This window comes from Mirounga leonina, unplaced genomic scaffold (assembly GCF_011800145.1).
Source record: "Mirounga leonina isolate KUSES-001 unplaced genomic scaffold, KU_Mleo_1.0 Mir_115, whole genome shotgun sequence".
Classification (NCBI taxonomy): Eukaryota; Metazoa; Chordata; class Mammalia; order Carnivora; family Phocidae; genus Mirounga; species Mirounga leonina.
Genome location: NW_023270268.1, coordinates 11,782,364 through 11,926,542, shown reverse-complemented (window position 1 = coordinate 11,926,542; position 144,179 = coordinate 11,782,364). Strand labels below are relative to the sequence as shown.

The following is a 144,179-nucleotide window of genomic DNA, read 5'->3' as shown; positions in this document are numbered from 1 at the left end:
GGACCCAGAGATCATGACCTGAGCCAAATTCAAGAGCTGGACACTTAACCGACTCAGCCACCCAGGTGCCCCTATGATACACTTATTTACAAGGGGCCCCCAGGATTGACAGTAGAAGTCAGCAGGACTGGAAATGAATGTTAGGAACACATAGTGTGTTCCTAACCGGGGTGCAGATTCCTACGTCCTACCACCAGAGATTCTGATTCAGAGGGTCTAAGTGGAACCCAGGTATCCATGTTGTCAACAACCTTCCCTAGGTAGTTCAGAGTCCACACTTCAAGAAACACCTCATTCTGTAGCCCTTTTCTTAGAAGATTGAGAAATCCTTCCCAGGGGCTGGGCCAATCCATGGAGCTGTGAAACTAGTTCCACACGAAGGGCAAGAACTACGTACCAGGCATCCTGCATGCATTACCTCGTATCACCCTCACGAGGAAAATGAGGTGCCATCGCTCCTGTTTTATGGATGAAAACATGAAGTTCAAAGAATTTGAATGTAAAAGAAAAGGAACCTACATTCCTGACCCACAGGAGGGGCCCTAACAGCCCTGTACTGCATGCACAGAAACTTCTATCTTATTCAAGCCACTGTCACTTGGGGGTCTTCCTATGAGAGTAGCTGAAATGTATAAACTAACTAATATAACCAGATTCTATACCCCAAATTACTAGGATATATATATATGTACATATATATATAGCATTTAAATACCATAATTTAGAAGATTTCATATCATTTTTCTGAGTGTTTTTCCTTGATGGCCCTTTTGCACATGAATTAAAGAGGTGAATGTTCACTGCTGTGATCTTTGGTCCTTCTCCAAGCTCACCCCTACTCCTTCATTACTGGCTAACCCCAATAATGGTATCTATCAAGTTCTTCGATAAGTACAGTATACAAAGCAATGTCCTGATAGATTTGGCAGGATCAGGCTAAATCTACCCAGGAAGAAAATGTCATTTTCTATTTTCATAATAGACTTTTGAAGAAACCTATCATATTACTATCCTTCTTTATGAAAAGCTATATTGCAAAGGATGAACTACTAAGCCAGAGCAGATCAATAAATATGCCAGTGTGGTTCATCTCAATTCCAGTTTTCTCCAGTTCTAACTTCAAAATAGATATCCATCTCATTGCACACTACTTTTATAAGAAAAAATGATCAACATTTTACATTTTAGGCTGTGATCCAGCCCCCTAATCTTGTAAGACATATATATACAGTGACCATATAGCCCAGATCTTCCAGAGTCAACCGATTTCAAATGTTTTTCAATTGTCAGCCTTGGGTCCTGGTCTGTGGTTCACCTCTGTGCCTGAAAATGCATTCTTATTTTTCCCATTTAAAATAATGAAATACAGATGCCCCCAATCTAAAAATGTGTTATCTCACACTTTTTCTGGAATAAATTTGATTCAGATGACCTGAACCCTTCCTGAATCTCCCCGCACTTCCACTTCTGTTTTTCCCTCTAATTCCGAAGGGTTTTCACCAACTTCTACCATGTCACATTTCTTTTTCTTATGTAATCATTATTATGATAGTTGCTAGCTTTTGCTTTTGTCCACGTGTACATTGTTATGTGCCTCTCTCCTTGCTTAGACTATGAACTCTTTGAAAACAGAGCCCCATGGCATTTGCTTTTGTATCCATATGTCTAACATATAGGCTGGCACATAATATTTGTTCAATAATCATGTATTTTAAGTTAACAAAGATAAATAAATATGGTTTGGCTCGTTGGTAAGTACAGAAGTAGGGTTTCTGGACACTACAGAGAAAGTTGAGCCTGTTTAAGATGGATCACCAGGGCAACATGGGTGGCTTGGGGGAGATGGGGGAGGAAAGGAAATATTGTGCTAATGGGGAAGATGAGAAAGAGCCAACGACAAATGTTACCTTCATCCAATTTTGTCTAGGGCTCATCTTGTCCACGGCAATCACAAAGAGCTAAATTTAACAGCTGGAAGCAAGGTCAGGGGCCAAGGGCAGACTAAGTGGAATGAGAAATTAAATTCTGAGGCTGAAGAATGAAGAATAAATGCTCTACTACTACACTCTAAGAACATCCTCAAGAAAAATAAGTCCCATTAATTTAAGGAACAAGAAATATGGTTCAAAAGAAAGATTATCTCCCTACTCTGTAAAAAGCTAATTGCTAGACACTCTTATTGACAAATAACATGAGGTGAGATCATGGTATAAGGTTCTTTTCAGAGCAAGTGTTTTCTTGGGGCTTCTACCAGGAAACTGGGGACTTTAAATGGGATGCTTAACAAATTAAATCAGGCAAAATTTCAAGGGTACTCAAAAGACTCATTTTTTAAATTTTTATCCTCTAGCAGAGAGGATGCAGGGGAAGGGGAAATTCTCTTCAAGTGATGTAAGAGAGCTTGGATCTGGGCCCTCAGACCTTACTTCCTATAGCGCCCTCATCCATCAATCTGAATTCATGTACTGAGCAGACAAAACTCACGAAAAAAGTTAGATTATTCCAGAGTTTAAAAGAGGTCTGCAGTTTGCATATTTCTTGACTTATTTGAGAAATCCGGATGCTTCTCCCAAGTTCCGATTTTTGATCTGTGATTTTTATTTTTGCCTCGGTTGACAAAAGATGGTACATCCTTTCTTGGCATTCTGCACCCCCAACTTAGTCACCAGAAGCAGATGGCTGTGAACATGTGATCAAACTTATATTTTTAATGATTTCTTTTTTTACAGAGTCAATATATCAATACATGAAAGCAGGCAGTCTGGTAGCCTAAAATAATAAGCACTACAAAAACCTCCGACGTTTGAAGCGGAAGCTTTGCTCTTGTGCTTTCCCTCCACCTCTAAACGCTCAGCTGCTTCATGCAGCCTGTAAAAGTTTCCCTTCCTTTGTTCACGCTGTTCATTAACTGAGGGCATCACTGTTACCAATTCTGCTCTCGTATAACAAAACCAACGCTTTGCCCTGGCTGTTTGATGCACACAGATTATAGATGGGGGCTTTGCCACTCAATGGGTAGCCTCCGCTATGTTCCCTTCTCCTTTAAAGTAATGACCATCATCTCCTCGTGGTTATCCAAGTTTTTTTTGACGCTGTTATCCACTCAGCTTAATTAAGTCCTTTGTTGATATAAATAAGGTTTGGGTTTCCCTGAGCTCAGCAAAAGGAAAAGTGTGTTTGTGAAAGTTCTTTAGTTGCAAACAAGAGAAATCCAATTAGATGAGCTCAAGCTCACCAAGGAGGGGGCTTTATTGTAAGCTTTTGCCATCTCAGAATCCTGGAGGACGTCAGAGTAGCAAGATACATGGCCTCAGGAGAGAAGAATCTGGGAATTACAAAGCCAAGAGGACAGGTTGAGCAAAGGTGTCTTCCACATTCTCTCTCCACAAAGCAGCTTTGTCTGCAGGTGCAGCCAAGAGACAGACTCTCTCTTCAGTCTCAATCCCAAGTGCCCTGGGGGACTGGCCGGTTGGGATCAGATATCCAGCCCGGTCTAGGTGGCCATCGCCAGAGATGGGCCCACACAGAAGTACTGTGGTGGCTGGAGGATCAGGTTTTAAGATGGGAGTCAGTAATGGGGGAATGGTGAGTCACAGTGTCGTTGGCTGCTCAGACATCCCCAAAAGAGTCCACCGAGGAATATCATCTTGTTTAAAAATAAAAACCAAAAACACACCAAATTATCTCAACACTTTGTGATCCCATAGAAGGTGTGCAGTAGGAAGTTTGGCAACTGCAGTGAAAAATGAGGAATGCTTTAGGCCAGTGTTTCCCATCATACTGAAAGGGACCCTTTCCAGCTTCTCCTAGGAAAATAATGAGGATTTGGGGCAGCTGTCTAGTTCGTCTTGAACTTTATTTTCCTAATGTAAATGGATTTGCTATTTAGTTTGAAATATTCTGATTTTCCACGGTGTCAAACAAAACATATTTTAATGAAAGTATCCAAAATCCATGTAAAGGCTAACAAATATGACTTATGAAAGTGTGTTGTTGGATTTTTATTTCCTTCAAATTTCAAAGAACTGAAGCATTATCAGTGTGTCTCAGTCCATAAATGTAATAAAGATAGCATTTTTGAGATTTCCCCGCCCCCAGTAGTTCATTGTTTTGCTATGTCCTTTTCTTTCCAAGCAGTTAGGTCCATTTAAGCTCATTGCCTCAAGGAAGGGATGAGCTCTGATGGGAAACTGAAACAATGAAGCTTTCTTGGTTTGGGTTTCCAAAATCCCAGGCCCTGTTTTGAGGGGTAAGAGGATAGATGGAGACCATCTTCAGCATAGACAGAAATTCCACAGTTGGGAAAAGGCAAGAGGTAGGGGGAGGTTGTTGGGTTGACCCTCAGGAAGACTTGGAAAATTCTTCCTGGTAAGTCCAAGGGAGAAATCCAGGGGACAAGCAAAATATTTGGAAACCAGCAAGTCCTTGTGATTGTGGCCTTGTACCCTTTTTCCTGGTCAGAGCCCCTGTAGGCAGCAAAACTTAAGATACATTTGTAGGACCAGGGGATGGATACCTGCTCTCTGCTGCCCATGGGAATGAAATTGCCTAGGGATGTGGCAAGGCCTAAACAATAATCTGTGGCGACCCTGTCTCAGGCAGAGACTTAGGGAGGGTTATACGGCATCAAGGCAGGGAGAGCTTTGATCATACCTCACCTTAGAGAGCCCACCCTTGCACAGAAGCAGGTGCATGATTCTCATGCTCCAAAACATAGTGCCGAAGGAGTAAAGCAGCCATAGAAAGAAGTGACATCTCAGTGGTCATTTGCATGGATTGACTCCTGAGACAGAATGGTGAACATTTCAGTGGATGTCTGTGCAGATAGATGACTCAAAGACCAGATGCTCTCCAGCTGTGTTTTGATAATACATAAGCCCCCAGGATTTAGAGGCAATCTTGGGAAAGATGGAGAGAGATAATTCTGAATTAAATGAGGTGAAGTTTCAGCCGCTCAGCTGAATGGGGCTCAAAATAGAATTAAGTTGCATGATAGGAAACAAAGTTCTATATCATGCACCCTAGAATTTCTGAACTGAGATATACATCCACTAAATAATACATAGGAAAACAAGAAAACGTAAGAAGCAATTTCAGCAGACCTTTTTAGAAGGTCCTTTAATGCCGCTGAGGATCATAGTGGATTTTCTTATTTTCTGGCAGGTATTCACTTTCTCTTCCTCACCTCTGTGGAATTCCTCTGGCCTATTGATGGTGGATATGGATAATGGGATGTTAGTAGACATGATGCAAGTAGAGGCACAGACACTTAAAAATATCCTTTCACAGTTCGGCTTGATCCTTGTGCTTTTGACTTTATCATGACGAGTGTGTCTCAGAGAACACTTGTCCCAGAATGAGGAGATGCGTGGAGAGGACCAGAATCCAACCCATATCCCAAAGAGTATCCCAGCTGATTCTTGCCCCATGAATGAGAAATAAATAATTGTTGTTGTAAGCCACTGAGATCTTTGGACTCTTTGTTACGTGGCTCATTACAGTGATAGCTGGCTAATACACATGAAAAACTATAGTGCTAGGAGATCAGCAGCTGTTCTGATGATGCAACCAAATCATAAGTGTGTACGTGCAAAGAAGTAAGTGTCTACTGTCTCTCACATTCTGATTTTATGGCAACTAGAGTAAACATCAGTGGTTTACTCTACCCAGAGTTTCTCCCCCTTCTTCAGGGAAATTTATCCTCTTTGTCTTAGAGGTTTGTTCTTTCTCTCCTGTGCAAATTGTGAAGCCCTACTGAAGACTGACAGTCAGAGGATCCAGCCCTCCTGGCCACACTGATTAGTCCACTGATGGTTATATGACCTAAGCAGGAACAATCAGAGCCTTTCCCTGGGGGGGGTTTTAGTGTCAGAGCTGTAGGTGGCCTTGGCCCTTCTCCCTGCACTGACAATAAGAGAGAATGAAGCAAACACTGTGAGGGAAACAAAAGTACAAGATAAAGATAGTAATTTCTTAAAAAAAAAAAAAATTTATTTATTTGAGAGAGAGAGGGAATGAGCTCACATGAGCACGTGGGGAGAAGGGCAGAGGGGCAGAGGGGGAGGGAGAGAGGGGTAGGAAAGGGGGACGGAGAGGGACCAGCAGAGTCCACACTGAGCACAGAGCCCGACGTGGTGCTCGATCCCATGACTCTGGGATCATGACCTGAGCTGAAATCAAGAGTCAGATGCTCAACTGACTGAGCCACCCAGGTGCCCCAAAGATAGTTATTTCTGAATGGATTCAAATCTTGCTTCTCATCCTACCTCATTACATACCCAATCATCCTGACAGTATTAACCAATAAATTCCCCCTTTTGCCTAAGCCAGTTCAAGTTGGGGTTTTGTCCCTTGAAACCAAGAATCCTGACATTTTTTTGCTTTTGCTTCCACTGCTGTGGCCATGGTCAACTGACTCTCTTCATCTTCCTATCACAGCTTCCACACTAGCCCCATCTCTTTGTTGCCTTTCTGTTTCCATGCTGCCCACCTCTTGCTGTATGTCTGCATATGTCTCATACACCAACATCCTCAGAGAAGGCAGCCATGAACCAGGATAGATCCAGTCTACCTCTAAGACTGCTGATCTTTGACCGTCTTTGAACCTGGACCCCATCACTACCCCAGTCAGGTATGATCTGGATGGTGGAGGGGGTGGGGGTGCATGGTACAAAGCGTGGTGCCTCATGTGTAAGGGCCTCTGCAGAGACGGATTGTGGGTGTGGCAGGCACTCTGAGGCTTCTTAGAAAAGAATAATATAACCAGCCAGGAACTTTCTTGACCTGTCCCCTTGCTGCTGCTCTGGTTGATCCACACCGTTGCTCCCTCTCATACAGACAAGGGAGGGTTAACTGGAAATGAAAACAGAAACAGGTATCTATTTAGAGGATAATATGGTATGGGGAACTTTTGTGGAAAATAACTGATTGTGAGCTCCAACAATGCCACTGGGAAACTTCTCTTTAGCCTTCAACTCTCCCACTTCCTGGTACCATTTACCTCCCTCTGATTTAACTGAATTCTCAGTCTGATAGTTCTCATTTCTAATATCTTCTTCCAAACAAAAGGTTGGAGATGAGATCATTTGTTCATTCATTTATTCAGCAAACATTAAGTATTGAAGCACAATTACTTTGGTTTTTAAACTATTTCCAATTTTATTAATAGTTAACCAATCACATCTTTTTTTTTTTTTTCCCTCCAACTTTTCATATTGAAAAATGCCAAGCTCACAGAGAGGTTGCAAGAATGACCAAATAAGCCCCTACATGCCTTTCACTTAGGCTCACCAATTAACTTTTGTTGATTGGAATATTACTCACACTGGATTGGACTGGGTCATAAAAATGAAAAAGACAAAGCAGACGCCCAGAGAAGCTGAGCAAGTTCTGGCCCAGTGTTTCCAAGTAACAAAAGCAGGTCTGGTACCAGACTGTATCCAGGACCTCTGATTCAGGTTGTCTGTGGTAGGGCCCAGGAAATGGAACTGATAATAAACTCAGCAGGTGACTACAATAAAGCCAGGTTCAAGGCCACTGTGCTGGCAGAAGAAAGAGAAAACAAGGAAAGTGGAACGATACGTCGCGCCAAATTCAAGATACGAAAATGTTCTGTGAAGACCAGGCTGGGAAACCTCAGGTGGGGCTAATGAAATTTCTCAAGTGGAACTGGATATGAGAGTAAAACAGATGTCCTCAGATCTGGTTCTAGAAACCTCCATATCCTCTCTGGTATCCTCCTCTGACAAGTGTAATAATGGTGTGTATTATACACTCGAATTCCCATAGCTCTTGGGAATTTCTAGATTACCGATCAAGAGACTTTCTCATTTGTAGAAAGGGGTTAATGCATGTCCCTATTCATTTTACAGGCTGGTGGTATGAATCAAAGACAAGAAAGCTTTACAAACATCCTTTGTTGTCTGGCAAGTGATTCATACACATAGATTAATTATTATCACCCTCAGACTGTGGATCCATTTTCGCATTCACACCATCCACATATGTCTGAGTGCTACTTCTACCCGGTGGCTTTGTCACAGAATGTGTGAAAAAGCACAGAGTACATGCAAAGGTTTTATTAACCTCACTTTGGACATAGCTGGCAACTAATAGTCATGCTATAAACTTGTATTGAACTAATTAATTGATAGGCTTTTCCCAATCACATTAATCTCCCCTGGAGATGAGTTGTTTCGAGTGGTTTGACATATTTCTGGTCTTAGACCATTTCCCCTACTAAATATATGATCTCACAGTAACAAGGAGATATTGATTCCGTCTCAAAGAAGATATAAGACCGCCCTGGGTGAACTGCTTGAAATTTCCTTATTTCATACACAGAGGGCTGGAACTCCTTGTAAACCATTGATTTGCGGATCAGATTATCTCCATTGTCTTGTTTCCTAGTTCTTCAGATCCCTTGGTGTGGACAGAATAATCAGGTTCGGTCCGATTATTTTCTTGAGCTGGGCAAGCTCTTGCTGGGGTCAGTTGCTGCTGCGGTATCTTGCTTGGGACCATTTCGGAGCAAACCCGCCATCAAGGAGCCTGCGTGGGATCTCTCGCTGGTTTGCTTGACTTTCTTTGTTTCTTGTTAAGTATCCTCAGAAGGGGGACACACACTGGAAGCCTGCTGTGTGTAATTAAGAGATAATTGTAGTTGTCTCGGTATTTTGTGCGGCCATACCATTAGCTTATTTGCAAGTGATGCCTAAATGTGTTTAGGATGAGGATTTCGAAAATGAATAAAGAATACATTTTGAAGGATGAAATGTGTGATAATTTGAAAGAGCACTTTACCTTGTCTTGCTAAGATATGCTACATTTTAGCTGGATGTTTTTAAATTAAGCTTGAAGTTTTTAAATTAAAGCTGACTTGCTCTGGTTTCCAGGAGGGATCATCACATCTTTTGTCCTACTGTGTACAGCCTTGAAGATTCTTTTTATACCATACCTTTCCTTCCTCAGAGATGTGTAATGCCACCCTTGGACAACTGAATATGATTAAATGCATTCTAGGATAGTGAATAATGACTCCCAGTAAATTTTGGAGCAAGCCTATTCAATTTCATCAACATTAGCTAGATGAAGAAATTGTCTGGCATTATCCTGGGTGTGACTTCTCACCATTCTATTACATGATAAATGCTAGTGAGTTATTTGGGGGGGAAATTCCTAAAACAATATGCTGAAAACATTATTCTTCTCAGTGAATAGTGGATAGATGATAAGTCAAAGGAAACAGGCCAAAATTTGGAGTTAAATAATGCATATAATTTCTATTTCATTATTGTTTCCGCCACTGAGTTGTCTGCCACTTATTTTTGGATTGAGCTCTTTTCAGTGAGGTTTATAAAGGTCCCCAGTCAGTTCTAAATGGTAAGATGGGCTGCCCATGCAAATACACACCCCCGATGTGCATTTGGTGAAACTGTGTTGTGGTCTAATGGAACCCTGCAGACATGTTACATTCTCTTTGCTGAGGCCCTTCCCATGAGTCAGGAATATGAAAAATTGACAAGATACCTGAGAAGAAATTCAGTTTGTATTGAACACAATTGTATAAACTTATCTTTCCCTAATAATGTTCATCTAAGTAAGACCTTATATTCTTTTTGAGCCTTTAGAGATGACTAAAATGGCACTTACCTTAAAAAAAAAAAAAAAGGCAGAACTTTATTGGTATTTGCTGTTTTGCAATAATTATACCCCTTCACTATGGTAATGGTTACCATAAATAGCATAATCTTAGAATTGTCATTATCAAATGTTTATTGAGCCTTCCTTCATTGCATGCAGAGATTGCAGAGATTTATAGAGTTGATTAGAAACAGCCAGTGTTCTCAATAATTTACAATCTAAAGACGGAGATGATTCAGAAGAACATAAAAGACACTATTCTCTTGAAGTTTAGACTGGCATGATCTATCATTCGGTATTTCTCCTCTCCCATTGTCCTTCTAGAGTCTCCTATCCTGAATGGGTTTTCCCAAAAGCTCTTGAGACAGGAATTTGGGTGGAAGCAGTTTATTTGGGAGGTGATCACAGGAAGCACACTGAGTGTGGAAGTGAGACAGGAAGGGAGGAAACCAATAAAGGGTGTGTTAATGAGCATGTGATTTCTGTGGGCAACTGGGGCTCAGTCCTGCTGGTGACCCGCCAAACACCTGCATTGCAAATATCTTAGAATTATCCCTTCTCCCAAAGGGGGTGAGGCAATGTGGATATTTGTCCCTACAGGGATGAGGGTTGCTTTTGGGGCATTAAATCCCAGGCACTGCGGGTACCTCCTCACATGGGCAGAGAGATGCAGGAGGGAAGAAGCTGTTTGCAAGTATAGGAATTCTCCACTGAAACTGCAGGTGACCTCTGCGGGCAGCCAAGGGGAGGTAAGTGGGGCATGTGTAGCACCTGCTACATCTCCTTGTTTTGTTTGGGTAAAACGAAATTTGGGCCCAAAGCCCAAATCATCATACCTAGGGTTCAAAACATTACCACTATTTTAAAGTACCATATACTTCAGTTGTACTAAAAATTATGTAGTATCCAATTCAGTCTTGAAAAACCTATCCTGATATTGAATAGCCCAGAAATTAACACCCATATCTGGATCACTTTTTTAAAGCTTTTATTTATTTATTTATTTTGAGAGAGAGAGAGAACATACAAGGAGGGCGGGGAGGGCAGAGGCAGAGAGAGCATCTCAAGCAGACTCCACGCTAAGTGCAGAACCCGATGCAGGGCTCCATCTTGCGACCTTGAGACCATGACCTGAGCTGAAATCAAGAGTCAGTCAGTTAACCAAGGCGCCCTCTGGATCATTTTTTATCACAAATGTAGTACACTGGTATTCTGTTGTTGTTGTCATTTTTTTTTTTCTTATAGGGCAGTGGGTACCTAAGAGAAGAAATTATCCATCTTATATAAGAAGACAATTATCTCAGGGTGCCTGAGTGATTCAGTCAGTTCAGCATCTGACTCTTGGTTTCGGCTGGGGTCATGATCTCGGTGTTGTGCCATTGAGCCCGGCGTTGGGCTCCGAGCTCAGTATGTGGAGTCTGCTTGGATTCTTTCCCCACTCTGTCTCCCTCCCCATCTCCCTTCCCCTGCTTGCAGTCTCTCTCAAATAAATAAATAAATAAATAAATAAATAAATAAATAAATAAATAAAATCTTTAAAGGAAGCACTAAAAAGAAAAAGAAGACAATTATCTCAAAAGAATCAAAGTTTAATCTGTGCTAACCAAAACAGTAGATACTTCAATGTCACCAAACACATGCATATTACATTTCTGAGGTTATATCCATGCCAAACAGGTTCAATCAAGTTCAGTTTAAAAAGACTAATTCAATAAAATCTATTTTTAGAGGTTGTCTTCATGACAGAAAATAGCCAGTTTGAAGGTTTTCCCCCAATTTCTTGTGTGGGGGAAGATACAGTACATTTTAAAAGGGCAGAGGCAAGTCCAGACTAGGGCAAAACCCATAAATACGCAGCAACTTCACACCCTTCTGGAAATGAGGCAGGGCAACAGTGTATAAAGTCAGTAAATACAAGCAAAAAAATATGATGGTCTTTTATAGGCACTTAAAAGGAAAGACTATTAGAGTCCTGTCATGTGAAAGAGGCAGAAGGGAAAATGGGCAAATCAGGACAAAGCTGTTCCATCACTTAGGGTTCCAGCAGGAAATACAAGGCACACTGAAAATGAGTCATTTGAGGAGAGTTTAATCCCTTTAAAGAAGGGATTATTGGGCGCCTGGGTGGCTCAGTTGGTTAAGCGACTGCCTTCGGCTCAGGTCATGATCCTGGAGTCCCGGGATCGAGTCCCGCATCGGGCTCCCTGCTCGGCAGGGAGCCTGCTTCTCCCTCTGACCCTCCCCCCTCTCATGTGCTCTCTCTCTCAAATAAATAAATAAAATCTTTTTAAAAAATAAATAAATAAATAAATAAATAAATAAGGGATTATTTATAAAAGTGTGGGCAGGACGAGGGAAACCACAGTGGCTAGTGTAATATTTAGGGCTAATAACAACAGGGAGGAGGTTCAGAGCCTGAAGGGGAAGGGAGAGAGAAATTACCAGAAGTCAGAGAGAGACAACTATGATGTGTGAGCCACCTGGCAGGAGCTGGGTCAATGTTTCAGTACTGGTGGCCCCACAGAGAGGATCTCAGGGGAATAAATAGCCCAACCTCACCCGCCAGGACTCGCCATGGGACAACCCCAACTAGAAGCCAGGGGCCAGGGACCATGTGGGTGTCACCCATCCAGGTCAGCCACCAGGAACAGAGGGCATGGTGGGGAGTGGATCTGGCGGGCAAAAGGAGATAGCCAGTACCACCGTTACCTGAGAAGAATTTGCTTATTTCATATGCAAGCTAGGTGAGAGAGATCACCACCCCTAAATAACCTGTTCTTTCTGAATTGTCCTGACACCAACTTAAGAGGCAGCAAGTAGACGCTCACCATCTCATGAGGCAGTAAGATATCCCCTGATGTCATGTGAGAGAATGGGTACTCCGTCACTGCAATGGCAGAGAGTCTAAAATGTCAGGATCCCATTCATAATCCTAAAGAGGATGTGTGGCTCCCCGAGTTCCATTAATTTGTGACAGACTCAAAGAGAAGAGTTCCCATAATCATGAATTAGCAGCCGCCCCCCTGCATACCTGGACATTTGTAGAATTTGACCTTGTGCTTTAGAAGCTTTAGGAGTCTCCATGGTGCTCCCAAGCATAATTGCATTAAGCTGGTAGCAACTGCATATAATGCCCTGGGGGAAATGAATGATATTCTGTAATATGGCTCTGCGTCGAGCTAAATAAATTTTTTTAAAAATACATGTAAGGGAAAGATGCCCAGAGTTCTCCCATTTCCAGAACTTTGTACTCATGGCTACCTCAGCATCCAGTTGTGGGAAGATGGGCAGTAGCTGACTCAGATAGGTTCTCCTCATCTCTGCTGGGTTGTAGCAACTTTTCTCACAGTGGCTTAAGAAAATCCTGTATGTATGTATATACTTTGGGAGGCAGCAGGTAATGCTAAGCCTCAGAGAGCCCGTGAAGCTTGGACTGTGACGGCAATTTCCCTTGCTTGAGAGGCACTCTCTGTTAGATAAGAAATTGAGCACTCCTTTCTCCTCTGCCATATGGTGCTGCCATATAATTTAAATTCAAAAAGCCGAATTTCATAGCCTGGGAATTGCAGTTGGTAGACACTTCTAATCACTTTACTGATATAAGTAGGTATAGAAAAGCATGATAATTTAAGTGAAAACCATGCTTTCAGAATCTGATAGGAAAACCTCCAAAGCTAACGTTTTGCATCTTCTGCTTCAAAGAGAAGACCCAGAAAAAACAAGATGCCAAGGGAACAGGCTAGACAAATTGATACTATTAGTAAAGTTACTTAAAAAAATTTTTTTTAATTAAAAAAAAAAGCTGTTTTGCTGACCAACTGTTTAGAACCCTTTAAAATGAGACCTATTATGGCAGGATTCTCAGAAAAATAGAAAAAAAAATCCATTAAGCTCTAATTCCTGCAGATATTGTTAATGTTAATAAAAATCATAATTGAGAAAGAGCAGGTGGTTATGCAGCCAAGCTATTTGAAAGAGGAGTTTTTACTGAATAGCAAAAGAATTCCAAGAAGCATTTGCTAAAGATGAGTAAATAACCTAGAATAGGTAGTGCTGAGAATTCTAGCTTATAAATCTTAGTAGAAGTTTACAAGTCAACATATTTTAAAAATTGTAATCAAATCCAAGAAGACAAGTTCTAAGAAACACAAGCAGTTCCCTTTCCTTTAGGCTGAAAGGAAATGAAGCAGGGAGATGCATAATTTGGCCCTGTAGGAGATCTAAGGGTAAACTCAGTTGCCATCCTGAGCAACTGTGATGGCAATGAAGAACTTGAGAGGACAAAGGAATAAAGGTGCCCTTATAGCTCTTTGGGAGAATCCTCCTTTCTGTACCAATCAAGATTGTTTTCAGTTGCAAAAAAAAAGAGAGAGAGAGAGAGAGAAAGAAAGAAAGAAAGGAAGGAAGGAAGGAAGGAAGGAAGGAAGGAAGGAAGGAAGGAAGGAAGAAAGAAAGAAAGAAAGAAAGAAAGAAAGAAAGAAAGAAAGAAAGAAAGAAAGAAAGAAAGAAAGAAAGAAAAAGAGGAAGGGAGGGAGGAAGCAAGGGAGGGAGGGGGGATGGAAGGAGGAAGGAAAGATTATTAGCTTAAGTGGCAGGGTTAATGGCTTCAGGTACAGCTTGATCAAGAAGTTGAAAGATATCATTAGGGTAAGACTGATTTATTTTCATCTTTCAACTCTGCTCCCTCAGGACAGGCTCTATTCTCAGTCAGGCTCTCCTTTTGTGGAGATAGGGCAGAGAAAGCTCATTGTCCTCCCATTGCCGTTTCCCTCTTACTCTTTTGTAATAAGACCTCTAATTTGTGGCTGAGCACACAGCCTCCTAGATAAAGACTACATTTCCATGCCTCGAATGCAGTTAAACATAGCAGTGTGACTAAGTTCTGACCAATGGGATATAAGTGGAAGTGTCATGAGCAATTTTTAGAAAGTGTCCTTGAAGGATCCCTCTTTAGCCCTTCCTCCTCCTCACAGCCTGGAAGCTCAAGCAGCCATCTGGGACCATCAGGTAGAGCCATGCTATCAAGGATTAGAGCAAGAGAGAAACAACTCTCTGATGACCTTGGAGCCACCATGTAGCCCTGAATTGCTTACCTCCAGATTTCATTTTATGTGAGAGAAAATACATTTCTATCTTGTTTAAATTATTGTAAATTTGGGTTTTCTGTCTCACAGCAAAACCTAATATTAATTAATACACATAGCAGAATGCTTACCACAGTTCCAGGGGTATATCCTATGACGTGAAGCCCTGTAGTATACTCTGCCTGCCTTTTTTTTTCAATAGCCCTAGAAAGAGCTGCATTTGAACATTTCTGCAGCTCTGATTGGGTCATGGGCCAATCCTTGAACCAATCACAGTGGCCTGGGGCTCTGACAGGTGTAACAGATGTGCCCACTGCTGGAGCTGAGTGGAGTTCTCTCCATCTGAACTGCACAGACTGAGAGTTGGGAAGGTTTCCCAGAGGGGAAACAACAAATGTTCACTCTGCTTCCCAAGCCAGATTTTTTCCCCTAATTTTCTTATTTCTATCAAAGATATGATCATTCTTCTAGGCTCACAACATTTTATACATAATCCATTACTTCTTGGTATAATTTATTCCCCAGCATCTCTCAGGAAACAAAAACAAAGAGACACTGTGGTGTAATTTACTGTTTCATGGTGTAATCTTTGGGGGGGGGGGTAAATGATAAACACGTGCTCATGATGTTCTAAGAAAAAAATTTTTTTATTTTTTATTTTTTTTAGTAAGCTCTACACCCAATGTGGGACTCAAACTCACAACCCCGAGATCAAGAGTTGCATGCTCTACTGACTGAGCCAGCCAGGCACCCCCCCCCCGAGAAAAATATTTTAATAACTATTATAAATGCAATGGTTAAAAGTACACAAAACCAATAAAGTAACAAATCAGTATTCTTCAAAAATGTCAAGGTTATGAGGGACAAGAAGACTAACTGTCACAGATTAGAGGAGATTAAGGAGATGTGAGGACTGTGGAGGATAGAGTCTATGGTGGCTAGTCATGATCCCCAATCCTTGGTGGTCATGTCCTTGTATAATCCCATCCCTTTGACTTGTTTCTAACCAGTAGAATATGGCAAAGGTGATGGGATGTCATTTCTGTGACTGTGTTACTTTATATAAGACTCCACATTGCTCACTCAAGAGATCTCTCTTCCTAGCTGTCCTTGAAGAAATAAATGGCCCTTTCAGGAGGCCCACATGCAAGAGCCGAGGGCAACATCCAGCCAACATCCAGCAAGAAGCCAGGGTCTTAAGGCCTACAGTCTCAAGGGAAAGAATTCTGCCAACACTTGAGTGAGCTTGAACTCGGATTCATCCCAGTCTAGCCTCCAAATGAGACTGCAGCCCAGCTGACACCTAGTTGCAGTCTCGTGAGACCCTAAGCAGAGGATCTAATGAAGGTGTACCTAAACTCCTAACCTACAGAAACTAGAAAATAATTAATGTCTTATTTTAAGTCACTAAGTTTGCAGCAATTTATTGTGTAGCAATAGCTAACTGTCTTAACACCAGCTGCTGTGACAAAATACCATAAACTGGGCAGCTTACAACGGAAATGTATTTTTCACAGTTTGGGGAGTCCCAGATCATGGTGCCAGCAAGGTCAGATTCTGATGAGAGCCCTCCTCCAGGTTGTAGATGGCTAACTTTTCACTGTGTCCTTGCAGTGGGGAAAAGAGCAAGCTAGCTCCCTGGCCTCACTTTATAATCCCATTCATGAGGGCTCCACCCTCATGATCTAATTTCTTCTCCCAAGGCCCCACTTCCAAATACTATCACACTGGGGATTAGATTTTAGCATATGAATCTGTCAGGGGACACAAACATTTTTGGTCCATAACAATAATGGATACAACAACTAAATGCAATATGGGATCCTGGAACAGAAAAAGGATGTTCATTGAAAAACTAGTGAAATAAAAGTTTGTAGTTTTTAGTCAAGTACCACGTCAATTCCTTAGTTTTACTCTTTGTAGTATTATTATGTAAGATGCTAGAATCAGGGGAAGCTGAGTAATGAGTACATGGGAACCCTTTACTACACATTTAGAATCTCCAGATAAAAAGTTAAAAAGTAAATACAAATAAATGTAAAAGCACACAAATCAGCTATAAAACTTGTGAAAAATAAGCCTGGATTCTGTTGGCTAGCAATCCTGTAAAAATAACAAAATGTTCATCAAGGTGGAAAAGAAAATGACAATTTGACACTATATATCCCTGTCCGATGCCCAGATTTCCCGCCTGCCCAAGCTCATCTGCTAAGTCAACGCCTGGGCAGCATTTCTCCACTTGGCACACAAATCACTTATTTTCAATTATTTGATATCTCACAATTGTAGTTTTTATTCTTAATTGCTATGATTATTTGGAGTTTTATTCTTAGTTGTAGTTTTATTCTTAGTTGCTATGATTATTTGGAAACAATGTTTATATAAAGTTCTTTCCCCCAACTCTTCCTACTCCCTAGAATTCTCTCCCTTTTGTCTTTCTGATAGCTTCTTCCATAATTATATCACTTTTTTTCTTCCTCTTCCATATCTCTTTCCCTTCCCTTCACAGTCTCTTCCTTGAGTGGCTTAGAATTTCTAAGGAAGGTTAATGGGAACCACCAATATAAGAGAGATGAGAGGGCCTGGTATATTACTGATTTTTTTTTATACTTGGGACAGCAATACACAGAACTCACTCCCATACCTTCAAAATTTTAATTGTGCAGTGCTTAGACTCCATCTAGAATTCATCACTTTTGTCTCCTTAAATCTTTACAACAGCATCTCAGCCCTGGGGTGAAATGTGCCGGAGCTATACCTTCTTGACCTCAAGTGGGTTTTATAACTTCAAAGGAAGTTTGTAATCCACTTTTTAAAATGTAGATCAGGTATACAACTTGGCAAAGGAAATGAATGTGGAGAGCCAGAAAAAGTTATTAAAAAACAGAGTTCATTTTTACAGGCTATTGTTTGGAAAATAAATAGCTGGATCCCAAACAAAACTAGATCCCAAACAAAACTAGAATAACAAATATGCCATTGACTTGGTGAAAATGTCCTGTATCTGGTTGAGATGGGCATGATTATTAATTGAATGAATTCCTTACTTTTATTCTGGTCTGTAGAGTTAATTAAAAACCTCTTAAACTTATTGGGAGCTCTCAGGCCTATTTCTTCCTACTTGCTCTGAGCATTATGAATTCCTGTATAGATCTTAATGTCAACAATGTTTGGTTAGTGTCTATTGTATAATCTGTACTTACATGCTCTGTCTTCAAGATGTTTAACTATTCTTCCGAAATTATAGATCCTTCTTTTGAAGTGGAGATGGAAGAAGGCATTTCCTAGTACTAAAGCCGAGGCACAAAACCATACTTACGTGTAGAGTATAAAATAAATCTCTTTTATTTAAAGGGCACAAAGATGAATAGGGAAAAATAGAGAACTAAATGAAGGTTCTTATTATACTCATAGAAGTTACTATTAGCTGTTCATTATTTTTGTTAAATAATGTACATAGAAAGAGATTTGAATTTCTGGTTTCCAAAGTACTTACTTTTTTAAAGTAAATTTTAAAGTGCACTCAGAGTCTTAAGGATTTTCTTATCTATACAACCTAGTAAGCTTAGGGACACATGGACTTCATTGAGTGCTCTGGATTTAGAGAAACAAAAACTGAATTCAAGCAGAAATAAATTTAATTTAAAGTTAATGCTTCAGATTTGTTAGCATACCTGGAAGAGATTTTATTCTCACAAATGTTTGGTTGTGTTCTCAACGTTGAAATGAAAAGGAGTCCCGTGTGTCCAGTGAATGTTGACAGGTGGGCGAAGCCTGCTCTGACGGGCTGGGCACACCGCGGGTGGTTGGTTTTCAGTCCCACACTCCTGAGGGGGAGAGTGAAGAGTTCGTGGTGCTCATGAATCCTGTGCAGAGGCACTGAGAAATCACGTTCCCCAGAGAGATGGTCTAGGAAAGAAGGAATGAGTTCAAGAAGTATCAAGCTTCTCCGGACTGTTTTCAGGGCTCAGCAGCCAAGGAGAGATTGAATATATTTCTTGTGCGTGTGTGTGAAATGAGAGTAGGTTAAATAAAATCTGTATTTCTAATCTTGGCTTTATTTCTTGATTCACGAACATACAAAACCATGTCCAAATATATTACATTATCTACAGGATACATGAGGAGGGATTATCAAGACAGAATTTCATATGTGGCTTGTCAAACTTGCGGCTTTACATTTTGTACTTTGCACACAAATGTGCACACATGTACTTGCTTTCGCCAATCAAGACCACACTGCTTACCCTCTCTCAACTGAACTTGACCTTTGAGTTGTTTCTTCAATAGCAGTTTGAGGTTTGCTCTGTTACTCCCTCTCTTGTGGTTGCCTTTGTGACCCAGGACCCATGTTTCCAAATTTTCTGGCTGAAGTTACATCTCAGAGCTGAGGAAGTTTTACTCAGTGAAGCTCAATTTATTGAGCACTCATGCTATTAAGTGCTATCCTCATGCTATATTCCGGTGAACTCATCTAATCTTTATAACCTTGTTACGTAGACCCTATTGTTAATATCATTATTATTCCTTTTAACAGATGGACAAAACTGAGACACAGAGAGGTTGAGTAACTCACCCAAAGGCACACAACAAGTAAAGAGAGCCAGGATACAATCTCAGGAAGTCTGGTTCTGAGGCCCATTCTCCTAATTCCTATACCACGGTCACCACTGTGTTGTTTTCTACATTTTCTATAAGGAAAATCTTTAACGATTGGTACTTTAAAACAGTAAAATAAAAGGTAACTAGGCAAAAAGTCTATAGCTATACCCAAAAGAAATTATGGTCTAATGGACAGAATACCCATTTTATAGTAAAAAAACCTGGGATTGTCTCTGTAGTAGAGATACTTGCTGCTCATTGAATATCCACGTGCTCACATACATTTTCTAGCCCCTGGTAATCATGAAGGCCATGTGACTAGTTCTGACCATTGGTTGTGAGAGTGATGCAGGCCCCTCCTGGATTGAAAAATTTAATTCTTCAATCCAGTGTGTTACTCTCCAGGTCCCTCTTTGTTCACCTGCCATGGTCATGGATAAAGTCAGTTGGTTCAGATGCTGTAGCTGTATGAGAGTAAAGCCTCAGTCAGCCTAAGTCTGTGAGTAATCACATGGAGCAGAGTCCCTCATAAGCCCACTCAGATGTGAATCATGAGTGAGAAATAAACCTTCATTATAGTAAGCCACTGAGAGTTCAGACTAATTTGTTTCTGATATTATCTAACTAATACAGTCTACAAGTTTTACCAAGTTTTCTATGTATTCATGGGAAAGGTGGCTGACCTTTCTGAGCCTCGTTTCTTTATTTCTAAAATATAAACACTAATGCTTTTTTGGAAGAGTTGACATGAGGATTAAATGAAGGCTCTTGGTGTGCTTGGTAAATAAGACTTGCTCAATAAATGGTTGCTACTGTCATTATTCAGTATTATGTTACATAAAAGTAACAGAAAAGCTCGAGTGACATAGTGTATAAAGAATATGAAGAACATTTTCTTAGCAGAGCTTATCATTGGATTCCTATAAATTGCTTACAGCTATAAAACAACTAAAGAATATTCCCAGTACAACACATAACAGGGTTGTAATGTGCACCCATTCTGTAAATACCTCTTGTTTTTGCACCCAGCATCCATACTCCTGTTTATCAACTATAACCCAATTCCCAGGAGAAACCTTCTCTTCCCATTTTCAACCAAGCATGCTTCAGGTGGGGCTCCAGAATCAAGTTCCAGAATCAAGAATGGAGAATGTGACTTGAGGCTAAGGCCATTATCACAGTGTCCTGGCCACAGTGATTGGTTCAAGGATAGGAACGCTGTCTGCTCAGAGCCACTGAGATGCAGTGAGAATGCTGGGAATCCTGAAAAAAAGATTATAACATTCTTTTCTCCTCTGAATGTGAGGTGTGGAAATGTTTGGAGAAGTGACAGCTATTTTGAACTACAAGGGAAGAGCCTGCCTGGGAATGGAACCAACATGAAGGGTACCAAGTGGTTGGGTAGTGATGGAGATATGGGAGTCTAGTGACATTGTTCAACACCCCTGATCAAGCTGCACCTGAAACCAAAACAAATTCTGGGATTTTCATGCTAGTGAGTTCATAAGTTATCTTTATTCTTAATCCAATTTAAAAATAGATTTTCTTCAGAAGTGATATTTGGGTAGCCCAAAAGGAAAATGGCTAATTCTGGCTAGATGGTGTTAAGATTTGGATCACGTGACTTTATATGGTGTTCCTTCCCATTCTTGGCGTTCTACAGAGCTTATTCTCTGTCATTCTTCCTGGATTCTGTATTGGCCTGTTTATTTTATTGCCTCTAAATTCCATACTCTTGGATTCAGAACTCCTCTTTACCTAATGGTTGTGTCTATGATTATATTAAATTTAAATTAAGTTTGAATAAAGTTTAGGCTTACACACCCTAAACATTAAAACTTCTCATATAATTAAAATTTTTCCAAAATGACAAGTTTACAACCAGAATATATTTCCTTTTTTTCTCATTTAAACAAAGCCTTGCATATAAGTAAAGCAGGCACTGTTTAGAGGAAGCATACATTTTGTTCAAGAAATATAGAACTTTAAATTAATACTACATTTCCTTATCTTAAAGACGAGAAGGTGTACAGCATATTGAAATTTATTTTCACTTTTGGCTCATAAATTTGTTGCATAGAATTATATAAAGTACATTTTATGAACTATATTCTAACACCAGAAACCACAAGTGTTATTTTTCATAGATTAGATTATTATTTTCAATTCATCTTTCTCCTATAATATAATTATACACCCATGCTCTTTGCTACTGAGGCTTTGCAATGATCTCAGGAGAGCTGATCATACATACAAGCCCAGCTCATTGATGTTGGGACTTGGCGGTAGGACTTATTGTGGCTCATGAAATATCAGCAGACATTACACAGTAGATTAAATGTGTTTGCATGATTTGGTTTGGTTCTTGAGCTTCTGACATCTGCCCTGAAAACAGATCTGAAGAGCAACTGAGTCAAAGGAAATTGAAGAGACACTTGGAGGAGACCTCATCTTTCCTCATACCCAATGCTAAGCTCAACTGACATCAGCTAAGCCCAACCGAATCACAGACTAGTCACAGACCCATGAGTGAAAATAAATACTTGTCATAAGCCACTAAATATTGGAGTTGTTTGTTATGCAGCAGCATTATTATATCAGTAGCAGACTAATTACTTTTACCCCAAATTATTATTAAAAGTAATGTTCGGGCGCCTGGGTGGCTCAGTTGGTTAAGCGACTGCCTTCGGCTCAGGTCATGATCTTGGAGTCCCTGGATCGAGTCCCACATCAGGCTCCCTGCTCAGCAGGGAGTCTGCTTCTCCCTCTCCCGCTCCCCCCTCTTGTGCTCTCTCTCTCTCTCACTCTTTCTCTCAAAAAAAAAAAAAAATCTTTAAAAAAAAAGTAATGTTCACATTAACACTTCCTTTTCAAATGTTAAGGTGCTAAGTATTCTGTCTCTGATAATCTGTATTTACTTACAAATCTGAAACATATTTTATAATCAAAACTTATTAACTTATTACCTTTGTCATATAGCACTTAGTGTATTGAATTGGAAGGCATTCACGATAATCACTTAAGTCACTAAAACTGGGTGGTAATCCTGGCTTGGCCATTAATAAGTTCTGTGTCTTTCACAAGTCACTTGGCCTTTCTGGACCTCCCAGTTATCTATAAAATGACGGTTGAACTAAATCCTTTATAGGCAAAAATGTTATGGTTGTGGTCTTCAAATTCATATATTTACATAAAAATTATATATAATGTTCCTTTTACATGCTAATAGATTTTAGAATATAAGTAAAATGAGAATTCAAGTCGTAAGAATTCTGGATGCTTTTAATGTTCCTGAGTTTCCTAAATAAATGAGATACAATAGTCCTCCCTTATCTGCAGTTTTGGTCGTCATTTCAGTTGTTCACAGTCACCTGGGGTAAGAAAGTAGATGATACTCTTTCTGACATATGGTCAGAAAGTTAACAGTAGCCTAATGCTACATTACATGCCTACATCATTCACCTCACTGCATCTCAACACAGACAATTTGTCATCTCACATCATCCTCCTAAGAAGGAGGGTGAGTTCTGTTCAATAAGATATTTTGAGAGAGAGTAAGACCACATTCACATAACTTTTATTACAGTATATTGTTATAATTGTTCTATTTTATTACTAGTTGTTATTAATCTCTAACTGTGCCTAATTTATAAATTGATCTTTATTATAGCATATATAGGGTTTGGTACTACCCTCAGTTTCAGACACCCACTGGGGGTCTTGAAACATATCCCTTGCAGATAACGAGAAATTACTGTGTATGTGTTGGTAAGTTTCTTGGATACAACCTGGCTGAATCTTATCAGTTTAAGATTCTGTAATTTCAAAAATGTTTTGACTATTCTAGAGTAGAGAAAGTCACTTAAAAAAATTATATTGATCACCTAAGTTGTGCTCAGTACACATCTTAGCTTGCAGAATACCAAAAACTGGGTTGCTAAAACAATAGCAATTCATTTTCAATATAGTTCTGGAGACTGGAAGTCTAAGATCATGGGGCTGGAAGGGTTGGTTTCTGGTGAAATCTCTCTTCTTGGATTGCGGAAGGCTGCTTTCTCGCTGTGTTGTCTGCACATGAGAGAGAGATCGCTAACATCTCCTCCTCTTAGTGTAAGGACACCAGATCTACCCTTATAACCTCATTTAACCTTAATCACTTCCTGAAAAGCACTATCTCCAAATATAATGGAGATATATTGGGAGTTAGGGCTTCAATATATGAATGCGGGGCTGACACTGTTAGTCCATAACAACACATATAGTGAAAGAAGAATTTTTAGTAGAAAGAGCACAGATTCTGGCTTCAAATATGCAAGTTTTAGGATCGGCCCCTGCTACCTTACTATCTCTAAGTTGGTTTCCATAAAGGAATGTCTTATGGGCAATAAAAAACAAGGAAATCAGATTTTTACTATCTTCCATCTTTCTACAAGCAAGCCAAGCCTTGGATTTGAAGGTGAAGAGTTGCTATTACTCTGCCAAATGTTACAAACCACGCTATGCGGAAAAATGTGCCAATTTCTATACATAGCTAAGGCCTGACACGCAAGGTCTACAACTATGTTTTGGATAGGAGAGAACTTCAGGCCCACTCAATTCCTGCATTCTTACCTGGGTTAAAAGCAACATTTCAGGGCGCCTGGGTGGCTCAGATGGTTAAGCGTCTGCTTTCGGCTCAGGTCATGATCCCAGAGTCCTGGGATCGAGTCCCACATCGGGCTCCCAGCTCAGCGGGGAGCCTGCTTCTCCCTCTGACCCTCGCCCCTCTCATGCTGTTTCTCTCTCGCTCGCTCTCTAAAAAATAAATAAAATCTTTAAAAAAAATAAAAAATAGAAAATAAATAAATAAATAAATAAGCAACATTTCAAAATTCCATGTGCACGCTCAGGTTATCCTACATAAAGGACAGCGTTCCTGGCTCAAGTATGAGGTGCTGAACCCTCCCAGCATCTCACCAAACATACACTATCACTGTGTCTGGAGCAAAATTGCTGAACCCCACTTTGATCTCTTGATGATGTTCTCTTACCAACTCCTTCACTTTTAGCTTCATAGATTTGCTTGACTGCTGCCTTTGCACTCAGGTGTTTGTTCAGTATTCAAATTATAATTTTGTAGTTGACACAGTTGGGAGACCGCAGTTATCTTAAATGAGATCATATACACAGAGACCCTATCTAGTCATAGACACCTTGAAATTTGCTTTAATTTGATAATAAACATTTTTGCAAACAAGTAAACTTTCACATTGTAAACATAGCCATCGGTGAAAACTTTTTATGGAAAAGAATTTTTGAGACACTTTGTGTTAGTTGTATATAACCTCAGGTGAATTTCTTAGCCTTTTAAAACCTCAATTTCCTTAAAAGTAAAATGACGCTGATAATATTTATACTGTAAAGCAGTGGTTCTCAGACTTCAAAGTGAGTCAAATTACCTAGGATGCTTATTGAAAATGCAGATTCATAGGTCATGCCCCAGACATACTGGGTATGGGGTGCAAAAATCTGCATTTATAATAAACACCAGAGGTGGTTATAATATATGTATTGTGGGGTCTTGTTTTGAGAAATATTATCATCAGAAGTAAATTAAATGAGAAAATACCAAGCACCCGTTCCCTTTCCTGCACATGAGTAGTAATTACTATTTAGAACTCCTACTCATCCAAAAAATCAAATCTGGAATTAAGAGATGGTGGCTTGCTTTTAAGGTCCACTTGATAAAAACAAAAACAAAAACCCAAAACACAAAAATCATAGTAACAAGAATGCATCTAGATGCAAATAAACTCAAACAAGATGAACTAGTCTGTATTGGAACAAACCATGCAAGGTACAAGATGCAGGCCAGTCACTCTGCTCTCTTTTAAGAGCCTTGGCATAACTGTCAAGGTCATAGCCACCTATTGGAGGTGACCATGTACAGAGGTGACCATGCACGTAGCCATGTGACCCTACTACCTGAGCTGCAACTGACATGACCAGAGAAATGTGACTGGTCTAGATGTAACCAACAGCCAATGGAGTGAGTGAGCCAGTACAACAGCCCAATAGGAGCACCCTACATAGGAGGATAACTTCTTTTTTTTTTATTATTAACATATAATGTGTTATTGGTTTCAGAGGTACAGGTCTGTGATTTACCAGTCTTATATAATAACCAGTGCTCGTTATATCACATGCCCTCCTTAATGTCCTTTACCCAGTTACCCCATCTCTCCACCCCCTTCCCCCTCCAGCAATCCTCAGTTTGTTTCCTATGATTAAGAGTCTCTTACGGTTTGCCTCCCTCTCTGGTTTCATCTTGTTTCATTTGTTCCTCTCTTCCCTTATAATCCTCTGTTTTGTTTCTTAAATTCCACATATCAGTGAGATCATGCGATAATTGTCTTTCTCTGATTGACTTATTTCACTTAATACCCTCTAGTTCCATCCACATCGTTGCAAATGTAAGATTTCAGTTTTTTGATGGTTGCGTAATATTCCATTATATATATATACACACACACACACATCACATCTTCTTTTTCTATTCATCTGTCGATGGACATCTGGGCTCTTTCCATTGGACATTGCTGCTATAAACATTGGGGTGTAGATGCTCCTTTAGGAGGATAACTTCTTGACCCAGCAGATCATCTCTCTCAGGGAACTCCAATCTGAGCCATATTTGAACGTGAGAGGGATGCTGAAGCAATGTTCCATGTACATCCAGGACCTTCAGGTCCCTCTCTACCATGTGCCTGTGCTTCTGCCCTAGGCTTTCCCTTCAAATAACCAGAGAGCCAGAAGTGCCTAGAAGCTCATGCATTTCCTTGACCCTTAACCAGTGACCGACAGGTGTAGGGGCAACAATGCCTCAGGTCTTTGCCTCTTGTTTAGTTGTCAGAGGCATAACTTACACTCCCAAGCTCCCCCACTGGGGTTATGCTGGGGGACCCTCCTTGAACTTTGCTGAGACTGCATCCTTGATGGGCTTCTTTCCTTTCCTTGACCTTCTCACTCCCTTACCAATTTCTCCCTCCTGAGAACACTACCATAATAAATCACACAAAAGTTCATCTCAGGGTCTGCTTGTAGGGAAACAGATCCAAGGCCAATGTGCAAAGATTTCGTGAGAAGCACAGAGTTGTTCAACAGAGGGTTGTAAGGAGAAGCCCCAAACCTGTAGGAGTTACACGGAAGCAGAGTAAAGAGCTTTTGAGAACAAGAATAGTGAGTGAGTTAAAGAGTAAAGACAGGTGAGGTAGTCACAATGGGAAGCAACACAGAACAGTGGACTCGGCCTACGAACAGGGCATGGTATAGGAGCTGCTGAGTGCAAGGTAAATGACAGATCATTCTATTGGCCTAGCAGAGTTTTGTTGAGCCACCACAATCACTGTGTGTCCCAAAATAACTTCTTGTTTTCTGTGAGGTCTGGCTGTGCAGCTACAGAGATGTCTTCCTGTCTCTCGTACCCCTCTGTGCATCCTTTCAATAAGTTCCATTACCCAGGACCTCCAATATATCTCTGTTTGTTGAAAACTGAAAGAGCCTAAGAAGCCCACTTTCAGAAATAAAATTAACACCGCAATCATAAATGCATTTACAATGCTTTAGATGTTTAGAATATTTTTAATTAATATGTCCCTTCAGTTCCTTTTAATTTTGTTTTTATTATCAAAATTATAACGTAGTTTTCAATTTTATAACTTCCAGCTAATATACCCTCTGTTTTCCATTGTGTCACTAATTTAATAACCAACAAAATCTCTTCTAATTCCTTAGTAAATGAGTTTGTTTTGTGTAATTATTAAGTGGAATACATTGCTTCAGCATAATACTTATTGTACTTAAGTTTAAGTTAAACATTTGGGATATCAACAATTTACAATAGAAAGAAGATTTAAAAAAATGTATACACAAATTCTGAAGCTCAATATATATCAAATTCTCTTGTTAAGCAAGAGGGAGTTCAAGTTTCCTGTTTTCCTGACACCTCTAGGGTGAAATAATAGTATTTTTAGTACTAGAAATACTAGTACTTACTAGTATTTACTAGCATTATACTAGAAATAATAGTATTTCTTCATATTTTATAAACTTCTTCTTTGAGCATTACTCTGACTTATTTCATAAGAACATAATTTAATAAATACTCTTATAAATATAATGCAGTTATTGTTACTACTTGGATTAACATAAAAAATATCCCAAATGTATGGGGATAGGTGATAATACTGCATCCGAATCACTATAATTGTAATTGAAATACATTGAAAGAAAATATTATTTGCTTAAGTAACCTATTTACTCATCTATTCCTATAAGGCTCTCGGGGAGAGATGGGCAGTTTAGCTACACATCAGGAAGGCACAGAATTTCATGACATTAAAACGAAACAAAAAACCACCTTTCTATCAGGGGAGACATTTGCTAACAGTGATTCTATCTTTAGAAAATTTCTACCTGAATTTCTTAATGCAGCATAAAAAAATCCCTTCATTACTTCAAAAGTACTTTCATGAAGTACATGATCTAGAATAGATCATCTAGGGGATGTGCTAAATTGAACAGCAGAAGAGTTTTTTGTTTCTTTTTAAGAACAGATTTGCATGAATTCAATATAGATGACCTCGTTTTTTGAGCAGCTGGCCAATAAAACTCTACATGCTAATGGTTTCCATGACATTGGAGCATACTACTCCAATAATTACACTTAAAGATACACAATCAGTGATGCCAATTCTGCCTCATGGAGGATGTGAAAAGATTGCCTTAAATATACAATCAAATACCCTCGGCCTTACTCGTAAGGGAAATGCAGATTAAAACTACCAATTTACACCTCACTTGTTGGCAAAATGCCAACAGTTTCTTAACACACTCTGCTGGTGAGTCCCTAGGAAATGGGCTTCTCACACATCCTGGGAATGCAACTGATACAAGCCTATATGGAGAACAATTTATCTATTGAAATTCCAAATATGTTTATCCCAAATTTCACTTACAGTAATTTCTCCAACCAACACTCTTACACTTGGGAACAATTACTTCTTTATAAGTCTATTCATTGTATCCATGTTTGCAGTTGCACAAGATTGGAAACAGCCCAAACATCCACCAATCGATTATTGATTAAATGAGTATGATACATCCATCCTTTGGAATATCATGAAGCCATAAAAAGGAATGAAAAATTTCAGGCAACAGTCAAGAGAATGAAAACCAACACACTAAGAGAATTGAATGTGTCTTATTAGGTTCAACTGGTAAAACAGAGCTACTCCAGGTATTTCAGGAATAAAGGGTTTAATATAGGAATGATTACTTGTACAAATGTTGGAAAATCAAGGGGAACTAAGATCAGTGAAGTTGCTGCCAAAAAGTCAGGGTCAGGGAAGCCAACTCTGAAAACTTCAACCTGAAGGACTGAAGCAGGTAGTTCTCAAAAGCTTTCCAATCATCTCCAAAAAAGCTCCCTTACTCTGTCTTACTGTCTTACTTGATGACAATGTTGTTAAGTGGTTCTCACAGCAGCTGAAAGGGTGTTGTGAATCTTAGGTTTGCTCATTCTTCTCCTTTTGTCCAAAACCGCCTCGCTCTCTTTTCTGTCTTCTAAATCTTGACTGTGTTCCTCTCAAACTCTAATGTGGAACCACACAGGGAAGAGGATCTGGGAAATGTAGTTCTCAGCTTCTCCCAAGCAATGCAGAGACTACGGAAGGGGGTGAAAATGAGTTGACACCAGACAATCCAGCATAGAGTGGAAAGACAGAAAACCCTGAAGACATTTTTGAGCAGTGGAATCAATACCAGCAACTACCTTTCTCTGGACTTGATGGTAGAGAAGTCCTTCAGTCACCAAATATTTATGAATGCCAATTATATGCCAGACTCTGGCAGCTCCCTACTATGCCCAGTGCCCAGTGCAAGAGTATGTGTTATGTTGTTTCTGTTGCTCTAAGAAGAATGAAACCTTCTCTTAGACCTGTGCCATTTCTGAGGCACATTTTCTGCACTCAAATCTTTTCTTGACCATATTGGGAGAAGCCAGGAGCTGAAGATCATTTTGTCTTTTCCTTTGTCTGACTTGGTTCTCTATGCACTTTCAAAGCCAGACTTCTAAAAAGGGTGGTTTACATTCCCTGCCTCCACATCCTTTGCTTCCAAACCCTCCTCACCCGCTGCCATCTGGCTTCTGCTCCCTATAACTTCACTAAATTGACCTTGCTAAAGTAACTGGCGAACTCACTTCTCTGCACTCTGTGTCACTGCTGGCCTTACTTTATGTCCCTCTGGATTCCACTCTTTTGCTATCTTCCCTACCTATCCTTCCCTCTCTGGGCCCTACTGTCCCAGTTTCAGCATCCAAAACACTTAGCAGGATGATCAAGAAGCTCAAGTGCAGAGAGGCAGAACAATATACTCAAGTTCATGCACAAACTAAGTCACTTTTCTATGTTGATGGCTGGAAATTGAGAATTCACCATATTGCAATTTATTTTTATGGATTCCTTAGTGGATCCTCTGTAATGCATTCCTCACAAAAGTAACCTCTACAATTTCAGATGTTGGCACAGGTGGACTGAGGTCCCGTCCGCAACACGCTTTTCACATTGCACTCTCGGTAATCTTTTCAAAACACACAGCTGATGACACTGCATCTCATACACACCAAATTCTGCTTAAATCCCTTTATGGTTCCCTATTAGTCTCCCACTGAAACAAAACAAAAACACCTCTTAACATGACCTATACTCTCTGGCCATTTATTCAACTCCTATTTCACGTTGTTCCACTGTGTTGCAGCCATTCTGGCCATTTTCTGGGTTCCTTGTACCTGCCTCCCCAGACCCAAAGCAGGGCCTTTGTATGTGCTTCTCCGGATAATTCTTCCCTTTCTTCTTCCCCTGGTCATTTTATCCTTATCCCTAGTGCTGCTTCCCTGGGTAACATTCTCATCTTGTGCAGATCAAATCCCCCATGTGTCTCTCTTTGATAGCGTTTGTCACTTTGCATTTTGGTACTTAGCAGTGTGATGGTTTACTCAATGCCCATCTCCCTAGGACTGGCTGGTGAGCTCTGTGAGGGAAGAACCACGCTTCTCATGTTCCCTACTGCATCCCGGGCCCACATAGTGCTTGGCATAAAGGAGCTCAATAAATACTTGTTGAATGCATTAGTGAATAAGTGAATAAACACCAAGAATAACAGGGTTTTTTTCCTACTGCTTTTACACTCCCTGCTAAGCTGCATTTGCTTATGATCCTTAACAATTTTTCAAAGTATTTTCAGATAAGCTATCTCACACGATATTAAGAACTGACTTTATGAGTAGAAGGGGTAACCCATGCAGGTGACTTGGCCAATGCTACGTGGCTAGTAAGCAACAATGGGCAACTGGAACTGAGTCTTGTCACTTTTCAGACCAGAACTTCGGCGATTAAAAAACCAAAAAGGAAGCAAGATAATGTGTAACTTAATAGAGAGCATCTATACAAAAGATAGTAAAACGGAAATATTCAAATAAATTAAAAATACAAAATAAATTTTATTTTAGGTTGATAGAACTTTGGTTCATGGAATATGGGCACCAATACTCTAAATGCTGGCATTTTAGCATGTACAGTTTGGCTCTGAGAAAGAACATGTCACCTTTCTCCTACAACAGGTCTCAGTTAATATTCTATGATAATTCTCACTAAAATTTAGATGTCCAATAAATGTCAGCTATTAAATTGTTGGTGGGAAAGTCTACTTCTGGAAACCTTTCATCCTTTCCTTAATGAGACTATTTACTTACTTTTGTAAGGAAACCAGAGAAAAGTCGATCGCTTAGGTTAAAAGAGTAGCTGGATCCATTAGTTTCAAAGACCAATCTCAAACTTAGTCGTTCATTTATCTAACAAGGCCTACTGTTTAAACACAATTTCTAAATGTTTAAATTTGCTGTGTTGAAATTTAATGGCTTAATAATTGAGTTCTTTCATAATATTATGCGAACACAGGCTTTTAAGTTCACGTTATTCACCTAAATAAAATGGACAATTACTTTACATGAAAGTGAATCGAATATTTATGGAATCAAAGCTCCATGCCCTTCGCGGGGCGTATATTAGAGTAACTCTAGTCTCCTCACTACTCCATTTACGTTTTAACTCATTCTGACTTGAATTTAGTCTCCCCGGTGGCACTTTCCTGGGGGGGGGGGGGGGGGGGGCGGGCAAGAAGAAGGGGGAGGAAGGTATAAAAATACAACCTAGACGTGCAAAACTTTGTGGACAGGGATCTTCGGTCCGTTATTATTCACTAAAGAAAATTCAGTAACAGCTGACAAAAGTTTCACTCGTTCGGTGGACTGTATGCAGCCCGTTAACAATGAAGCCCTGCATCTGCTCGTACCTCCAGGGAACAAACACGACCTTTCCAATCAGAAAGATACAAGAAACGAAAAAAGCGAGAGAAAGTCGCACTTTGCCTGCCCCCTAGGTCTCTTCGGAGCTAGGAGCTTGTTTTCTGGCTCCGAAGAGTTTTCAGCGCCGGCAAAGTCGTCTTCGCTCACAACCTCTTTAGCAGGACGCCCGGCGCAGCCGGCAGGGTGGACCCGTGCGCCGCCGCCGACGCTCATAGACTGCGCAGGCTGTGTCGGGCGCCCCGGGCGGCAGAACCCCGCCAGCCAGTCCCACGCGCGCAAGACTAGTGTAACGCGCCTGCGCGCTTAGTCACGTGACGGGGCGCTCCGCGCAAAGCGGGTTAAAAGTCACGACCGCCGCAATCTGGCGAGTGCCCGGTCGTTCGGCACAGTGCTGTTCGCCTTCCTTAAGCTAATTCTGACGGAGGTTGCTCCGCTGTTCTCGATCACCTCCCGACCCCTCGTCCTGGCCCAGCTTCATGCAACGAGCGGAGCAGCCTAGCACCCTTCCATGCCGACAACACAGGCGCGCGAAACCGCGTCTTTCAACTGACAATGAAGCCGTAGCCGCGCAGCACGGCCGCCCCGGGCTAACGGGCGCGAGGCGGGAGGGGGAGGGAGTGGGGGAGAGCTGTTGGGCTAAGCCCCGCCCCAGCTCGCGCCCCCATTGGTGGGCACCGCGGTTCTGGGCCCGCCCCCTAACGGACCTGTCGCATTGTGACAGGTGGAAGGGCCAGTTCCTGTTGGGTCAGGGGCGGAGTCAGAGGTAGCCTGAGCTCCGCCCGGACTCCAGGGGGCTCCTCCTCCTGCTCTTCACAGCGGGGCGGGCGGCGAGTGTGAGAAGGAATGTCATTGCTGCTCCGAGCTGTGGTGCCGCCTCCGTCTGCTGCTTCTTCTGTGGCGCCCTCGTCCCGTCGGCTTTCGCCGCTGCCGCAGCTGCACGGGGGATACGGATGGCTAGTGGGGCGCAAGGGCCATCCGAGTTGAGAGCGCGGCAGTCGCGGCCGCTGCTGAGGCGGAGACTCCCTGCCGCCGCCTCCACCCCCTGTCCCCCGGCCTCGCGGCGCTGAGGGCGGGAGCGCGCAGCGCTCTTCCCTCCTCCTCCTTTTTCTTCCTCCTTCTCCTCCTCCTCCTCCTCCGGGTCCCCGCCCAGCACCCCTCGCACCAGGCGGCGGCGGCGGCGAGGAGGGAGACCCGCCGCCGGGGCACAACATGGCGGAGCCCTCGGCCCCGGAGAGCAAGCACAAGTCGTCCCTCAACTCGTCCCCGTGGAGCGGCCTCATGGCCTTGGGGAACAGCCGGCACGGCCACCACGGGCCCGGGGCCCAGTGCGCGCACAAGGCGGCGGGCGGCGTGGCGCCGCCGAAGCCGGCCCCCGCGGGGCTGTCCGGGGGGCTGTCGCAGCCGGCCGGCTGGCAGTCGCTGCTCTCCTTCACCATCCTCTTCCTGGCCTGGCTTGCCGGCTTCAGCTCGCGCCTCTTCGCGGTCATTCGCTTCGAAAGCATCATTCACGAGTTCGACCCGTGGTAAGTGCCCCGCCGCCCCTCCCCCGCCCGCGGCCCGCGGAGACCCGGGACCGGCGCCTCTGCCCGCCGCGGCTCGCCCCGGACTTGGCCCGGCGCCGCCGCCGAGCCCCACTCGCACCCCGGCAGAGGCGAGCGCGGGTCCCGGAGCTCCGGGCGCGCCCCCTGCCCGTGGGCGAAGTTTCCCCCGCGCAGCCCGAGGCGGGGCGTCGGGGGTCCCCGAGTGGGACTTTGCCCCCCGGCCGAGTAAGTGTGACGCCTCCTGGGAGGGCGAGCGAAGCCCCCTTGCAGCCCTCTTGGGTTGCCCAGTCCAGAGTGGCCACGCCGGGAGCCGGCAGGTCTCTCCTCGGCCGACTCGTGGCGGACTCCCCGCCTCCCCGCCCGTGGCTTTCGCGTTCTCGTTTTTTGCTGGTTGGGATGGGATCGCCCAGGGGTTGCCCTGTTGCCGTTGGCGGTGAGGCCAGATGTGCAGGAGCCCTGTCTGCTCAGCCTCGCAGTTTTACGCTTTTAGTGTTTCTCCTCTTTTATACAAGAAGGGGAAAAGGGAGTGAGTAGTGAGGTGTCGTAGGAAAGGAAATAATACCCCTGAAAGTAATCTGAAAGCTAGGGACTCTTATTTATTTAACACTAGATATTTTCAGGAGTGGCTTTTTTCAGGGCCCCTAAGTGCACTCAGCACCTCACTGTTCCACAATTATCTTGGTTTGCTTTTTAGAGCAAGAACATTACTCTGTTAGCCCAACTGTCACCCTCAGTATGTTATGCACAATATCCGAAAGCATGGCATTAGTTCCTTTATTGGTCTCTGCAGGAAGGTTTGTGGATAAGAGAACAAACTGCCACAGGGATGGGGAGCCTTAGGTTATAATACAGAAGTTGCACGTGGTATCCGGGACTGACCTGAATGTTTTAGGAAATTACCCTATAAGAGCGCTAGCTAATTTAGGCACTACCCTGGTTTGTGAATTCTATAGATAGGAAGATTGCTTTAATTTTTTACCCAGCTTTCCCAGCCTATTTGGTTTTTGTTTTTGCTTTATATCTGAGCCTGTGCCTTTTAAACTAAATTCATGTTGACCCGACTTGTCAGCCTTGAGTTAATCTTATATTCTTATAATTAGATCTAACTAAATTTTAGGATATTTATCATTTTAATACAAAGAATCTTCTTGAGAGCTACTGATATATGGATTACAAATATTTGGGGTCGTGAATTACCCATATATTAAAATACTGGATTGAAGTTCTGTTATGGATAGAAAAATTGGTAGTGCTGCATCTGTTGAACACGACAGGGGCCCACTCATGGAGAATTCAGTTTAGGTAAACAATTACTGGGACATTCTTCGTGAAACGAAGAGGTTTTGATTTTTTTCTAACATTTAAAAAAAAAAAACTTTATGTTACTTGGAATCACAGAAGAAAATACTGTGAAGCCTTGGGAACTAGGTACAGTGTTCTTAGTCTTAGGTTTGAAACACTTAAGCAAATTAGATAAAAATGAAATTGGAACCAGAAAATGAAAACTGCTAATATTTTACTGAACAGTGTAAAAAGAGAAAGTTGTCTTTTTAGATTACAACAGCAGAAGTGCATGGCGACCAAACATCAACGGGTAACAAAAATAGTGAATAGTATTTCTACAGAGAGTATCATTTTTACAAAGGCTGAATATTGTTTAGTAGTAACTTTGAGGCTGCAATTAAGGATTGCAGAAAAATTCACAACTGAATGATGAGACGATTTTGTTATTTTTCCTTATTTTGAAGGAAGATTAGAAATCTGCATCAAGTCAGCCCAAAATTACTATTGAAATTGAGTATTGTAATCATGAGGTCTTATCAGGTTGCTTCACCGATAATATTACTTTTTTCTTTTTTTTAAGTATGGCAAAGAATTAGAAGTTGATCTTTTTTCAAGTTTCAAGAATATGCTTGGAGAGCATAACCCTTTTTTATCCACATGAAATTTGTTTCACTTCTATTTTTTTATGTATAGAAACATATTTCAGAAACACTGTCTTTTAGCTAAATGTATGAAATTTGAACTTTAATTCATATAAGCTAATCTAAAGGTATATGTATCTCTTCATTCTTAAAGATCTACTTTAGGTGTTCTGCTTACTAATAGTTTTGATATTTACATTTTATCATATTCCTAATTAAATGCTTCTGTTCATACTATTAGATGTCATTAGTATTAGTCTTTTTACAATAAAGGAATTGTCCCTATCCCTTACTGTGAACAGAGATTTGCCAATATAAATTTGATGTCTAAGTATAATTTGGGATGACTTAATGAGAAAATTAGGTTTTAGACCAAAAAAATCCCTTCTTCGCTCACTTTTGTTTTTCTTTTTATATCTTTTGAAGATCTCAAGCAGTTAGGTATCTCATTCTTATAATCCATTCTTGTTGAAAAATTTTGAAAAAGGGTTAGAGTGTCTATCATTATTACTCTGGATTTTTTTTTTTTTAAGATTTTATTTATTTATTCATGAGAGACAGAGAGAGAGAGAGGCAGAGGGAGAAGCAGGCGCCCAAGGAGCAGGGAGCCCGATGTGGGACTCCATCCCAGGACCCTGGGATCATGACCTGAGCCGAAGGCAGACGCTTAACCATCTGAGCCACCCAAACGCCCAATTACTCTGGATTTTTAAAGCAGTTTTTCCTTCCAAGGTACTAAGAATACCAATATTTTGATCTTTAATCTAATACTCTAGTGTTATACTAGCTTGGGAGTCTCCCAGATTACTATTTTATAATACAGCAATGCCATGAACCTTTAATAATATTTAAACGTTTCTTTCAGATTTTGTATCAACAAATCAATTTGTTCTGGCCTTCTCTGTTTCCTTTTTTCATGTCTTTGTTACTGACTTCATTTCTGAAGTCTTTTTAGTGAAAAGTTTACTTTTTCTGTTTGATTATGAGTTATTTCTATACTTTTACAGTAGTTCTTAAATTGCGTAAGACTCTAGTTAGTTGCCAGAGGTGACTCATTGTCACAAAGTTATACTTGTTTTTTAAATTTGTCACTCAATTTTTATAAATCTTGCAGTTGTTGTAAGTGGTGGTATATAATGTTGGCTATTATCGATTTATTGAATTTTAAAGTACACTACACTTTTTTAGAACTTAGCAACATTTGTGGTATGATCTCCTCACCACTTTAGTAATTTCCTCCCTTATCAGTTGAGTTGATCAGACATGAGGAAGCAGTTTGAGAGTATGTTGTCTGTACTTGCCAGACATTTGGTTGAGCAACTAGTTTAACAGCACCTAATTTTATCTTCTTTTTATCTGGAGCAAAATGTAGTTTCTACTTATTTTTGTATGTTAATACTCTTATATTAACCAAGTACCTTTTTCACAGCCGTTATCTTGTTAAATTGTAGTAGCTTTTCCCACAGAGGTGATGTAAAAGCTACCTATATAAGGAGAGCTGCCCTTTTCCCTGCCTGCACAGGTTGCAGTGGCTTCTCCCTAGAGCCCTAGAGAGAATTCTCTGAGCCTCTCTGATTTTGGCTGCAGTTAGCTGTAAAAGGGCAGCAGATGTCTTTTTGCAGGGCAGAAAGCTCCAGTTTAGAATTGAAACTTGGAATACAGTTTTTCAAAGAAACTATGGTATAAATAGATTAATTAGTGCAACCATGTTTTCAAAGGATTGATAAACCTTTGGAATATAAGCTGTTTGTAAGCTGGGAACTAGTTCCTGTACTTTGAGGTCTCCATGTTTTTCTTCACTTTGCAGATGACAAAAAGGGGCTATTGACCTCAGTTCTGAAGAAGACAAAATGGGTAACAAAACCAGTTTTAGAAAAAAACATCCCAAATCTTAAAAAGTTACTTTGTGGAATCATAAGCAACAGCAGTCCAGCTGCTCTTCAGAACAGGTATCCTGTCACTGGAGTCGTTGTAATTTACAATTTTTCTAGCCTTGAGCTTAAAGTCGTTGTAAGTTACAAGAACACTTAGGGAGGAGGTGCAGGGAGTGTCTTGACCTGCTGCATTGGATAATGGAATCGGACTTGCTCCCATTTGATTTAAGTGTGGTGGTTCTTAGAGGTTCTTATGCCTCATAGGTTTCATGAGGCATATAGAATAGGTCCTGGGGTAGTTAGGATCTGTCAGCAAAGACTTTGGAACTTTTTCTTTTTGTTCTGGATTTTTGTATTTTGAGTGCTAACCTGAGTAAGACTGCAGATCTCTTATTGCCATGAGTAGTTTGCATAAATTCAACATTGGTTGTAGACCAAGCATTAGAAGCTCATTATGGCTCTGACCCAGTTGTTAACGAATATGGGGAAACTTACTGGCCTGTCTGTACTTAATCTCCTTCTGATTTTATACTCCCTATAAGTTATGAGTAGTTTGGGATATGAGAAAATGTTAAAAGTTCTCTTCATTGTACCTTCTTAGTATTCATTTGTGCATACATGCTCTCAGAAAAAATGGAAAGATTAATATTCTGGAGTGACTGAATCATATTTTTTACTTGTTTACTTTGAAAACTTAATGCTCTTAGAGACCATACTGCTGTTAACCTAAATTATAAAGCATCCCACAATTCAACAGATTTGTACATTGCTAGATTGTTACATTATAAAAATTTTCATACAAAAAAGTTAAAAGAATTTTATAGCAAACACTGCTACACCTAGATTCTGCAGTTAGTGTTTTACTTAATTTGCCTTATCATATCTTTCTAATACTGCTTTTAAATCCTGCTTGTAGACACTGATAGTACATCATTCATGGTAATATGAAGAGTGTTATCTTTGTTCTCCAACTCCATAATTAAGAGGATCTCTTATTTCTGGACAACATTTGTTTTCTATAATACTTGAACATAATGAGTATAAATACTGTTTCTGTATCACCCTCAATTGGACTGCAGGTTAGAATCAAGATTTAATCTTTCTAGGTTTTGGTTAGTAAATTACCTGAGTACATCATAAGTCAATGGATGTCTGTTAAATGACCTGACTGCCAAATCTGATGTCACAGAAGAAACGCCTGAAGTTGTTAGAAGGGTATTGACGTTGGTTTTACTAGACTTAATTTTTGTGGAATACCTAAATTCCTTTTGGGTTATTAGAAGCCTTTTATTGGTCCGCCTGTTGCTTACTCTGAGTCATATTTATGCTCTTTTATTGCCATGTTTTGTCCAGATAATAATGCTTAATTTATGTATAATTGCAAAAGTGACTTCTTTCAGTCCCTACAATAAATAGGAAAAAATGAAAACATTTTCAAATAATACAGGGCCCATGAATACAATCTATGGGCCAAATTAATACTGTTGAAAGGGGAAAAAATGTAAATGGTTAACATGGTACCCCATCTTAACTCCTTTACTTCCTTTACCTGATTCTGGTGGATATTTTTTGTTTTTAAATCACTTACTCTTTTCTGAGAAAGTTTCTGTGTCCTCACTTGACCTAATTCAGACACATAATTTCCAGGGATTTAGAAATTGATAGAAAGTGTCAATACCATAGGATTTTTTTTAAAAAAGTGTTAAGTGGAGGTAAGAGTTGGAAGAGATAGGAACAACTGCCAGAGGTTCTCCTATTTTAGGTAAATGTAAGTAAACTGGCATTTGTAGACTTGGAATTTTATTTCTTTGTAAAAACACCTTCGGAGTTTCAAATGAAAGGCATCTAAACATACTTTGGAATATAACCTATACATAGGTTGGTGAATGCCTTTATGTTGGTCAAGTTTATACTATTTTTAGAAATACACATTTCTGAAGAATTGTGACTGCTACGCTAATTAAATTGACCATATCATTAGTGACCATTTTTTCTTTCTGTGGAACTTAGTGCTGCAGGATAACTTTAATATACGTTCTAAATAATAGTAGATGCTTAGTTTTTACAGTGTCTTACAACTTGATTTTAGATCTTAGAATTAAGGAGATAAGGTAACATCTCTTATTTCTGTAGATAAAAGGTACTTCAGTTCAGTATTCCACTAAGAATTGAATAATACAGGTTTGCTTGTCTCCAAAATCTATGTCCTTTTTACTGCATCTTCTGCCTTCAAGACAGGCTTAAATGAAAGTGTTCTCCATTTAATTTATGTTTTTGAATCAGCTGCCCTGATTTAAGTCTTAACATATTGGCCTATCCGAGTGCCTGGGCACAATCCATGCCTAGCTAACTAAGCTCACTAGTTGGATGATGGCTGATTACTTGTTTTGATGTAGGGAAGAGAGAAGAGTTGATGATGACTTCAAGTTTTTATTTATTTTTATTTTTTGTTAAAGATTTTATTTGTTTGAGATAGAGTGAGGAGCAGGGTCGGGGGCGGTGGGGTGGGGCAAAGGGAGAAGCAGGCTTTCCACTGAGCAGGGAGCCCGACGTGGGGCTTGATCCCAGGACCTTGGGATCGTGACCTGAGCCACCCAAGTGCGCCTGACTTCAAGTTTTTAAACCGAATGACTAGGGAGTTTTCAGAGATGGGGCTTTTAAGGGGAATAGCTGAGTGAGAAGAAAAGATGAATGAATCCAAGTGAATGTTGTTTTATTTAGATTTATTTTGTCTGTAAAAAGTTCATTGCAATAAGGTTGGAAATATTAAGCCATTCCAGTTAAGGGACTTTTTACAGGGTGGGAGCTCAGAGTAGACCCAGAATTCTATGGTCTGCAGGGCTTCCAGAGTGTTTGCTGGCTTGGCTTGTTTTCAGGGCAAAGAAGCTGAACACCAGAGGGTGAAGTACCTTTTCTAAGGTTGTACTTCGGCTAGATTCTTTTCTATTTTCTTTGCACCTTTGTTTGCATTAGAGGGCGTTTTGTGAGAAGTTGTTTGAAAATTGTTACTTGAGAAGATGAAGGGAAGTTTGTTTCTACCACTCATTTTAAATTGACAATATTGGAAATGTTGGCAATTGAAGTTCAGCTATGAAACGATTTTTATGTGAAGTTTGACTTCTTTAGAATTGGTGATATAAAACTTGTGTGCTTCACTCATCTGTAGTTTCATTGAGTTAATAGTTTTCATGCTTTAGGTTTTCAGTTTTTTTTAACTTTTTTATTCATTCCTATCTGAGGAGAAAGACTATTCATAAAATCATAAAGAAAATTTATGTTTATATTAATAAAATATAAATGATTAGTTGATAACTAAATTGATAATGTTTCTTTTGAGGTTTTCTTTTAATTTCCTTTTTATGCCTTACAGGTTTATCAGTTTTTCTCCAGTAAAGATTTTTCTTCACAGTGCAGTGTTCTTTTCTTTAGTGATATCTAGCAATCTTTCCAACCTACACATGACTTCAGATGAATTTGGTTTTTAAACTTAAGTTATTGGGTCTTTCTCTCCATAGATAGATGGATAGATAATATTGTAGCATATGCTGTTTTCTATACTATTTTTAAATTAAAAGTAGTAATTCATAATTTATAAAGTTCCTGTATATGCACAGCTTAAATTATTGTTTGTTGCTGGCCAAAAGGGTAGATTAGGATTGGTGAAAGGAATCACCACGGGGAAACTCACTTGTTACCACCATGTTTATTTCATGCCTATTCTTTTTTTTTTAAATTGAAGTATAATTGACGTGACATTTTATTAATTTCAGGTGTACAGCATAATGATTCGGTATTTGTATACATTTTGAAATGATAATAAGATGCTAACATTTGTCACCTTATATAAAGTTACAAAAAATTTTTTTATTGTGTTGAAAACTTTTAAGGTCTACTCTCTCAGTGTTCATGCCTATTCTTAAAATGCCAGTAACTCCTTAAAGTAGAATAAATTCTATTTAAGTAGGTTTTATTATTCAGGTTAATTATTAAACCATCTTACTTGTATAATCCACAGGAACAATAATGGAGCACAGAATTATTGGAAGGCAGCACTCTTGAAGTTTCTGAGATGTTCTTTGAAAATGTCTTAAATGTTTATATAAGCATGAGAAAAACGTTTTGCAAAGGCTTTTGATGAGAAAATGTTTGGTTTCAGTCTTTAAAAAAGTTTTTCTTTTATGGTGAAATATAACACATTCTGAGAAGTATATAAACCAAATGTACAATGTAATGACTAATTATAAGATAAACACCCATGTGATCATCACCCAGATTAAGAAATAGAACATTGGCCCCACCTCAGAAGTCTTGATGTGTGCTTGCCTCCCTTGCTTCCCACTTGTATAGTAATTACATACTTGCTTTTCCTCATAGGTGGTACAATTCTGTGTGCATTCCTAAATAATATAATTTAGTTTTGCCTGTTTTAAAACTTGAGATAAATGCACTTAGAGCTTTTGTGTCTTTTTTTTTTTTTGCTCGGCATTGTATTTAAGGTCCATCTTCATTGATCAAAGGGTTGTGGAGAATGTGTGGTAATAAGGTTTAGCAATAATTTGATTAACCAGGCTTCTTACCCCCCTGAGGAGGTTGCCTGCTCTTTTGCAGCAGGAAGTACTTGTAGGAAAGGGAAAGCATCCTTCTCTTCACTTGAGATCAAAAATTATCGTAAGATTGATATTTTGAGCTGGAGTCAATCTTGTCAAGAGATAACCTTGACAGCTTTTCAAAAAGTACTAACTGGCCAGAGAGATTCAGTCTTTCAGCAGACACTGAGAGTATAAGGAAGAGAGGGTGAGGGAGGAGACATCACTGTCATTGAGGAGACAAATGATAAATAATCAGATAAATGCAAAGGACTGGTTTTTAAACTATAACTTTTGCCAACTATTGTCACTTTAAAACATACTAAAATTTATATAAGGTAGGGAGTGGTTGTTAGTTCTTGAAAGAAAGAAGGAAAGAGAATGTTGGAAAGAGATCTGAACTGAAGGAATTTAGGAGACCCCTAAGCATGGGCTGTTTAATAATGTATTGGTATATTTGTAAAGGATTGCTCTTTCTTCTTCTTCCAGTCTTCCATGGCTACTATTGTTTTTCTTTCCCATATCTTTATTTCCTTTATTGATTTAGTAATTGTCTTGGTCTTCAGGAATAGGAGAGGTTTGATAGTAGTAGGTTCCTTTCAGAACCTGTCTTCAGGGGATAAAAAGTTTTATTCAAAGAATAGTAAAAGTCAGGCATTGAGTAATGTATACAATTGCCTAAGCACTATGTTGTACACCTGAAACAAAGGCAACATTGTATGTCAACTATACTTCAATTAAAAAAGAGAATAGGGCGCCTGGGTGGCTCAGTTGGTTAAGCGACTGCCTTCGGCTCAGGTCATGATCCTGGAGTCCCGGGATCGAGTCCCACATCGGGCTCCCTGCTCGGCGGGGAGTCTGCTTCTCCCTCTGACCCTCTTCCCTCTCATGTTCTCTGTCTCTCATTCTCTCTGTCTCAAATAAATAAATAAAATCTTTAAAAAATAATAAATAAAAAATTAAAAAAAGAGAATAATAAAGCAAATGATTTTTTTTATGTAGGATTTTACATGATTATTTATGTAGGAGCTTGAAATCTGTTGGGGCGTGGAAATTTGGCATTATGTGTTAGCAAATGATTAAGGATATTGGAAATGAGATTCTAGGCCATGACTGGCTAGCTGGATATCCTAGGAGAACTTTAACGGAGGAAGATTTTAGTTCAGTGAGTATTTCTTCCAAGTAAGCTTTTCTTTTAATTAGAAAGCAGTTCTTAAGTGAAATAGTAAACAAGAATGCTCTCTAACGCATGTCTATTTATTGGTCAGAATGATTTTGATCAAATTTGGCGGTATTTTTCTGCTGCCCGTTAGTATGTAACCCATACTCCATGAATGGATAACAGTTGATTTCTTTTGTGAACAAAGCTTGTTTCATAGTTAATGCATTGTTGAAGAATTTAAATCCAGGACTGTCTTTCTTCAAACTCCCAATTTAGTCAGCTAGTATTTCTACAGAATTCAAACTTAAAATTTTTTTTTTTTTTAAAGATTTTATTTATTTATTTGAGACAGAGAGAATGAGAGACAGAGAGCATGAGAGGGAGGAGGGTCAGAGGGAGAAGCAGACTCCCTGCTGAGCAGGGAGCCCGATGCGGGACTCGATCCAGGGACTCCAGGATCATGACCTGAGCCGAAGGCAGTCGCTTAACCAACTGAGCCACCCAGGCGCCCCAAACTTAAAATTTAAACCAAGTATCATAAGGAAGGTATATACATACTTACTATCCCTTGTCCCCTATATCCCTTGTAATATATGCCAAAGAGAAATATAAATGACTTTGAATTAGGCTGTATTTGGATATTGGTCCAACCTAATGATTTAAGCTTCTTTAATACCTCTAGTATTTCTCTTGTTTGAATTCCCCAGGGAAGTAGGGATAATTTTTTTTTGAAATGCATTAACTGTTAGGAAACATGCCAGGAATACTTCTTTAAGAAATAACAATCTAATATAGTTTATCTGCCTTGTGTGAGAGGTATAGATACAGGTTTTATTGATCCCACTATAGAACAAACTTACTTCGGTTAAATTTTGTTCAGGACTGTTCATTTAACTAAATAGGCTAGATCCGTTTTGGAGATTTTTAACACCTGTAATGTAAAAACATTCAAGGGGATTTAAGTTATTTGTTTTTTGCCTAAAGTGGTAAAATACTGTTATGGTGATATGGTTCTTATTTCCCTCTCTAATGAATAATAATAACTTACTGTTATTATAGAGAGATGAGATCCTTTCGGGTAAGAACATCATTTCTAATCATGCTAGAATATCGTACACTGTATTAGGAACGTAGTGGGTACAATTTATGTTTAGGTGATGATAGTAATAGCACAGGAAGTCTCTGTTGTGTAATACCTTGATAAACCTTGGATTTGACTGTGATATCAGTAGAATCATGTGTGGTGATACTGTGATTCATAATAAGAAGATATGTTTGGTCTTCATCCTCGTTTCTGGCACAGAGCTCCTAAAACCTTTGTAATTTTCTAAGTGATGGGTGGGGGGGGAGGTTTGGCATCTTTTGTTATGTTAATAAAGTGATTTTGGAAAGCCTAAGGGGATAGGGGTTGGTTGCCAGTGAAACCTACCCCGTGATTAGAGGGTTGGAAGTGTAAGTTCTTCCTCCTGACCTCTGGGAAGGGGAGAAGGTCTGGAAGGTTGAATCACCAGTGGTCCCAATAATTTAATCAATCATGCCAATGTAATGGGAGTCTTCATTAAAACCCCAAAGGACAGAGTTTGGAGAACTTCCATATTTGTGACTATGAGGAGATTTGGGGAGGGTGGTATACTCAGGGCATGGAAGCCTCGTGCCCCTTCCCACATAATCTTGCCCTGTGAATCTTTTATCAGTCTTTTCCTGAGTTCTGTCCTTTTATAATAAATCTGTGATCTAGTAAGCTAAATATTTTCTCTCAGTTCTGTGAGCAGCTCTACCAAATTAATTGAATCCAAAGAGGGGGTCACTAGAACTTCTGGTCTATAGCTAGTTGGCTAGAAGCACTGGTGGCAACTTGGACTTGTGATTGGTTTGTGAAGTGGGAGATTGGGGGCTGGGGAGGTCCGTCTTGTAGGACTGAACTTTTGTGGGATTTAACACTATCTTAGTGTCAGAATTAAGGTGATTTGTAGGACAGAGATGTTAGAAAAATGATTTTTGGTGTGGAAATTCACCACCCCCTCATTGGAATTGTTGGTGGACCTCTTAGTGAACATCATAATCTCACCATCAATAAAGGTGTCATTTTAATCTTACAGAAGAAGGAAAGAGTTGATGATGCAGAAAGGAGGTGATAATGCTTATGGAAAAATAATTTATATGAGTAATTGCCATCAGCAATTGGGAAATGACTAGCTAGCTGAATATCCTAGAAGAACTTTAAGGGAGGGAGATTTTCAGTATTTCTTCTAAGTACAGATAACTGTCTCAAGTTTTAACTCACTGTTAAGGAATATTGAATAAGAAAAGACAGACCAGTTAATACTGCTAACTTTTGAGCTGATAAATGAAAAAAGACATGTCAGCAATAAAAGTAAAGTTTACAAGGTGGCATTTTGTTTGAACTTGAGAAATATATCTTGATGTGGAGGAATAGTAAGAATAGAAATGATCATTGGGTATGTAGGCATTAAATTCATGCAAGTGATGAGTTTGGGTGGGGTTGGATTAATGATCCATTTGCTTTCTTGGCTCTTGATTTAACTCTGTGATTACAGCATCCCCCATCCAAAAGTAGAGCATTCCAACGAAAACTTTTGTAAGCCAAAAATGCATAAAGCAAAGAACCATTAATTTATGTGGAAAAAATTGTTTTTGGTGTTCCTAAACCCAAAAAATAACCCTGCATTTTTCTGATGCACAAGAGGCTTAGGCCTAAAGGACGCACAAAGTAAAGAGAGATAAGGAATAGACAGACGCAATTCAAAACTATGGTTTGATGTTGAGTGTTGTTCCCAAGGGACGGAGCTTAATGGTGCCATTCTCACTGCTCAGGGTGCAGGCTGCCTCCTTAATGGCATGCTGCAAAACAAATAGTGAACCCTGTTTTTCCTTTTTTCCATTTTCCTTAAAAGTGAAAATCCTCTTTGATTCTTTCGGTTATTGACAGTAGGTACTAATGTAGGTTGGTGGTGAAGTTGAAGGCGAAGTGGCAGAAGGGGAAATTTCAAAAAGCCCTCTATTGGTAATTAATTTGGAAATTAAGCAACACTTTAGGAAGCCATCACAGCTCTGACTGATTTCATTTAAACCTTCCCACAAGAGGTTAAAGGATACTAAATAAAAATACTCATTGGGGTTAAATAAATCGTGTCTCCAATAAAGTGTCTCTGCAATAGAAATAGCTTTGTCTATGTCTAATTACTGGGAGGATCATTGAATTTGTAGATCCCGAGAGTTAAGTAAGCCAAAATATAAAGTCATTACCTTTTTTTTAAAATAGTTTTTATTTATTTAAGTAATCTCTTCATCCCATGTGGGGCTCGAACTCACAACCCTGAGATCAGGAGTCCTGTGTTCCTCCTACTGAGCCAGCCAGGAGCCCCAAGCCTTTACCCTTTTTTTTTTTTTTTTTTTAAACTATGGATTGGACTCTAACAAAATGACTGGTCAGCTCTTTATACTATTCCATGTAATAATAGCAACATTCCTGTGAGTCCTAAAACTGATAGGTTGTAATGGTCTCACCATATGTTTTTGTGTACTTTTTTTTTTTTAAACCTTTATCCATCAGTGTGCCTTTAAATCTGTTACAATGAATAGGGTTTGTTGAATGTACTGACAATTAAAATATTGCATGTGTTCTTTTAAATTTAAAATTTAAATTTTAAATTTAAATGTGTTCTTTTTAAATTTTTAAAAATTTAATAAGCTTCATGGAAATTTAATTTTAATACTAAAATCATTTTTACTCTACACTATATATAGCTAAAGAAAACTGTATTTTAATAGGCCAAGCAGCTTTCTGGTATTAGAAGAAACAGGATAATGAAACAATGTGTGGTAGATGAAATAAACCTAATCTTAAATCTATAAAGGCCAGTTATTCACTGAAAGTAGAAAAATGAGCTTGAGAAGCAACGAAAATCTTTTTTTTTTTTTTTTTAAGATATATTTATTCATCTGAGAGGGGGAGAGCACATGCAGGGGGAGGGGGAGAGAGAGAGGATCCCCAAGCAGACTCCCCACCCAGCGTGGAGTGGTGAAAGAGCTGCAAACCACACAGGGCTCCAACCCCACAATCCATGAGATCACCACCCTACCTGAAGCCAAGAGTCCAACACTTAACAGACTGAGTCACCCAGGTGCCCTGCAACTAAAATCCTTTTAAGTATTTTTTTGAAGGTTGTTAAAATGAATGGCTCACTTCTTTAGAAAGGGAGATCTTTTTTCTTGTTTAGTATACTTTATTTTGATTGTTGAAATAATTTACCACATTTAAATAAAGTGTAAATATAAATGGCATTTAAAACAAAACGTTTTCCTTTTGAAGTAAAAATAATTCTAGACTTTTAAAAAGTTTATAAGTACTTGTTATAATTGTTGGATATGAATTGCAACATAATAGAAAGCTATAAAAATTTTTATAAATCAAACTATATTGAAAATGGAAATTACATATTAAATAATGTATATGCCATATATGTAATTATAAACATAATGATAAACACCCATGTGAAACCCCTACCCAGCTAGGGTGTTACCAATTTCACATCCATCCATATTTCTTCTCTAGCCTGTCCTCCTGGTTTTCCTCTTAGCACTAAGAAACCATTATCTGAGTGTTTAACATCTCCTTTGTCATTATTAAAAATATATATATATATACATATGTTTGTGTCTCTAGACAATATGTTGCTAAGTTTTGCTTTGTTTGGAGCTTTAAAAATAGTAGTATTCTGTATATAATTTTCTTTGATTTGTATTTATACATTCCTAGGTGGTGCCTATTTGGGTTTCCAACTTTTTGCTTTTATGAATAATGCTACTATGAACACTGAAGACTGTTTTCTGATGCATATGTGTGGATGTTTGTTTGAGTATATACCTGGGAATTTCGTGATTATTTTTGTTTCAATTCATAAAAATATAATACACCACCCCAAAACTTGGTGACAAAAAGCATTTCATTGTTTCACAATTCTGTGGGTGGAGTGGGAGTTTTTTCTGCTTCGCGATGTCAGCTGTGGTTCTGGGATGATGAGAGTCATCTGGAGGCTCAACAGGCTGCAGTCAGCTGGGGCTAGAAGTGCTGGGATGCTGTACTGCTTACGAGTCATCCGGAGTCTTGATTGGGAGCTCAGCTGCAGCTTTTAGTTCCTTCATGTGGCTGCTTAGGCTGCCTCACAGCATGGCAGCTGAATTTTAAGAAAGCATTCCAAGAGCAAGAAAGCTGCTTGTCCAATTAAGGGCTAGGCATAGAATGATCAGTGTCACTTCCACTATATTTTATTGTTCAAAATAGACACAGGCCTATCAGAGAGTCATATATACTGTTAGGGACAGAATTATTTCGGACCATCTTTGGAGACTGGTTACCATAGTGTATCATTTTTATTTCTTCTGTCATTCACAGAAGACTTTGTGCTTTTATGTTTGTGTCTCTGGTCAGTTTTCCTTTTTTTTTTTTTTTTTAACTCAGTTATTTTGTATTTTGCGGGGAGGGATACTAAGTCTGGGCTAAATTTGTTGCAAATTTTAATGTATTTTGTGGCTTATTGGTCCTTAAGCACTTTAAGATAGTTATTTTATTACCCCCGTTTTACAGATGAGAAAAGGAAGTACTGCTTAGTATATTGAGATAATACTTTGTGAAGTCAGAAGCCTCGGGTGGTATTTTTGGTTTTAAAAATAGCATGTGCAAATGTGTGCAATTATGAAATGACATGATGCTTCCATCCATCTACTTATTACACCCCTCCACTTCCAAAAGAATGAGGCTTGGAAAAATTTACAAGTATTTTTTATTCACTTATGATCTATTATAATATTCTCGGTAAAGTGCTAAATGACTTGGCCAGAGTGACAGAGTTAGAACCAGTACATTCATGTCTTACCTGTCTTGCCTATACCCATATTTCATTTTTTTTCCCACTAAATTATTCAGTTGGATCAGTCAGTCACTATCTGCCAACACATTTCAAAACTTGTGTTTTTGATAGCCAGACTAGTTCCACTATTGGTTCTCCCACTTTGAGGGTATGCTGGAGATCTCAGAAGACAGTGGTAAGGAATTGGCAGATATTTGAGATTTTCTTGGCTGATCCCACTTCCAAACTTTATCATGGAAATTAAGTTTCTTAAGTGTTGTGGTCAGAATATTTTTTCAAAATAATAGAAGCCAGAGATTCACAACCAATATTCAAATATTTCCTTTATGTATTTTAAAAAGCACACTTTTAGGCATTGAGTGCAGTGAGTTGCTTTAAAACTGAAAATACTACAGAATAATTCTGAATTCCATAATGCAAGGCTTTAAATAAAATGAGTCAATTTTCTATCATGCCTGAACAAATACAAAATACACAGAAATAAACTTGTAGATACTTCCCAGCTCTCAGGTTAGGAAGATTGTTCTGTGTTAAGTTTCCCATCATTACAATTCTGTATGTTGAAGACAGACTTCAGTACAGCTCTCCAGTGTAAAAACAGTGCTTCAGGGAGCATGACTTATTTTCATGTCCCTTCAGATTTCTTGGATCTGAGATTCAAAGGCAGAAATGAAAGTCATAATAATCTGCTTACTGGAGGAATTCTTTGACATGTAATGGAACACAGAGCATCTTTAGACTTCGACTCAGAAACATTTTCCACCAGAGATAACAGCCATTGAATGACCAAGCCTTTTACTCATTTTTACTCTTTCCTGCCCCAGATTCTTCCACTTTCAGTGTCACACGGTGGAATTAGTTACCTTCCTCAAGAAGTAAACTAAAGTATAATGTATTTGCTATAATATTGATACAATGTTACCGTGACAAAGTGTAGGTGTCAAGTGCAGTAATTTGGCAAAAAGCGAATGCCAGATTCCACCAGGTTGAACATAATGTAACATCATTTGTAAAAAAGAAAAGGGGGAGAAGGGGTAAGTCCATTAAAATTCAGTAAATGCATTTGCAACATTTGTAATTCTCAGAATAAACACATTTTAAAATAGAGTATACCCCAAACATGCTTATCTCTGAGGAGTTTAATGTATGTTATTTTATAGAAATTGCTGAAATTACTTTATTTTTTTATTTTTATTTTTTTGAAATTACTTTAGATATGTGAAGGATACCAAAGTTTTCATATAGTTCAGTATTTTCTGTCTCTCTCCTTCAACCCCTTTCAAATAGGAAGAGAAGACTGACTTTATTCTTTCTTAGCCCCTTCTTGAGTTACGGTTGCTGATACTTTGAAAGTTTCTGATTAAAAACTAGGTAAATGGGAACACTTTTGGTTTCTCTGGACTATAGAATGAACCTCATACCTAGAAGAGAACATAGAAATCATAGAAATTATTTGTTAGAGTGGTTGCCAAAGCGTGTTCTGCAGAATACATATCCCAGGAATTGTAGTTCAAAACAAAATAATCTCTGATAATTTAAATTTGGAAAAACTGCATATCCCATCCACTTACTTATAATACATATTAGCATGTCAAAGGCTGAGATGTTCTTCAATACAGTGTTAATTTTCTTTAATCTGGTGTTTACCATATTTAATTTAGGAATTACTGTAGGATTTTTTTTTTAAATAAGTGTTCCATACAATGCATACTTAATGTTTGTTAGTTGGAAATCTTATTTCCATAGAATATGAATATATGTCCTGACTTAAGTATATGTAACATAATACATATTTGTATTTTTAATGCTTATTTGGAAATCTTATTTATATAGTATGATATGTAGCAATTATATAATATCAATAAGTAGATATATAATAACAATTAAGTGTAAATATGACACATATATATATGATGTTTGTTGGAGATCTTATTTCTATAGGATATGAATGTGTGCTGCCCTAAATATGTATTACATACACATGTATGTGTGCTCTGTGGAGAGAGAGTACATCCCAAGTGTGTGCAGCTCTTGCCTTTTGTCCAGGTGTTTTAGATTTCAGTATATATTGGATTTAACTAAGCAAAAAATATCATTGAATAGTTTTAATTTATCAAATCCACTATTTTATTATTTGATTTTATTTCTTTTAAAGATTTATTTATTTGTGAGAGAGAGAGCGAATGCACCAGTGGAGGGGAGGTGTGGGGGGCGGGGGGGAGAGAGAAAATCCCAAGCAGACTCCTCACTGAGTGCAGAGCTGAACATGGGGCTTGATTCTTGGGTGGCTCATCAGTTAAGCGTCTGAGAGCCGCTCAGGTGCCCCCAAATCCACTATTTTATATGTGATCCTAGAATTTTTTCAGATTTTTTTGAATGGCATTAAAATACTTTTATCAGTCTTATTTTGATGTAATTTTTTGGTACCAACTTTTCATTGTCCTTTCCTTTTTTCCAGTTAGTTTATTAAGTGCCCTTTTTAAAGCAGAACAGATTCTCCTTTTTCAAATGAATACTTAGGAAAATTGATAGCTGTCATGGTCAGTTACAGCAGAAGTTAAGAGCTAGGACTGTAACATAGATCTTGTTTTCAATTAATAATGTTTGGGAGTTTTGCTCTGTTTGTTCTTATGAGTTCTAATATCTTTTTGATTTGTAATGCATCTCATCTTAAGTGAGAAGGTATAGAGAGAAGCTCAAAAAAGTCTGCAGGACAGTATCAGCTTTTGAACAACCCCCCCCCCTTTTTTTTAAAGATTTTATTTTTTTGTCAGAGAGAGAGAACACAAGCAGGGGGAGCAGCAGGCAGAGGGAGAAGCAGGCTCCCCCATGAGCAAGGAGCCCGATGCGGGACTCGATCCCAGGACCCTGGATCATGACCTGAGTCAAAGGCAGATGCCTAACGGACTGAGCCACCCAGCTGTCCCAACCCTTGTTTTTTGTTTTTGTTTTTTTACCATATGTTGCTCAAATAGAAAAACAGGTAGTTTGTCCATCTGATAAATACAGCATGGACTCTGCTTAGGGAAGATCTTGAATCATTATGACTGATTCATCGGTTTTAAGAGCAGAGAGGTTAGTGAGAGTAGTCTTAAGACCCAGTTGGAACTGCTTATATATAAATGAGTAGTGGTGATTTGGTGACATGGTAGTGGTCATTCTGTGTGTTCCTGGGTCTTTACAAACTTCAGAATTGACCTAGTAAAAGTAAAACAGTAAGAAAAAAAATGACTACTTTATTCTGTATCATTAGTAATTCTTTGAAATTTTCTTGTTTTGCTCTTGTTAATTAAACAGTGATGAATCTGTTACCCTACTAGGCTTGAATGTGTCCTTGCAGGAGTTTTCATTGTTTAAGTAATAAAATTGGCTATGTGTTTAATATGTTACCTAGATGGTGTTTATATGTAGAGGTGGTAGGACTGGGTTTAGATTATTAGTTTTAGTAGTCCTAGTAAACTGGTGTTTTTTTCTCCCAGGTGTACCTACCTGTTTTAGCCTGTCAGTCTGGTATGCTTTTGTTTTTGATCCTGCCACTAGATGGCAGGAATAATAAATGGTAGATTGAAATGCCATCTTCAGCTGGTGGCTTTAGCTGCTTTGTACTTTTCCTTTACCTTCATTCTCTATTCCCATTAGTGCTGAATTTGGGATATATGAAGTCTCTCAACTAGTGGGATTTAGGTAGATCTGGTACCTTGTAGCCTGAGAGTGTGCCTAGTGACAGGGTAAAGGAGAAGGAACAGAAAACTTTTAATCCTAGATATAATCATTGGTATTCTAATACTTTGCTTTTTACTTCTATTTTTATTTTTTCTTTGTGGAATTCTGTCCTTTCCTTTATTTCTTGATTCTCTTACACTTACATTGGCATCCATAATCGGTCGTTTCTGTTGGTGGAACTAGTTGTCTTCTCATTTACTAGGTGAATACATGTTAACTTGGCCAATTTTGTAAAATCTTAACACTACACTTTGCAAACAAACTCAGAGTTATAATTGACTATATGAATCTTTTCACAGAATATTATTTTCAAAGTAGCCTGTTGATAGCCTTTGAAAAGTAGTGTGATGGACAAAGTCTAGGGTGGTGGGAATGTAGCTTCCATGATTATGTTATGTAAGACTGTGTTACTAGTGGACTTGTACCAGAGACTCCTTGCTGGCTTATGAAGTAAGCAACCTTGTTGAAGTCCATGCACAAGGAACTGCAGGAAGCCTCTTAAGAGGCTCCAACCAACAGCCAGCAAGAAACCAGGGCCCTTGGTCCTATAGCCTCAAGAAAATGAATTCTGCCAGCAACCTGAGTAAGCTTGGAAGTCAGTTCATTCCCTGAATGAGTCTCCAGATGAGAACCCAACGCTGTTAACTCCTTGATTTCACCTTCAGACCCTAAGCAGGGGATCCAGTTAAGCGGTGCCTAGATATGTGACCCATGAAACCATGAGATAATGTGTGTTGTTGTTCTAAGCCATTGATTTTGTTGTAATTTGTTATACAGTGATAGAAAATTCATACCAAAAAAATTTTTTTTAAGAAAATTAATACAAATACCCTTGATAAACCTTTCACATCTCTGAATATTACCTATTTGCCAGGGTCTTGTGGATACAGTGGTGTGAGCCCAAATAGAAATGGTTCTAGTCTGAGGGAGAGAGAGACTTGTAACTATTAAGAACGACAAATACTCTGAAGACCTATGATGCCATGAGAGCATCGGATAAACATAAATACCTCTTTGGGACTTAATTGATCTTTTAAAACTTACTCTTCCTAGGTTGTTTTCTCATTTTTTTAGCATAATCTTGACATCACAAAACTTGATCTAGCTTTATTTCCTGTTAGTATTATGAAAATAACTTACGTGTATTTTTTAGCCCTTGCACATGCTCTTTCTTCTTTTTAGAACACTTATATTCTTTCCTGCCGTTTTGCTCAATAATCCATCCAGGTTTAAGTTAGATGTCAGTTGAGTTGCATGAGGAGCTTTGTGAGGACAGGTCTGTTCTGTTTCTCCAGTACCTAGCACAGTTCAGGTAGGCCCATTTAAAAAAACAACAACAACAAAAAAAAACATTGATAGAGAGTATACCTTACTGGTGGAAGTATTAATGGTACACCTATTTTGGAGAACTGTTTGATGTTTTTAAATATATGTGTACTCTATAAGAGTGGTTATTGAATGAAATGCTAAATATTTATCCACAAAAAGAGTGGAATTGCTAAATATTTATCCAAAGAAATAAACACATGTTCTTAAACAAGGCAGAATTTACTGTAGTATTCATAAAATGGAATACGATTAAGCAATAAAAAGAGAACTGCTGCTACATGATAAATCTCAAAAACATGTTGAATGAAAAAAAACCAGACACTTATATAGAAAGTAGAAATATATAGAAAGTAGAATCTATGATCTATATTTATTTACTTTAATTTACTTTAAATTTAATTTATTTACTTTAAATTTAAGATTTATTTGAGAGAGCACCTGAGTGTGAGGTGGGGGTGGGGTGAGGGAGAGGGAGAGAATCTCAAGCAATCTCCCCACTGAGCACACAGCTTGATGCGGGGCTAGATCTCATGACCCTGAGACCATGACCTGAGCAGAAACCAAGAGCCACTCAACTGACTGAGCCACCCAGGCACCCCTATGCTATATTTATATGAAATCTGAGAACAAAATGAATCTCGGTGAAAGAATTCAAAGTGTTTGGGAGGGAGAAGTGACAGGAAAGGTTCACATGGGAACTTTCTGGGTGATGGTTTTGGGTGATAGTTTTGGTTGATGGTATATATAAAATTGTCAAAACTCATTGAATCAAACATGTAAGGTCAGTATATTTTAATGCTTAATATAAATTGTTCTTCGGAGAAATGTTAGATGTCCTTTTGTATCCCTTCTCTTCCCTTCTCTGCTTGATTTTATTTGTTTGTTGCCTGTCCCTCCTGCCAGATTGTCAAAGATTGTCAGCTTTATGAGGTCACAGACCAAATTTGCCTTTGGTTCTTAGAATTGTGAATTTGTATGCATAATGCCCAGGCTTATTGGCTCTGAGGGAGAAGTTATTTGTGAACTTTAATTTATTCATAAATTGGTGTCTATACTTTATGGTTGCATTTTCAAGAAAAATATTTGCATTATTACAGAATCTTGTATTCAGTGTTTTTCTTTATGTAGCTTCTAGCTTTTTCTGCTCTAGGATGCACAAAAGACATCTGTTTAAGTGTTGGTAGAGTAATCTTGCTCCAATTACAGCTTTGCCAACCACAGTTTGAGATAGCACAGTGCTATATTTATATACCAAAATTTAAAAATCCAATCTTTTGTATAAATGTGAAGTTTATTTTATTCCTTTAAAACAAATGAAAACTAAATATGAATCTTGTTTTCTCCTGAATCTTTGTCATCTCTCCTTAATTTTTTGAGAATGGGCAAAAAAAGGATAACCTATTATTTTACTTTTTAATACAGAAAGCCTTATGCACCACAGTAATTTGAAAGAGACCCTTATTACTTCCCTTATTAAAATAATATTGTTTTAAATGATTTCATGGCTGAAAAATAAGTATAGTCTTGATTTCCCAAAACTGCTTCAGTGGATCACAGGTGTAGTTTTTTCCAAACTATTGAACAAGGTAACTCACAGAAGATTTTTCAGTGCTGGAAAGAAATGCCTTTCTAATATGATTTATGTGTTGGGGGTCTTCTAAAATTAAGTTTAAAATTCTGCAGAATTTTTATGCACATTCTTCTGGTGAGAGAATCTGTGTTTTCATCAGATTCTCAGAGTCCCTCACCCAGAAAAATGCAAAAACCTATCTCAATCTCTGAGGTTTTTTTTGTTTTTGAGATCTTTTTCATTGCCAGTACATGGTTTTGCCAACTTTTCAGAAACAACCAACTCTAAGGTCGGCAACTAATTCCTTCATATTGAGTGTTTACCTGTACTGAACACTGTGGAAGTGTATTTGATGTCTCTGTTGGTTCTCTTCATGTCTTCATTGTTGCTTTGACTGTTTTTATGACCTTTTTAGTTGCAGAACTAAATCATAATAACTGCCCTCTTTGCTTCTGTGTTCCAAACCATCCCAGATAGAATGATGAAGAAGAAATACTTCTTTAGTAAACCTGATTTTTTGGGTTTTTTTATGGACTCTCTGGTCAGAAATGCTTGTTCTCACTTATTATACCAGTTTTGTGGGGGAAATGTATACTTGGCAAGATTTTTAGGTATATCAAAATCTTAAACTATGTGGCTGCATACATATCTTATCTGTCACCTGATAACTTACTCTGTCCTGACTCTCCTATTTCTAATCTTGTTGCTTTTATCTTTGAGGTGCTACCTAGCTATAAAAACCTGTAAAAAGATAAAATGTCATGATTGCAAAAATTAAGAAAATTCATGTTAGAGTCACTGCGTTTTGATATCTGTTTTCTATTTTAGTTTAACAAATAGACTTTAGTATTGTAGTTAAAGAGCGTGGATTTTTTTTTTTTTTTTAAAGTAAGCTCTGTGTCCAACATGGAGCTTGAACTCAAGACCCTGAGATCAAGAGTCACATGATCTACCACCTGAGCCAGCCACGGGCTCCCTCCTATTTGGCTTTGATTCCTGGGAAATGAAGTTAGGTCCATTATGACTACATTTTATGTGTGTCCTTATGACTTACATTTTTGTGTGTTTTTATGTAGTCTTGAATTTTTATATCTACACTTCTCTTGTCCTTTATCTTTCTGTGTTACCTTTATTTTATTATTTTATTATTTGTTTTTGTGGAATAAGAGATAAGATGTCTTACAAATCTTAGGATTTTAAAAATAAATTTTTATAGGCTTTGATTACAAAAGCTTTTAGTACTAAGGATACATTCAACTTTCACATCATTTTAACAAATATTTATTATGTGATAATTGTGCAGGCATAGTACCAAGGATTAGGAATATATATAGGGGTCTCTGTTGTAGTGGAACTTATTTTCTGGCAGGTAAACATGTAAACAAAGATCGAGGTAATTTCAGTTGTGAGAAAGGCTCTGAAAAAAATAATATGGCAGCTAGTGTCTGGGATGTGGCTTTGGGACTACCACTGTAGATATGGAAGTGAAGAGGCCTTTTTGAGGTGATATTTAAGCCAAGATCAAAATGACAAGGAGTTAGCTATCCCTGTGAGGATCTTAATTAAGAGCATCCCTCCAACCAGGAACACCTTGGAATGGTGAATGGACAAAATAAGGCCCCCATGGCTAGGATATAGTGACAAACATGGTATGGATAGTGTTAGGATAGGGCCAGATCAAGTGCTGAGATTGGTAATTATGGAAGTTAAACTCTTAATCAGAATTTCAAAAAAAAAGAATAAGTGGAACAGAAATTCTTTTGGTTGCAGCAGGTGTTTTTCATTTCTACATACAATACTGAATAGTTTTATGAGTGATGAAAGGCTTTAGAGGCCAGAACATAAAAAGGGATCCAAATGCATTGACTCAGGTATATGGAGTGTTCACACATGAAAATTTAATTAAATCAATTACACTATTTTTATTACCTTCTACCTGAATAGTATATTTTTATAGAAAGCATAGTTTACCTTAGAGTGGGAGTTAAAACATTTTATACAACTCCTAACCTCATACTAACTCACTTAACTCAAGACATTTGTGGAAAATGTTTTACAATTGGATGATATATAAAATGTTCAGAGGCACTTTAACAAACATTTATTGAACTTATTACATGCCAGGCAGTGTGCTTGGTGCTAGGGGTAGGAAGATCAATTCATTTATCTTTGCCTAGAGATCAAGTGAAATAGACTCTGGGCTTTGCTATTCATTAGTTGAATGACCTTGAGCAAGTTACTTAACCTCGTCATTTGTCTTTTCATCTGTGAATTGGGAATGACAATATCTATATCAATAAGTTGTCATGAAGATTAAATTAATACAAATGAAGGTACTTAGAACAGTGTATAATTCATAATCACTCATTAAATGTTCACTGTTGTTATTATTTACTTATGTTGGAACCTACTAATAGTAAATTAATTCTGTTTAATATGTTGCATTGAAAAAGGTAAAACGAAAAGTGCAAGATCGAGGTATAAAGGGGGAAGTGCCAGCTCTTACCTGAAAAGGATAGTTAAGGCTTAGAAAGAGGTGTCTTGAGTTAGGTCTTGAAAGATAGGTGTGGGAGGATGCTAAAGGAGGATTTGCTCTTCGGGTAACAAGAACAGCTTGTGCACAGGTACGGAAGTATGAAAAATCATGAATAGTATTTGTTTAGCGAAAAACCTGACGTTGAGGTATATAAGGTGAGAGAGAAGTAGGGAGGAGCCATTTCAGGGTAAGGATAGGGAAGGGAGTCTTAAAAACATTAGGACTTTATCCTGTAGATTTTGGGAAACAGTTGAAGGATCGGTATAATCGTTCTAGAAATTTTTCTCTTGTGTGGGGGATGGATTGTAAGGTCGGAAGGAAATACCAGAAGCTAGGAAGTCTGTAAGAAGGCAAGTGAAATAGTCTAGATAAAATATGAAGAGAGCTTTAACTAGGGGAATTTAAGAGCTGGGTACAGGGAGTGAGGATTTTATGATTCCCAGATAAGATACCAGTGATAATGGTAACATTTTAACTAAGATAGAAAGCAACTTTTTTTAATTAACTTTTTTAGAGTGGGGCAGGGGGAGAGTGAGAGAGAGTGTTAAGCAGGCTCCACACCCAGCTCAGAGACCTGCGGGGCTCCATCTCACTACCCTGAGATCATGACCTGAGCTGAAATCAAGAGTTGGATATTTAACAGACTGAGCCACCCAGGAACTGCAAGAGCTACTAGTAGAGGGCAGAGTAAATGATGAGTTCAATTTTAAGTATGTTGAATATCATATCTGTGGAGACATCTAAGTAGATACTCAAGTAGGCTATTCAATACATAGATTTAGAATTTAGAAAAAGGAATTGCGTACTTATACATTGTAGTCAAAGTTCAGGAAATGAACGAAGGAAAGAGGAGAGGTAACAGTGAAAAGAGAACAATGAAGACCAAGCTTTGACATCGAGCATTTGGAGCCATTTAGCATCATGACTAAGAAAATCTCTGTCTTTGGCCCTCAGTTTTTTCATCCAAGGGATTTAAGGGCATGTGACACTTGTAAAAGAATTAATTTTCAGATTCTCAGCTTCTTTATGTACTTAAAACTGAAGTTTAGGCATCATGCTGATTTTTTCCCCATATCTTATTGCCATTATCCATCAACTGTTTTATAAGAGGAAAGCATATCACTCACCTGTCCTATATGTTGCCCTAAGATATGAAAATCTAGGGTTCCAAATGAAGGCACAATTCACAGTGTTGGTGTGGAAATACTGTGCTTTCTCTAAAGAGAACAAGTAAAATACATGTTACTGAGACAACTCTATGATTCTTTCTGACAATTTCAGTTCTTAAAAGTTTGTTTGCTGTATCATAATCTATAGAGATCAAGCATAGCAAATTTATCTTTAAGGTACTGACTAATATATATCCTAAGATATTTATGAGAGCAACTCAAAAAAATTATAAAGACGATCTTACGAATTCTAAAGCATGAGGTAGAGCAGAAAAGTAAGTATTAGTTGAGAAGAGAAAAATGAACAGAGGTCAGCTTCAGGGATAGAAATTACAATTCACATCTTACGATGCTTTGGTGAATTGTGTCTCATTTGGAATTTTGGTATTCAGATGGTCTTCCTTAGGACAGAGCCAACCTTTTATATAGTTAGCACAGATTTTCTCATTTTAATAAAGCTGATCATGGTTAAATAGCATTCTTTAGGAAGCAGTGTAGAATTCTAAAATTAGAAAAATAGGTCTTTTCTGTAAAAACAGTACCTTCTTTAAAAGACAGTGCTTTTTTCTTCTTGTGTTTTCATACTGCAGTTTTTGCTACAGTAGTTGAAGAAATAGGGAAAGTCTTTTTCTCTTATGGAAGACCTAAATTAATACTAGGAAGAAAAGAGCCGAATTGAAATAGTTAAGTATTGGACATATGTAATGGAGACGGTGAACTTCCATTGCTTCACTTAAGGTGGAGATTGTATTTTTAGACAGATTATTCAAGTAATATGTTACACTAAGAGTGAAAGCCAAAAGGAGCTGCAAATTAGCTACTTCTACAAATTTTTGGCACTTTTTTCCTTCAGAAAGAGGGAGAATGACTTAAAACAGACAAAGTAAGCCATTTATAGACTTCATTTCTGAAATGGGTATATGAATAATTTTCTGACTTGTTAGTAGCAAGGTTGTTTAAAGATTTAATGAAAAATGAGAAACAACCGTACTTGAAATTCCTATGGAATTAGAAAATACTTGATAACAGGGGAAAGAGGAAGAAATTCAAAACAAACTGTTAAACTTTAAATCTCATAAGTAGTTTGTTCAGGTCAAAATATTGATAGATGATTATGGTGATAATAATGGAAGTTGTGTATCTCTTGGGAGATGTTGCAGTAATGGGCAGTAGGAGCAATAGAATTTACATGTGTCTCTCTGTCTTGCATTCTTTCTTCTCATGAGAACTGAGACTTTGCTTTCTATCCAATAAATTTTTGATCCATGTATACTCTAAAAGTGAAACAGCCTGTTTAGGTCAAATAGGAATTCCTAATTCTCTGTTTTATACCTTGTAAACAGTTTTAAAACCATGAAGGAGAAAACTGTGTGAGAAAAAATACTTTCCCATCCTTTCTCGTTTCTTTTTGATACATTGAATATGCAAATGATAGCAGACATTATTTTCATGTTATCATTAGACATTGTCCAGGAGTAGTTGTTTAACATTTATGTGGCAAGCTTGTCTATAAGGGAGGAGAAATTGGGAAAAAAAAGCCTGTGTTGATAGTGGAAGGGGAAGGAAGGATTGCAAGTCTTGGAAAATTATGTGTACGCATGCTTACATATAACTTTTAAAGATGAGAAATAGACTTTGAGGGAGTAAAGATTAGAAATTATTGTGTATGGGGCGCATGGATGGCCCAGTTGGTTAAGCATCCAATTCTTGGTTTTGGTTCAGTCATGATCTTGGGTCCTGGGATTGAGCCCTGAGTTGGGTTCCGCACTGAGCCTGGACTTTGCTTGAGATTCTTTACCCCTCCCTCTCCCTCCCCCCCACTATGTTCCTTCCCCTGCTCTTTTGCATGCCCTTTCTCTCTCAAATAAATAATAAAATCATAAAAAAAAAATTAATAGCATACTGAGAAGAGTATGGTTGTCTGGAGACACACAGTGGTTGATTTGATTTCATATATGACGCATAAGAAAGGTGCCAAGAAGGGGAGAAATTTGAGGCAGAGATGAGGACCACTTGCTTTGTATCTTCTTTATGAGAGTAATATTTGTTGAAGGGTTTGGTAAAGGCATTTTGTAGATTGTGTGTGATGTTAATAAGATGGTGTGATAATGGTTATTATCGGCCAAACAGTACTTAATAATGTTTTCTGGCTATGATTTTCTTTTTCTAGGCTTTTTGTTTTTTTTTTCTTTTTAATTTTTACTTTAACAATTGCTCATTGTTTCAAAAAAAGTCAAAGAATGAGGCACAATCTATTGACAACTCATTATGTAGCCTCCTCGAATTTTTTTGAAGGATACCCAGTCTTTGAAATATTTATGTGCATATACATGCACATATAACTTTTAAGTTATTGGCATGAATAGGATCATATATATTAATGAATTTTGCTTCATCTACAAAACAGCATGACATATATGGTAGCCGTTAGTGCTGTTCACTAATGCCTCCTTTCCCTGTTTTCTGAGCACAAGGGGGCCATGTGACTAGAACTGGTAAATGAATTGAGAGTATAAATGGTATGTATTTCTTCCCAGCTGAGAATTTGTTGTGCTCCATCTTCTAAAGTTCTCTCTCTGGCAGAAAGATTGTAACATTCAAGTTCATGGGTATTCTGGCTGTGATTGTTTAAAAGGTAATATGTACCAAAGAGTTGAAATCTAAAAAGATACAATCAGTGATATATTGGTCCTCTCTGTCCTTTTGCTTCCAAAGTGACTTAAGAAGGGGCATAAACTTCAGGATTCAAAGTTTCATCTTAACACATCTTAAGAGAACTGTGCTAATGGTTTTTTTGTGTATATAATTTTAAACATACCACTGTTTTTCAAATACTTGTTTCAGCTTTTTTGAACCCTTTCTTCAAGTGAGAATTTACACAAGAATCTAATATATAAACAAGTATATTAAATAGGATGGTGCCCTTTTCCAAAGTGTGTATCCCACTCCCCTCAAAGTTTATACCTGGCTCATGTCAGAAATGTAGTTCTAGAGGGGCACTTTGGAATCCCTGAGGTATAGGGAACTTTGAAATCCATTTATAAGGTTCACCGTGCCCACCAGAGTCAAAGCTCCCTAGTTTAAATCACTTTGGATTTGACATCTTTGTGCCTTAGTCTAATCATCTATAGACTGCACATAGAATCCTATCCTACCTCAAAGGTTTTATTTTTGTGTGTGAGGATTAAATGAAAGCTATTCTTTTATAGTACCTGACAATTGTTAACAATTTTTAAAAATAATTGTAAATAAACAGGGCACAAAACTTGTCTCCTTACCACTCCCCTTCTTAAACCTCTTTCCCTTACTTTTTAAACATGCCCAACACACTCACCTTAAGGTCTTTGCCCTTGGTTGTTTCCCTATCTAGGGACAGCTCTTTTCCCCTTTTGGAATGGCTGGTTACTCCCATCCTTAAAAGTCTCACAAATATTATAAGGCTCCACTTACACCTTGATTAAAGAAGTCTTTACCCCTTCCTCCCTCTTTCCCTTCTTCCTATTTCACTCTTTTATTTCGTCCCTTTAATTTCTTCCAAAGCTCTTGTTTCAATCTGTAATTACCTGGTTTGTGTTTATTGCACTTAAGCTCCAGGAGAGCTGTGACTTTGCCTGGCCTTTTCAGTGCTCTGTTCCTAGTGCCTAGCAGAAACCTGGTGCATATTTGTTGCTCAAGAATTTAAAAAAAAATTTTTTTTCTTATCTTTCAAAAATGAAAACCATACTAATGGCCAGTATAGAGTAGCCACCCTTAGAGGCACATACTGTGTTTTGACAGGCAAGAGTTTTGGGAGGTTTTGAAGGACATGGTGTCAAATTGAGATGTTATCTATCCATAGAGGACAACCCTGAGCCCTCACTTGGAGTCCGTGTATCCTTATTTTTGATAGAAACTTAAGTTTAGTGAATCTGGTTTCTTATCTCAAGGCAAATTAAAACACTAGGGTGATTCAAGGCTTCTGTCTTAAGGGGACTGTTGAGATGTGGTAATACTTGGTATAGTACTCCACCACCTCACTCTCCTTTTGCTCTATCTCCCTCCCTTCCTTCCCTCGTTTGCTACTTGTATTTGTTGTTCTTTAGCACCATCATTGATCAAAGCCGCTTGCCTCTCCTTTGTTTCTTTCCTCCTTTCTATTTCTGATTGATTCTTCTGTTTCTTAAGATTTTATTTGCAAAGGCCGAGTTAAACTAGACTTGTGTTGTCTTAAGAAAATTAGATTTGTGGACTGAACACTTGGGAGGTGGAACATGTCTGCCTCTCATCGCCTCTGTATTTATACTGGTTACTTCTAGTTTGAATCTATTCTATAAGTCCTGGTTTCTAAAGTTCTGACATTTTTACTGTGTGTATTTAAAACTGTATCAATCTTGTATCTGTATAGGAAAAAGGTAGGAATTATTATAGCGGGCACTTATTTGAGACAATCAGTTTAATGCCAGTGTTAAGAAACAGCAACATCGTCTGCCCTCACCTCCCTTCTCCAGAAATGTCAGATAGCAAACTTTAAAGATTTAATTATTTGTATGCATTTGGTAGATAGTTTTAGAGAAGGAACATGGTTTAGGGAAAAGAATGACAGAACTGGCCCTTGGAAAACTTGTGTTTTACTTTCAGTGCTACCTTTAGCGCCTGTCTTGAGGCTAGAACTTTGTCTTTTACTTCCTCCTATAAATTAAGTGAAGCTTTTATTTCTTAGCTTTTCCAGTTCAAATTCTACACGTACCATATATTACGTTTCAAATGCTAGTCACAGGGTAAGTATTAGGTGCCTTGAGGTTGGTTATAGCATTAAGATAACAATATACTGACTGTTCTTCCCCTTAATTTATTCTTAGGCATTTTCCAATTATGTTAATATTTTTTCTGACACACTGCCGTATTTTTGTAGAGAATTGGAAATGTTAAACATACAAATCCCTTTCCCACCTCAGAGGTTTCTGTTGTTTCTTCTTCTCCTTCCCCCCCGCCCCCCCCCAAAGGTTTCTCCTTGAAGGTAGAAAAGCTATAGGTTAATTTTAGGGCTGAGGCATAATTTTTTTTTAACCCTCTTTAAGATTAAGGGTATATTGTGGTATGTTGCTTCATAATCATGAGATTCTGTTTTTGTTTTTATTGTTTTGAGTGTACATTGGGTAATTCATTTAGATGAAATAAATCCAAAATCAAATGTACAAGTGGTTACATCTCCAACAGGATTTATAGAAGGAAAATGCAGAGGCAGCTGTTAGTGGCTTTTTCTTCTTGTTCATAAAGGTAGTTAGTACTAGTTTACAAATGGGATGGAATTTAGTTTTTGTTTTCATAAGGAAACAATACAGTATATGCCGGATAAACCTTAAACCAGCTTGTAAAATTCTTTTTAAGCTGTAATGTTTTGAATACAGCATTGTAGTAATATCTCTACTAGAACCCAAGAAATACAACGTTTTTTTCATGAATAAGAATTAGGGAATAGTGGAATTGCTGGATCATAGGGTTTTTTTAGCACACCAATAATTAGAACACTGACTTAAATTTTTGTCTTCTGTTCCTTTCTTCATTAAACTCAAGCAATTGTGTGCACAAAAGCAGTCTTCAATTTTGGCATGTCCAGTTTACATATTAAAAAAATTTTAAGTAGCTGGAGTGTTATAGACAAAAGGACCATCAAGTGGTAACTGTTGAAGCTGGGTGATACATACCTGGAGGTTCATTATAGTATTAGATCTACTTTTGTGTATATTTGAAATTGTCCATGATATTGTGTGTGTGTGTATACATATAGTTTACATATACACACACAGGTCTGTTATTAATTGTAATAAAATTTATATACAGATAGACACATTATTTACATAATTATACAAGGAACACAATACATATATATGTATTTAAAAAAAAAACAAACAGGTAGTGGCTTCCAGAAGCAAGTTCTTTATTCCTATTTTCTTACTTTTCATTGTTTCCTATAGATATAGAGAAAGGCAATTATGAAATACAGTGTCTCTGAATAGTCACACAATACATATATATGGAAACTTTATTATGGAAAATACCACAAATTGGATAAAACAAAATGGAAACAAACTATTGCCTCTTACAACAGGGCTTTCAAAACCTGAAGTTTGCCAAGTTGTCTTTGACACATCTGTTTGTTTTTAACAGTCACAGGGAAGTTTATTGATTTTCAAATTTAAAGTCTGAAGGAATCTAGTGATAAATTACTAGAATTAATAAGCATTTGCAAGGTTTCTGGTTACAAAATCAATGTAAAAATATCAAGAGATTTCATGTCAATGTCAAACAGAATTTTTAAAAATTAAATGAAGATACCATTAAAGATAGGAAAAAATCTAAGCAAAGATGTGCAAGACCTCTAAGGTTAAGTTATATATTTTCTGGAATGACATTAAAGAAGATTTAAATGAAGGAGATAAACTGTATTAATAGGTTTGATGAGTCAGTATTGTAAAGATGTTAATTCTCCCCAAACTGTTGTGTGGAGTTAATAGATTTTCAGTCAAAACCTCACTTTTTTTTTTTTGGTGGAATTGACAGGCTTATTTTAAAATTTATATAGAAATGCAAAAGGACAAAATAAAAAACACAGTTAAAAAAAAAGTTCTACCAGGTATCAAGATATAATTTAAAGCTCCAGTAATGAAGCTTACATATTATTGATGCAAGGATAGACATAAAGACCACCTGAACAAAAAAGAATCCAAAAACAGATCTGCACATTAATGAACCTTAATATATGATGGAGGTGGAACTGTAGAGCAATGGAGAAAAGATAGTTGTTTTAATAAATGATGGTGGAATGATTATTTATAAGGAGAAAATAAAAATAAAAATAAAATTGAATCCCTATTTCACACTGTGTGAAATAACCCATTCCAGGTGTATTAAAGACCTAAATAAGTAACTTGAAATTATCACGAAGAAGAAAAAAAAACAAAATCCTTATGACTTTGGGGTAGGGAAGGACTTTATTTTTAACCAGGAGTAAAGCAGTAACCCTATAGCAGAAAGTTGGTAAATTAGGTTTATGTCAAGAATTTCTATTCTTTTGGGGTGCCTGGATGGCTCATTTGGTACAGCAGCTGCCTTTGGCTCAGGTCACGATCCCAGGGTCCTGGGATCGAGCCCCACATCGGGCTCCCTGCTCAGTGGGGAACCTGCTTCTCCCTCTCCCTCTACCTGCTGCTCCCCCTACTTGTGCTTTCTCTCTCTGTCAAATAAATGAGATCTTAAAAAAAGAATTTCTATTCTTTTAAATACCATCGCAAGTGAAAAGAGAAGCCATGGAAAGAAGCTTACAGCTTATAAAAAACTTATTTAAATCACCTAGAAAAAAAAGTGTGCAAAGTATTTCAACACACACTTTACCCAAGAGGAAATTTTAATGACCAGTAAATATATGAAAAGTATTCAACCTCAGGAGTTCTCATGGAAATTTCATACGTAGTTACCATTGTTGGCGCGAATTAACTTTGGTAATCCTGTGTTGGTAATATTACTAAGCAACAAGAACTCTTGGATAGAGTGTCCACTTTTTCTTTATTTATCCCTATAGTCATAGTTAATTTAGCTATCACACTGGGCTTAGATTAGTTGAGTGGTATGTTGTGTGGGGGAAGGATGAGAATGGCGTACTATATTATGGGTCTAAAAAAACTAGTGACTAACACTGAAAGTGCCCTGTGAAATGAGTGTACTGCCTTTTATAGTCCTGTTTTTCACTTCCAGGAGGTAAGAGATGAAAGCCATAAGGGCATTCAGAAGAACATTCATGGTGATGGGTTGGAAACTGAGCCAGAAAATGGGTAGAAAAACAAATGACAATTCAGGCAGGAGAAAGTTAACTGAAAATCAAAGAGAATATGTATGTAAGAATCCATAAAGGAGTTCTGGGAGTCTTGCATACCAGGAGAAACTTGATCTTTGGGATAAAATTGGACTAAACACATTCTACTTATGTTTATGTTTAGTTTTTAGGTACCTTGGCTAGGTTTTCAATAGAATCTTAATGAGCTTTCTTGTTTGTTCTAACTTTTTAATTATGCCTTCAGGCTTGGATCTCAGAAGTATAGTTAAATCTGTCTTTGTCTTTAATTTGGGGATACCATTTAAAATTGGCATTAGGCACAGGTACCTATCAAGATAGCTTGATTGTATCTCACCCCCACTGAAAAACATATTTATGAAATCAGTTATTCATTTAACATATTTGAGGGCTACTGTGTGTTACGTGCTGTACCAGATGTTGGAGACACAGTGGTATCCTAGTGGGAGTATTTATCTAGTGAGGTGCATATTAAGTGGACTAATGTGAAATTAGATCTGTGGCAAGTGCTAGGAAGAAAAGTACACTGAACCATTTCAGAATAGCATCCCTATAAATGCTGAAGTTTGAAGGATGAGTTATTTAGGCTAAGAAGGGGAGATATTAGTGATCCAGGGAGAGGTAATTAGCAGTCTGAAGATCTTAGGAAGGAATAAAGTGAGTCTGGAGAACTGAAAGATGGTACAGTAATCCCCCTCACCCCCATATGTGATTTCACTTTCTGTGGTTTCAGTTAACTGTGGTCAACTGCAGATGATCCTCCTGTCAGAAGGTCAGCAGTAGCCTAATGCTACTTCACAATGCCTACATCATTCACCTCACTTTATCTCCTCTCATAGGTAGTTTATCATCTCAAATCATTATAAGAAGAAGGAATGGTACCACACAATAAGATACTTTGAGAGACCACATTCTCATTACTTTTATTATAGTATATTGTTATAATTCTATTTTATTATTATTGTTAATCTCTAACTGTGCCTAATTTATAAGTTAAACTTTATCATCATAGGTATGTATGTGAAAAAATGTAATATATATAGGGTTCCATACTCTGCAGTTTCAGATAGTCACTGGGGGTCTTGGAATCTGTCCCTCACAGGTAAGGGGGGCTACTGTATATGGGAAGTAGGGAGATAGTAAGGTATGAAATGAGACTAGTGTTATAGAAGAGCTAGAGTGTGTGTGGCTTTATGTTAAGAAGTGGAGGTTCCTTCCCTTAAAATTTTTTTTTTTTTTTTACTTTTAAGAGAGGAAGCCTTTGAATAGTTTAGCAGAAGGTTGCAATATGATCACATTTGCATTTTGAAAAGATGTTCTTTGTTGAGATGTATACAGATTGGAAATTTAGGAGATAGGCAAAATGGATCTAGGGAGATGAATTGGAGACTACCACTATAGTCTAGTTAAGATGATAGCTTGGATTAGAGTGCTAGTATCAGAGTAGGAAAACAGTGGACAAATTGTCCAGTTTGTTGGTGTATACTTGTTCATAGTAGTCTCTTATGATCTTTTGTATTTTTGTGATATCAGTTATAGTGGACAAATTTCAGAGCTACTTAAGAAGTAAAATGACAGGGCGCCTGGGTGGCTCAGATGGTTAAGCGTCTGCCTTCGGCTCAGGTCATGATCTCAGGGTCCTGGGATCGAGTCCCGCATCAGGCTCCTTGCTCAGCAGGGAGTCTGTTTCTTCCTCTCCCTCTGCCTCTTCCCCTGCTTGTTCTCTCTCTGTCTCTCTCGCAAATGAATAAATAAAATCTTTAAAAAAAAAAAAAAGTAAAATGACAACTTGATTATGATCTGTGTATAGGATGTGAGAGGGAAGGAACTATCAAGGACGACATCTCAATTTTTGTCTTTAACTTAGGTGGTAGAACACTCTAAAAGCAGACAGAGTATATATATGTTTGGAGGAGTCTGATCATGAGTTTAGTTATTGAGTTTGAGATGCCTTTGTGACATTCAAAGACAAAACCAAACTCAAACAAAAAAACTGACGTAGGCAGGGAGAAAGGATTGGTAAATTGTTGGGCATGCTGGTAATAATTACTGAAGAGACCCAAGTGTAACTGACATCTCTTGGGGGAGAGTTGGAGTGAGTTAATGAGAGGGTAAAGGAGGCTGTCTGTACAGAAAGCAGGAAGAGGACTGGAGATGTGGGGTAAAAATCTGGAGACTTGTAGTAATCCTTAGTGTCCTGAAATTTATTGAGATGTGTATGCAGTTTCTTTTTCCCAGTTAAAAGAAATGTAAAAACTTTCTGGATTTATCTTTAGATTTCTTAATTTTTTTCATAATACTTTTTCCAGCTTTATTGAAATGTAATTGACAAAGTTGTATAAAATGTACCGCTTGATGATTTGATAGCCCTACATTGTGAAATAATTACCACAATCAATTTAATAAACATATGCATTGCTTGGATGAGGGCCCTGAAGATCTACTCAACAAATTTCAAGTATATAGTATATTAACTATAGTCACCATGTTGTACATTAAATCCTTAGAATTTATTCATGTTATAACTGAAAGTTTGTACCTTTTGATCATCTCCCCATTTGTCCATTCCCACATCCCCTGGCAATCACCATTCCTCTGAGTTAAACTTTTTTTTTTTTTTTTTTTAGTAGTTCACTTACGAGTGATAGTATTTTTCTTTCTCTGTCTGGCTTATTTTTTCATAGCATAATACCCTCCAGTTTCATCCATGTTGTTACAAACCAAATGACAAGATTTCCTTCTGCTTTGTGGCGGAATAAGATTCCATTATATATATTTACATTTTCTTTTTCCATTCATCCATTGACAGACATTTAGGTTGTTTCCATATCTCTGCTATTAGGAAAAATGCTACAATGAACATGGGAGTGCAGGTATCTCTTCCAGATACTGATTTCTTCTTTAGGATATATACTCAGAAATAGGGTTGCTGGTGGTTCCATTTTAATTTTTTGAGGAGCCTCCATACTGTTTTCCATAATGGGTATACTAATTTATATTCCCACCATCCCTGTACAAGGGTTTTCTCAAACCCTTGATGTTTGTTACCTCTTATTTTTTTGATGATAGCCATCCTAATAGGTGTGAGGTGTATCTCATTGTGGTTTTGGTTTGCATTTCCCTGATGGGTAGGGATGTTGAGCACCTTTTCCTATACCTATTGATCATATGTATATCTTTGGAAAAATGTCTGTTCGGCTCCATTTTTAAATCAGATTTTTGATTTGGGGAGGTTTTTGTTGTTACTGAGTGGCATGGGTTCCTTATATATTTTAGATACTACTCTCATTCCATAGATTGCCTTTTCAAATATTATTTTTTTCTTTGCTTTGCACAAACTTTTTGGTTTGATACAGTCTCAATTTTGTTGCTTGTGTTGCTTGTTTTTGGTGCCCCCTCCCCCCCAATCATTGCCAAAGGCAATGTCAAGGAACTTTTTCTGTTTTTTGTTTGTTTTAGAGTTTTATGGTTTCAGGTGTTACATGTAAGTCTATAATGCATTTTGAGTTAATTTTTTGTATGGTGTAAGATAAGGGTCCACTTTTATTTTTTCACATATAATATCCAGTTTTCCCAACACCATTATTGAAGACTGTTCTTTCCCTGTTATTGTTCTTGGCACCCTTGTCAAAGATTAGTTGACTCCATATGTGTGGGTTTATTTCTTGTCCCTGTATTCTGTTCCAATGGTCTATTTCTTTTCTTTTTTCTTTTTCTTTTTTTTTTTAATGCCGGTACCATACTATCTTAATTACTATTGCTTTGTAATAGAGTTTGAAGTCAGGAAGTATGATTCCTCCACCTTTGTGATACCACCTTCTTCTTTGTCAAGATTGCTTTGGATATTCAAAGTCTTTTTTGGTTCCATGTACATTTTTGGATTATTTTTTTTTATTTCTGTGAAAAATGTTGTAATTTTTATGGAGATTGCATTGAATTTATAGATTGCTTTGGGTACTGTGAATATTTTAACAATATTAATGGTTCAATCCAAGAACATGGAATATCTTTCCATTTACTTGTGTCTTTCATCATCTTATAGTTTCAGTGAACAGGTGTTTTACTTTGGTTAAATTTATTCCTAAATATTTTATTGACTTTAATACTATTATAAATGGGATTGTTTTCTTAATTTTTCTTTGAGATATTTCACAGTTAGTGCATAGAAATGCAACTGAGTTTTGAATAATGATTTTGTAACCTGCACCTTTACTGAATCCTCTTTGTTAGTTCTAACAGTTATTTGGCGGAGTCTTTAGGTTTTTCTATATATAAGATTGTGTTCTCTGCAAACAGTTTTGCTTCTTCTTTCCCAGCTTGGATGCCTTTTATTTCTTTTTCTTGCCTAATTACTCTAGCTAGGACTTTAGTTTTGTCTTGAATAGAAGTGGAAGAGTGGGTACCCTTGTCTTGTTCCTGATCTTAGAGGAAAAACTTTCACCATTGAGTTTTTTGTTTTTGTTTTTTTTTTAAAGATTTTATTCATTTATTTGAGAGAGAGAATGAGAGAGAGCACATGAGAGGGGGGAGGGTCAGAGGGAGAAGCAGACTCCCTGCCGAGCAGGGAGCCCGATGCAGGACTCGATCCAGGGACTCCAGGATCATGACCTGAGCCAAAGGCAGTCGCTAAGCCAACTGAGCCACCCAGGCACCCCTCACCATTGAGTTTGATGTTAGCTGTGGGCTTGTCAAATGTGACCTTTATTATGTTGAGGTACCTTCCTTCTCTACCCAGTTTGTTGAGAGTTTTTGTCATGAAAGGATGTTGAATTTTGCCAAATGCTTTTTCTGTATCTATTGAAATGATCATGTGGTTTTTTTCCTTCATTTTTATTAATATGGTCTATCACATTAATTGATTTCCATATGTTGAACCATCTTAGACTCCTAGGGATAAATACTTGTTGATGCTGTATGATCATGGTGTATTGAAGAATGTGCTATTGAATTTGGTTTGCTTGTATTTTCTTGATTTTTACATATATGTTCATCAGGGACATTGGCCTGTAATCTTGTATCTTGTAGTGCCCTCATCTGGCTTTGATAAGAGGGCAAATCTAGTCTCAAAGGGGGGTTTGGAAGTGTTGTCTCTTCTTTGATTTTTTTGGAAGAGTTTGAGAAGGATTAGCATTAATTATTCTTCAGATGTTTGGTAGAATTTGCCATTAAAGCCATCTTGTTGGTTTTCTTTTTGGGAGGTTTCTGATTACTGATTCAATCTCCTTGTTTTGGTTCTCTTTAGATTTTCTGTTTCTTCCTGGTTCAGTCTTGATGTAGGTTATATGTTTTTAATTATTCATTTCTTCTAGGTTGTTCGATTTGTTGGTATATAATTAATTGTTCATAGTAGTCTCTTATGATCCTTTGTATTTTTGTGCTATCAGTTATAATGTCTCCCCTTTCATTTCTGATTTTGTCTGAGTCTTCTCTGTTTTCTTAGTCTAGCTAAAAGTTCGTCCATTTTGTTTATCTTTTCTTAGTTTTGTTGATCTTTTATGTTTCTAGTATCTATTTCATTTATCTTTGCTCTGATCTTTGTTATTTCCTTTCTTCTGCTAACTTTGGGAATAGTTTATTCTTTTTTTAGTTCCTTGAAGTGTAAAGTTAGGTTGTTTGAGATCTGGTTTTATATTAATGTAGATATTTATTGCTCTAAACTTCCCTCTTAAACCTGCTTTTGATGCATTCTATAAGTTTTACTATGTTGCATTTCCATTTGTGTTTGTCTCAAGATATTTTTTATTGTCCTTTTTATTTTTCCTTTGGCCTATTGATTGTTCAGGACTATATTTTCAATTTCCACATGTTTGTGAATTTTCCACTTTTTTGATATCTAGAGTCCTACCATGGTGGTTGAAAAAGATACTTGATATAATTTCAGTCTTCTTAAATTCGTTAAGACTTGTTTTGTGGCCTAACATATGATATATTCTGGAGAAATTCTGTGCGTGCCTGAGAATAGTATGTGTTCTGCCACTTGTCAGATGTAATGTTCTATATTAATCTGTTAGAGACATTTGGTTTGAAGTGTGGTTCAAGTCCAATATCACCTTAATGATACTCTTTTTGTATTATCTCTCCAGTATTGAAAGTAGGTATCGAAGTCCTCTGTATTATTGCATTGCTGTCTGTTTCTGCTTTTGGATCTGCTACATTTGCTTAATACATTTAGGTGCTCTGATATTGAGTGTGTATATATTTACAGTTGTTACATCCTTTCAGGCTGCTGTGGCTTGTCTTAGTCTCTGCAGATAGTCGTATTTCTGCTTCCTATGGTATTCTTCCATTGGTTTTTAATGCATAGCTTTCGTGTTGCTTACTTTTCTCCAGTGTTGGGTTTGGGGGTGTGCTTATTTTTGTATTTGATGAAATTTATCTGAAAATGCTGCAGTGCATTTCTTCTCATTTGTCTTTTGTCTTCCATTGATTAAATTTCTCATTACTGAAGGTCATGTTTTGTTTCACAGTGCTCTTATAGTTTATTTATAGTTTATTCTCTTATGGTTTTAGTGCTATTATAATTTATTCTTTAGTCCTGTAATTTTTAGGGTTGTAGGATTGGAGGCGATCATGTCAAGTGTGCTCCTTTCATTTTGATGCTGTCTTTTGTTAGTGGTTCTTAATCTTTTGAGAGTCATTGACTGGGACCATGTGGTGAATTCTGTGTACCCTCACCGTTTTTTGTTCAAATCCATAGCTGTGTACCGCTGCCGGTACCCTAACAATGGCCAAATGTTAATTTGAGCATTATTAATTTTGTAGGCATGGGGTTTTTTTTGGGGGGGGGGTCTTTGTTTTTGGTTTTAGGTAAGTGGTATAAGCCTATTCCTTGGAGAATAATGTCAATTTCTATGAAAGAAATATGTATGTAGGCCATACAGTTAAATATAAAGATATTTACATTTATAATAGAAAGATAGGGCTATTTCTTTCTACTAAGCAAACTTTTATAACATTTCCTTTTTTCCTCTTTTCTCTAGGTTTAACTATAGGTCAACACATCATCTTGCATCTCATGGGTTCTATGAATTTTTAAATTGGTTTGATGAAAGAGCATGGTATCCACTAGGAAGAATAGTAGGTGGTACTGTAAGTATATCTGCAGTTATTTGTTAATCATAGTAGTTATGTTAATCATAAAGTTTTTATAGCTATTTGAGTAAATCATGAGTTGCTAAGGTGATGGAGATTTTTGAAACCTTTGTACAGTTAACTAATACAGTTTTCTGTCACTGATTAGTATTTAATATACTAAATCTCTTTTTGACACTCGTTCTCTTCCCCCACCCCTTTCCCTGCACTTGTTTGGGTTATCTCACACTAGCCATTATTTCTGACAAGTGGAGGCTGGGAGGGGACATTTCTTGTCATAGTACATCTTAAGTTCACATTATTTGTGGTTTTGTTCTATAGCAACTTCACTGAAAAAATATTTTTTGGAAGAAAATACAAATTTAGAAGAATCAGATCATTTTATTTATATTGGGGGGTGGAGGCGGCAGAGGGAAAGGGGGAAGAGAGAATCTTAAGCAGGCTCCACGCCCAGTGCAGAGCCCAACGTGGGGCGCAGTGTCACAACCCTGAGACCATGACCTGAGCCAAAATCACGAGTCAGACACTTAACCAACTTAGCCACCCAGGCGCCCCCAGATAATTTTAATTTTTAGGTCCTAAAGCTGCCCTAAATTATTTCAGGTAATTGAGTACTGATCATATAGCTCATAGAGAGCGATTATATTCAGAATGTGACATAAGGGAAATATTTTTACGGTCTGGAATGTAAGGAGAATGTTGAAAGTGCAAGATAGATATCTTTGGGGAAATATATGTTTAGTCTTATTTTTTTCTTGATATTTTGTCAAATGTTTATCAATTTTATTAGATCTCTTAACCCAAAGAAACTAACTTTGTTGATTATATTTATTATGTGTTTGTCTTTTATTGTATTTCAATTTATTTCCTTTCTCCCATTTTCTTGAGTTTATTTTGATGTTTTTCTGACTTCTTGATATAGTTTGCTCATTAAGTGTTCTTTGTTATTAATGTATTTATTTTAAAGCTATAAATTCCCACTAATCACTGTTTTAGCTACATTTATAATGCCTAAGTTTTGATACGTAGTACTTTTATTTTCATTCAAGTTGAAATTTATTTCAATTCCCCTTATCATTCCTGCTGCTTCATGGGTTATTTAGAATTGTATTTAACTTTTAAACGTAAGAGGACTTCCTAGTTATATTTTGTTGCTTTATATTATGGTTAGAGAGCAAATTCTGTAATTTCAGTCCTTTGAAATTTATTGAGACTTGATTTGTGGCCTAGCGTATAGCCACATTTTTAAATGTTCCCTCTCTGTTTGGAAAGAATATGTCCTCCATGACAGTAAGATGTTGTTTCTAATCTGGGGCATTTTCTTATCCTTGATGTAAACAGAGATAGAAGGAGAGGAGTCATGGTCTCCAGGGCAAATTAGGAAGGTATTGAGTGGTAAGAGATGTGATAGATGGCTATTATCTGCACTTCATGGTGCTAATCCTGTTATGTACCTTATTGTAATATTTGATGACTACAGTTTGTTTCTGGGTGTGTTTATAACTTTTTTATTTTGAATGCATACTTACTGGAGGTTTGTTTTCTGAGACTCCTGGTGTCCCTAGTATTTAGGACCATTTCTATAATAATCTTTCTCATTTGCTTTCACTAGAGCCCATAGGGGTTTCACTGGTTCTAGGGCAGTTTTCAGAGGTTGTTTCTTAGCTTGAAGTTTCTCACACCTGAAGTTGTTATAAATGTGGAACCCATATTCATAAATGTATTGAATGAGTTTATTTCTCGTTTTGTTTCTATTCAAAGCTTTGGAAGTAAGGCATAAAGTTCCTTACTGCTTCCCTTGGTGGATGGGTATAATTTGTCTAGTTTCATAAACAGGCCCTGGATTTGTGCCGGGAATTAGGCATTTTCTCTGATCCCTGTATTGAGCAATAATCCTACAACCTAAGGTGTGTATCGGCCTGGAGTGCTTTTTTCCTCTTTTGGGCTCCCTTGGCTTCAGTACCTACTTTGAATTCCTGCTTTATTTTTGGAGAGTTCTCTTTCTTTTGAGCTTAAATATGTTTTTTTGTTGTTGTTAGGCAGGTTTTTTGTTTGGTTGGCTGGTTTTTAAGGTCCTTTGATCCTATAGTTGTATGTGTTTTGGCTATATTTTGTGTCAGTTTAGTCTGCCCTATTATCGTGGATGTATTGACTACCTTTAGAGGTTATTTGGATTTTTTTTCATTTTCTTTGAATATGACTGTCAAAATCATACACTGGAACCTGGTATTATATGTGAAAAGGAACAAAATTTTAATTTTTAAGAATTGTGATGATTGCCACACTTTACACCCTTCTTTAATTCTATCCTCCTTCCATGCAACTCAGCAGGTATTGTGTGTCCATTTTGTGCTAATCATTGTTCTGGGTGCTGAGGAAAATTTTCCTGCTCTTCCAGAGCTTATATTCTTGTGAGGGTGTTGAGTTAATAGACAATAAAGTAAGTAACATAAAAAGTATGTGAAATGGTGAGAAGTATGAGGGAGAAAAAGCAAGGGAAAGGGGTAAAGACCATAGGGAGTTTGCAGTTTTAAATAGTATTGCTAGGAAAGGAAATTTATAACTTTTTTTGTAGTTTCTTTGATGGAGAAAGGAAAGAATCTTTTAGGATTTAGATAAGGATGGAAATGTAATTACACATTTTAATCAGCTGTGACTAGCACAAAAATAATATCCTACTTATTTTTCTCATCTTCCTCTTCCAGGATGAGGGTAAGGAGTATAACTGTTAACTGGCTTCTTCTAGTTTATTATTATTCTCTTCCATCCTTAAATACCTTAAGTGGTGTAAAAATGTTCAACCTTCCAGGAGTCCAAAAACATTTCTTTGAATTCATCAGCTGACTAGGTTTTTTGTCCCTAGCTAGAGTTGTTTACATTCCAAATCTTGGCTTTGAAGGGAGGGAAGATACTTACATAATATTGCACGTAACTTTTCTTATCTTCTCTTTTTTTTCTCATTTCCTTATATACATAAAAGTGTGGGCAAAGTTGGAGCATGTTAAAACCCTAAACTTAAGAGTAAGTTAGACTGACTAGGACCCTGTTTTATAGTGAAAAAAGAGTGAGTAGAATTAATAAGAAAGTTGCCTACCGTTTTTCATTTCTAAACATTATCATTTTTAATGATTCATTTTGTCTGATCTTCCTTTATTTAAATATCTGTTGCTCCATATATGAGCTTTTCCTTTGTATCCAATATAAAAGAACGTTTAATTTTGTTGTATAGGAATGTGGTGAAGAAGGCAAACTGTTTTGAGACCTTATTCTCAAGCTTACTATAAAAAACCGTGTGTAATAATAAAAGAACTCATGTTAGTGTTTTGAGCTACCTTATTTTATATGTAATTAAATTTTCCATTTTTATCTTCCTAGGTTTACCCAGGGTTGATGATAACAGCTGGCCTTATCCATTGGATTTTAAATACATTGAACATAACAGTTCATATAAGAGATGTATGTGTGTTCCTTGCACCAACTTTTAGCGGCCTTACATCTATATCTACTTTCCTGCTTACCAGAGAACTTTGGAACCAGGGAGCAGGACTTTTAGCTGCTTGTTTTATTGCTATTGTACCAGGTTACATTTCTCGGTCAGTAGCTGGCTCCTTTGATAATGAAGGCATTGCTATTTTTGCACTTCAGTTCACATACTACTTGTGGGTAAGTAACAATGTTTGCTTCCATTTAATACTCATGAACTTTGTGTGGAAATGCTGTAGGTTGTACACATTTGTCCTTTATCAATTATAGTTCCATACAGGGATCTATTACTGTTCATAGTAAACTTAGTAATGAACAACATTTAAAAATGTCATGTACTCTGCTGTGCACACTCTCCCTCACCGCCCCCATGTGTAGATGATCGTTTTCAACAATCCTGTTATGCCTGTTTCACAGATGATGATAATATATCCTTAATTTTTATGTGTCATAGCTCCAAAAAAGAGGTTACCAAAAAGCCATCCTAGTGGTTTGTTTGTTTCTTTTTGAGTCGAGAAAGGGGCCAAAAATACTTAGGAAGGTTGAAATGTGATTTAATGACTTGGGATTTTGAATTCTGTTGCAAAACTAGCATTATTTTGCTGTTTCCAAGTTATTTCTTCCCAATCTATATACCTGTTATTGTCTTTTTGCATTAGCGAGTACTTATAGTACAATGTTCAAAAGAAGTGGTGAGAGGGAACATCCTTGCCTTGTTCTTGAGCTTAGTGGGAAAGCTTTGAGCTTCTCAACATTAAGTATGATGTTAGCTGCAGATTTTTGGTAGATATTTATCAACTTGAAGAAGTTCCACTCTGTTATTAGCTTGCTGATAGATTTTTATCATGAATGGATGGATTGTGTCAGATGTTTTTTCTGTATCTATTGGTAATTTCCCCCCCTTTTTTTGATGTGATACATTAATTAATTTTCAAATGTTGAACCAGCTTTTCATACCAGAGATAAATCTCACTTGGTCAGGGCATATAATTCTTATAATACATTGTTGGATTTGATTTCCTATTATTCTGTTGAGGATTTTTACATCTGTATTTATGATACATATTGGTCTGTAGTTTTCTTGTAATGTCTTTGCTTGGTTTTGATGTTAGGATAATACTGATCTCATAGAATGAGTTAGGAAAGTATTCCCTTCACTTATATTTTCTGAAAGATTATAGAGAATTGGTATAATTTCTTCCTTAAATGTTTGGTAGAATTTACCAATGAACCCACTTTGGCCTGGTGCTTTCTATTTTGGAAGGTTATTATTAATTACGGGGTGAATTTCTTTAATAGATACAGGCTTATTTAGATTGTCTCCTTGTGCGAGTTTTGGCAGATTTCTCTTTCAAGGAATTGGTCCATTTCATTTAGGTTATCAAATTTGTGGGCATTAGATTGTTCCTAGTATTCCTTTACTATCCTTTTAATAAACTGTCTGTGGGATCTGTAGTGACATCACTTCTTTTATTTCTAGTAGTAATTTATGTCCTCTTTTTTTTCTTTGTCTAGAGGCTTATTGATTTTGTTGATCTTTCAAATAACCAGTCTTTGGTTTCATTGATTTTTTTTTCCTCTATTGTTTTCTGTTTTTTGATTTTCGTTGTAATTCTTTTTTCTTCTACTTCCTTTGGATTTAAATTGTCCTTTTTTTTTTTTTTCTAGTTTCCTAAGGTAGAAACTAACTTAGGTTACTGATTTAGATCTTTCTTTTTTAATATATATGCATTCAGTGCTATAAATTTCCCTATAAGCACTGCTATTTCTGTATCCCACAAATTTTAATAAGTTGTGTTTTGATTTTTAACTTAGTTAATATTTTTAATTTTTTCTTGAGAGTTAATCTTTGACCCATGTGTTACTTAGAAGCATGTTGTTTAATCCCAGTTCTTTAGTTATCTTTCTGTTACTGATTTTTTAGTTTGATTCCTTTGTGGGCTAAGAATGCACATTATGTGACTTCTATTCTTTAAATTTGTTAAGATGTATTTTTTTTTTTAAAGATTTATTTATTTATTTATTTATTTGAGACAGAGAGAATGAGAGAGAGAGAGCACATGAGAGGGGGGAGGGTCAAAGGCAGAAGCAGGCTCAGGGAGCCTGATGCGGGACTCAATCCAGGGACTCCAGGATCATGACCTGAGCCGAAGGCAGTCGCTTAACCAACTGAGCCACCCAGGCGCCCCAAGATGTATTTTATAGTGAATGTTCCATGTGGCCTTGAGAAGAATGTATGTTTTCCTGCTTGTAGATGAAGTAGTTTATAGATCCAGGATACCAAGTTTATTGATGAGTTTGAGTTTCACCTACATCCTTACTGATTAGCTGCTGCTTGTGTCCGTTTCTGAGAGACAGAGGTTTTGAAGTCTCCAATTATGATAGTGGATTCATCCATTTCTCCTTGCATTTCTATCAGTTTTTTCCTCACTTAGTTTGATGCTCTGTTGTTATGTGCATAGACTTTAAGGGTTGTTATGTCTTCTTGAAGAATTAATCCCTTTATCTTTATGTAATGCTTTTTATTATCCCTGATAACTTTACTTGCTTTGAAGTCTGATCTGAAATTAATATAGCTACTCCTGCTTTCTTTTGATTAGTGTTAGCATTGTACATTTTTTTGCCATCTGTTTATTTTTAATTTATAAATATCTTTATATTTAAACTAGGTTTCTTGCAGACAGCATATATTTAGGTCTTGTTTTTAGATCCACCCTGTCAATTCGTTTTTTAATGGGTGCATTTAGACTATTGACATTCAAAGTGATTATTGATGCAGTTGGATTAATATTTATACTAAATGTCTTACTGTTTTCTATTTATTACCTTGATCTTTGTTTCTTTTTTTGCCCTTCACTCTTTTTCTGCCTCTTATGGTTTTAAGTGAACATTTTGTAGGATTCCATTTTCTCTCCTTTCTTAGCGTATCAGTTTTTGTTTTGTTTTTTACTGTTTTAGTGGTTGTCATAGAGTTTGCAGCATACATTTACAACTATTCCAAGTCGCCTTTCAAAGAACACTGTACCACTTCACAGGCAGTGTGAGTACTTTATAATAACATAATCCTAATTCCTCCCTCCTGTTCCCTGTATCATTACTGTCATTCAGTTCATGCATACATAATCATATATATATGTAAGGTATAGTCACTAGCATACATAATAGAATACATAGTTGGTATTATTTTCAAAAAACTTATGCGTTAGCTCAATTAAGAATGAGAAATAGTTTTTTTTTAAGATTTTATTTGAGAGAGAGAGCATGAGCAGGGGGAGGGACAGAGGGAGAAGGAGAAGCAGACTCCCTACTGAGCAGGGAACCCAATGAGGGGCTTGATCCCAGGGTCCTGGGGTCATGATCTGAGCTGAAGGCAGATGCATAACCAGCTGAGCCACCCAGGCACCCTGAAATAGTTTTTATTTTAATTTATTCCATCTTCAGTGCTCTTACTTTCTTTATGTAGATCTTAGTTTCTGATCTATGTTATTTTTCTTCTCACTAAAGAACTTTTAATGTTTATTGCAAGGCAGGTCTACTGTCAACAAATCCTCTCAATTTTTGTTTGTCTGGAAAAGTCCTTATTTCTCCTTAAATTCTGAAGGATAATTTCACAGGGTACAGAATTCTGGGTTGGTGTTTTTCCCTCTCAGTACTTTAAATATCTGGTTCTGTTCTATTCTTGCTTGCTTGCTTGGTTTCTGAGTAGATGTCATAAAATTCTTTGTTCCTCTCTAGGTAAGGTGTCTTTCTTTTGGCTTCTTTCAGGATTTTTATTTTTAATTTTCTGTAGTTTGACAAAGATGTGCCTGGTACAGGGTAGTTGGATTTTTTTTTTTTTGGCATTTATTCTTTAGTGCTTGAATTTCCTGGATCTATGGTTTGGTGTCTGACATTAGTTTGGGGAAATTCTCTATCATTATTGTTTCAAATACTCTATTCTTTCTCTCTTTCTTCTCCTCATGTACTAGGTAAAAGGAATTATGGTAAATAAGCCTTTAGTAATGTGGAGTTAAGGTGTGTGGAGAGGGAAAGCATTCTGTAGTTGTAAGATTAGGTCTGAGTCTTTTAATAAGCAGGATTGTAAACTTCGTGTGTTGCCCTTCTCCCCCCTGCCTTACTTAAGTAGACAGGGTTGGCTGGAGCTGACTGGAGTTGGATATTCCTCTCCCTGACGTAAGTTTCTCCAAGGATAGGCCTTGTTTTATTTATTTATTTTTTTTTAAGATTTTTTGTTTATTTGTTAGAGAGCACAAGTAGGCAGAGCAGCAGGGAGAGGGAGAAGCAGACTCCCCAGTGAGCAGGGAGCCCGACGTGGAGCTCGATCCCAGGACTCTGGGATCATGACCTGAGCCGAAGGCAGTTGCTTAACCAACTGAGCCACCCAGGCGCCCCAGGATAGGCCTTGTTAAGAACAGAATGCTCAGGCATATTTCAAAATGGTTCCTTTTCCCTTCCTTGTGCTGGAAACAAGGGGATTTGTTTCTTACATTTACTTATAAGAACCTGGTGGAGATCCTGGAGGTAAATCCCACAGAATTGTGGCGGCCTTTGTATGACTGGGTCCACCCTGTACTTTTAAGTTTCCACACTGAGCTTCGAGCCATTCCTCAAACAGTTTAGGTTTTCCTGTGTTCTGTGTCTCAAACTGTTTCCCATATCAATTCCCACTCGTGTGACTGTGTGTTTGCATGTGTGTCTCTAATCTCTCTCTCTTTTTTAAGATTTATTTATTTGTGGGAGAGAGACAAAGCAGCAGGAAGAGGGAGAAGCAGGCTCCCCGCTGAGCAGGGAGCTTGATGTGGGACTCGATCCCAGGACCCCGGGATCATGACCCGAGCCCAAGGCAGACGCTTAAATGACTGAGCTACCCACACGCCCCTGTGTGTCTCTAATCTTGTTGATTAGAGTTATTGATTTTTCAACTGTTCAGCTTTTTACTTTTTGTTAGGATAGAATGGTTCCTTACATTTGGAACCAGAAACCAGAAGTATGTTGCCCAGTTATCTAAACTTAATGTTCTTTTTAACATGTAAAATGAAGTTACTTAGTACTGGCTTCAACTTAAAGCTTGCATTTATTTTATTTTACCTGTAGCCTATGCTCATACTTTTTCAGTGTTGAAAATTGCCAAATTTTTTACATGTGAATACTTTTTTATATGTTAAGTATATTTTTAGGTATCTAGGTGAATTGGAAGTGTTATTTTCTCTTTAATAATTACATCTTTTAAAATTACTTAGCCCTTGGAAATTTTTACTTTGGCAAGAAATTTCAGAGGAGTATGTTTTAGTCAACAGTATAGATGGTTGCTTGATTTTGAGTTTCAGAAGAAAACACCCATGGAGATGAATATGATGACAAGCAGTAGGATGCTGCTAATGCTGCTGTATTCATCCAAAAATGTTTAAAAACATAGTCTTTATTTTGTGCATATGAAGAAAAAACACAAAATTTGGAACATCTGTTTGAGGCCTTTTAACATACAATTTAAAAAATTTTAAAAGTATGTATGAATGTTGATAGATCTTTATAATATAATGCCAAGTGGAAAAATAAGTTGAGGTGCAATATGTACAGTATGATATCTTTATTTAAATTTTAAACAGTATAAATCATACCATATGTTGTGTATAAAAATATAGCATATATATCCATCATGTACAGGGTAGTAGGTATTCTCAGTATGAGTGAGTGATTTTGAGGAAGGAATTTTAAGGGAGGTTCAACTATGTTGTTAAAATTTTTAATAAAATCATCTGAAGCAAATAAGTATTCTCATTTAGAAGTCTGGATGGCTGTTCTTTACTCTTCTATATATTTTGTAATTTAAAAAATAATAATAATCGAAAATAATATATCCTGATGTGCCTGGTGGCACCATGCTGCATTCCTACCAACAATTTAGGAAAGTTTTAATTTCTCTAAATCCTTGCCAATACTTATTTTTTCTGTGTGTGTTTTTAATATGTCACCTGTTGGCATGAGGTCATATCATGGTTTGTTTTTATTGTAAAATACACATAAAATTTAACCATTTATAAGTACATTAAATACATTCACCATCACTACTATCCATCTTTATAACTTTTCACCTCATGAAACTTGAAACTATACCCATTAAACAGTAATTCCCCATTCTTCCCTCCCCTATCCCTGGACAACCACCATTCTACTTTTGGTCTCTGTGGTTTTGATTACCCTGAGTATCTCATATAAGTGGAATCATACGGTTTTTGTCTTTTTGTCACTGGCTTATTTTACTTAGCATAATATAATGTCCTCAAGGTTTATAAATGTTGTAAGCATATGTCAAAATTTCCTTCCTTTTTAAGGCTGAATAACATTCCATTCTGTTTATATACCACATTTTGTTTATCCATTTCATCTGTTGTTGGACACATGGGTGGTTTTGTATTTTAAGTATTGTGAATAATGTTGCATGAACATAGGTGTACAGATATCTGTGAGATATTATTTGCATTTCTTTGCGGTATATACCCAGAAGTGAAAAGCCAGATCATGTGATAATTCTGTTTTCCATTTTTTGAGGAACTACCATTCTGTTTTCCATAGCCACTGTACTAGTTTACATTCCCATTAGCAGTACACAAGGGTTCCAGTTTTTCCACATCCTTGTCAACACCTGTTATTTTCTTTTTCTTCTTCTTCTTCTTCTTCTTTTTTTTTTTTTTTTTTTTTTGGATAGTAGCTATCTTAATGGGTATGAGATGGTATCTCATTGTGGTTTTGGTTTTGGTTTTCACTTTCCTGGTACCTAATGATGTTGAGCTTCTTTGCTTGTGGTTAAAAGGCCATTTGTAGGGTGCTTGGTGGCTCAGTTGGTTAAGCGACTGCCTTCGACTCAGGTCATGATCCCGGAGTCCTGGGATCGAGTCCCACGTCGGGCTCCCTGCTCAGCAGGGAGTCTCCTTCTCCCTCTGACCCTACCCCCTCTTGGGCTCTCTCTCTCACTCTCTCTCTCTCAAATAAATAAAATCTTTAAAAGAAAAAAAAAAAGGCTATTTGTTATCTGGGGAAATGTTTATTCAAGTCCTTTGCCCATTTTTGAATCAGGTTTTTGTTGTTGATCTGTTTTAGGAGTTCTCTATATATTCTCAATATGAATCCATTATAAGATACATGACTTCTGAATATTTTCTCCCATTCTATGAGTTACCTTTTTTATTGTATTGTCTTTTGACAATTTTTAATTTTCCCTGAAGTCCAATTTGTCTGTCTTTTCTTTTGCTGCTTTGCCTTTGGTGTCTTATCTGAGAAATCATTGCCAGATTTAATGTGATGAAGCTTTTTGCCCTGTGTTTTCTTCTAAGAGTTTTAGGTCTTATATTTAGATCTTTTTGAGTTAATCTTGTATATGATGTTAAGTAAGGGTTCAACTTCATTATTTTGCACAGATGTCCAGCTTTCCCAGCACCATTTATTGAAGATTGTCCTTTCCCCATTGAATGGTCTTGGCACCCTGGTTGAAAATCAGGAAGTGTGTTTTCTCTAGCTTAAACTTTTTCAAGATGCTTTTGTTTATTAGGGGTCTTTAGAGATGCTATATGAATTTTAGAATGGATTTTTTACTTCTGCAAAAAACATCATTGGGATCTTGAATCAGATTACATTGACTTTGTAGATCACTTTGCGTAGTATTATCATCTTAATACTGTCTTTCAATTCATGAATGAACATGGGATGTTTCCATTTATGTCTTTAATTTTTTACAGCAGTGTTTTTAGAGTTTTCATTGTTATAAGTCTTTTATCTCATTAGTTAATTCATAAGTGTTTTATTCTTTTTGATGCTATTGTAATTGAATTTTTTCAGTAATTTCCTTTTCAGATTGTTCATTGTTGGTATAGAAATACAACTGAGGGCGCCTGGGTGGCTCAGTTGGTTGAGCGACTGCCTTCAGCTCAGGTCATGATCCGGGAGTCCCGGGATCGAGTCCCACATCGGGCTCCCTGCTCAGCAGGGAGTCTGCTTCTCCCTCTGACCCTCCCCCCTCTCATGTGCTCTCTCTCTCATTCTGTCTCTCAAATAAATAAATAAAAATCTTAAAAAAAAAAAAAAAAGAAATACAACTGATATTTATATATTGACTTTGTATCCTGCAGCTTAGCTGAATTCAGTTGCCAGGTCTGACAGTTGCTGTGTGTGGAATCTAGGGTTTTCTACATATGAAATTGTATTATCTGCAAATAGGAATCATTTTTCTTCTTTCTAATTTGGATGCCTTTTGTTTTTCTTGCCTGATTGCTCTGACTAGAACTTCAGGTACAGCTGACCCATGAACAACACAGATTTGAACTGTGAGGATCCACTTAAGTGGATTTTTTTTTCAAGAAATACAGTACAGTATATAAATGTATTCTCCTTATGATTTTTAAAATATTTTCTTTGGCTTACTTTATTAGAAGAATACATTGTAAAATACATGTAATATATAAACTATGTGTCAACCAGCTGATTATATTAGGGGTAAGGTTCCAGTCTACAGTAGGCTATTAGTAGCTAAGTTTTTGAGGGTCAGAAGTTATATGCAGGTTTGCAACTGTGTAGGAGCCAGTGCCCCTAACCCCCCTGCATTGTTCAAGGGCCAACTGTATTATGTTGAATAGAAGTTGCAAAAGTGGGCCTTGTCTTATTCCAGATCTTACAGGAAAAACTTCAGTCTTTCACTATTGAGTATGTTTGCTGTGGGTTTTTCATATATGGCTTTTACATTATATGTTGTATATTAACATAATGTTATTAAGTATGTAATAATAATAATACATATTTTGTATATTTAAAAAATATTTTTAAAGGTTTATTTATTTTAGAGCACGTGTTACACATGTGCGTGTTGGGGGGGGCAGAGGGAGAGAATCTTCAAGCAGACCCCCCCACTGACCACAGAGCCCGATGTGGCCCAGTCCCACCACCCATGAGATCAGGACCTGAACTGAAACCAAGAGTCGGTTGCTCAACAGACTGAGCCACCCAGGTGCCCCTTAAAATATTTTTTATATATATTTCTCAGTTGGACCAAGGTATTCCTCTAGTAGACACCTTAGGAAAGTCTCAAAGTACAGTATTTCTCAAGTCCTTGCATGTTTAAACCTGTTTTTCTGTAGCCTCATACTTGATAGTTGGACTGATATAAAATTCTAGGCCATATAGTCTTTGTTTGAATTTCTTGAAATTGTACCACCCTCACTTTATTTTGCTTCCTACTGTCAAGAACCTAATTTTATTGTTTAATAAGAAACATGGGGGTGCCTGGGTGGCTTAGTCAGTTAAGCATCTGCGTTCGGCTCAGGTCATGTTCTCAGGGTCTTGGGATTGAGCCTCTCATTGGACTCCCTGCTCAGCAGGGAGTCTGCTTCTCCCTCTCCCTAGCTCCGCCAACTCGTGCATGCTCGCTCTCTCTCCCTCAAATAAATAAATAAATAAACTTAAAAAAAATAAATCTTATTGGGCAAAAAAAAAGGAAGAAATGTCTTCTAATCCTGAAGTAATAGAGATTTTTTTTCTATGTCAGTAAAGTAATAAATTTCCTAGATGTGTCCGAAAGCTGACCTTTCTGGTAATGTTGATCCCTTTCAACATGTAGATTGGTATTATTTCTGAGAAGTTGTTTTGTTGCTGTTGTTTTTGCATGTTTATTTGTTTTTAAGATTTTATTTATTTGAGAGAGAGAGAGCGCAGGCACGCATGAGCAGGGGGAGGGGCAAAGGGAGAGGGAGAAGCAGGCTCCCTGCTGAGCAGAGGCTCATTCCCAGGACTCTGGGATCATGACCTGAGCTGAACGCAGATTCTTAACCAACTGCCCCTCTGAGAAGTTGTTTTTGATTGTAGTTTTAAATATCAGTTTGTTTCACTGTTTTTCTTGGATTTTCTAAGTGCCTTCTATATCACTTGGTTTATGACCCTTTTTCTTTATCTTGGCTGTTTTCCTTCTCTCCTTATAACATGCTGCTGAATTTGGTTTTTAGTATTCTGTTGAGGGTTTTTACATCAGTGTTCATAGGTGATAACTGGTCAGTAGGTTTTCTTCTAGTGTTTTTTGTCTGTTTTTGATACCAGGGTAATGCTGGCCTGATAGAATGAATTAGGAACAATTTCATCCTCTTCAGTTGTTTTTGGAAAAGTTTGAGGATTGATATTCTTTCTTTTAATGTTTTATAGAATTTACCAAGGAAGCCATCAAGTCCCAGGCTTTTCCTTGTTGAAAGATTTTTGATTACCAATCCAACCTATTAGTTACAGGTCTATTCAGATTTTCTATTTCTGCATGATTTAGTATTGGTAGGTTTTATATTTATAGGAATTCGTCCCATTTCATATAGGTTATCCACTTTGTTGGAGTACAGTTACTCATAGCACTGCCTTATAATCCTTTTAATTTCTACAGAATTAGTAACATTTCCATTTTTATTTCTGATTTAGTAATTTGACTTTCTCTTTTTTTTCTTAGTCCGTCTAGCTAAAGATTTGTCAATTTTGTTGATACTTTCAAACACTACTTTTTGGTTTTGTTGATTTTATTATTTTTTTTAAAGATTTATTTTATTTACTTATTTGTCAGAGAGGGCACACAAGCAGGGGGAGTGGCAGGTAGAGGGAGAAGCAAGCTCCACACTGAGCAATGAGCCCAATGTGGGACTTGATCCCAGGACCCTGGGATCATGACCTGAGCCGAAGGCAGACATTAACTGAGCGACCCAGGTGTCCTAATTTTATTATTTTTTTATTCTCTAGTTTACTTATTATGTTATTTATTCTAGTAGTTTTGGGTTTAGTTTGTTCTCTTTCTAGTTCCTTAAATTTTACAGTTAGGTTGTTAATTTGAGATCTGTTTTTTAATGTATATGTTTATAGGTATAAATTTTTCTCTTAGCAATGCTTTGCAGCATCCCATAAGTTTTGGTGTGTTGTGTTTTCGTTTTCATTCCTCTTTAAGTATTTTTTAAATTTCCTTGTTATTCCTTCTTTCATCCATTGGTTAAGTGTTGTTTCATTTCCACAAATGTGTGAATTTTCTAATTTCACTTCTGTTACTGATTTCAAACTTCATCCCATTGTGGTCAGAGAATATACTTTCTATGATCTCTGTCTCTTTAGAATTAATTTGTAGCCTAACATATGGTCTATCCTAGAAAATGTTCATGTGCACTTGAGAAGAATGTGTATCCTGATCTTATTGGGTCTAGTTGGTCTATTGAGTGAAGTTCTCTGTTTCTTTACTTATGTCTAGTTCTACCAATTGAGAGTGGGGTATTGAAGTCTCCAACTATTATAGAACTATTTCTCTCTTAATTTCTGTCAGTTTTTGCTTCATATATTTTGATGGTCTGTCATTAAGTGTCTAAATGTTGTAATTGTTATACTTGGAGTATTGAATGTTTTATTAATATACATTGTCCTTTTTTGTCTTGCAGCCTTTTTTGATTTAAAGTTTGTTGTGTCTGTCATTAGTATAATTACCTGTTCTCTTTTAGTTACTGTTTGCATCGAATATCTTTTTCCATCCTTTAACTTTGAATATATTTGTGTCTTTGGATCTAAAGTGAGTGCCTGGTGGAGAGTATATATTTAGAACCATGTGTTTTTATCCATTATGCCAGGCTTTATCTTTTGATTGGAGAGCTTGACTAAACCATTTACATTTATTCCTGATAAGAAAGATCTTATTTGTCATTTTGCTATTTATTTTCTATATGCCTAGTAGCTTTTCTGTCCCTCATTTCCTTTATTACTGTCTTTTGTGTTGAGTTGATTTTTTTTGTAGTGAAATGTTTAAATGCCTTTCTCATTTCCTTTTGGTATATATTATATTGCTGTTTTCTTTGTGGTTACCATGGGGGTTACTTTTAGCATTCTAATATTATAAAACTCTTATTTCAATTTATATTAGCTCATCTTCAATAGTATATAAAAAATCTCCCTACAACTCTCTTCCTACCCCTTTTGGTTGTTGATGTCACAAAATTAAATTTTTATACATTGTGTGTGCAAGAACAAACTAATAATTGTTTTAATTGTATTAGTCTCTTAAAGTATCTAGAAAACTAAATTTGGAGTTACAAATCAAAGTTAAAATAATGCTAGCTTTTATACACTGATAATTTTTGTTTGGACATTTAAGGTCCTTTGTATTTCCATATGAATTTTGCATCGGATTCTCCATTACAACATTGTTTTTTAAGTGGCATAACTTTTTTTATTAATTCAACAGATAATTTTGTAGAACACCATGTGGAACTGGTGCTATTTTATATGTTGATTATACAGACTTAAATGAAGTTGATGAGCTGGTAGGGGAAATTATGAGTAGTATCCTGTTGCTTTTAATAATAGCTTGACAGAATGATAAAGCATACTCACTAAGGACTAAAAGATTATTTTGTGAGTTTTTCCCTTGTTCTGTTTTTTAAAGCAACATATTTAAAATAAACTAGGTTTAAAGTAGAAGCAGCTCCAGTATTTGAAATGAGTTGGTTTGGAGTTCTGGCATAAAAACTCATTTTCTGACTTGTGGCAAGGTGTTTGACACTTTACTATCCTTCACTTTTCTTATAAATGAAATATAAAAAATGTTTTAGCTACAGAGTTGCATTAGATAATTACGTTTATGTCAAATTTGATCTTTACCAATTGAAAGTAAAAATAATAACAGCTCTGACTACTCTGAAAAGTTTTGTAGCCAAATGATATGAAGCTGAAACATTTTACATTAAGTTGTCTACTAATTCCTTATCTGGTGTGTTTATTTTTAAACTGCTCAACAGTCTTTAAAATTTTTTAAATACTTTGTTTTCAAAGCACCATTTCCAGACATTTTTGTGTATGCTAATTTGTGTTCTATAGTTTCTAACCTTTTTTTGTCAGGATTAAGTGCTTTAGAGTCTTTGGAGCCAAACTGCCCTGGTCTGGTTTCCTCTTTCCTGGATTTCAGTTCTTATCACTAGGAGTCATTTAAACCACTCCCATGTCTATTAAATCAACTGTAAAATGGAAGTAATAATAGTACCTACCTTATATGGTTTAAATAAGTTAATGTGTAGAACATTATAGGAACACAGAAATTGATGAGTACATGTTTGTTTTTACCTCTGTGTTACCACTCACCAACAACAGAGCTGATGCAAGTAAAATAGTACTGAGAACAGTACATATCGTTGCGACCTATAGAAATTTTTTTTTTAAGGTTTTCTCCCCTGCCTTTGTAATCAGTCCTCTCCTTAACCCATATTTCTTGCAACTGCAGATCTAATTTCTGTCTTCATATTTTTGGGAGTTTGTTTTCCATAATGCCATGTTGTAGAAACATACAGTGAGGGGTGTGACCCTTTATGTATGGCTTACTTCACTTAACATAAGACTTTTGAGAGTTATCCATGTTGTTGCATGTTTTAGTAGTTTGTTACTTTTTATTGCTGAGTAGTATGGGGGTACTATATGGATATACTATTGCTTATTTTGTTACCCAGTTTTTGGCATTTATGAATAAAATAGCTATAAATATTTGCATACAGTTCTGCATATGGGCATATATTAGTATTCCTTTTGGACAGATGCCTAGGTGTGTGGGGTTGCTGGTTTGTAATATAAGTACATGTTTAATTTTATAAATAGCTGCCAAATAGTTTTCCAGAATGCCTGTGTTATTTTTCATTCCCTCCACCAAAGTATGAGGCATTGCATTTACTCTGCTTTTACCAGCATGTGATATGTTCAGATTTTTAAATTTCAGCCATTCTAGTAGATGTGTAGTGGTATCTCATGGTTTTAATTTGCTTTTCTCCAGTGAGTAACAATTGAGCATGTTTTCATGTGCTCATTTTCCATTCTGATTCTTCTTTGGTGAAATGTCTGTTCATACCTTTTGCCTATGTTTTGGTTGGGTTGTTTTCTTATTATTGAGCTGTAAGAGTTCTTTATATATTTTGGAAACAAGTTCTCTATCAGATGAATGTTTTGTAAACATTTGCTCCCAGCTTGTCCTTTTATTTTTTTAACAATATCTTTCTAAGAGCAGAAATTAAATTTTTTTTTCTCCCCTCATTATATATATACTGGTTGGAACCTCGAACACAGTGTTCAGTAGAAGCATTGAGAATTTTTTTATCCTTTCCTTCCTGATTTTAAAGGGAAAGCATTCAGGCTTTCACCATTAAATTAAGTATGATGTTAGTTGTTTTTTCTAGGTGTCCTTTATCATAACTTAAGGAAGCTTTCTTATTTTTAGTTTGAGAATTTTTATCACGAATGGGTGTTAGATTTTGTCAATAGCTTTTTTGTATCTATTGATATGATCATATGGTTTTGTCCTTAATTACATTAATTCAAGGTTTTCTAGTTTAATACTATTGACATTTGGGACAGGCAGTTATTTCTTGTGTTGTAGAGTGTTTAGTGCATCCCTTACCTCCACACACTAGATGCCAGGAGTACTTTCTCCCTATTCCTCACTTGGGAACCACCGCATTTTTTTTTTTCAGATGTTAAAACAACCTTGAATTCATGGAATCAATTCCACTTGTTCATGACACATAATCCTTTTTTTTTTATATTGTTGGTTTTGTGTTTATATTTTGTTAAGAATTTTTTCATCTGTATCCATGAGGGATATTAACATGTAGTTTTCTTTTCCTGTGATATCTTTGTCTGGCTTTGGTTTTTGGTTTTTTTTTTTCTAAGATTTTATTTATTTGAGAGAGCGTGCATGTGCGCGTGAGAGCACAAGCGGGGGAGGGGCAGGAGGAGAGGGAGAAGCAGACTCCCTGCTGAGCAGGGACCCTGATGTGGGGTTCAATCCCAGGGGCTTGATCCCAGGGCCCCAGGATCATGACCAGAGCCCAAGGCAGATGCTTAACTGACCTAGCTACTCAGGCGCCCCTGTCTGGCTTTGATATCAGAGTTAATACTGGGCTCTTAAAATAATTAGGGAAGTGTTTCCTTCTCCTCTGTTTTCTGAAAGAATCTTTATAAGATTGGTATTATGTCTTCCTTAACTGTTGATACTTTTCACCAGTGAAGCCATCTGAACCTGGGAAGATTTTTAATTACTAATTCAATTTTTATTGACATAGTTCTGTTCTGATTTTGTTTCTTTATGAATAATTTGGTAAAGTATTTCTTTTTTGAAAATTTTTTTCATGTATATGATATTTGTTGGCACAAATTATTCATCATACTCCTTTATAATTCTTTGAATTTCTGTACAGTCTATAGTGATGTTACCTCTCATTCCTAGTATTGGTCATTTGTATCTTCTTTCTTGGTCAGTCTAGTTAAAGTTTATTCACCTTTTGGTTTCATTTATTTTTCTCTGTATTTGGTTTCTATTTCATTGAATTCTTGACTTTTATTATTCTATTTTGTATTTGGTTTGCTCCTTTATAGCTTCTTGAGGTTGAAGCCTAAGTTATTTTAGCTATTTCTGTTTTTCTAATGTGAAATTTTTTTTTAATTTTTAAAGATTTTATTTATTTGACAGAGAGACACACAGCGAGAGAGAGAACACAAGCAGGGGGAGTGGGAGAGGGAGAAGCAGGCTTCCTGCTGAGCAGGGAGCCCGATGCGGGGCTCGATCCCAGGACCCTGGGACCATGACCTGAGCCAGAGGCAGTAGCTTAATGACTGAGCCACCCAGGCACCCCCTAATATGAAATTTAAATTATACTTTCATTATTGCTTTAGCTATATTCTGTATATTTCAGTATGTTGTGTTCTCATTGTCATGTAGTTAAAATATTTTTCTAATTCTTGATTTCTTCTTTGACCCATGGGTTCTTTAGAAGCGTGTTGTTTAGTTTCCTAATATTTGGAATTTCCAGCCTTTTTTTTCTCTTGATTTCTAGTTCCATTGTTGAAGATTTCTGATTCAGGAGCTTTAATATTAACATGTCAAAGACTGAGTTAAAAAAACCCCTATCCAAACCTACCATCTCTTGGTCTTCCTCCTCCCCGCTTATGGGTAATACCTCAAGGTAGGAAACTAGGAGTTCTCAACTTCTTTTTCTCTACTACTAATTCTAGTAGTTCACCAAAAAAATGTTGATTTGGCCCTTAAACATAGCCTCTCCTTTATGTCTACATTCCTACCACTGTAAATTTGGACCTCAACACTCACTTAGTCATATACCATCCTCCTGACTTGTATTTCTGTTACCAACAGGATCTATAAGGACCTTAATGCCACTCAGTGTCTATACTCACCCATGTGGTTTCTGTCATACTGTGCTTTGACTGTAGTTCTTGCTTTTGTGTCTTACCTCTCCATTTGGGGCATGACTGAGTTATAATTTGTGTGTCCAACATAGCCTTGCAGAGTTTTATGTGTATTGGTAAATACAGCAGAATATGTTTGATTCCTTTTCTCATTCTCTCTCAGCCTATACAGTTGGTTTTGGGGTTTGAGAAAATTTCAGGGTATGGACTATATTTAGTGGTTATAAGTATATTTTGGTTTTTTGGTAATAGATTGTAGCAGGGACTGGGCCCAGTCAGTCACAGTAGATTACATAAGGGGAGTTTTAGAAAAAGAAGTATTAACTATGATAGAAGAGTAATACAGAAGGAAGCCCTATATGATATGCTAAGGCTGAGGGAAAGTACTCAAGGAAGGACAAACTTAGGATTCAGATTTCATTAGGGTGTGGTTCAGCCCACCAACCCCAGAGAAGTTTGATGGTTAGGCCAGCCTAGAGCTTCTTTGGAGCTGCCCGACAGGCGATTGACCACCCTCTGGAGTGTAGGCATTCAGGAGTGGGGAGCTGCTAACCTGTAGCATAGTGTGCAGTGGGAGTCTGGGTACCAGCATGGGCAGGAAGCTTTTAGACTGTGTTACCATGTAAAGAGGACCGCAGAAAAGTTATTACTAGACCAAGGCTGCAAAGTCACATAAGGACTGTGTTCTGCCCCATGGCTGGGGTCGGCACCACCAGATGTTCTCACACCTATACCACCAACGCCAGCCTACACCTAAAATGATTGGAGAGCCTCTACTGCAGTGTTCTTTCAGCACCCTCTACCGAGAGAACTTAACATCATACTTACTTTAAAGGAGAACTACTTAGAAAGTATTCTGTTGTTTATCATAGAACATATATTGAAGGGTGCATTTGGAGCTAAGAGGCAATAAAATGATAACTGACACACAAATATAAAGCACTGAATGGTCATTTGCAAGCTTTCTCTGCCAGCATTTATCTTCTCTACCTCCAGTTCACTGGATAGCCTTTTTTTCTCCGTCACTAGGTAGAATCATTTTTTTCTTTATTCTGTTGATCTACCTGCTGTAGCCTTCGTGCCCCTGTTCTTGGGATTCCATTTTGTTTCTGGAGCATCTCGTCCTCTGAGAACACTATTTCTTCTAATCTCTCCATTTAGAATTAGGCCTTTCTGGGGCACCTGGGTGGCTCAGGTCAAGCCCTGCGTCCTCAGGCTCCTTGCTCTGCAGAGAGCCTGCCTCTCCCTCTCCCTCTGGCCCACTCCCTTTCCCCCCTCATGTTCTTTCTTTCTCTCTCAAATAAATAAAATCTTTAAAAAAAAAAATAATTAGGCCTTTCTGAACATTCTTTCCCATTTCCCTGGTAGCTGCTTTCCTTTCTAAAAATCATCTTTGGTCTCTCTAATTTATCTTTTGGTCTCTGTGATTTTGGCATTAGCACTTGGTTTCAACTCACTTCTCCACTCTGTAGAGATTGGATATTATAGGAACAATTTTTAATCAGCCCTGGTAATTTTTTTCACTTTTAAAATGTCAGTATTTTAATATACTGAGACATTTTAACATAGATCAAGCTAGTTTCAGTGGGGGAAGGGGGGATGTGTTTTGTCACACACATATACTATGATGTTGAATTCAAAGCAGTCTTTCATTAATTAGTCTAATAGAAGTCAGCCTGATAATATCTTTAAGTGCTGTAAACTAGGAATGTTTTCTCTTTCCTTCCTCTCCCCCTCTTTTCATTCCTGTGTGTGTGTTTGTGTGTGTGTTTGCTTTACAGTTCCCCCAAAGATTACATGTCACCTATAGTTTGTTTTAATGTACTAGTAGAGACTCATTTTAAAAGTAAATTCCTTAAGATCAGGTATATATATAGTTCTTAAATAAAGACATTTTGCTCTTGGCATAAATAAGTATTTAGAACTTGTGTTTTTGAAATTTAAAATTCAGTTTTCTGAACCAAACCATTATTTTCAGAGGAACATATAAACTTATCTGGGAATTATTTCTTTGGTTAGTTTTTTTCTTTAGACGGTAGAGATTTGTCATTTTTTTGAACCTTCCCTTGATTGTAGGTTCTCGTTCTGGTTCAGGGTAATTGAGAATTTTACTGACATATCCTAGAAATTATTATAGGACTGTCAGTTTCTTGAGGATATAGATTATTTATTGATTATTGTTATTGGTTATGGTATATGAAAATTCCTAGATGATAGGTTTTCAAAAATGGATGCTCATAATTAGAATTATATAGAAAATCAACCATATGTAAAAATGTAGATTTGCTGAACAAGTTTATTTAGTTAAAATCTCAAATTTGCTGATATTAATCATTTTAAAATAGAAAATAAAGCAAATAGAAAAATACAGTTTTGCTTCTTCTAAGATGATTTTTACTGAAACCTGCATAACAACAACAGAAAAATCAGGGCTATTCATAAAATGTCTGACTGTTGCCCAGTGTTCTAAATGCATATAATAAGTGGATCTGAAATCTGAATAACCTCTGTACTTTTTTTAAGTATATAACTTTGGCTTTTTGTAGTACAAGTGTACTAAATATTTAACTTTGTTTGAATAGCAGGAACATTTGTAAACATTTGCTTGTTTGTGTTTTAGGTAAAATCTGTAAAAACTGGGTCAGTTTTTTGGACAATGTGCTGCTGCTTATCGTATTTCTATATGGTAAGAATTCATATTTGAAACTATATTTGAAACTATATGAGGTCTAGCAAGTATTCGGAAATCAGACCAATTCCTCTTCTTCATCATTTTCTTCTCATCTGGACGAGTTCTTCACTTCCTTTCTCCTGAAATTTTTAGGATCCGAATTTTAATGTATTCCCATTCATTACTGCCATCCTCTTCTCTACTCCCATCCTTGGGGTGTGTGGGAGGGCTAATACTCAAGCCCTCAGATATATTTGCAGGAAGTGAAACAAAAATTTTCCTTTTCAAATGTATAATTTATCTAAATAATGTTCCTATCTTCCAGGAAAACTTACCTACATACTTTTTTCAATAGATAAGATTGGGGTTCAGAATTACCTCTTCATTCTCCTGCCTTTTTTCCCCACAGCACAGCCTATATGGTAGTCTTGTGCTGAAAATTAGTGATAATTTTAGGTAGCTTTTTTTCTGATTTTAAACAAATGTCATGAATTTGTGCATCCAAATTATCCATGCCCCTTTTAAAATGGTTGAAGCCTGAGACACATTCTGTGCAGTTGTACCCACGTACTAGCAAACTCATTCTCTTCGAAGCTTACATTAAAATTTTGAAAGTAATTTGAAGTCCTTCAGTTAGGACTTGTGCTCAATCAGAGTAACATTGTTTTTGGTGCAAAATAGCATGTGACTGAAGCACTAAACTGATATTCTTATATGCATTGCACACTGAAGGCAGGTAGTTCATTACAAGTGGTCCTGAGATATTTTAGACAAGGGTAGCATCGTTACAATATATATGTGAATGTCTAGTCTCCTGCTATGACTGTTGGTAAAATGGTTCTTCTAAGCTTTTAATTATTAGAGTACACCTAAAACTTTGATACTGACAAGAGCTTATTGCCTATTGAATGTACTCAAAAAGGTAATACTATTGGTTGAGAATAAACCTTATCTTTAGAATTTTTATGAATTTAGACCAGAATAGGGATGGCTGGCTGACTCAGTTGGTAGAGCATGCGACTCTTGATCTCAGGGTCGTGAGTTCAAGCCCCACTTTGGGCATATAGCTTACTTAAAAAATAAAGAATCACATAAAAAAATTAGACCAGAACATACTCATTTATTCTGATTAAATAGGCTATTCTAATTTTATGATACATGCTAAACATTAAAATGGAATCTTGATTTGTAATCCATTAGTAGGAAATAATTTATACTCAAGGTAGCACTTTTGAGTATCTCAAAGCATATCCAGATTATCTGAGTGTTCCTTGTAGTTCACTTGTTGGCTGATGCTAACATTGATTGTTCTTATTCTCAGTCAAGCGTCTTGCAATGTACTTATCAAAAATGGGGGAAGTAAAACCCTTTTTTTCTTTTAAAAATTTATGATCTATATCCCAAGAATCCTTACCTTCATGAAAGACTTATTACTGATTCACAAATTAGTGTTCTTAGAAGTGTTCTTAGTTTAATTTGACCATTTCTCCAGTGAACACAGAAAAGCATGTTGGATTTATGGGATTGTGTTATTTTAATAATCAAGAAAAATAAGTAGAAATAGGTTTTTTGTAGGTTATATAAATCAATTTTAAGCATATCTCACAATTGCTAAGAATCCTAGTGTTTATGTCTATTCATTATATATTTAGATTGTCATGACAAATAAAACTTACCAAACATCTTAAATTATTTAACTTTGCATTTCTTAACTCCTAGGTCTCTGCTTGGGGTGGCTATGTGTTTATCATTAACCTTATTCCGCTGCATGTATTTGTGTTATTACTGATGCAGAGATACAGCAAGAGAGTCTACATAGGTAAGTGATCTGACTTTTGAAATTTCAGCTTGTAAGAGATGTTTCATATACATTCTTTTCATTGAACAGCTATTTCTGTTTGGCCATATTACCCATAAGAAGGTAAAAATAATTTCATATATTTTTTTGCTCTTTTTGTATTAATAAGGTGGGTCAGGCATTTTTACCTAAGTGCATTGTTACCAACTTTTCCTTGATGAGTTTTTCTTTTGTTTTTGTAGAAATGAGTCTACACATACTAGATTTAATATTTGTCAGCCTAGCCTTTTTTGGGGGGGAGGCGGGAATGGGCATTCTATTGTGAAAATCATTCATATATATGTATTGTTCAGATTTGGCTTAGTCACTATGAAATTGAACATCCTCAAAGTAAACAGTTTTATAAACTTTTGAAAGCCCTCTCTGTATAATATATGGCAATCTTAGTCCATTTGGGCTGCTAAAACAAAATACTACAGGCTAAGTGGCATATAAACAACAGAAATTTCTGGTGGCGCCTGGGTGGCTCAATCGTTAAGCATCTGCCTTCGGCTCAAGTCATGATCCCAGGGTGCTGGGATCAAGCCCCACATCGAGCTACCTGCTCAGCGGGAAGCCTACTTCTCCCTTTCCCACTCCCCCTGCTTGTGTTCCCTCTCTCTCTGAGTCTCTCTCTGTTAAATAAATAAACAAAATCTTAAAAAAAAAAACAAAAAAACAGAAATTTCTCACAGTTCTGGAGGTTGCTGGAGAGTCCCAAGATTAAGGTACCAGAATGGTCACATTCTAGTGAGGGCTTCTTTCCTGGTTCACAGCTGGTACCTTTTTGCTTTGTCCTTACCTGATAGAAGGGATGAACTAGTTCTCTGGACCTCTTTTAAAAGGGTACTATTCCCCATAGCCCACAGAACCTTATTACCTCCCAAAGGCTACCTCCTAATACCATCACCTTGAGCATTAGGTTTTAAACTTAAGAATTTGGGGGGTGGGGGGATGACACACTCATTCAGACAATAGCATAGACTGAACCTTTTTTCTATGAAATCTTTTTCTCTCTAGGTTAAAACATGTCTTTTGAATAAGATGCTTAATGATAGATGTCTCAAATCTTAGAGCTCATTTTCTATGACAGAACTTTTATATGTTGAATTAATCAGAAGTTGTGGTCTGAACCCAGTGTCTTAGTAAAATAATACAATTCCATTATGGTAATGTTGGTAAGCAGTAACACAAAAATATAAAGCTTATTTACTTAATTAAAGAAAAAAAAAACCATAGTAGTTTGGCAGTTCCTCAAAAACTTAATCATAGAGTTCCCATATGACCCAGCAGTTCTATTCCCATGTATATACCCTAGAGAATTGAAAGTAATTATTCACACAAAAACTTGTACACTAATGTTCATGGCAGTATTCATTATTTCTAATAGCCAGCAAGTGAAGACAACCCAATGTCCATCAACTGATGAATGGATAAATGAAGTATGGTATATTCATACAGTGGAATATTTAGCCACAAAAAGGAATGAAGTACTGATACATCATGAGCCTTGAAAACATTATGCTAAGTAAAATAAGCTAGACGCATAAGGCCATGTATTGTAGGATTCTTTTTATATGAAATGTTCAGAATAGACAAATCCTTACAGACAGAAAGTGGGAGACACCTGGCGGCTCATTCGGTTAAATATCTGCCTTCAGCTCAGGTCATGATCCCAGGGTTCTGGGATCAAGTTCCACATCAGGCTCCTTGCTCAGTGGGGAGCCTGCTTCTCCCTCTGCCTGATGCTCCCCCCTCCTTGTGCTCTCTCTCTCTGACAAATAAAAATATTTTTAAAAAGAGAGAAACAGAAAGTAGGTTTATTGGTTACCAGGGGCTTGGGGAGTGGGAAGAGTAACTGCTATTGGGTATGGGGTTTCTTTTGGGATGAGGAAATGTTCTGGAATTAGGTAGTGGTAATAGATACAACTTTGTGACCATAATAAAAAAAAAAAACAACCACTCAATGGTACATTTAAAAGGGTGAATTTTATAGTATATGAATCATATCAATTAAATTCATATGTAGTCATTTTTATCATACTTTATTACAGTCACTACTGAAATTATTAATATATATTGAGTGCTTATTTTACACCACAAACTGTCCTGAGTTTTTTACATGTATTTAACTAATTTTCATAACCACACTGTGTGTAGTACATACTGTTACTATCCTCATTTTTACAGATGGAGAAACAAGGATGTAATTTGTTCAAGATCATGTGGGTAAAGCTTGAACTTATGGCTACATAACCCATGATGTTAAAAATTACTGTAACTGTGTGCCTACCATATAAATAAATACCTTACTGTTGAAATACATCAACCTGTGATACATTTCTACTCTGAACACACTGTAAACAGTCTTTGGGATCCAGAAAGGAGAATGATAGATTCAACTATAAGTTTCAACTTCCTGTTTTAGAAATATATAAGGAAAGGATTTTTTTTAAAGTTAAATGGTAATGGGGGGAGCTATGAGGTTATTTAATTTAAAAACTTTTGGGTCTTGAAAATTTATTTTTTTTCCCTAAAGATTTGTGTATTTATTTTAGGGGGTGGCAGAGGGAGAGAGAGAATCTCAGGCTGACTCCCAGTCGAGCACAGAGACCAACTCAGGGCTCAATCCAGTGACCCCAAGATCACAACCTGCACCAAAATCAAGAGTAATATGCCCAACCACCTGAGCCACACAGGTGCCCCAGGTCTTGAAAATTTAATGGTCAGGGGATTAGAGTGGGCAGCAGATTAAGGGATAGACTTGTTAAATGTCCTTGAATCAGGGAGAGGAAGAAGAGCCAAAGTAGTCAGAAGTAGCAAGATAAATACATTGTTAAAGAGGTCAAATGAAAGGATTTTCTACATAAAAGTTTAAAACATGAGCAGTGTCCAATTCCTTTGAGTATTAGCACTAAGATCTAGTAGGGTGAGAATTAAGAAAAGACCTTGTATTTGATGAATAGGATTTCTCTGGTAACTTTACAAAAGTACTCAATACTGCTTTAGTTGGTTCTTGAAAATATTTCTTCTTTTCAGGGGGAAGAAAAATAAAATAGTTTGGGCATATTATATATATGTGTGAAGTTAGATTAGTGAACGCCTCAGGTAATTTCATAGTATTCAGACTCTATACCATCTTCCTTGTTCCTTAATCGCTTATTCCATTCATATAACTAAGAGTATTTTAGGTGATTTTTATGCTCTTTCATAGTTTACTTCTAAATGGATGGAAAGTGATGGTATAGAACAGTCAATTCTCTTTCTTTATCCTAAATGTATCAAGATTTAAGTTCAGTTTGGGGCGCCTGGGTGGCTCAGTCATTAAGCGTCTGCCTTTGGCTCGGGTCGTGATCCCGGGGTCCTGGGATCAAGCCCCGCATCGGGCTCCTTGCTCCGTGGGAAGCCTACTTCTCCCTCTCCCACTCTCCCTGCTTGTGTTCCCTCTCTCGCTGTGTCTCTCTCTGTCAAATAAATTAAAAAAAAAAAAAAAAGATTTAAGTTCAGTTTAACCTAATGGTCCTGAAAAATATGAAAGCATTATAAAGTATATATACAGGTTGTCCTCTGATTTTACCACATAACATCCTTTGTTTGTAGTTCTCTCTCCTTATGAGTAGAAACATTTAAAGAAATAATGATTGATAAATGGCAAACTCATAACCATACATTTGATTGAGTTCTCAGTATCAAATTAAATGAAGTAAAAATGAATCATTTGAAATAATTATGAAAAATGGTTTTCCCTTTCAGTAAATTTTTTGCATGAGTATTTAGAATCTGTTGGTAAGCCAAGGAAAACTCAAGTTTGTTCATATGTGGAAAGGGGGGCACATGGAAGATAATGTGGTTGTATAGGGTAGGTGTGGCACAGGAATGGGGGGAATTGGGGGGTTAAGGGATAAGAAAAGCCCCTACTACTTGAAATTTGGGTGGGGAGGAATTGTTGTATAAAGTTAAATTATTTTGTGAAGTTATATTTTGTACTTGGTATATGTCACTATATTGGGATATGAAATACGTTACAAATAGGATTCTGATGTTTTAACAAGAAAAAAGAACACCCATATCTTATTTTGCATTTATAGAAAGACTGGTTTGCAGGTATCACCTAACACTAATGGGATGTGAAGTTATTTAGCCTTTATAAAGTTTATCACTTTTTATCATGAAATTATTAAAGATATGAAGACATATTTAGGGGTGTTCACTGTGATGTAAGTTATAATTGTGAAAATAGTTTAAATGCCCAGATTTAAATTTTATTTTCTCTATTGGACATTTAAGTTACACTTAAATTGTAGTGTTGCCATATCATATGAAATATTATGGCATCATTAAAGTTGGTATTTGATGATATAGGAAAATGTTAATAAAAGGCAGGAAGACAATAAGGATTACTACTGATATTTTTTCTTCATACTTTTCTCTGCTTTCCAGATTTTCTACAATGAGCATGTACTGAATTCACAATAAATGAGACTTGCTTTTTCATTTACAGGAATGTGAATTTTATCTCTGATGGTTGTTAAGGGTCTCATTAAATTAGAATAATAATTTAATGAGAGGGAAGAAATTAGTTTCTAGTATTGATAAATGATTTTTAAATGTCACTGAGGAATTTGTTTATTGTCTGTTTTATTTTATTTTTATTTTTTTTAAAGATTTTATTTATTCATTTGAGAGAGAGAATGAGATAGAGCATGAGAGGGGGGAGGGTCAGAGGGAGAAGCAGACTCCCTGCTGAGCAGGGAGCCTGATGTGGGACTCGATCCCGGGACTCCAGGATCATGACCTGAGCCGAAGGCAGTCGCTTAACCAACTGAGCCACCCAGGCACCCCTATTGCCTGTTTTAGTAAGGTCATTTGAGTAAGGAGAGTAACAGAATCACTTTTTTTTTTTTTAAACAGAATCATTTTTTTATCTAAAATGTATTTTTATGGTAATATTTACTGGTGGAACCATCATATAAAGAGTTAAGTATTATAGACATACCATATATTTTAGTTCTGTACAAATTATTCTAGGATTGTAGAGTTTGTGAGTGAAGAAAGAGAATCCTGCTATTAAGTGAATTAAGACTAGGAAAGCACCTGGCTGGCTCATTGCATGGAGCATGTAACTCTTGATCTCAGGGTCATGAGTTCAAGCTCCACATTAGGCATAGAGCTTACTTAAAAATTTTTTTTTAATTAAAAAGTAAAACCAAAAAATAAAAGTAAAACCATAAATTTTAGGCATCATATTTATACTTGGCATATATAAACAAAATATATCTAATGCTAAACAACAGAAAAACTTAAAAGAAAAATTGCATGTAAAAATTCTAGGATACAAAAGCTGGAAGCACTAAAATTTAGTTTGTCCAATTTTACCTTTTTTTGGAGGAAATTTAAGCAAATCGGTTCACTAGAGAATTAGATATTTAATAGATACTACGTTTTGTGCCAGCCATTAGAATGCACAGATGATCAAAAGATGGTCTTTTTCGAGGGAGCTTATACTATACAACATAATTTCATTATTACAATGTAATTATAGCATATTAACAAAATGGAAATGGGAAGGAGTCTGTGAAAATCAGTTTTGACTTTTGAGTTTCAGGAAAGTCTTGTTAGGCTTTCCAACTGACTATGTCCTGAAAGTTTTAGAGATAAATCTTGATCTTGAGAGGAGAAAATAGTATAGAAACAGACTTACAGAGGGTTTGTGATGATGTAACCATAAATGAGAGGTGCCATAATGGGGTAAGAATATGAACTGCAGAGCCAAATTAACAGGATTCAATTCCTGGTCTAGTCACTTACTAGTGGTGCAACTTTGGGCAGATTACTTACTTTCTTTATGCCTTAATGTCCTCATGAATCAAATGGAGATAATTGCCACCTTGCAGAATTTTAAGGTTAAATGAAAAGTGCTGTTTAAGTGTTTGCCTCTTGCTGTTGATGTTAAAATTATGAAGGAATAATTAGACAGGAAGAAAGAATTCCAGAGGCTGAGAGGTGATTATAAAGACTGAGGATATCTAAAGATTTTTTTTTTTAATGAAAATAAACTTTCACTACAACTATTTTTGATTATGAGAAAAATAGCAGAGAAATAACACTGGTCTGTTACATAAAGTACCAAATAGCAACTAAAACACAACTTAATAATAGAGTGGTGTGCTTATTTTTACTTATAATTTTAAAATATAATGTATATAATTGAGAAAGTCCAATATTACTACAAGGCTTATAAGCAAAATCAGCAGGTCTTTTTTTCCATTTCCTTGATTGGCTCGCTCCCTAAATTCTTATCTGAGACAGCCACTTTCAGTTCTTTCAGTGGTTTCTTTTGCTTTTTACCACTAATAAGCTTCTAAAGGGTTCCTGTCATCAGTTCCAACGTGTGGGGGTGGTTTTCCCACACCATCAAACAGTTCTCTGACACCAGCAGAGTGTCCTACCACTCAACTCAATTCTGATACCATCTATCCTTAGGTAGCATCAGATGCCACAGGTTAAGGTTCAGTCCCACAAGACTGGCCTCTGCTTTATATGCCAGTCACAAGTCCAGGTTTGTTACCTGTGCTTCTGACCATATGGCTGTGAGTCAGAGGTTCCCATGATCCCCTCCTTGGTTTGACTAATTTGCTAGAGTAATTATAAGAGTACAGGTATATTATAAAAGGATGTAATTCAGGAACAGCCGGATGGAAGAGATGCATTGGGCCAGGTATGGGGAAGGAACATGGAGCTTCCATGCTCTTGCCAGGCACTCCACTTTCCCCAAATTCCACTTATTCAACCTGAAGCTCTTGGAACCCTGTCCTTTTGAGGTTTTATGGAGGTTCATTACAGTCATGATTGATTAAACCATTGGCCATTGGTGATTGAATTCAATCTTTAACCTCTCACCCATCCCTGGAGGTCAGGGGGGTGGGATTGATATTCCAACCCACTAATCATGTGGTTCCCTTTGGCAGCCAGCCTTTATCCTTATGTGAGATGCAAAAGTCACCTCAGAAACATAATAAAAGACATCTTAATCATTCTCATCACTTAGGAAATTCCACCAGTTTTAGGAGCTCTGTGCGAGGAACAGTGGATGAAGACCAAATATATATTTCTTCTTATAAAACATAGTAGCACAACTTGAAACTCCTATTTCTTGGTTTTTATTTTCCAGTATCTACCCTTTTAAGATTTAGCTACCATCGGGGCGCCTGGGTGGCTCAGTTGGTTAAGCGACTGCCTTCGGCTCAGGTCATGATCCTGGAGTCCCTGGATCGAGTCCCACATTGGGCTCCCTGCTTGGCGAGGAGCCTGCTTCTCCCTCTAACCCTCCCCCCTCTCATGTACTCTCTCTCTCTCATTCTCGCGCTCTCAAATAAATAAATCTTAAAAAAAAACAAAAAAGATTTAGCTACCATCATTAATTTCTACTTAGACACAAATACACTTTCCTATCTCTGCTCCTAAATGCATTCTTGTTAAAAATAAAATCTGATATCTGCTTAAATAGGGAAGACTACCAGTTTTATTTTTTGAAATATATAGAATTCTTTGTTTTGGTAATGTCCCTTGAAAAACACTATGACAGGCTTTAATTTTGTTGGCTTAAGATCAGAAACAGCTCCCATTTGTTCACATGAAGTTTAACAGGTAAAGTATTTATGACACTGACTCTTTATTATCTGTACTAATACTTATCTTTATTAACATATTCCATTCTAAGGCCTTAGGAGTATTGTTAGTCAAAGACTATAGGGCAATAGCGTACTGAGGTAGATGCATGGGGTAATTGATGGAATAGAAGAGAAGTGTCATTCCTGGTCTTGCACATAACTTCTATTGTCTTACAGGGTAATTTTCCCAAGAAATTAGAGTTACCTGCATTTTACAGTTAAATAAATGAAAACTCAGAGAAGAAAAAAATTACACCTAGACATAGAATAATTTTTTCTAAAATGACATCTCTAAATCAGCTGAGAATTAAAAAAAACAACATAAGAATTATGTTTCTTATACAGAAATACAATTTTTTTAATTGCCAGTAACAATTGATGGGCTAGAAATACTAAATATCAAAGTGGTGTCTTTCCCTTTTATGCTGATACACAGTTATAGGTAATAGAACATCTTTAAAACCTACTCTAAATAGTAACTTTTATTATAAAATAACTCCTAAAAGGGATTCTGTATGTAAATAAACTAAAATCATTTTGATAGTTTTGATCTGAGATATTGAAAGTAATAAAGTATAAAAGTTTTATATTTGTGGCAGATAAATTTTTACCACAATGAAAGATTACATTTATAGCCTATAAATAGATTTTTATAAGGAATGAATATGTCCATATAACACTAAAGCATGATTTTCCCATGCTACCTAGAATGTTCAATTTGTCCATGATGTTTTATCTTGAGTTAATTGGTTTGCCTTTCTTCTTTATTGTACCTTCAAGGGAACATGAGCCAAGAGCAGACAGACAAACAGGGACTACCATAACTGCCTAAATTTAGCAATTTGTCCCCCCCCCCCAATTTTTGTATGAAGTTTTCATTTTAAAGTTCTTTTGCAGTATTAGTTCAATAAAGTGAATTTTCCAGATGACTGTCCTGTAGTAAGCATTGAAACTAATTATTGGAGGAAAGGGATGGGGAAATTTTCCTTAGCCTAGATTATAATACTTAAGGATTCCTTTTACAACTTTTTCAGTGGGTACTTTAATGGTTATTTGGGGGGAAATTTTATATCTAGGTGTGCACTTGAAGATGCTGTTGCTTCTGCTATCTGTATTGTTAATATTATTTAGTTTGCAAAGGGTTAGTCTTCTGCTGTCGTCTTATTTTAAGACCCAGGATATATAGAACAAGAGTCTTACCTATGATTTAGCAGTAATCATTAGCTTAATCAAAAAGGTTTCTTCAGTGAATAGAAACAACGAATGTTCATGTTCTACAAACTAAACAGAAGCAGTGAATCATTTTATACATTTTATCTGAGATTTCCTTTAAGGATCTGTTCTTACTGAGAATCTTGTTTCATAGTCCAGAAGACTTGCTTTTGTGTAGTATAAATTAACAGATTCTTCGTGGTATTATTTAAATGAATTTAGAAACCTAGTTAGCAATAGTAGTTGACATTAAGAGATACATTAAGAAGAACCTAAACAAATTTAGTTTTTTAGTGATAACGTGATTTGTGACTCTGCATGGTTTAAATTCTTTGTTTTGTTTTACTTAGTTTATGAGTGAATTAAGGTTGCTGATATTTGTCTGTTACTGCTTCTTTGCATATTAAGTTTAGTAACTAATCTTAGCTCTAAAGGAGTTAATTATTTAAGGGTCCTGGGATCGAACCCTGAGCCTCAGTGGGGAGCCTGCTTCTCCCTCTTCCTCTCCCTCTCCCTCTGTCTCCCAGCTCGTGCTCTCGCTCGCTCTCACTATCTCAAATAAATAAATAAAATCTTAAAAAAAAAAAAAAGCCCACAAAGGTTCATTCTCTACATAGTGATGGGCAGTGTTTTTGGAAAAGAAAAATTATTTTCCTTATATATGTTTGTTAATCATTAAGAAGAAGAATTCATATTTTTATGTGGGTTTTTTTGTTTGTTTGTTTTAAGCTTTAATTCATATAAGTTTCTTATCATTCTTCATTCTGCTTATTTACCCAGGATTCGCAGTAACCAAGTAGTAGAGTATCTTTATGAAAAGGCTTCAGCAGTCTTACAGTCCTTTAATCATATTTGTTAATAATAAAGCAAAATTGGTTGGATTTTCAAATATTTCCCCACGGTGTTTCTTTTGGTTAATACTGTTTTGGTTGAGAGAAAAGAAGAATGGCAAAGGAATATTTTGTTAGCCCTTTCCATTAAATATCAACCAGGAGATGAAGGAACTCAGAAATGCTACGGTGATTTAATGGTGGATCCTAGTTTTGTTTTGTTTTGTTTTTATTATGTTAATCACCATGCATCACATCATTAGTTTTTGATGTAGTGTTCCGTGATTCACTGTTTGCGTATAACACCCAGTTCTCCATTGAGTACGCGCCCTCTTTAATACCCATCACCAGGCTAACCCATCCCCCCACCCCCCTCCCCTCTAGAACCCTCAGTTTGTTTCTCAGAGTGCATAGTCTCTCATGGTTCATCTCCCCCTCCGATTTCCTCCCCTTCATTTTTCCCTTCCTGCTATCTTCTTTTTTTTTTTAAACATATAATGTATTACTTGTTTCAGAGGTACAGGTCTGTGATTCAACAGTCTTAACAATTCACAGCGCTCACCATAGCACATACCCTCCCCGATGTCTGTCACCCAGCCACCCCATCCCTCCCACCCCCCACCATTCCAGCAATGGTGGATCCTAGTTAATGGAAATTTATTATTCACAAAACCTTTTCCAACTTTAAGTAAAAGGAAGTACAACAGTATCTTATAAGTATAGAGTACCATCAACATAAGTCTTTGCTTTGTCAGGGAGAAGGTACTTAAAGGTTATTTTGGGGAACAACAGGAGCTTCTTGACAACTTAAAATTTTAATGGAGCTTGAATCAGAAGTTTCAGTACCTTTTATAGAACAACTTATTTGTGTGCCTTAAGGACAGCAGTTTTCTGTTTCATTTTGGCCCTACCCCTTGGATAAAAAATAAGGTATTTTAACAGTGAAAGATGTTTAGGCTCTGTTTAGAAGATTAGTATTTGACCCAAGTCAAAGAGATTTTCTTTGGCTGGAAATAATCAAACAGAATAGTATACCTTGTAAAATATCTAATGGCAATTTTTTCTGGAATTCTTTGAGTACATTGAGAACATCATGTGCAGTAGTGAATGCCAGTAACTGTGCTTCCACAGGATGGCAGTGTGGTAACATTTTCATGATGTAATAAATGATTTACAACATTTTTGGCATTGTGCATTTTCTTAGAGATCACTACTTTGGTGGAAATCTTTGTTCTTCTGGTTTAAAGGGTAAAAGAAGTAGGTTAACATGGATGGATAAAAAGTCGTGCTGGATATGGATAGTAAGTAATTTGGTCAAGTTTCCTTAGAGAGTTCATAGGAAGAATTGGGAATGATTGCTATCTGTGAGTTTGTGTTGTTGAGGTCTTCTGAGAACATTGGAGAATGACAGAGATGGTTTCCACTGCCTCTTCAGTGCTGATGTCAAGAAGAGATCTCTCCCTCCTTGAGTTTTTGTAGAGTCAGGCTTTTTCACCGATGTGACATGTACTTGCTTCATTGTATTGTAGTTATGTACATCTCTGATTTTCCCAATTAGATGTCTAACTCTTAGAGGATGGAATTGATCTTAATAGCTTTTTTGTATTCTTAGAATGCCTTGACCATAATGACATAAAGTTTATATTTGAATGAATTAATTAGGTAATTTTTAAACACACTGTTAGATGCTATTGTACAAAGCCTGGAGGAAAATGTTTTCACTTTATAGTGAAGATTTTGTTTATTTTTAAGAATTGAGAGTCACTTCACTATTTCTTTCCACCCAAGTATATCTAATTCTTATTTTCTGTGTTTTAAAACATAGCTCTGTAAATGGAATTTAAATTGAGGTACAGAAATGCATATTTAATTTTACAGAATCAAGGAGAAGGACAATATTAAGCAAGATGAGTTTGTGATATTTTTTATTACCTGGCAAGCAATCCTGACTTTTTTAAATAGAAATATTTGTCTGTGTAGTAAAAAGTGCTGTGAGGAGGAACATATATCCCCCTATGTAAACATCACAGGATCAGTGATCCAAAAAATATAAAATTAGGGAAAACATGAATCCAGTTCTCTTAGAAGAAAATGGTGACTTTCGATTATTACATATATCATTTACCAGCTTTGTATCATTGGTGCATATCTAATATGGATAAGGGCATTCAAAGGTAAAATATTGTTGAAGTTACTTCTTTCTATTAATTCATTTTTTTTATATTAACCTATGTTTACAAAGTAATACAAATTAAAGTCCCACCTGGTCTTTTATGTTTTCTGAGATTGAGGTTCTTTTTCTTGAACAACTCTCCATCACTCTTATTAAATAACTTGAATTCTAGTGCATCTGTTTCTATATGAAGAGTTTTTTCTTTACCAATGACAGTGTCTCTGTGGGGTTGCATAAAACCACCGAATTGAGAATATTAGGAGGTTTATTCTTCTTTTTGAATAAGTCTGGAAATGGGCAGATCCCTGAGAGGAAACTTCGATAGTTCCCAAGCAAGTGGTTGCTTACGTTTTTATATTGCCAAGCATATAATAGTCCAGTTTGAAAAGAGAGAATGTGAATATGTTTATGTGTGCTCACCATACATTTTAGTGATTATTTCTCGAAAATGTGACTTAAAGAAGTAAATGAGCTAGAGACTTTCTACTTTTTATTTTTTTCTAAAACACAAAACATATTGCTTTTGCAATTAGAACAAACTAGTAACTCATAGAGACAAATGAAGATTTGTGTTTAACTTGCACTGGGATGGGGGAATGGGGAGCAGCTGCTTAATGAGTGTGGGGTTTTCTTTTGGGGTGATGAAAACATTTTGGGACTAGAGAGCGGTGGTATTTGCATAACATTGTGAATGTACTAAATACTTCTAAAATGTTCACTTTTAAATGATTATACATAAATATCTCAAGTTTTTTTAAAAAGGCTTTATTTTTTATTCATCATGTGCCATTTATCATATTTAATACAAATTTTGTGACAGTATTATAACATTCAGTGTTCATTAGTGTTTATAAGAAAGAGAAATCTAGCCTAAGAGGCTATGCTGTTTGGACATAAGTAGACTTAACTATAAATAAAATACATAAATGACATAAGGTTTTCCCAGACCTGGCCTCTTTAGTGTGCCTCTGTGTGTTCAGTATTTGTCTAGGGTTTGATTTCTCGGCAGTAGGTGTCTAGTAAGGCCTGTTGGTCATAGAATCTTAGGTTATTATTGTAAGGGTGGGGGTTGATCTACAAATCTTTTTGTCCAAACCCTCATTCTGTAGTGAGAAAACTGAAATTTTTTAAGTAGGTGTTCAAGATCAGGATCACTTGTTTCCATTTTTTTCTGTTTCTGCCTCAGTGACTCTTTGCCAGTGCGTCTACACAACACTGATAGAAACATGCTGATACTAGAAATCCCATTAACCAAATTGATTGACAGTTTGAGTCACATAATAAAAGACTTTTATGCATTTGTGTTCAAGTACCTCACTGAGGATAATTCCATTCCATAATTAATATTCCTGGAATGTGCATTATTAGGTGGACTACTTTTGTAGTCTCCTCTAGACAACCAGTTCTCCATTATCTTGGGCATATTGGAAACTGTTCACATACACTGGTCCTTCCTATTAAATTTACTTGAGCTTCTTAGCCCTTTTCCTAACACTGTAGTCATCTCTTACCATACAGCTTGGGAGACAACTTAACATTTGAACCATTAGCCCATGGTTTACCTTCCATAGATGGGTTTCTTTTGAAAGCAAATAAACATTCTTTCTCAGCTGAGTTGGGGGAGAGAAGTGTATGCTGAATGCTGTGCTACATACAATGTAGAATATGGATAGATAAACTATAACAGTTCTCTTCCTAAATACACCACAGTCTTTTTTCCTAATAGCGTAGTTTATTTGCCAACAACTATGGACTGTGTTTCATAAAATAATGTGAATAAGCTTCTATTATAAGTGGAATAATTTCATGTTAACTTATTTGAGATGGGTTTTACCTTCATTTCTAAATAACTTCCAATTATAATGATTCCTAATTCTAACTTTCTCTGTAATGAACTTAATCAAAATAGTGATCTGTGAACACCTAAATGCAAAACAAGTTATTACACAAATTCTAATCCCTCCGCCATGTCCCTACATTTATGTTTATATAAGCCAAGAATATTATAGTTTACTCAATGTCAAGAGCAAATAGTTTTCCTTTATTAGACCCTAGTAAATTCAGAAACTAGTCTGTTTTATGGCTTGACTTTTGTATACTTAGTCTTTTTCTTCTTTTATGACCGAAAACTTGGTGGACAGACATGGTGGGGGTTGTTTCTTACTGAGAGGTACTGTGCAAAGTGTCAGACTATAAAAAGGATGTGGAATACTTGAGAGTTTTTGAGACGATAGCTATTTATGTATGATGAGGATCGGTATTCTTTAGGTCATGCTTCAGAGTAATGCCAATAGGAATAGTTTTTAATTATTTATTACATAGCTTCTGGGGCATGTCAGTTATTATTGATAGATTGAAAACTTGATTCCATTTTAGGAAAAGGAAAGCAACACCAGTCTTCTAAACTGTTCTAAGTGATATTTTACAAAATAAAGTACTTTAAAGATTGGTAGAAAGAATTTTCATGATTTATAATATGTGATTAACCAGCAAATATATATCAAATAGAGCAGTCATTTCAAGATTCTATTCTTAAAATAAGGTTAGTTAAAACTTTGCTAAAAATGTGAGCTATTGTATACATTTATGTTTGAAGTACTTAATGGTAGTAGTAAATTATCCTTGTTTCCTATTTTGTCTTTTTAGCATATAGCACTTTCTACATTGTGGGTTTAATATTATCCATGCAGATACCCTTTGTGGGATTCCAGCCAATCAGGACAAGTGAACACATGGCAGCTGCTGGTATGAAAAAATACGTATTTTCCTTTTTCTAAAGAATATATGAATGTATTACCAGCCAGTCTTCAAGAGAATTAAGGTTTTTTTTTTTTTTCATTTTCTTTTTGATTTTAATTTTCATCATACGGTTCTAAAACATTGCCACTATAAAATATGAAGTCAGAGTTTTATTGAGACTTTCTAATACTGTGTTCCCAAATGTGCCTATTTTCCCGGCACTGTTGTTTTGAAAAGGGGAAATATTCCTTTTTGCACAATCCATGTTATTTGCAAATACTAAATAACATATGCTTGGTTTAAACAAATATTAAACAGTGTATCTACACTGAGTGTACTGCATTTCAGCAAATTTAGATGGAGCATTTTATTTTTATGTCCCTTATATCTCCCTAAAATATTTTATCTACTAACTGAAATTAATGACTTTTATATTGATTATGAAGTAATATAATTCCTTTCCATATGAGCAGACTACTTTGCCATTATTAATCTAGGTCACAATTAACAAGATAATGGGAGACCTTTGAATAAAACTTTAACAGAGATTCTTAACACAAGGTCCATGACACCCACAGACTTCCTGTGGGTAGTTATTTTATTTGCAACATTTTATAAATTATCAGTATATTTAACTCTGATATGATATTCCATAGCTTTTATGAGATTCTAAGTTAGAATCTTGAACTCCCGCCCCCAAAAAGTTAAGAACCCACACCTTACTGTTACATAGCATTTTATGAATACTTTTACTTACATTTCTAATTTGATATTATAAAATTACCAGGTAGTTTTATATGCAAGAAATGTATATCCAGTTTTGAGTATATAATCCTTTATAGCAATGTGTGTAAAGATACACAATCACCTGACTTTTTCTGTTACATGGGTTATTATATTTCCTAAAATCTAAATCTATGATTATACTTAACTTTTAATCATTCTAAAATGGTTAAAATTCTAAAATTCTGAAAAATAAATTTTTTAAAAGAAAAATCAATATGCCATATGGGTTTAGGATTCTCTCATGTCTTTTAGTTTTACACCTAGTGCTTTTGTATTATGTTTTGTCTATTTTAACAATTAAATACTTTTTGCTCTTACTGCTCTAATTTTATCTTAGCACTCACCCTTATATTTAGTAATTTAGAATCTTATATAAGTGTGTAACTAAGGTCACATCCTATCACTCAATCATAAAGAGTAACTATCAGGATTATCCTGGTCCAAGTCATTTGTATCCTTCAGTAAATCTAAGGACTCTTTTTGTAATGACAATTCTATTTTTTTTTACCCCTAGAAAACCTGTCACTAAAATATGGGACAAGGAGGAATTTAATGGATTAATAGGCTCTAGTTATGGAAATGAATGAGATTTTTCGTATCTGGTCCATATATAGGGATTCTGATCATTTTTAAAAATGTAAAACAATTTTTTAAGTGTTTTTGACAAAGGAAATGTTGGTTAGATGAAATGACTAGGCTTTGATATGTATGATACAGGGTATTTTTAAGAAGCTCTTTAAATTAACCTTTTTAAGTCTTTGGAAAAGTGCTTTGTTGATTATTTATATCACCCTTTTCTTTAATTAGGTGTCTTTGCATTGCTGCAAGCTTATGCTTTCTTGCAGTATCTGAGAGACCGATTAACAAAACAAGAGTTCCAGACCCTTTTCTTTTTGGGTGTATCACTAGCTGCAGGTGCTGTGTTCCTTAGTGTCATCTATTTGACTTATACAGGTAGGTGTCATCACCTGTAGACTGTGAATCTTGTCTTTAGATTATTCAAAAAGGTAATTATTTTACAAATTTTGTACATTTTCTATTTATCCTGGTTAGGTTAAATACTGTGGTGGTAGTTTTTACGAACAATATGAGAATAATAGTCAAAGGTTCTAAAATCTGAAGAGCACTACAAATTGTAATTTTTTTTTTAAACTGCATCTCAACTTTAATGCTTCAGTCCCAGATAAATACACTTTCAAGCATCCTTCTCTTGATAGATAAATAGCCCCAAAGTACTTAAATTCAGAGTTTCCAGTGTTACCTACTGTAAGCTTGCCATTACTCTGTGTGCATACACTCTCTTTCCAACTTTTAAACACTCAACCAAATCAGTTTCCATCTGCGTCTAGATTCCAAGTGATTTTCTAATCCTGAACTTCAATAGTCCTAGAAACAAATCAGATTCTCTCTAAAGGCATTCCATCTGTCAAATTAATGTACTTGCCTAGCTCAAAATCAAGAAGGATTAATTGACAAGAGTGAAGGCAAGAATGTTTAAAATCATCTTTGCACTTTATCTAAATTTGGATTAGATAATTTAGACATCTTCCCCCTTTTTAAATTATCAAATGCCAACTTAATGTCTTAGCTTTATTTTACTAGTCAACTAGAAGTTTAAAGGAGAATGGGAAAACTTTCTATAATTTTATCTATCAACTTGTATTTCTCTGGAAATGTGATCTCCATGGATATTTGTTTTTATATAATTACTAACCTTATTTTATCTGACTGCCAGCTATATGAAATATGTTGTCACCTACAAAAGAAAACTGAAATTCTTTTAGTATTAATTTACATTAGTCCATAACAATCAGTTAACATAAACAATAAAAAGGCAGATTGATTTCCTCTACATTTTTCCTTCCAAGGTTACATTGCACCATGGAGTGGCAGGTTTTACTCATTGTGGGACACTGGGTAAGTGCAGATAAGTTATTTGCCCTAATATTATTTTAAAATACCTTTTTCCTATGTTGCTGTATTTCAGTATCTCTGTCAGTACTTGGGCAACATTTCTGACGTACCTAGCATATGCTAGTTTAATAAATTTTGAATCATCCCTTGGAATTTATCTTTGTTTAAAACTCCTGTTTCTTAGACTGCACCTTTAGTATGATATATATATATCATACATTTCTGTTCTACATGTTCAACTCCTTATTTTAGTTTTGTTTGTCAAAACATTGCAGGTAACATTTGTGCCCTTTTAATAATTGATTTTTGCTTTTAACCATTCAGTTTCCATCTTAAGTAATACTTAATTTTTAATTCTTAAGGTGCTATGTTATAAACCCATATGCTGTAGTTATGAGGAAAAAATTTAACTTTTTCCCTAATAACACATTAAGTTCTTGATATTTTTAATCTGTCAAATACACTAGAGGATATTTTTGCATTTTTAAAGAGTGCTATTATAAAATGAATTAATAAAAAATTTTGGTTTTAAATTAGTCAACCAGTTCAGTAAAACTTTTTGTGTCTAAAATGTTTTCCTAAGGATAAGAATATAATCTGTTGATGATAGTTTCTCTCTCTTCCCACTCTTTGTCTTCTTTATTACTCCCTATGTGGCCCAGTAAACCTACCAATAAACAACTTATTGATTGGGCCTGCTTGACACAATACCAAAAGGGCTCATGCCCAGGTCTAATTAAAGGCGTAAGTAAATTATGTATAAATGACAAGCTAACATTTAGACACCTATTTCAAGAGATCAGCCTGTGGATCTCCGAAAAGTTTGAAGGAGAACCCTGGTTGTAGACAGTTATTCTGATGAGGTTAAATTACTAGGTCAAATTTTTATACGTCATTCTTATTTAATTGACTATTTTGGAATCTCAGGGCTGGGAGCAATTTGTCCTGTCCTTTCAGTTTCCCTCCCCTGCCTTTGTGCCATCTTGTTAAGAAAGGTATTGTGGCAATATGGTATTTTACAGGATAAGGTATTTCTGCTAGTAATAAGTCTAAAAGATGTGAAGCTTGTTGATAACAAACATAGGAGCTAAGCAAAACTGCAGAAAATTCGTATTTGAACAAAGATTTTTGTATTAAAAGTCAGAGCCAACACTTTTATAACTGACTTTAGATAAGTCTTCCAATTTTAGGAGTGGCATATTGGTTTTTAGTTTACCAGTGTAGACCAGATTTATTTCCATTTGTAGGTTACATTGGAATATACTTTCAAGCAAGAAGGGATGGGGGATAGGGACCATATTTATAGTCAAAGGAAATTTCTTCATCTAAAAGAAACTCCTGTTTTATTTAATTTTAAACAATATTAACTTTTTAAATGCCAGGTATGCAAAAATACACATTCCAATTATTGCATCAGTGTCTGAACATCAACCTACGACTTGGGTATCTTTCTTCTTTGATCTACATATTCTTGTGTGTACCTTCCCAGCAGGCCTATGGTTCTGCATTAAAAATATCAACGATGAAAGAGTATTTGGTAAGAGATTTTTAATAAATACTTTGATTTGGGACAATTATTTATTTTCTTTACTGAGGTTATCACTTTAAAGTTTTATTTTTCTTTGCTTGAGTCTATGCATATTCAAGATAAATTTCCTCATTTTGCGTGTTTAGTGAAGAAAAATTCAGTCAATTTGCATTATATTTACTCATATTAAAATGTTTTAAATTAATTTAGAACAGTTATATAAAATTTTCATTCAATTGAGTATGTTTTCTGAGAGATGAATGTTACTATAGTCTGTGGCTGAGAATTGGAAATTATAACTTTGTTGACAATATAGTCTTTATTTTCTGAATTAGATCTGGTTAAGTAGGAAGAAGTTCACAGCCTCATCCATTGTCCATATTTCAGTGTAAAGTCATTTTGTAATGGAGTAGGAATCACCTTTAAGTTAACATCCTCTTCACTGATAGATTTGTGTTTATTTCAAACTAACAAGGTGGTATTTTCAAACTATTTTAAAGCCAAGTGTTTAAGATTTGACATTCAAGATATAAGGAGACAAAATAAGCAGATAGTAAAGACCTTTACATGATTAAGTCATCACAAGAAGTATGTGTTAAAACCTGAAACTTTAAAAAAGATTTGTAACATGCACACTTGAACTTGTGCAAGTATGATGTATGAACCATGAGTGACACTCAAGTTACTATTCTAGAGTAAAGTCGGGAGAGAAAAATAGCACCTGCATGAGTTATAACCGAGGATAACATTCATTTTTGTCCTGTTTATATAGATTAGTGACTTTGGATAAGGTCTTGTTAATATTCTGTCATTCAGAAGAATGATAGAATTAGCTTAAACATTTTGCCCACCTCATTAGTCAGCACTCCCAATCCCAGGTATATACCCAAGAGAAATAAGTGCGTATGTCCAACAAAGGACATGTTTAAGAATGTACATAGCAAATTTATACATAATAGCCCCTAATTAGAAACCTTCCAAAGGTTATCAGCAGTGGAACAGACAAATAAATTCTGATGTATTTGTACAATGTAATATAACACAGCATTTAATAAAAGAATAGCATGGGTAAATAAAAGAAGCCAGTACAAAAGAGAACATTTTTATATAATTTCATTTTAAGAAGTTCAAGAATAAAGAAAACCAAATTAATGCTTTAGAAGTTCAAATAATAGTGATTACCTTTTTTGTTAGCGAGGAGGGAGGGCAGCTATTAACTGGGAAGAAGCATGAGGGTTCCTTCTGAGGGAGATATACAAATGTTCTATATTTTGATATGGGTAGTAATTACATAGGTGTGCACATATGTAAAAATTCATTGAGCTGTACACTTAAGAATATGATATAATAAATCTTTGGTCAGAAAAAAATTTAGTTTCAAATGAGATAAGAGCTCTGATGACCACTGACTTTCTAAAGTCATAGAGCCTTTAGCCAGAATTGGTGGAGCCTTTCCCTTGGTTAGCACATTATCTAGAAGGCTTTGACTATTAAAAATTACTTTCAAAAATTTAAGTCTCTTGGCAATAACTTTACAAGTTCCTCCTTTGGTTAATAAATTACATTCTTTTCATCCCATTCCTACTTTAAAGCAGGCTTTATGCCAGATATTTGCATTGGCTTTTCATAGACTGTTTGATTCTGTAAACTTACTGTGCCTAATAATACAATTCACCAAGTATGTTTTTGTCTATTAGCTATGGATTTTCTAATGTGTGATGCTATTGACAAGTACTAAATTATCATCTTTCCCATGATAATTAAATGTGAATCATGATATATTAACCTAAAACTGTTGATATGTAGTGTTCAGTCAACTTGCTTTATAATTTCTAAATATGACTATTAAATCATTTGGTCTGTATTATCAATTTAAAAACAATTAACTCTTTATGGATGTGTGTCTCTTTTTTAGCTTTGATTTATAATGTAGCATTAAATACTGAATTCAGTTTTCTGTGGACATTTTCTGAAGTGTTATAAGCGAACTTGTCTTTGCAGTTGCTCTGTATGCAATCAGTGCTGTCTATTTTGCTGGAGTGATGGTGCGGCTGATGTTGACTCTGACTCCGGTCGTCTGTATGCTGTCTGCAATTGCCTTCTCGAATGTTTTTGAGCACTATTTGGGGGATGACATGAAAAGGGAAAACCCACCTGTGGAAGACAGCAGTGATGAGGATGATAAAAGAAACCCAGGAAATTTGTATGATAAGGTGGGCATCTAAGGCCTTTAAAAATTTTATGTGCTTTATTTTCCTACCATGGTAAGAACTATACATATTAAGAAAAATGATTAAACAAGGAGTTAGACAACCTGTGACTATTTGCCTCAACATTTGGGCCCTGTTTGGTCTTTTGGTCTTTTAGCTTAGAATAAGCAAATACAGTGTAATCAGAGAAGAAATTCTCTTTTTTTGTTGCTCAGGTTTTATCTGAAACCCCTCCAATTTTGAGAGTTAAAAACCTCGTGCTCTACTTAATTACACAAAATTTAGCACACTCTAAACCCTTCTGAAACGATGTGTACAAGCATTAATCCTGTAGGTCCGTATTTTAAACTTTTTAAATATTTGGTTGATTGAAAAGTAAAGGGAATAAAGTGCGTTTAAAACAAAAAAAAAAGCTTCTTGCACACCTGGGTGACTCAGTTGATTAAGTGTCTGACTCTTGATTTTGGCTTAGGTCATGAGATTGAGCCCTCCATCAGTCTCCATGCTAGGCATGAAGCCTGCTTAAGATTCTCTCTCCCTCTAGCCCCCACCCCACCCCACCCCACCCCCCAGCTTGCATGAGTGTGTACACATACTCTCTGTCTTGCTCTCTTAAAAAAAAAAAAAAAAGCCTCTAGTTTGTTAGTAACAGGTGGCTGTCCGGTATAATGTAATTTACTTTTAGCCTCTCACATAACAGCAGGATTATATTTGATGCTGGTATAGAAAAGACTTGTAAGAGCACGGCTTGGATGACCTTTTTTTTTTATCCCATGTTACTTATTTTGATGAGCGGGGCAAAAAAGAACCTTTTATGAAAAAATACGGAATGTTTCTGAATTTGCGTGTCATCCTTGTGCAGGGGCCATGTTAAACTTCGCTATTTGAATATTCAGTAGGTTTTTAAATACCAGTAAGCAATGAGACTTCCCATTATAAGTATTAACTTTGAAGTTCTTCTTTTCCTTTTTATAGGTCCCATAGAATTTATGCAGATTTGTGTTAATAAAGCATATTGTTGCTTTTGTGGTTGTTATGTTTTGTGGTTTTTTAAAACTAGCCTTGCAATTTAGAACCTGTGACTCAGTTTTTGGTGGGATTTTCTTGTTGTTTTCAAAAATGTAATCTTAACAAGATTGTAATCTTAACAAAATAACAAGCCTGTTATTTTGAGGCTTTGGTAATTAGAAGATCATGATAATGCAGGTTTTCCCTATACTAAAGTCCTGCAATCTGAATTATAGGTGGACATTGCCATTTTCAGGATAATAAATTCAGATTTTATAAGAAAAGGTTGCCAGAATGAGGCCAAATATTTAGAGATAACCAAAGTTATCGCCTTTGTCTTTGTTTTGTTTTCTGCCTTTGTGTTAAGTAAAACATAAGGGCACCTGGGTTCAAAAGTTTCATACTAGAAGTATTTTGCTTTGTGAACAGCTCCTGAATTGGGTATAGTCCCAGAAATCCTTCTCATTCACATTTGACTTTAAAATCTACCTTGATAACTTTTAGAAAACATATCACCCACACAAGAATACCTGATGGTTATACATTTTCCTTCTCAAAGAATTAAATTGATTTCACATTTTCCCTGAATGTCTTAATGACACAAGTGAAATAATTGATTTGTTTAACCAGTTTTTCTATTTTCAGGCAGGTAAAGTGAGGAAACATGTAACTGAACAGGAAAAAACTGAAGAAGGATTAGGTCCTAATATAAAAAGTATTGTCACCATGTTGATGCTGATGCTACTGATGATGTTTGCAGTCCACTGTACCTGGGTCACAAGCAACGCCTACTCCAGTCCAAGTGTGGTCCTGGCCTCTTACAATCATGATGGGTAAGAAAGTAACTTGGCGGGGCACCTGGGTGGCTCAGTCAGTTAAGTGTCTGCCTTCGGCTCGGGTCATGATCCTGGTGTCCTGGGATGGAGCCTACCATCGCGTTGGGCTCCCTCTCCCTTTGCCCCTCCCCCTGCTTGTGCTCTCTCACTCTCTTCTCTCTCTCAAGTAAATAAAGTAAAATAAAAAGAAAGCAGCTTGGCTATAAAAGGATTTTTTTACCTACCCTTTTTTTCTGTCTCAAAAGATAGAATTCAAAGATAGAATGATGTTTGTGAGGCTCTGCATTTGAAGCCACCATGTTTTTCTTTTACCTCCCTACGGACACTTCCACCCCAGAACTACTAAACCAGAATCACTTTTTTTCAAGATGGCCAGGTGATACTTGTGTGCATATTACAGTTTAAAAAGCACTAGTCTAGGTCTTCATGGATTTTCCCCCCCTGTTGTTGAGGCTTTTAAAATGTGAAATTACCTAATGGCTTAGCCCCTCAAGATTTTAAGTGACCCTCTTCACATTTAAGATCTTATTTAAAAGAATATTGTGATTCTTTTCAGCACCAGGAATATCTTAGATGATTTTAGAGAAGCTTACTTTTGGCTAAGGCAAAATACAGATGAACATGCCCGAGTGATGTCTTGGTGGGATTATGGCTATCAGATAGCTGGAATGGCTAACAGAACTACTTTGGTGGATAATAACACCTGGAATAACAGCCACATAGCACTGGTAAGCATTTGATAAACAAAAGATTAAAAATTACAAATCTTTATTTACTACTTAGCAGTCAGGCTTCATTTTGTGTTTGAGTAGGGAAAATGTGGGTAAAAGTATTCTTTGCTTGCTGAATTCTCAAAATAATATTTCACACATTTATTCAATAAAGTGAATTCAAGGTATGCTAATATACTTTGTTTTTAAGAATGGTGTCTACTTATTTAAATATTCAGAATTGTAGGCTGATTTCTGGTATATCACATGATAAACTTAGCTCACTGAAGAATTAGGTAAAATCTGAAACTTTTAAGTATTATTTAACTTTTATTTTCCATTTTTAAAATTAAAATTATTTGCAAGTATATAAAGCCAAATGTACTGCATTTTTATGGGCATGTAAATTACGTTCACTCTATTAAATAAGTAATTTGCATAAATTAAGGTAGTCACGTTCTTTAAAGATTTTAAATAGATAATGGATGTTAAACAAATGAGTTCTATTTGTATTAGCATTGTAGCTAATCATCTGGTAGACAGAGAAGAAGAAAACATTTGCGTCAGCTAGATTGCTGGTCATCCCTGGCCTTGAGGTTATGAGAAATTGTATTTTTTTATATTAAAATATTAATTTCATGAAGCTTAATTATTAAGCACAATATTAGAACATGTATTCAGATGTTGACATTCCTGCTATAATTGGTTATAGTAAGTGAGGTGCTTATAGATCTTGGTAAATTTGTTGAATTTATAGCAGATCATCTCTTTAGAAAGAATTCCATGTAAATAAACTCTTGAGGTGCATTCTGTCCAATGTACATTCATTTTTATTTTTAGTGTACTGTGGGACTAAGTACACACATTGTCATTTTTTATTCTATAGGTGGGAAAAGCTATGTCTTCAAATGAATCAGCAGCCTATAAAATCATGAGGAGTCTGGATGTAGATTATGTTTTGGTTATTTTTGGAGGAGTTATTGGCTATTCTGGTGATGACATCAACAAGTTTCTCTGGATGGTTAGGATAGCTGAAGGGGAACATCCAAAAGACATTCGGGTAAGAAACTAGATCATTCTACATGTGTGAGAGACAGCTGTCAGTGTCCAAGTAATTTTCTTATCTTGCTGATTGTATTGTATTTGTTTTTATCATCTTATCCCCTAAATTAGTCCCTTACCCTGACTTTACTGTTTTTTGAAATAGTAAAGCATTGAGCATTTTTCCAGGTTTAAAACTTTTGAAATTCATTGATACGACTGTTCTTCCCTATGAAGCTGTCCCCTCTCAAGACTCTTGCTTTTTACTCCTTTATAGCCTCTCGGTTCTGCCCTTTCTTTCCATTTACATTGCTTCCACTGTGATACGAACCCTAATGATAATAAACCTGAAATGGGACAGTAACCTTGAGATTGCTCTCTTTGCCTTAATCTTGTTTCCTATCCCTATCTAACATGACATTGATCATATCATTGTCCAACTTAAAAGCCTCAGTAGATTAATGGTCTTGAAATCAGAGAGATAGGAGTTAGGACTAAAACCCTGCCATTGTCAGCTTGGTGATATGGGCAGCTTATTTTTGGCCAGGCAGCATTACATGTTTGAAGCACTAGGTCACATTCTTGGTTCTGGTGTTATAATGGTGACTAAGGTAGCATAAGATTGTCACTAATGGGGAGGCCAGGAATAATTAATTTGTGGTGCTGTTATGAAAATTTGTAGGGATGTAGATGAAGCTCAGCCTAGGGGTTGGTATGAAATAATCTCTGTAATGAAACAATGGTATAAAATCCAAACTCCTTCACTTGGAATGTAAACCCCTTAATACGACTTTCCTTTCCTTTGCTGGCCTCTTGTCCCTCTATCAACTTTTTTCCATCCGTCAATCTACTCTAGCCTGTGAAATTTGCCTTGTGGTTTCTTTCTTTGACTTATGTGATACCTCTGTTTATATACTCTCCTCTTTCTTGGAATACTTTCCCTACCACAGATTTTCCACTCTCCAGAAGCCCTTCTCTGGTGCATCTGTGTGTTTATCATCAAATCACATGTAGCCTGTTTTATTAATAGATTCTAAGGTATCTCTCCCTCTCAATTGTGAGCTCATAGAGGATGGGCACCCAGCATTGTGGTTACATGATGAAGGGACAAAAGATGAGAGTAAGATTACCACTGACCCAGAATAAAAGAAACTTTTGGGAAAATGTATGTATGTGTGTCATGTGACAGGGATGAAGTAAAGCTCCCAACTTTCTGTTCAAATGTAAATGGTGTGATGTTTTCCCTTAACTATTATTTTAAAACACTACTTCATTGTATTAATCTTAATTTTTCCAGTATGTGATTTTCATTTATTTGCTTTAGCAGTGTTAAAATTGTGACATATGATAGATCCAGTTACCATGCTTTCAAACTGGGTATTTTTGAACTTTGAGAATAGATAATACATTCACATGGTTCAAAAAATAAAATATAGGGGCGCCTGGGTGGGTCAGTCAATTAAGTGTCCCTGTCTCAAAGTCCTGGGATCAAGCCCCTCATCCGGCTCTGCACAGTAGGGAGTTGGGGAGTCTGCTTCTCCCTCTCCCCCTACCCCCAACTCGTGCTCTCTCTCTCTCTCTCTCTCTATCTTAAATAAATAAATAAAATGTTATTTTTTTTTAAGATTTTATTTATTTGAGGGAGAGAGCACGAGTGGCAGGAGGAGTAGAGAAAGAGGGAAAAAGCAGGCTCCCTGCTGAGCAAGGAGCCTGACAATGCAGGGCTCAATCCTGGGACCCCAGGACCATGACCTGAACCACCCAGGCACCCCATAAAATCTTTAAAAATAAATAAAATATAAAGAGATATACAATAAAAATTTATCCCCTCCTCCAAGAAAAGAAAAAAAAAGTCCCATGTTTTATTTTCTTATGATTCTTATTCAAGCAGGTAACTAGTAGCGAAGTATACACTTTGTTTTTGCTTTCTTCACTTTGCAATATATCTTGGAGATCTTCCCATATTAGAATATGTGGAGAGCCTTCTTTATTCCTTTATTGCACATCTGCACCTAAAGGAATGGTATTATCCTCACCCACCACCATTCAAGGAGCCATCCTGAGGTCCCCTTCTCTGTCAGATTGCCTCTCCAAGTGGTTGTTCGGTAATGTGTGTGCACCATGATTTATTTAACCTTTCCCTCTTGATGGATACTTAGGTTATTTCCAGGTTTTTAGCCTTATAAACAGTGGTGTAATAAATAACTTTCTATACTCATTATTTTGTCCATATGTAAATATCTCTGTAGGATAAATTCCTAGATGAGAAATTTCTATCTAAATTGCCAATTGGCAATTTAGAGGTTAATTTATAAATTTTATGTAATCCCAATAAAAAATACCACAGTTTTTTAGACATTTCTCCTCCCCAACCAAAGAACTGATTAGAGTTCATAAAGAAAAATAAATAATTTTTAGGAAAACTCTGAAAATGTGTAATGGGGTTGAGGATGGAGCAGTTGGAGAGATTTAGCCTACCTGGTATTAAACCATGGCATTGGCACCATTCTTTTTAAATAATTGAGATTTTATAACATGGTTTAAAATCTGCCCTCCCTCATCCAACAAAGACTTGTTCTTTTCTTTTGTTTTCTTAGATACTCTTGTTTATTTTTTGTAAATGATTTCTAGACTCAGTTTAAAAAAAACACCCACGATAGTTTTTGCAGGTTTCTTTTAGGGGTCATGTTAAATTTATGAATTAATCTTCTAATACCGTATTTTTTTGAGATAACTGAATAATGGCTTTTTGAAGATACCTCAAGAGCTACTTCTTATGGGGAAATGAGAGGGGGAAACTGGTGGCTTTGAATGTGTTAAATTGAACTGACACAGAAACTTGATTTCTTTTTTTGTAGGAAAGTGACTATTTCACCCCACAAGGAGAATTCCGTGTGGACAAAGCAGGATCCCCCACGTTGTTGAATTGCCTTATGTATAAAATGTCATACTACAGATTTGGAGAAATGCAGGTTGGTTATATCAGTTTTCCTATAATCTTTATTCAAAGGAATATTTTTAAAGTAGTCTTGTTTGCCTCCAGAAAACAGGATAATGAATGTTTTAGTTTTGCTGTAAAGAAAAATATGCTATCCAAAGATTCCACACACCCCCTTAAATTCAGATTTCTGAAACTACTATGTAAAAAGTTAGGGGGGAAATTTTTTTAGAACAAAGACTTCTTCCCAAAATATTAATTAACACTAGGCTCAAATTCAGCCTTCGCTTGCCATCTTACCTTTTGATCTCATGCTTTTGGAAGACATTTTTCTGTAGGGGAGAGGTCTTCTAGGTAGGAAACCACATGATCGTAAGTAGGCTACTTTGCTGTTTTGTGGGGAAAAGCCTGAAATTAAAGAGTCAAGTTACATAGTCACTTCAGATATTCTATCACTGTTCTGTTATCACAGCTAGCTGGGACTATCTGGGTAAGAGTTTCCTAGAATATTAGAATGATGTGTGTACAAAAGCTTAAGGGTCCCCAAAATGAGTGCATGTGCAAAGAGGCATTGTGACAAAAAGAAAACAGTGGACTTCCTGCCATAATACCTGGGTTTTAGATCTGGCTCTGTCAGGTTATGTAACCCTTGGACAAGTCACATCCTCCCTGGACTCATTTTTTTCCTTGTCTTTATACAATAGGTGCTGGACTGATGAGTTGATTTCTGGGGTTCTTTATAGCTCTCTTAGATTGTATGACTATAATGCCAAGTTAGACCTTCATACTAAGATTTCAGTGAAAACTGCCTGATTTCATATTGCTTTCTGGTTGATACTAGAAGGTAGAGGAAAAATTGCTTGTTGAACTTTACGCAGGGGTCAAGGTAATTATTATTCATTCGGAATTACTCCATAGGTGGCTTTTTTTCTGTTTCTGTTTCTTTCTTTTTTTTTTAAAGTACAGTTGGCAACATAATACTACACTAGTTTCAGGTATACAGTGTAGTAATTGGACAAGTTTAGACATTGTGTTCACAAGTGTAGCTACCATCTGTCACCATACAATGCTATTACAGTACCATTGACTATACTCTGCAGGTGGCTTTAAAAAAATAGACAATAATTTTACTGCAAGATTTAGGGTTTTGTTTGTGTTTCGGTTTTCTTTGAAAGCAACTGTGTGGTCTCTAAATTCATGTAAGAAAGAAGCACTTAAACCATGATAATTAGCTCTCTCAGAAAATGGGTCAAAGATTAGTTTTTCTGGTCATAATGATGGCATCAAAAGACTTTTTCGTGTGTGTGTCCTTTAAATTTATCAACAGTTTCAAGTCATGCTTCTAGCATGCGTTCATTCTGATGTCTTCCCTATTCAAAATAATAAATGTTTAAGACATGAGTACAACTTTTCTTTCGTATAGATATGCAAGAACAAGTTCCGCCCTTATGAGCATTTGTTTTTGTTTTAAAGTTGAATTTGCTTACGCTCTTTGTGAACATAAACTTATTCTGAGAATTTCTTAAAATCTTCTCCCCTTCCCCCATTTTTTCCTTTTTTCGTTCCTCATAAATCCTCCCGTGGTTTGGCTTTTCTAACTTCCTTTATAGTTTCCACTTTCTGGATGTAGTATCGCTGCTTACTTGTGCATTTATTTAACAAATAACACTGGGGAGATAAAGCCACACTCTGAATAAGATAAAGTCATCATGCAGCTTACATCCTGGTGGAGGATACAGGTAATTTTAAAAATAAATAAAAAACTTTAGCAGTGAATGCTGTAGAGTAAAAGATGAGGAAACAATGGGGGAGACTTCTCAACCACCAATTTCCAGAAACTATTTCCCTGAATAGATGGTGTTTGGGCTGAGACTAAAAGATAGAAAGGAGCCAGCCTAGCAAAAGAGCTGAATGAAGAACTTTCAGGCTGAGAGAGTAGATAGAGCAAGGCCCTGAAACAGAAAAGAAGTCCCTTCTGGTGTGTTTCTCTGTTACCTATAAAAAGGGCTTTGATGGATTTCCTTTGGTTGGCTGTTTTCGGTTTTTTATGCCCGTAGGCTGCTCATGTACTCTAAGGGTTCAGTGAAATTCTAATTCTGCTCTATTTAATTTCTCTCTTCCTCATTTCTTCTTATCTAGTTAGCAACATATGAAAAATGTTACGATATATTGCTCTGATTTTGTTTTCCTAGTTTAAAGGGAGAGTTTCGCTCTGATTATAACATTTACTATCTTCTAATACTGAATGTTTTCCAATACAGTTAACATCTCATACTAATGCCACTTTTGCAGCTGGATTTTCGTACACCCCCAGGTTTTGACCGAACACGTAATGCTGAGATTGGAAACAAGGACATTAAATTCAAACATTTGGAGGAAGCCTTTACATCAGAACACTGGCTTGTGAGGATATATAAAGTGAAAGCACCTGATAACAGGGAGACACTAGACCATAAACCTCGAGTCACTAACATTTTCCCAAAACAGAAGTACTTGTCAAAGAAGGTAGGTGCCAAGGGAAGTCATGTCTATAAAAGGGTAACTCAAAGTTGGTTGGTTTGTCAAAAACAGTTACTAAAAATTACTAATAAATTTTCATTTGTCTCTCCTGTCTTTGAGGCAAGAAAGAAGGCCCTCAAGCCCTGTCCCTTCCGATATTTGACGGGGTTTGGATGTGTATTGTGGGGGTTTTTTTGTTTATTTTGTTCTGAGATTAAAGTATACAAAATAAAGAAGATACAGTTTTATACAAAAAAAAAATTTCATTTGCCAGATCTGTGTAGACTATAGCTTATATACAAAGTATCAAACTAGCCTATTAAGGCCATTCCTTTCAAACTGAGCACTTGAGATATCCAAGCAGCAGCCTTTTCTGGATAGCATTATCTGGATAGTGATTATCAGTGAACCAAGCTGAGATTTTCCAGAGGCATTCTGGCTTTAGTTTTGGTCATTCCCATTAGTAAGACTTACTTGAAAGTAAGATATATCTGTGGCCATCACTTTCCGAACTTTTGTGAAAGTAAAAATGTGATTGGTTTCTCATCTTTTGGTCAAAGCAAATTTATATTGCATTTTCATGTTCCATTCTTTTTTTTTTTTTTTTTAAGATTTTATTTATTTATTTGAGTGAGAGAGAATGAGAGACAGAGAGCACGAGAGGGAAGAGGGTCAGAGGGAGAAGCAGACCCCCCGCTGAGCAGGGAGCCCGATGTGGGACTCGATCCCGGGACTCCAGGATCACGACCTGAGCCGAAGGCAGTTGCTTAACCAACTGAGCCACCCAGGCGCCCTTCATGTTCCATTCTTATTATGTTGCTACTATATTACTCACTGAGTAAAGACCAAGCCTGAATTAGTAGAGTCTTGAATTTAAAAAAATCATTTATCTTAAGATAATTATTTTTAAATGTAATTATCATGACAAAGGTTGTAGACGGGAATTATAATGATGAGACTATTCTAGTCCTTTTGTAATAAATATTTAATAAGATATGAAGTATTTTATTGAAGGTCATTATTGCTCACTTAAGCCAAATAGATCTAATCTTTGCTGTAATAGGCTAGTAAAAATGAGTATTTATGTAGGTTGCTCTCTATGGGAGATGGGAAATAATGAGCAGTCAAGTAAAATATTAAGGTTGTATTTTAAGGTACTACTCTTATAATACTAATTATTAGACCCATTTCAGTCTTAAGTCTTGAAAAATGCTTAGGTTTACATTACTTGGATGAGTTTTTTTTTAATCATTAATGCAGTTGTCTTTCCCTTTGCATTACTTAAAATATACTTAAAATATATTCAAAGTACAGATTATTTCAGTGTGTATTATAAAAGGGCTAACTAAATATGAATTGTATGATATATAAATAGAAACTTTTTAAACTAATACTTTCTGTCAGATATAAAGTGCCATATCTAGACTGATATATTTAAATATGTTACATGGAGCTGACATGCATGTGTTAGTCATATCAAATTCACTGAACAGTATTTACATCAAATGACAGATCAAATGATCTGGTTTTTCATAGCCATGTGGGCGGAGAAACTGGTGAGTCCCATCAGTGCGGAAGTCAAAACAAATGCTGCTAGTCTCAAGGCACTTACTCCTGAGACATCTAAGCCCAGTTAAAGTCTACCCTGTCTGAGAAACAAAGCCACTGAACTTGCTGTCTAACTGATGATAGTGAATTTTTTTTTTTTTTTACAGTCCTCTGATAGTGAATTTTCTTACTCTGAGCTCTTTTGTCTTCCCATCATTTCTCTAAAATCAGTAAATGAATGGATAAATAAAAATTAGTGTGCCTTGTATGCCCAAAACATACATTCTAGTAGCCAACAACATGGATTTTGAATTTCAGGTTTCCATGTCTTTATATTCTGTTTTATACTAGCACTAGAGGAATATTTGCTTTCCTCTCCCCACCCCAGTTTTTATTTTTGGGGCTGTATAGTCATTTGAGGACTTATTCCTGCTACTACAAAGCTGACAAGGCTGAGGCACTAGGAATTGTTATGTAGTCCAGGGCTGGATAAAAAGACTTTTTGGCATGGGTCACTGAGGTCTAGTTACATACTTACATAGACCGGGGGCATTTTACAAGGTCTTATAGAAAAGGTTTCATGTTAGAAATCTTTAGGTGATGATGATAAGGAAACTAACACTTTGACCTGGTTTGAATCTTTTTAAATTGTGCCCTCTGAAATTTTTTTACTTTTTTGCCTTTATAAATTAATAATAAAGTAACATAAATTATGGACAAGTTAGCAGAAGCTAATTTTTATAACCTCAGGAAGGACTGCATTTTGCCTTTTATTCTTGTGCCTGTTAGAAAAAAGTTATAAATTGTTTTAAACTGACATCATAAATTACATGATCTAGCATTTACCCTGAATTTCTGAAACCACCTGCAAGAGTTTTTAAGTATTTAAGTCTTCATCCTCTTCTAAGTGCTTTAAATTATTTGTTTGCAAAAAGTATTTGCTCTTCTCAGTATCTGTGGCTGTCAGAGTGGTAGACACGTGGTCTGTCTGATTTGTCTTCTAAGAGTCTAACGTAGCAAATATTTTTGCAATAGGTTCTAACAACATTTGTAGTGATTTGTTTCTTACACCAGAAAACATCTGTTGAACGTATTTTAGTGGGATCCTGAAGTGTTTAGAAAAATGTTATTTTTTAAAGATCTATGAAACTCAGTGTTACAGCTTTTTTTTCTTGGTGTTTGGTTTTTAAGTTCTTATGTTTAAGAATTGGGAGAATATGCCAAGTAATTTTATTTCTTTCATTTTTGTAGATGGTTATAATCATCCTCATCATACACATAATGAAAGTTCCTAAGTTAATTTGTATTTCTGATACACATACACAGCTAATTCTTGGAGGCCAAACCAGGAGCCATATTAACATTTCCTGATTCCTTAGTCTAGTGTCATATTCTATCATGCTTGGAAATATGAGTAGTAATTACAGCTAAGCATTTAGTGGTTAAGAGGGGAGGAAGAGTTCATTTACCTGATGGTAAGGAATATATGATATGCATTTGAGGCATGCTGTGGTAGTGCTTTCATCTTAAAGCTAGGGACCTAGTCCAGTTTACCTTGGATCTCTCAGCATACTTCGCATAGAACTATTATTGGTGCTCATTGACTGTTCAAGCAATCCAGTCATAGGACAAACTAAGGGTTTTATTAAGGCAGTCTTCATCACAATGCTATAAACCATGTGTGTATATATTTTTTAATCTGTGGGAAACCTACACTAATATCATCTGTTCTGTTTTCTTTTTTAGACTACAAAAAGGAAGCGTGGCTACATTAAAAATAAGCTAGTTGTTAAGAAGGGCAAGAAAATATCTAAGAAGACTGTTTAAATACACTGTTCTGGTTCCTAACTTGAAGCGCAGTTGTCCTTGTGTGAACCGGTCTTTGCCTTTAGCTCATGTCATGTTTCACAACAGAGGGTACAGAACCATCACTGGTCCAGATTAATGTACAAAATTTTCTGGCAATGTCTGACTTAAAAAATAAAATTGGCTTATTGAGAACAGCTATTTTCTATTTGTAGTGTGAAGCAAGACAGAGCACTGCTGTAAATGTCTAACAGCAGATTTTTTTTATTGGTACATATTATCCTTCAAATCTGAGAATTTGGACTAATTGCACCAAAGAACCCTCTAATTTGGTCCCTGGCACATGCATACTTGTCAATGTTTTTATTTTTTACAAGACCTACATTTTATTTGAATTACCCAAATAGCAATATGTAAAATACAAATGACAAAATGTGATGTGAGTTTCTTGAACCAGTAAACTAGTACAGGTCTGAAAAAGAGATATTAGAAAAATAATTATACTTCCTTGAACTATATTTATTTTCATGTTTCTCCAGTGCAAAGATTGTTTCATCAAATGTACATTTTCTGTTGCTTACTGTTTGCTCTGTCAAAGAAGCTGCTGTTTCAAAGATGGACCTCTGAGTAACTGATTGATGCAAATAGTCTTTTATGTTGACACATTGCTGCTGTTAGCAGTTGTTTTCACCAGGTACTTAACAGAGCAGATCTCATGCATTGTTCATTCAAGGGCTAAATTTATATCCTTTGGAAGGCATGGCAACTGCACAGAATGTTGCTTACCAGGATGGGGTTTGGTATCACTGAGATTAGCACTATGTTTACATGCAAAAGATTAAGGAAAAAACCCTTAAAGTGGACAGGTATCCAAAGTTCATTTTCTGTGACTCTTCAAAATGACAAAGGATTTGTAAACTTTGCCTGGATTTCTTTCATTTTATAATAGTTTCATCCATCACAATGATTTTATCCTCTGCTCCATTTATTTTTTTAATCCCTGAAGCATTTGATGAAACACTCTTTAATGCTATATGCATTTTCTTACTTTTATTAAAAATGTGACAATTGTCAAAAAATGCACTAAAATATAAATGGAGATTGAACATGTTCATTTTCCAGCTTACAGGCAACTTTATATAGACTTGAAAATTTTCTCCAGTTGTTTAGTAAAAGTGAAAGAGAAAGGGTTTTTCCTGCCACAGAATATAACTTTTTTTTATATAAACAAGCGTAACTTACCACTGTTTTTTGGTGGAAAAGTGCAGAATAGTATGTACCTTTTATGAAGAAAAGTGTAATTTACAATATTCAGTGAGAATGTTACTGCTGATTTTCTTTTCCAAAGTGTAGAATATTCTTTGATTTATAGAAGTCATTTTTGACCCAGATGATGGTTCTTTTACAGACCAATAAAATGGCTGAACATTTTCACAAATAAAGTGTAACTAAATCTGGATTTCTGATACCTTGTCATTTGGGGGATTTTATTTTACTTTATTGCTTTAAAATTCAATGCAGAGAAGTTGTTGACTGTAGGGGAAATAAAGTTAATTCAAATTTTGTGTTAAGTGTTGTCTTTCATAAAAATTTCATTTTTGAAAGGAGTTTCAGAGTACTGAACGCATAATTCCTTCCTTGTTCACTTTTACAAAGATTTTAGAGAATATGTGTACAGTAGTCCTCCCCCCTTGTTTGTGGTTTGGCATTCCTCAGTTTCAGTTTCCCGCAGTCAACCGTGATCCAGAAGCAAATGATCCTCCTTATGATGCATCTTAGAAGGTCAATAGTAGCCTAACTCACATCACAATGCCTACATCATTCACCCCACATCATCTCATCACGTAGATATTTTATCTCACATCATCACGAGAAGGGTGAGTACAATACAATAAGATCTTTTAAGAAAGAGACCACATTCACACTAACTTTTATTACAGTAGATTTTTGTCATTCTGTTTTGTTAATCATTGTGCCTAATTTATAAATTAAACTTTATTATAGGTATTATGTGTAGGAAAATACAGAATGAATGTATAGGGTTGGGTACTGTCCACATGCTTAGGCATCCACTGGAGGTCTTAGAACATGTCCCCCTCAGATAATGGGAGGACTGTTATAGAAAAGAAGTGCTAAATTACTTCAACCTCGACCTACTATTTTATTTTTCCTTCTTTCTACTCAAGAATTAAAATCGTATTTTGACTTTTTATGAATGAGTGAAAGGGAGAGGGGGGAAGATACCTAGCCAAGTAGGAACTTTATCTCCTTTAAATGAGGATAGGTCTTTAACAAAAGCCCTGCTCCATAAAGTATATAACCAGTCAAGTCTTCATTGTAGAATTTTCTGATTAAAAGAAATTATCTTCCACCTTTCTCAGTTTTAGGGAACACCATTTTGGTTCAGTGGTTCAGTAAAACACCATACTGTAACCCCATGGGTGGTTTTACTGTAGCACAAAAGTGAAATTATAGTAGTTTAAATACATTGCAATATACAATAATTGGCTCAGAATATTCTTTAAATCTCTAAATTCATGTGTGATCACTAACCCCATACATCACAGAGGGAGGTATTAAAGATCATAGCTTTGAATTTAGGCTATAAAACAGCTTTTGTTTTTGTCCCACGTTTTAGAATTGAAAAAGTTGAGTGCTTTGGAGTATAAGTGAGACAGCAAATCCAAAGATAAAATTCAGTTTTCAAACTTACATTATTACCTACTTGAGTTTGCATTTGTAGAGATTTACTTCATTTGAGTCTCTAAGCCATGACCAAGAGGCCAGAGGGGTAGATAGTATAAAAGCATCTTCTAGTGTATTACTGTTTTCATAACTAAAGGGCCATAAGATGAGATTTGGAGCTACTGCACGTTCTTCCCTTTTTTTTTTTTTTTAATTTTATTTGTGGCAAAAAATATATAACAATTTACCATCTCACAACTGTACATTCTTAAATGTACAATTCAGTACTTTTGAGTACACTGTCATGCAACCAGTCTCCAGAATTCTCTTCATCTTGCTGGAACTGCTGCTGCTTGATGGGGGTTTTGTCAGACATCTACCTTGCTGCCCATAATCCTCAATTAGGGTACTTAGGTGGAATAGCGGATAGATGGAGAGCTCAACAGCAATTACAATTGAGATGGTAGGAAATTGAGACAGACCATCCCTAAACAAATGTCAGATGTTTAATTCTCTTGAAATAAACTTCTGTTACTGTGAAATGTAACACAGAATCACAAAAACTATACCTTAGTTAATTACCACAAAATGAGCAACTTTGTAACCACAACTCAGGTCAAGAGAACAGAATTGTGCCAGTACTCCAGAAGTTTCCTCATGCTATAACCCAGTCACTGGCCTGTCCTAGTCCCCACCCCCCCCAAAGGTAACCACTCCCCTAGCTTTCATAGTAATTATGGATTTCTGATTCTAATACTTAAGTATTTCTCTCTAAACATAACTGTTTAATTGCACCTACATTTTAAACAGCATAAATGGAATCAAAGTATTTTTTGTATTCTTTTCCTCAGTTTTTATGAAATTGATCCAGAATGTTGCATGCAATGTTTTTATTTTCACTGATAAATAGTATTCCTTGTGTGTGTCACTTTCTTTCTCTTCACCCCGCTTCACATTTGTTGGTAGATATTTGCATTGTTTACAGGTTGAGGATATTACAAATACTATAGGAATATCCTTTTGCATCTGTCTCAGAGCATATATGCATACATTTTTTGGTGGGTATTTACCTAATAGAGTAGAATTGCTAAGTAGGATATGAGGGTTCTTGTAATTCTCATATCCTAATTAGCCCATATTAATCTAATTTTCCCTTTCTGGTGGGTGAATAATGATTTCTCATTTTGTTTAATTTGCCTTTTCCAGGTTATTGGTGAGGATGGCCATTTGGAAATCCTTTTATATAGGTTTTGATTCTAGTCCATTTTTCTGGTTTATTATTTGTCGTAGTTCTTTATCTTGTATATAGGCCCTTCATCATTTGGGTTGCAAACTGCCTAAGAATTTATTATTTTAATGTAGCCTTATTTTTCAATCTTTTGTATGCCTATAGCTTTCTATACCCTGTATAAAAAACCCTTCTGAGATGTGAAGATAGTCTCTTGTATTCTTTTCCAGAAAGTTATTATTTTGTATTTAGCTTTGTAGTCCGTCTGGAATTCATTCGTTGAGTAGTGTGAACTGTTTTTGGATGCTTTTTGTTTTGTTTTGCATATGTATATATAAATATGCACCATTTCTTGAAAAAAAATATATACTTTTCCTACACCTTTGCAGTACTCCTATGCAGTATAAATCAAGTGTCCATGAGTCTCTTTCTGGAGTCTGTTACATTACAGAGAGTTCTTACCTTTGGGTCTTGACTTACTGTAGGCTTAAGATAACTAAGATACAGTAAAGCAAGTCCTTCTCCCATCCCAACCTTGTTCTTTAATCTTCCTTGGTTGTTTATGGCCCTTTTTTGCTTTTTTATATAAATTTCAGAACCATGTTGTTAAGTAACACCATAAAAAGAAAGAAAAATCTTGTCAGGCTTTTGATTGGGCATTGAAACTGTAGAATAATTTGAACACCTTTGAAATATTGTGTCTTCTGTCTATGAACATGGGATATCCTTCAATTTAGGGCTTGGTCATCTTTAATTTCTTATTTCCAGTTTTTAAATAGGCCTTGCACATTTTCATAATTTTTATTACAATATATGTTATTTTTTGATGTCTTACAAAATTTTATTTTTCAATTGTCAGCATATAGGAAGTTTGGTTTTGTATATTGAAATTATACTCCACAACCTGTTAAATTCTAACAATTCAGATTATTATAAACGTGCTATCATAATTGAGGAATAATGGCAGTTTTATCTCTCCCTTTCTAGTGGTTACATTTTTTTTTCTTATGCTGCACCAATAGGACATCTAGTATACTACTGCATAGAAAAGGTAACATTTGTGTTTTGTCCTGTCTCATATGGGAAGTTTTTTTTTTTTTAAGATTTTATTTGAGAGAGTGACAGAGATAGCGAGAGAGAGAGCGCACAAGCAGGGAGGAGAGGGAGAAGCAGACTTCCCACCGAGCAGGGATCCCGACTTGGGACTCGATCCCAGGACCCCAGAATCAGCACCTGAGCTGAAGGCAGATGCTCAACCTACTGAGCCACCCAGGCACCCATTTTTAAATTTTTTTTAAGATTTTATTTATTTGAGAGAGAAAAATAGCGACAGGAGAGAATGAATGAGCACAAGCAGGGAGGGGAGGGAGAAGCAGGCTCCCCGCTGAGCAGGGAGTCTGATGTGGGGATGCTGGCTCAGTTCCTGGGATCATGACCTGAGCCGAAGGCAGACGCTTAACCCACTGAGCCACCCAGGCACCTCACATGGGAAGTTTTTGGTATTTTTCCATATGCTGAGTTTTTATAACGAATGAATCTTATCAAATGGGCTTTTTTTTTTTTTTTTTTACTGAGACGATTCTGATTTTCCTCTTTTATTCTGTTAATGTAGTGAATTAGAGACTTTTTGTTCACAGTGTTAAACTAAATTTGCATGCTTGAAATAAAAGTGTTTGATAGAATTTGCTAGTAAAACATTTGGGCCTAGATTTTTCTTTGTGCAAAGGTTTTTAATTACTGATTTAATTATTTAATAGACACAGGATGATTTGGTTTTTTACTTACGTCAGTTTTGTTGAAATTGTGTTTCTCAAGGAATTTGTCCATTTCATCTAAATTTTCAAGTTAAAATTGTTGCTCATGTCCCTTAATTTTAATGTTTGCAGATTCTATAATGATGTCCTTTTCATTCCTAACATTGGTTTTCTTTTTTTGTCTCACATCCCTATGTATTTCTGTCTCTGTTCTCTCCCTCATTACCATGCTCATTTGCTTTGGCAGTTTTAAATCAATTTTGTTAATTTTTTTTCCTTTCAAAAACCAGTTTATGGCTTTGCTGACACTTTCTACAGTATGTTTTTTATTTCATTAATTTGTGTCAATTTTCTTCTATTTCCTTGGACAGGAGGTGTTCTTTTTAATGTGTTGATTTCTTTTCCCAATATATGAATTTAAAGTTATAAATTTACTCCAAATGTAGCTTAAGTTCCATTCTCACAAATTTTTGATGTGAACTATTATTCAGTTTAATGTATATTTTAATTTCCATTGTACTTTCCTTGAACCATGGGTTAGATGTACATTTCTTGATACTCAAATGTGGTGATTTTCTAGTTACCCTTTTATTATCTGTTTTTACCTTAATTGCATCGTGGTCAGATACTCTGACTTTAACCCTTTGAAAATGGTTGAAATTTGCTCTGTGGCCCAACATATAGTCTACACAGGTGTGTCTATAAATGTCCCTGAAACTTACTACTTGCTGAGGATGATGTGTTAAAATTGTAGGCAATTAACAGGTTTGCCTAATTGTCCTTGAGCTGTCAATTTTTCTTTATGTGTTTTGAACCTATATTATTAGGTGTTATATACACTTGGAACTTTCTTGGTAAATTGAACCTTCAGTTTTTTGGGAATACCAAATCTTCAGTAACACTTTTTGTTAAAAACAGCCTATTTTGTCTGATAAATAAAATAGTGTTTTATCAGCTTTATTAAGATGATTGCATGATGTATCATTTTCAGACTCCTAATATGTCCTACTTTGGATTTGTTGAGCTTGTTGGTTTTCAACAGCAAGGTTTAAAATTCTTAGTCATCTTTTTTTTTTTAAGATTTTATTTATTTATTTGATAGAGACACAGCGAGAGAGGGAACACAAGCAGGGGGAGTGGGAGAGGGAGAAGCAGGCCCCCCGCTGAGCAGGGAGCCCGATGCGGGGCTCGATCCCAGGACCCTGGGATCATGACCGGAGCCGAAGGCAGACGCTTAACGTTAGTCATCTCTTTAAATATTGCTTCTCCCCCATTCTCTTTGCCTTCTGAGATTGATTAAACACAAACCCTCTTTATTTGGGTCTCTCCTTTTGCTCCTCCATTCTGTGTATTTTCTCCTTAAATTCTTTCATTACTTATGGCTGATCTGATGTTAAACCCATTCACTGATTTCATTTTACTTATTCTGTTTTTCCGGTCTAGAATTTATCCCATCTTTTTTTTTTTATGGTTTAGAGCTGACCCAATGACATTTTCAATCTTTTATTTAACATAGTGGGCATAGTTGTTTTAAGCTTATATGAATAAATCCATGGTCTAGAGCTCTGTGGGTCTTATTTCTATTGTGTGGGGTTTTTTTCCTGTCGTTCATGTGATCTTATCTCCCAATGTGCAGGCCTTTTTATGTGTTCTAAACATATTGAAGAAATTGTATGAGGAAGTTCAGGCCTAGGTTGTTTCCCTTTCTAGAGAGGATTTGGTTTCTGCTAGGTTATCTAGGAAACCAGCAAGCTAGAATGATCCTAATCCAATTTAAGGGACGATATACAAAGCTAGCCTGCCACCCCTAGGTAAGGGCTGGCTCATTATTCCTACATTGAAACTTTTCAAGGATGATACCCATGCAGATTTAAATATCAGCATTTATCCTCCTAGTTCTGCAAAGTTACTGAAATTATTGTTTGGTGTCTCCCAATTTCCAGGAGGAAATGGCACCAAATGCTAAGCTTCTCTCTCAGGATTTCCATCTTTTCCTAGATTATGGGCTGGTGATTACTATCTTAGTTCTATGAAGTCTTAAAGCAGATGTTATGTCTTGTCTAGCTTTTCTACTTGTCCTTAGCCCAGGAATTGGCCCAAACTCCCTAATCCACCACTGTCAGGAATACTTTACTTAGAAAATATGGAATTTTCTTGGAGAGTTATTCTTAAATCTTAAAAAGAACCTGGAGGTCATATCAAGTCTCTGCTTCTGTGAAATTGGCTTCAGTGAAAGCTGGAGATCAAATGGGAACCAGAGTGACTAAGTGTGACAGTGTGCATTCTCTTATAACCTCAGTACACTCTCTTAATTATTCAAACAAGCTAGATAGATAAAACATCTTCTGTTCTTTGCAAAATGAGATGAACATGGATCAGAGCCCAGGCGTATATCCTGCTAAAGGAAATACATACTTTTTTAAATGTTTTTATGGCCCTATTGACAAAAGGACTACACTAGCAAACATTACAGAAGGCAAGCCCACTTTCCATTTTGTATCTTTCAGTTATATAGAATTAACTTTTAGGTTTGTAATCTGTTGAGTTACTTTTTGTATATGGCTTGATGTGGGAGCCACATACAAACTATATACTAACTGTAAGTCTTGAAATCTGGTAATGTGAGTCCTATACCTTTGTTCAATGGCCTTTTAATACTTACCCTAGGCCCACAAACACACACTGGGTATTTTGGGCAACTCAGTATGTATCATCACCTAACCTGCAACTATCTAGAGTTTGTGTAGTTCTTAAGAAATCCAAATGGCAGTATATGTAAAGGAACATACTATCAGGTTAGCTAAAATGCGTCAAGTAAGTTAGGATGTACAAAAAGTGTCCCATATTGTTGGTGGAACTTAAAACTGTTCAGACCACTCTGAAAATACACATTCCCCATTTCCCAGTAATTCTAAGTCTGGCAAAAATAATAGCTGATAGCAGTATGTTCATATAAGGGAATAGTATAAAATGAAAAAGAATGAACTACATTTATAAGAAATAACTGATCTTTTTTTTTTTTTTTAAGATTTTATTTATTTGAGACAGAGAGAATGAGAGGGAGGAGGGTCAGAGGGAGAAGCAGACTCCCTGCCGAGCAGGGAGCCCGATGCGGGACTCGATCCCGGGACTCCAGGATCATGACCTGAGCCGAAGGCAGTTGCTTAACCAACTGAGCCACCCAGGCACCCCAAGAAATAACTGATCTTAAAAATGAGTTAGACTAAAGGATTATATAACATGATTTCATTTATATACAGTTTAAAAAAAACTAATATATAGTGTTTATGAATGTATTTAGGAATGTAATAGTGTTAAAGCTATAAGGCAATGTGATTATTTTTTTGTGGAGGTGGATGTGATTATTTTTTTGTGGAGGTGGAAGGGATAATTTGGGGGCTTTGATTACAAATGGGTAAGTAGAGTGGTTCTGGAGTGATGACAATGTTCTGTTTCTTGAGTTGGAGTGTGGTTACATGTGTCTGCTTTATTACACTGTACATTTGATTTTTGTATTGTGCGTGTATTATACTGCACACAAAATGAGAGCAAAGTTGCAGACTAGGAAGCTCCAGGCGCTCATTTGTTTCATGAAAGTGTTAAAACCAAACCAACTTTCCCAGAAAACCAGCAGTGGTCGATAGCACTGAGTAAATGTCCAATCAAGACAAAGTCACATTAAAAAATGTCATGTTTTTATTCAACCTTTCTCTACGCCGCCCCCTCTCCCCCACCCTTGTGGCATGGTCAGGAGAGAGGAGCCTCCCAAGCTCCCAGTGATCTTTCTCAAATAGCAGGGAACAGGACAGACCTTATTTTCAACACTGTAATGTATCTAAGGCTGCCTGAAAAACTCGTCTGGTTTTCACCTAACTTGGCTCAGGGAAAAGTGTTATAGGCTGGGGAAAGCTGCAGGGATACTACAGACCTGGAGATGACCAGGCAAGAAATTATGGGTCCAGGAACGAGAACAGCTAAGGCCATGTATAAAAGGGGAATAAAAAAACAGCACACAGCCCTAAGGAAGACATGGCCAGAAAAGACCTGAGATGACCTTAAATCTCCCCCTGGGCTGATCCCAAGGCTCAGACACTGCAAGTTAATGAAGGTCTTTCTGGCACAGAGCCAGTTTGAAAAGACTGGAAGAGATTTATTTTTTCAGATGCCTAATTTTCAGCAAAAGATCACAAGGCATGTGAAGAAACAAAAACGTGGCCTATTCAAAGGAAGAACATAATGTGACAGGACTCATCCATTAACAAACAGGCATCAGACACACTAAAGACTTTAAACCAGCAGTCTTAAATATGCTAAAAGTAAAAACAGTCAACAAACTAAACTGAAAACATGAACAAAGAATATCAACTAAAATAGGAATTATCTTTTTAGAAAATCAAATTCTGTGGCTGAAAAATGAAAAGTTGGGGGTTTAACAACACTGGAACAGAAAAATCAAGAAAACCAGTCAACTTAAGTTATTTGGTCTCAGGAGAACAAAAAATTTTAGAAATCTGAAAACTGCCTACAGGCCACCATTAAATGGATGAAAATACATTATGGGAGTCCCAGAAGAAAAAGAGAGAAAACTGCAACAAGATTTGAAGAAATTGTGGCAGAAAATTCCCCAAATTTGAGGAAAGGTAGGAATCTACAAATTCAAGAAGCTCAGTGAACTCCCAAGTATGTTAAACCCAAAAGAACCCACAGACCACACTGAGACATTATAATCAAACTGTCAAAAGCCAAAAGCAAAGAGCATCTTGGAAGCAGCAAGAGAAAAAGTGATTTATAACATAAAAGCGATTGGATTATCAGTGGATTTCTCAGCAGAAACTTAGGTCAGGAAGCAGTAGTGCTGAACGAAAATAACTATAAACCAAGAAATCTAGAAGTTAAGAAGTAGTTAAGAAATTTCCACATAACAAAAGCTGATGGAGTCCATAACCACTACCCTTGCCTATAAGGAATTAAGTCTTTTAAGTAGAAATAGAAGGCTTTAGATAATAACTCAAAGGCATACAAAACAATACAGGTAAATACATGGGCAAATACGAAAACCAGTATTATAGTTTTGGGTCATAATTCCAGTCCTGTAATTCTACAGGACTTAAAAGTGCATAAAAATAATTGTAAGTCCATGGATACACATACAAAGATGTAATCTGTGACATCAGTAACAAGGGTAGAACTGTAAAGGAGTAGAGTTTATGTGACTGAAGGTATTAATTTAAAATGGATGACTATTACTTTAGGACGTTCTGTGTAATCTCTCAGGAACCACAAAGACGACTAGAGAACACAGATAAAAGAAAATGAGAATAAAAATGTAGCACTACAAAAAATTAAATACAAAGGAAGATAATTGAGGAAATGAGAGACAAATGAAGTTGGAAAACATAAAATGGCTAAGTCCTTATCTGTAATTAATTTAGATGACATTCACCAATCAAAGGCCAACACTGGCAGAAGAGATTATGCTGTCTACAAGAGACTCACTTAAGATCTATGGAAACATGCATTCAAAGTGAAAGGACAGGAAAAATATTTCATGCAATCAGGATTGGCTATACTAATATCAGATAACGGAGTCAAACATTTATAAGACACAAGGTCATTACATATTGATAAAAATTAACTTGCTACTATAACATAAACATAGAAGCACCAAATATCAGAGCTCCAAAATATAGGAAGCAAACATTTACAGAATTGAGGGAGAAATTGCCCTACAATAATAGGAGACTTCAATCCCCCACAATCCATAATAAAACAACTATGCAGGATCAATAAGGAAATAGAAGACTTGAACAACTCTGTAAGGCCAGCTGGACCTAACATGCTTATACAGATGGTTCCACCCAGTAAGAGCAGAATATTCATTTTTCTTAAGTGTGCATGGGACATTCTCCAGGACAGACCCATGTGCTAGTTCACAAAACAAGTCAATAAATTTTAAGACAAACCATACAAAGTATCTTTTCCAGTCACTATTCAATGAAACTAGAAATCAACAGCAGAAGGAAAACTGGGTAACCCACAAACATGTGGAAATTAAACAACACACTCTTAACCAGTGGGTCAAAAAAGAAATCACAAGAGAAATTAGAACATATCTCAAGACATAAAAATAAAAGCACCAAAATGGGATGCTGTGAAAGCAGTGCTAAAAGGAAATATATAGCTGTAAACACATTTAAAGATCTAATACCAACAATCTAATTTTGAACCTTAAGGAACTAAAAAAAATAACTAAACCCACAGCTAGCAGAAGGAAGGAAATATTAAAAGACTAGAGCAGAAATAACTAAAATAGAGAACAAAAGTACAAAAATGAAATTAAAAACCGTTTCTTCAAAAAGATCAACAAAATTGACAAAGCATTAACTAGACTAAGAAAAAAATCAAATGCAAGTGGGGCCATTACAACCAATTTTGTATAACTGAAAGGCTTTTAAGAATAAATACCATGAACAACTGTACATCAATAAATTGGGATGATCTAGATGAATTATACATCAACAAATGGAACAAATTCCTAGAAACATTACCTATCCAAGACTGAATCATCAAGAATCAAAATATGAAGACCTATATCCAGAAAGAGATTAGATTGCAATTTAAAACCTCCTGAGAAAAGCCCAGGACCATATGACTTCACTGGTGAATTCTACTAAATATTTAAAGAAGAATTAACCACCAATCCTCAAACTCTTCCAAAAAACTGAAAAGGGAACACTTCCTAACTCATTCTATGAAGGCAATATCCTGATACCTAAAGCCAGAAAAGGATACTACAATAAGATTATAGATCAGTATCCCTTATGAATACTGATGCAAAAAATCCTAAGTAATAGTAAATTCAACAACATATTAGAAGTATTACATATCA

General features: G+C 36.5%; 1 protein-coding gene and 1 non-coding gene across 2 annotated transcripts; one reads left to right on the top strand and one right to left on the bottom strand.

The window, feature by feature from the left end:
* The first annotated feature begins 32,547 nt into the window (after positions 1–32,547).
* Positions 32,548–133,194, top strand: STT3B (STT3 oligosaccharyltransferase complex catalytic subunit B). Its single transcript, XM_034993270.1, has 16 exons — positions 32,548–33,254; positions 73,846–73,954; positions 77,333–77,620; positions 96,288–96,353; positions 98,058–98,157; positions 112,707–112,805; positions 114,393–114,539; positions 115,454–115,502; positions 116,882–117,036; positions 119,029–119,240; positions 120,891–121,078; positions 121,638–121,809; positions 122,678–122,851; positions 125,691–125,804; positions 128,063–128,275; positions 131,564–133,194. Exons 1-16 carry the CDS (start codon positions 32,941–32,943, stop codon positions 131,642–131,644), a joined length of 2,481 nt encoding a protein of 826 aa, XP_034849161.1. The 5' UTR covers positions 32,548–32,940; the 3' UTR covers positions 131,645–133,194.
* LOC118007180 lies at positions 120,056–120,159 on the bottom strand. The gene has a single exon (XR_004678309.1). It is a non-coding gene; the product is annotated as a U6 spliceosomal RNA (small nuclear RNA).
* Positions 133,195–144,179: the final 10,985 nt, after the last annotated feature.

What these genes read in the sequence shown, in the direction of transcription:
- STT3B (XM_034993270.1), top strand. Translation starts at nt 32,941, where the DNA reads ATGGCGGAGCCCTCGGCCCCGGAGAGCAAGCACAAGTCGTCCCTCAAC. An exon ending in AGTTCACATACTACTTGTGG is followed by an intron (nt 77,621 to 96,287) that starts GTAAGTAACAAT and finishes TTTGTGTTTTAG; the next exon opens with GTAAAATCTGTAAAAACTGG. An exon ending in TACTCATTGTGGGACACTGG is followed by an intron (nt 115,503 to 116,881) that starts GTAAGTGCAGAT and finishes TTTAAATGCCAG; the next exon opens with GTATGCAAAAATACACATTC.